Below are 118,303 nucleotides of genomic sequence, written 5' to 3' on the forward strand. Positions count from 1 at the left end.
TATGGCTTTACCACCTAGTCCAGCTCTCTCTCTCGCTTCCTGCTGGCTTTACCACCTAGTCCAGCTCTCCATCTCTCTCCGTGCTGGCTTAACCACCAAGTCCAGCTCTCTCTCTCTCTTCCTGCTGGCTTTACCACCTAATCCAGCTCTCTCTCTCTCCATGCTTGCTTTACCACCTAGGCCATCTCTCTCTCTCTCTTTTCATGCTTGCTTTACCACCTAGTCCAGCACTCCCTCTCTCTCTCCATGCTGGCTTTACCACCTATTCCAGCTCTCTCTCTCTCTCCCTGCTGGCTTTACCACCTTGTCCAGCTCTCTCTCTCTCTCTCCATACTTGCTTTACCACCTAGTCCAGCTCTCTCTCTCTCCCTGCTGGCTTTACCACCTAGTCCAGCTCTCTCTCTCTCTCTCCATGCTTGCTTTACCACCTAGTCCAGCGCTCTCTCTCTCTCTCCCTGCTGGATTTTACCACCTAGTCCAGCTCTCCCTCTCTCTCTCTCCATGCTTGCTTTACCCCCTAGTCCAGCTCTCTCTCTCTCTCTCCATGCTTGCTTTACCACCTAGTCCAGCTCTCTCTCTCTCTCTCTCTCCCTGCTGGATTTTACCACCTAGTCCAGCTCTCTCTCTCTCTCTCTCCATGCTTGCTTTACCACCTAGTCCAGCTCTCTCTCTCTCTCTCTCTCTCTCCATGCTGGCTTTACCACCTAGTCCAGCTCTCCATCTCTCTTCCTGCTGGCTTTACCACCTAGTCCAGCTCTCTCTCTCTCTCTCTCCCTGCTGGCTTTACCACCTAGTCCAGCTCTCTCTCACTCCCTGCTGGCTTTATCACCTAGTCCATCTCTCTCTCTCTCTCTCCATGCTGGCTTTACCACCTAGTCCAGCTCTCTCTCTCTCTCTCTCTCCCTGCTGGCTTTACCACCTAGTCCAGCTCTCTCTCTCTCCTTGCTGGCTTTACCACCTAGTCCAGCTCTCTCTCACTCCCTGCTGGCTTTACCACCTAGTCCAGCTCTCTCTCACTCCCTGCTGGCTTTACCACCTAGTCCAGCTCTCTCTCTCTCCCTGCTGGCTTTACCACCTAGTCCAGCTCTCTCTCTCTCCCTGCTGGCTTTACCACCTAGTCCAGCTCTCTCTCACTCCCTGCTGGCTTTACCACCTAGTCCAGCTCTCTCTCACTCCCTGCTGGCTTTACCACCTAGTCCAGCTTTCTCTCACTCCCTCCTGGCTTTACCACCTAGTCCAGCTCTCTCTCCCTGCCTTGACATCCCCTTTCTCTCTCACCCCGATCCAGCACCCCGATCCAGAGACCACCATAATTCACTACTTCACATTATCCACACTATTGCGGTGTCTTTTAAATAAACAGCAGGGCATGCACATTTCAAACCAGGCCTCACCCCAGGTTTATTCTGCTGAACAGGTTGCTTTCCTGTCTCTGGGGTGTTTTAGAGGGGCGGACCAGGGAGAGTGAGTTAGCAGTGGTTCCCGTGCCCTTTAACAGACTGAGCCGTGCCCTGTAGGGACCGTAAAATGGCTTCGTAATGGCACATTAACGATGAATGGATCCATTCACATTAAGGATGTAATATGATGCATGGGGATTTCAAATGGAGTGACATGCACAATTTTAAAACAAATAAAATGTTTAGTGAGAGGAAACATAATGTAGCCTACCCCCTTACCTGTTGGTGTTCTGTGCTGCTCTGATGGTGGGACATTTTTACATTTTAGTCATTTAACAGACACTCTTATCCAGAGCGACTAGAGTTAAGTGTCTTGCTCAAGTGCACACCGACACATTTTTCAGTCGGCTCAGGGATTCGAACCACCGACCTTTCAGTTACTGGCCCAACACTCTTAACCTCTAGGCTATCTGACACCCAATAAACTTACTTCAAGTGGATATATCCCTTCATAGGGATCAGGGTTAAACACAGACACAACAATGTAGACATAGGCAATTGGCCATGTAGCTAGACTAATCTATTACAACCAGCCAGGCAGATGGGGCCACAGGTTGTGTAGTGCATAAATGCAGTGCTGAAAATACACCATTGTGGTTGTAACCCTTGGCCAGGCTGGGTCAGATGTATTGCTAATTAGCGTCTATGTGATACAGAGCCCCTAGTTTGGCTGCTATCATCAGGCCATGCTGGCTGGCTCTCATTAAGGTTGAGTGTGTGATAGGGCCCACCCTGGCATCAATCTGAGGGGATGCTACTGTAGAACTGTCACATTGAGCTGCATTCAGTCTGGCAGACACTGATGTAGCCTGTCACTGTGATCAATCAGCGTTTAATCAGGGCTGTAATAATCACACAGAGGGAGCATTACTTAACACAATCAGAATCACATTCACACATTATAAACACATAAACACACACACCTTCACAGTTAATTACACACACACACCACACACACACGGCTCCAGCCTCACATATAGGCTACACAGACTTTTCAATTATTCAAATGTATTTACATTTAGAATCTAACGCTCACACAAATGCAATCTGTTATTCACATGCGTAAATACATTTCAAATGTACACAAATACACATTGACACTATCACTAGAATGGAAAAACACATTTCTGCTTTCTCTTTTGTTTATTATTCTATTTTGTTCCAGTTCCATCCGTCACATCACACTGACGCCCATATTCCCACAATCCTCCCTGCGGTCATTCATCACAATGTCACTCAAACTCTGGTCCCACAACTGGTCCCTGTTGTGTCATGGTAATACTCCAGTGTGTGTGTGTTTTTATTTCTGTGAATCTGTTTGCCTTGGTAGAAGGATATATATATTTTTGTGACAAAGGAAGGGGGAGAGTGGAAAGAGAAAGAGAGAGACCAAGGAAACAGGCAGTGGGCAGAGATTATGACAGTGCATTCTCTTGTAGACTGTCAACATGACTCAGATTCAGAGTGTTTAACAGTCACATGTACAGGGTTGCAGGTGTGATTGCAGGGTACAATGAAAATCTTAGGCTCCAAGCTCCAACATTCTCCCTGACACAGGTCAACTGAGAGTCACAAGACAAGACTCAAAAGCCACTGACAGTATATTACTCGCTGTGTTCAATGTTCAGTCTCTGGACAATAAAGTAGACAAGCTCAGGGCGAGGATCTCATTCCAGAGAGACATCAGGGACTGTAACATACTCTGTTTCACGGAATCATGGCTCTCTCCGGATATACTGTCCCCGTCCATACAGCCAGCTGGGTTCTCAGTACATTGCGCAGACAGGAATAAAGAACTCCCAGGGAAGAAGACAGGTGGGGTTGTATGTTTCATGATTAACTACACATGGTGTGATTGTGATAACGTACAGAAACTCAAGTCCTTTTGTTCACCCGACTTGGATTACCTCAGAATCAAATGCCGACCGTATTACCTCCCAAGATAATTCTCTTCGGTTGTAGTCACAGCCAAACTGGAACCCACATATCCTGAGGCCGCATTTATTGTAGCTGGGGATTTTAACAAAGCAAATTTGAGGAAAACGCTTCCAAAGTTCTATCAACACATTGACTGTAGCACTCGCGCTGCTAAAACACTAATGACTCCATTTTGCTCATCCCTTCCTATAGGCAGAAACTCAAACAGGAAGTACCCGTGCTAAGGTCTATTCAATGCTGGTCTGACCAATCAGAATCCATGCTTCAAGATTGTTTTGATCACGCGGACTGGGATATGTTCCGGGTAGCCTCTGAGAATAACATTGATGTATACACTGACACGGTGACTGAGTTCATCAGGAAGTGTATAGCAGATGTTGTTCCACTGTGACCATTAAAACCTACCCAAATCAGAAACCGTGTATAGATGGCAGCATTCGCGCAAAACTGAAAGTGCAGACCACTGCATTTAACCATGGCAAGGTGACTGGGAATATGGTTGAATACAAACAGAGTAGTTATTCCCTCTGTAAGGCAATCAAACAGGCAAAATGTCAGTACAGAGACAAAGTGGGGTCGCAATTCAATGGCTCAGAGACAAGACGTATGTGGCCGGGTCTACAGACAATCACGGATTACAAAGGGAAAACCAGCCACATTGCGGACACCGACATCTTCCTCCTGGACAAGCTAAACACCTTCTTTGATGATAACACAGTGCCACCGACGTGGCACGCTCCCAAGGACTGTGGTCTCTCCTTCTCCGTGGCTGACGTGAGTAAGACATTTCAAATTGTTAACCCTTGGTTGCTGGCCCAGACGGCCTCCTTAGCTGCGTCCTCAGAGCATGCGCAGACCAGCTGGCTAGAGTGTTTACGGATATATTCAATCTCTCCCTTTCCCAGACTGCTGTCCCCACTTGCTTCAAGATGTCCACCATTGTTCCTGTACCCAAGAAAGCAAAGATAACTGAACTAAATGACTATCGCCCCATAACTCTCCCTTCTATCATCATGAAGTGCTTTGAGAGGCTAGTTAAGATGAATTTCACCTCTAACTTACCTGACACCCTAGACCCACTTCAATTTGCATACGTCCCCAATAGATCCACAGAAGATGCAATCGCCATCGCACTGCACACTGCCCTATCCCGCCCCCAGGTGGTGAAGGTAGGAAACAACACCTCCACATCGCTGATCCTCAACAAAGGGGCCCCACAAGGGTGCGTGCTCAGCCCCCTCCTGTACTCCCTCTTCACCCATGACTGCGTGGCCACGCATGCCTCCAACTGACGACACAACAGTTGTAGGCCTGATTACCAACAATGACGAGACAGCCTACAGAGAGGAGGTGAGGGCCCTGTCAGAGTGATGCGAGGAAAATAACTTCTCCCTTAACGTCAACAAAACGCAGTGGAGAAGGTGAAAAGCTTCAAGTTCCTCGGCGTACACATCACAACGATCTGAAATAGTCCATCCACACAGACAGTGTGGTGAAGAAGGCGCAACAGCATCTCTTCAACCTCAAGAGGCTGAAGAAATTTGGCTTGGTCTCTAAGACCCTCACAAAGTTTTACAGATGCACAATTGAGAGCATCCTGTCGGGCTGTATCACCGCCTGGTACGGCAACTGCACTGCCCGAGGGTGGTGTGGTCTGCCCGACGCATCACCGGGGGCACACGGCCTGCCCTCCAGCACACCTACAGCACCCGTGGTCACAGGAAGGCCAAAAAGATCATCAAGGACACCAACTACCCGAGCCACGGCCTGTTCATCCCGCTATCATCCAGAAGGCGAAATCAGTACAGGTGCATCAAAGCTGGGACCGAGAGACTGAAAAACAGCTTCTATCTCAAGGCCATCAGACTGTTAAATAGACATCACTAGCCGGCAACCACGCTTTTACTCAACCCTGCACCTTAGAAGCTGCTGCCCTATATACTTAGACATGGAATCACTGGTCACTTTAATAATGTTTACATCCTGCCTTACTCAATTCAAATGTATATACTGAATTCTATTCTACTGTATATTAGTCAATGCCACTCCGACATTGTTCGTCCAAATATTTCTATACAGTACCTGTCAAAAGTTTGGACACACCTATTCATTCAAGGTTTTTTCTTTATTTTTACTATTTTCTACATTTTAGAATAATAGTGAAGACATCAAAACTTTGAAATACTACATATGGAATCATGTCGTAACTAAAAAAGTGTTAAACAAATCAAAATATTTTTCAACAATGACCCAACACACCTCCAGGCTGTGTAAGGGCTATTTGACCAATATGGAGAGTGATGGAGTGCTGCATCAGATAACCTGGCCTTCACAATCACCTGACCTTAACCCAATTGAGATGGTTTGGGATGAGTTGGACTCCAGAGTGAAGGAAAAGCAGCCAACAAGTGCTCAGCATATGTGGGAACTCCTTCAAGACTGTGCAAGGTTGTCATCAAGGCAAAGGGTGGCTACTTTGAAGAAACTCAAATATATTTTGATTTGTTTAACACTTTTTTGGTTACTACATGATTCCATATGTGTTATTTTATAGTTTTGATGTCTTCACTATTATTCTACAATGTAAACAACAGTAAAAATAAAGAAAAACCCTAGAATGAGTAGGTGTGTCCAAACCTTTGACCGGTACTGTATTTCTTAACTCCATTCTTTTACTTGTAGATTTGTGTGTATTGTTGTGAATCATTTTTAGACACTACTGCACTGTTGGAGCTAGGAACACAAGCATTTCGCTACACCTGCAATAACATCTGCTAAATATGTGTATGTGACCAATACAATTTGATTTGAAGAAACGTCACTAGTGCATAAATCACTACAGGGACTAGCAAGTATGACTACAGAGCATTCTTAGGTCCATATTTACACCTAAAGGATCCAACAGAGTTAACAGGAAATGACATATTGTCCAAACAGAGATTCCCAAAAGATTACTAGGTTACAGATTCACCATTGAAGAATGACTAATTCCTGACAGAATTAAAAATGAGTCACTGAGACCACCCCAATAAAACCAGTGAAGCTATTACATTACACATCACTGTTGCCTTGCCAGTTAGTCTTTGTGCAGTGACAGTGAGTGTGTCCCGAGATGAAAAACCAAGATATGAATCCATCTGTGACTACAAAACTGGGCGACCAGGAAGCCTCAACTCAGACAATCTACAAGCTGCCAGTATGCTGGTTTAGACAGAGAGTGATATCTTTGATATTCTCCTTTAAGGAGAAGAATGATTACACTCCTCAAAGGGAACCTCATCAAAGCAGATCAGAGCCTAAAGGCATGTCTACAGCAGGGCCTGTGTGTGCGCTACGGCTCTATGGCTACAAGACAAAAAGCACGGAAGAAAACTCATTAGCAGCAACCTGTACATATACTACAGCCTGGAGAACTTGTGGGCTACAAACTGTAGCTGGGTAAGAGCTGTAACTGGGCAAGAACTGTAACCGGGCGACAAGAGCTATAACTGGGCCACAAGAGCTGTAACTGGCCACCTAGACCTGTACATGGACAAGAGCAGTAACTGGTCAACAAGAGCTGTTACTGGGCAACAAGAGATGTCCCTGGGCAACTAGAGATGTCCCTGGGCAATGAGAAATGTACGTGGATAAGAGCTGTAACTGGGCCACAAGAGCTGTAACTGGGCAACAACAACTGTAACTGGCCAACAAGAGATGTAACTGGCCCACTAGAGCTGTATGTGGACAAGAGCAGAAACTGGGCAACAACAGCTGTAACTGGCCAACTAAGAGTAACTGGGTAACAAGAGCTGTAGCTGGGTAACAAAAGCTGTCAATCCATGAAATCTGAAATGGTGTCACATGTGTTTAGCCCAAAGACAAACTACTTATTCCATATTTATGGGGACTATCAAGAGACCTGTAGCACAGACTGTAAAATCCCCAAGAGCTGTCCTGTGGATGAAATAAAGAAAACAATAGCAGGACAGCTGCAGAGTGTGTGCTTGCAGTACACAATCACTAAAAAACTAACTGTAGATGGAAGTACAAAAATATCAAGAGAAATACACAGCAGGGGACCCAGTGCACAGTAGCATGGGAGGAAACAGCCTCCGCTACCAACATACGTCAAGTCAACTCAGAGGGAAAAAACTTTGAAAACTTGTAGACCATATCACAGAACACACATTAACACTTGACAGACAAAGCCTTCTGAGTGAGATACTCAACTGCGCTGCAGTAGCAGCAGATGTGACCCATGCCAGACCTGAGCAAAGACAGGGAGACTATGAGTAGACTTACGATTTTGAAGTCTTTGTGGCTGCACTCCTGGCCTTGGTATCGGCAGTAGAGCATCATCTCCTTAAGGTCGTGGCCCACCCTCTCGGTGAACTCGCGCATGCTGAAGGACTTGGGCCTGTAGGCGGTGAAGTTGGCCTTGTCTGTGAGGAAGGCCAGGACGTGGGGCTCGGCCAGCTGGGGCTCAGGGATCCTCAGGTGGACGTCCAGCAGGGCCAGCAGCTCCCCAGCGTGGTACAGGTCATTGCGGGACAGGCGGCTGAAGCGGTAGGCGTTGAGGTTGCACACGGTGACGGCAGGGAACACCAAGCTGCTCGACATCACGGCATCCACGCTCGTCACATGGGGGTAGGAAAGGAAGTAGGCCAGGCGCTCGGCACTCTCCATGGCCAGGAGGCCCAGGCAGGTCAGCAGAGCGGCGGCCCAGAGCAGGCGGCGAGGTGTTGGCCGGCCGTAGGGGAAGATGAAGCGCAGGCCGTGTAGCGTGCTGGTGTGGGAGAAGGCCTGCCAGGAGGACGGGTGCAGACTGGAGCTCTCATTGCTCCCCTCACTGCCACAACTCTCCTTTAGGTCCATCATAACCCCTCCGGTCCCACAGCCAAGGACGCCCCAATACACAGACACCTACAGAGACACACACACATACACAGAGAGAGAGAGAAAGAATGAGAGAGAGCAAGAGAGAGAGAGGGGCAATGCAATGAGAGCCCTGAACTACCACCTAGAAAGGGAACACATAATCACATTGTTCAGATCACACAGAGAAAGAGAGAAAGGGGGAGTGTCCCAAACATACACACCTGCAGCACAGAAAGTGACAAACACAGAGACACAGAGCAAAATAAAGCAACTCAGAGAATCAAGCCAAAGACAGACCTACAGAGAGAGAGGAAGAGCACGAGGAGGAGATCTTCACAACCCCCAAGTCCTTACTCCAGATAGAAAAGAGAGAGCGTGAAGAATAGAATGATGCACCCCCAGGGCATCCCTTCCTTCCGCGCCTCCACTCTTTCTCTGTCCCTAGTTACTCTGGATGCCAGCCTCTCTGTGCCTGAAACCTCCCCCCTCCGCTCCTCCAACATCCCCCCGCCCTCTCTCCTTCTCTCAGTGACCGTTTTCGTTGTCAGGATCCCAGAGGTAAGTCCACTGTGACACAGAGTGAGAGAGTCATTTAAGCCACGAGCCAATCAAAGCCACCTCTGTGTATTCAGTGTCCCCACTTCACACACACACTCAACTCTCTGGATCTCCCTGTGCGACTAATGACAAGCCTAAGCACCTCTTGTTCAGCCTAGCGAGATGACATCCAGCCTGTGTGTGAGCCTTGTGTGCACGTGAGAGAGAAAGGGAGAGAAGGGGAGAGAGAGGGGGAAGGGAGGGATGGAGATAGAGCCGCTGATGATCAGCGCCGTCAGTTTGTCGCGCATGCCGATCCAAACTCCTCCCGTTCTCCTCTGGCCAGACGCATCCGCTGATTCTGCTCTCCCTCCTCTGCGCAGCTCATCCATGGAGCCAGTGAACAACAGTGGAGCCAGAAGAGACGCACACACTTAAACACGCTCGCGCAGAGAGAGAGGATAGAGCACACACAAACACACTCCTCCTCTCCACAGTCTCTTATTGAATCTGCTTCTGTTTTTCTTTCCCTCTTGCTCTCATTTTTCTTTTCCGCCCGCCTGTTTTCATATTCCCCATCTCACTACTAACCGACTGACGGATGGATGCAGGACGCAGATTGTCAAGGAGACAGATGGTTAGGGAAAGGTGGAGGAGAGAGATCACGCATGAGGAGTGGTGGAGAGGGATGGAGAGAGACAGAAGGAGGGGGGCAAGGAGAGGGGAAGCAAGAGAAAGACAGAAAGTCTCCACTCCCCCACTGATAACAAACACTGCATTTTGTGCCCAGCGGGCAAGGATTGCACAGAGATATCACACAGAGAGAAGTAATGCAGAGACATAACCCCAAATGTGTATGTTCTGTGTATCCCTGTGTATGTGTGTTAGCGTGAGTGAGATATATCACAAAGAGTCTGTATGATAGAACTTGTGTGTTGAAGCTACATTTGACCCAGAGATATGTAACAGTGTGTGTCGGTAGAGGGGGTGGCAGGGGTATAGTGTGGAGAGAGCAGGGCTGCATGTGCCAAGTAATACAAGGAGACAAGGGGAGACCGAGGGGGACTGAGAAGAGAAAGGAGTGTGGCTATGTGTGCAAAAAGAGAACAAGAGACAATCGAGGGAGACGAAGTGCATAGTAAATGGAGAGGGCTACAAATTTGATGAAATAGAAACAGACATGGAGTTAGGAGCAGTGAGAGCATGTATGTGGCTAGCCAATAAGAAGATAATTATAAACTGGTTGGTTCGAGCCCTGAATGCTGATTGGCTGACAGCCGTGGTATATCAGACCATATACCACGGGTATGACAAAACTTTTATTTTTACTGCTCTAATTACGTTGGAAACCAGTTTATAATAGCAATAAGGCACCTCAGGTATTTTTTTTGTATATGGCCAATATACCACGGCTAAGGGCTGTGTCCAGGCACTCCACGTTGTATCGTGAATAAGAACAGCCCTTAGCCGTGGTATATTGGCCATATACCACACCGCATAGGGCCTTATTTCTTAAATATAGTCCTCTACACAGGGCCGGTTCCAGGCATACGCAACATTAGCAGGTTTTGGGAACTCAGTTGGTGTCTCAACTGACTGTTGAGAATCAGAATAGTAAAAGTTTGAAACTTGGTCGTGCATCATCAGTTTCTCGCTTGTTTTGTCAGTCACTGACAGTCACACAATTAGCAATGTGAGCTAACAATTTTTACATTTTAATGTCCAGAGTGACTTACAGTTGGTGCATTCACATTAAGATAGCTAGGTGGGACAACCACACATCACAGTAAGTACAGTTTTCCTCAATAAAGTAGCTGTCAGCAAAGTCAGAGCTTGTAAGAGGAAAAAGTCAAGTGCGAGTGTTAGTTCATGAAAGTTATTTTGTTGTTGATGTTTTCGGAAGATGGGCAGGGAATCTGCTGTCCTAGCTTCAGGGGGAAGCTGGTTCCACTATTGGGGTGCCAGGACAGAGGGGAGCTTGGACTGGGCTGAGTGGGAGCTGCACTCCCATAGGGGTGGGAGGGCCAAGAGACCAGAGGTGACAGAACAGAGTACATGGGTTGGGGTGTAATCTATAGAGATTTACCCACAAGTTGTGATTGTGGTGTGCTTGTTGCAAATTCCTTCCAGCTCTGAACTCTTTCCCTATTGAGACTAAACTTTGCATCCCTCTTTCTTTTTAAACCCAACATCATTTAAAAATATATATTCATTGTCAACTGTGGGACCACCACGGTTGAGACATGTAAAGTGGATATGTCAACATGTAAAGTAGATATGTGGGCTCAAGCTCTGTAGGCCTATGCAGCGAAAGTGGTTTGGCGCGTGGCAAATGATGGGTTTACACACTTGAACCACAAATGACAGGGGCAGTTACTGTAGTCATAATCTTTGCCTGAACAGACCATCCTTGAACAACACAACTTGCATGCCTGTGTGATTCATTCTCTTTTATGGTAAGTTCGAGTTATATTATCCATATAATAGGCTACCGCTAGGACTTCTTTTGCCTATTCGCTACAGATACCTGGAAGATTGACCTACCTTTGCGCTAGTGCTTTGATGATCGATCCTTGCGTGGAGCATAAAGTGAGTCATATTCTTTATCAGTAGTCTGTCCCATCACCTCTTGTGGGGTCTGTATCAGTAACCACGTTTCCATCCAACCATTTCATGCGGATGAATTACTTGACGTTTGATGGAAACATGACATTCCAGTACAATTTTAGAAATGCCAACAGACAATGTTCGTTCATGTTGGGATCTTTTTGTGTCGGTAAAATTAATTATGCGAATAATGTCGGTGGAAGAGCCTTTATAAGCAAATATTGATATAATAACTATTATATAGTTATATAACTGAGAGTGAAGTGATGATACACTATATATACTGTAGCGACCCGCACAGACAGCTGTGTGTTATGTGTTAGGCTAGTAGGTGGTTGTGTTGTACTGACCAGTACCCAGTGTTCGCGGGGTCCGACATGTCAATCAACCTGCTATCTGCCAATCACGGGAATGCCTGGAATGTTCTGATGCCGGGCATCCTGGCGGTTGGCGGAGTGGCGTGGAGGGGGGTTGGGCAGGGGGATGGAGCATTGGAAGTTAAGACCAGGTTTCGCCTTTGTTCTGTCTCTTACGTCTGGGCTTCACAAGAGAAGGTCACGATTGGCTTGTTGGTTATCTTTCATTTATTTGCCGTGGGCTACGGCCAAACAGTAGCCTGTGTAAAGTTGGTTTAATAAACCGTCCATTCGTAAACTCAATCCTCTGTCTGGACAGTTGTTCTTTTATGATCTAGTCAGGTCATTACATTGGTGTCAGAAGTAAAAACGTTGATAAAAGTTAGCCAGCTAGCTAGCTGACTTCTGTGGCTAGCTACCGTAGGTGAGAACGGGGGTTGAAAATGCTTCGAGGGAATCCGAAAGTGAAGGTGGAGGTAGGGGACGATTATGGCCAAGGAGGTGCGTGTGCATGGACGTCGGGGGTTCTGGCTGAGGAGATCGCTAGGGCGTCGGAGCCCAGAGGCCGCTTGAGGAAGGACGTTAGAGTGATGGCTGCTGAAGCGGGCATGAGTGCTTCGTCGACTGTGTTTCGCGCGGATTCTGGTGGGCGGGCCGAAGTGGTGACGTCGACGCGGCGGGACGAGGAATCTGGGGCTCAAGATGTAAACAAACATGGCGGCGCCCAGTCCCCGGCTGCGTCCGTATCTGTTAAGACCCCGAAGTATTCCGGTAAGGCGGATTGGGAAGCTTTTCATGCTCAGTTTGAACTGTTAGCTCATTTTAGGGGGTGGTCGGATGAAGAAAGGGCACTGCAGTTGGCTTTATGCCTCACTGATGAAGCTCTGGCCTGTTTGATATTGATTAGCCCCGAGGACAGACATGATTATGGTGCTTTAGTGGGAGCACTGAGGAGGCGCTATGGACAGTGTGTACAGCCCGGGCTACTGCGCTCCGAACTGAGTAATAGACGCAGGCAGCCTGGAGAGCCTCTACGGGTGCTAGCTAATGACATTGAGAGCCTCTCTCGGCGGGCATATGCTCACATGCCCCCCTCCGTGCAGAGCGAGCTAGCACGGGACCAGTTCATACAGGCGCTCTCTCCTACGGAGCTGCGCAAACAGACCCAGCTGGCTCATCCTGAGTCATTGCAGATAGCCTTGGAGATGGCTTTGGAGAGGGAGCTGGTGTGGGCTGGGGCTTCAGCTGGGGCTTTGGTGGGGGTGCAGGGAGACACACCCTCTGTGCGAGCTGGGGGGCAGAGCAGCCCGGAGCCGGAAAAGCCTGCATGGGTGGCTGAAATGACAGAACTCATTCGTGCTGTGTTGCTACAGGCGGCACGAAACACACACCCTGGTCCCAGGGTCTGCTGGGGTTGTGGCCAGCCAGGCCATCTGCGCCGAAATTGCCCCATGTCCCCCAGAGCTCAGGGAAACGGCTCGGCGTCTGCATAGACCGGGTAGTGCGGACCCCTGGCTTTCTATCCCAACCACCATCATCTTCAGGAGGAGCCCACCGGCACAGACGGGGAAGCAAGGCTCCACTTCCCCCAGAAGCAGACGTGAGCAAGCGGATGGAGCCTGTTGTTGTGGTGGGCCGGACCTGTGTTGGGGACTTTTGTCATGTCCCTGTCACTGTGGAGGGGGTGCCCTGCTCCGCCCTGGTGGACACTGGGTCCACAGTAACCCTGGTGAGGCCGGATATTGTGCCAGGTTGGACTCAGTGTGAGCCTGCAACTGTGCAGCTCCGCACAGTCACAGGTGAGCTGGCACCCATGAAAGGGAAGGGAATAATGACTCTGACAGTAGGGGGCAGGACTGTGCGTCATCCTGTGTGGGTGGCGGCTGTGCAGGACCCTTGTATCCTGGGGTTGGACTTTCTTAGGAGCACATGCTGCCAGTTAGACCTAAATAGGGGCACACTGAGCTTCCAGGGAGGGCCGGAAGTCACCATGGCCCCCCCTAATGTCACATTCACTCAACCCAACAAACCCTTTACTCCAACAGTTAAAGCAGCAGAGACTCATGGCTGCCCCCCCCCCTCCCCCACAGCTGTGTGTGACTTTTCCCCAGCCCCCCTGTCACCTACGGCGGTGTGTTACATTCCCCCAGCTACCTCCATGACACAGCCCTCTGTGAGCCCAGGCCGCGCCCCCTCAGCCCAGCTACCCCAGATGGGAGAGGAGAGGACACTGTCTGCAGTGAGGGAGATATGGGGGAGGAACTGTGTTGGTCTTGACCCCGAGCAGCAGGAACGGTTGTGGCAGTTGCTGTTTGAATTCAGAGACAGCTTTGCGCTGAGTGAGGAAGAGGTGGGTCAGACTCATCTGGTGCAGCATGAGATCGACACAGGTGATGCTCGACCCATCAAGATGCGTCCCCGCCGTATCCCGCTGGCACGCCAGGAGGCGGCAGACAAGGCTGTGTTGGAGATGCAGCGGGCAGACTTCATTGAGCCGTCAGACAGCCCCTGGGCGGCGCCAGTCGTCATGGTTCCGAAGAAGGGGGGCAAGCTGAGGTTCTGTGCGGACTACAGGCGGCTGAATGAGGTAACCAGGAAGGACTCATACCCCATACCACGTATCGATGAGTCGCTGGACCTGGTTAGGGGGTCGTCCTGGTTCTCCTCACTAGACCTCTGCAGTGGCTACTGGCAGGTGCCCCTCTCCCCAGAGGCCAGAGCCAAAACTGCATTCTCCACTAACAGAGGACACTGGCAGTTCAAGGTCCTGTGCTTTGGCCTGTGCAACGCTCCAGCTACTTTTGAGCGTTTGATGGACAGGGTGCTGGATGGCATCCCCAGACAGCAGTGCCTGGTATACCTCGATGACATCCTGGCCCATGGCAGCTCCTTCCAGTCAGCCCTGGGGGCACTACGGCGTGTGCTGGAGAGGGTGGCTGCCGCAGGTCTGAAGCTCCACCCCGAGAAGTGCCACTTCATGAGGAGAGAGGTGTCCTTCTTGGGCCACCGAGTGGGGAAGGAGGGGATCAGCACCATGGAGGACAAGGTAGGGGCTGTCAGAGACTGGCCCACCCCCACCGACCAGCGTCAGCTGAAGAGCTTCCTGGGCCTGGCCTCGTACTACAGGAGGTTTGTACAGGGCTTCTCAAGCGTTGCTGCTCCACTGAACCGCCTGCTGCCGAAGGACAAGGCTTTCACTTGGACGGTGGAGTGTGAGGAGGCGTTCAACACCCTCAAACGTGCACTGATCGAGGCCCCCGTGCTCGCCCCCCCCTGACCTCACCTTGCCCTTTATCCTGGACACAGACGCGAGCAATGTGGGCATGGGTGGGGTGCTGGCCCAGGTGGGGCCAGAGGGGGAGAGAGTGGTGGCGTACTTCAGCAAAACATTTGACAAACATGAGCGCCGCTACTGTGTCACCCGGCGGGAGCTCTTGGCTGTTGTGGCTTCCGTCAAACACTTCAAGTACTACCTGGGTGGCCTGCCCTTTACTGTAAGGACTGACCACTCTGCTCTCCAGTGGCTCATGTCTTTCAGAGAGCCAGAGGGGCAGGTGGCACGCTGGTTGGAGGAGCTTCAGCCGTATGACTTCACAGTGGTGCACAGGGCAGGGGCACGCCACTCCAACGCCGACGCCATGTCCCGTCGGCCCTGTACTGCAGACGGCTGCCGCCACTGTGAACGGAGAGAGGGACGGGAGAGAGAGCTGTGTGCAGAGGGGGTCTGTGCCACAGTGTGTCGGGCGAGCGGGCCTGTCTGCTGTGAGCTGCAGACTGTCGACGTGGCTGAATGGCGGCAGCAGCAGGGACGGGACACAGACCTACAGCCAGTGCTACAGTGGGTAGAGGCGCAGGTGAGGCCACCATGGGAAGAGGTGACAGCGCTCTCACTCGCGACCAAAGGGTTGTGGTCAAAGTTTGAGAGACTGCGGCTGGCTGATGGCGTGCTACAGCGGGCATGGAAGGAGTCAGCTACGGGAGAGGAGAGGTGGCAGGTGGTGGTCCCAAAAGCATTGCGGGAGGCTGTGCTCCAGAGTACTCATGGCGGGGTGGGGACTGGACACTTTGGGGTCACAAAAACACTGCGCCGTCTCCGTCAGGGCTTCTACTGGGGGCAGCACAAGAGGGATGTGGAGGACTTTTGTCGCCGCTGTGACAACTGCACAGCGAGAAAGGGCCCCCCAGGCCGCTCTCATGCTCAGCTCCAACAGTTCCCAGTGGGGGCTCCCATGGAGAGGGTGGGAGTGGATGTAGTTGGGCCGTTCCCCACCACAGACAGTGGAAACCGCTGGGTGCTCACGGCCATGGACTATTTCACAAAATGGCCCGAGGCCTATGCTCTGCCTGACCAGGAGGCAGAGACCATCGTCGACGCCCTGACAGCGGGGATGTTCAGCAGGTTTGGAGCTGCAGAGTCCATCCACAGCGACCAGGGCAGAAACTTTGAGTCCCGTGTGTTCGCCACCATGTGTGAGAGGCTGGGTATGCACAAGACCCGCACTACTCCTCTCCATCCTCAAAGTGATGGCCTTGTGGAGCGCTTCAACAAAACGCTTGGACAGCAGCTGGCCATCGTCTCTTCCAAACACCAGCGTGACTGGGACAAACACCTGCCTATGGTCCTCATTGCATGCCGTTCCGCTGTCCAAGACTCCACCTCCTGCAAGCCTGCCCTCCTCATGCTGGGGTGAGAGATCCGCACCCCTGCGGAGATGGCGTTTGGTCGGCCCCTGGATAGCCCTCATGTTCCCCCGGGGCCGGAGTATGCCCGGAGACTCCAGGACCGCCTGGAGACAGCCCACACCTTCGCCAGAGAGCAGCTGGTGAATGCAGGTGTGAGGCAGAAGAGGAACTATGACGTGCACACCCGGGGAAGGCACTTTGTGGCTGGGGAGCTGGTCTGGGTCTACAGCCCGCTAAGGAAAAAAGGCAGATGCCCCAAGTTGGACAGTCACTGGGTGGGACCCTGCAGTGTCCTGGAGAGGGTAGGGGAGGTTGTTTACCGGGTGCAGCTTCCTCCCAGGGGGAGAAAGGTGGCACTGCACCGGGACAGGTTAGCCCCATACAGAGGGGCCTCTTCTCCCCAAACCCCAGGAACCCCCACAATTCCCCTCTCTGGCAATGACATTCTCCAGGCACCCACCCCCAGGTGCCGCAGACAAGGCTCCAGACAGCCCACTCCCCCTGTGTCACCGCGTGGTTCCCCAGAGCCACGGACTGTATTACCCGTTCCCGCTTCCTTGTCCCCCATGTCCCTGCCTTCATCCCCTGGTTCCCAGAGGGGCACTCTGCGACCATCACGGCCACGCAGGCAAAGGAGACCTCCGGGTCGCTTCAGAGACTTTGTTTGTTCCCTCTGGGACGAGGGACTTTGTGGTGGGGGGGCTGTGTAGCGACCCGCACAGACAGCTGTGTGTTATGTGTTAGGCTAGTAGGTGGTTGTGTTGTACTGACCAGTACCCAGTGTTCGCGGGGTCCGACATGTCAATCAACCTGCTATCTGCCAATCACGGGAATGCCTGGAATGTTCTGATGCCGGGCATCCTGGCGGTTGGCGGAGTGGCGTGGAGGGGGGTTGGGCAGGGGGATGGAGCATTGGAAGTTAAGACCAGGTTTCGCCTTTGTTCTGTCTCTTACGTCTGGGCTTCACAAGAGAAGGTCACGATTGGCTTGTTGGTTATCTTTCATTTATTTGGCGTGGGCTACGGCCAAACAGTAGCCTGTGTAAAGTTGGTTTAATAAACCGTCCATTCGTAAACTCAATCCTCTGTCTGGACAGTTGTTCTTTTATGATCTAGTCAGGTCATTACAATACAAAAGTATGTGGACACCGCTTCAAATGAGTGGATTCGGCTATTTCAGCCACACCGTTGCTGAAAGGTGTATAAAATCGAGCACACCGCCATGCAATCTCCATAGACAAACATTGGCCTTACTGAAGAGCTCAGTGACTTTCAACGTGGCACCGTCATAGGACGTTACCTTTCCAACAAGTCCGTTCATCACATTTCTGCCCTGCTAGAGCTGCCCCTGTCAACTGTAAGTGCTGTTATTGTGAAGTAGAAACGGAGCAACAACGGCTCAGCTGCAAAGTGATAGACCACACAACCTCAAAGAACAAGACCGCCGAGTGCTGAAGCACATAAAAATCGTCTGTCCTCGGTTGCAACACTCACTACCGAGCTCCAATCTGCCTCTGGAAGCAACATCAGCACAATAACTGTTCATGAAATGATTTCCATTGCCGAGCAGCCGCACATAAGCCTAAGATCATCATACACATGCCAAGCGTCGGCTGGAGTGGAGTAAAGCTTACCACAATTGGACTTTGGAGCAGTGGAAACACGTTCTCTGGAGTGATGAATAACGCTTCACTATCTGGCAGTCCAACGGAAGAATCTGGGTTTGTCGGATGCCAGGAGAATGCTACCTGCCCGAATGCATAGTGACAACTGTAAAGTTTGGTGGATGAGGAATAATGGTCTAGGGCTGTTTTTCATGGTTCGGGCTAGGCCCCTTAGTTCCAGTGAAGGGAAATCTTAACGCCACAGCCTACAATGACATTCTCGATGATTCTGTGCTTCCAACTTTGTGGCAACAGTTTGGGGAAGGCCCTATCTTGTTTCAGCATGACAATTCCCCCGTGCATAAAGCAAAACGGTTTGTCGACATCGGTGTGGAAGAACTTGACTGGCCTGCACAGAGCCCTGACCTCAACCCCATCGAACAGCTTTAGAATGAATTGGAACTCCGACTGCGAGCCAGGCCTTATCGCCCGACATCAGTGCCCGACCTCACTAATGCTCTTGTGGCTGAATGGAAGCAAGTCCCCGCAGCAGTGTTCCAGCTGATGAAACTGTGGGTTTGCACAACTGAAGAACTTCTGCACAAACTGTCAGAAACCGTCTCAGGGAAGCTCATCTGCGTGCTCGTCGTCCTCAGCAGGGTCTTGACCAGACTGCAGTTTAGCGTTGTAACCGACTTCAGTGGGCAAATGCTCGCCTTCGATAGCCACTGGCACGCTGGAGAAGTGTGCTCTACACAGATGAATCCCGGTTAACTGTACCGGGCAGATGGCAGACGTGCGGACGAGCAGTTTGCTGATGTCAATGTTGTGAACAGAGTGCAGCATGGTGGCGGTGAGGTTATGGTATGGGTAGGCATAAGCTATGGACAAGTAACAGAATTGCATTTTATCGATGGCAATTTGACGTGACGAGATCCTGAGGCCCATTGTCGTGCTGCCATTCATCCGCCGCCATCACCTCATGTTTCAGCATGATAATGCATGGCCCTATGTCGCAAGGATCTGTACACAACTATTGGAATCTGAAAATGTCCCAGTTCTTCCATGGCCTGCATACTCACCAGACATGTCACCCATTGAGCATTTGTGGGATGCTCTGGATCAACGTGTACGGCGGCGTGTTCCAGTTCACACCAATATCCAGCAACTTCGCACAGCCATGGAAGAGGAGTGGGACAACACAACATTTCCCACTCATTTCCCGCTCAGCCCAGTCAAAACTGTTCGCTGCTCTGGCACCCCAATGGTGGAACAAACTCCCTCACGACGCCAGGACAGCGGAGTCAATCACCACCTTCCGGAGACACCTGAAACCCCACCTCTTTAAGGAATACCTAGGATAGGATAAAGTAATCCTTCTGACCTCCCCCCCCCTTAAAAGATTTAGATGCACTATTGTAAAGTGGCTGTTCCACTGGATATCTTAAGGTGAATGCACCAATTTGTAAGTCGCTCTGGATAAGAGCGTCTGCTAAATGACTTAAATGTAATGTAAATGTATTTCACAGGCCACAATCAACAGCCTGATCAACTCTATGTGAAGGACATGTGTCACGTTGCATGCGGCAAATGATGGTCACAACAGACACAGACTGGTTTTCTGATACACACCCCTACTTTTTTTTTAAGGTATCTGTGACCAGCAGATGCATATCTGTATTCCTAGTCATGTGAAATCCATAGATTAGAGCCTAATTAATTTACTTCAATTGACTGATTTCCGTATATGAACTAAAAGTCAGTAAAATATTTGAAATGATTGAATGGTGTATTTATATTTTTGTTCAGTGTAAAAATTCAAGTCTGTGAGCACTTGAGATACTTAGTGTGTCAGGCTGTGTGTGTGACACAAATATCAGTAGCGGACTAGCCATCTGGAATTCCAGGCAAATGCCAGTTGGGCTGGTCCATATATAGCCCAGTGGGCCTGTTTAACTGCGCAAAAGGATCATTCTCTTGCTAATACTGGGGCCTCAAGGAAAAAAATGGTCCGGTGTGTTATAAATGCCAAGGCCAATTTCTGGTCCCAGTCCGCCACTGTATCAGTCAATCACATTTCTCTCAAATGAAATTTGCAGTGGTCCCAAACAGCTGTGGGGTTGCTGGCTCCTTAACGACTTAATTAAGCAAATCTCCCCTTCCCCATTGAAGTAATGAGCATAGTTTTACAGGGATTAGCCGTCTCCTGTGTTGGAGATAAGTCTTTATTATTTACCACCTTTTCTGTACTTAGCAAATGCTATCCATCTTGAGTGGATTCATTTTTCTCCATTTAGCCAACTACCAGGGATATTCTACAGAGGATGCAGCAGCAGTTGCACCACTCAGCCAGGATATTGTAGTCTTCCTACAGTATGCATTGTTAAATTTGCACTGCATAATGGAATTCATTTCATGCTCTTGCAGCAGTCTAACTCCTCACACTGGAAAGCGTTGACATCTACCTGAGGGTGTTCATAACCTGCCAATTTAGTGATGAAAATATTTTTAAAAGTTACTATCACACTATAATTTCCCTCCCAAGTATCAATGTATTAATTTATTTGCTAGGTTGCGTTAGCTAGAGCTAGCCGGCTGTACCGGCGCTAACACTTCTGTATTTTTTAATCCTTATAGCCTGTTCTCCTTCTTTTTAATTAGTGAGCCATCATGTTTTCAGCACTTTTATTCCATGACTGATCAACACTTTTCTCATGGCTCTCTCTCATCTCTCCGCAGCAGATGTGGCAATATGTTTAGAACATCGAATCGCAAGATCGAATCACAATATATATATAGAGAGAGAATTGTGTGAATTGCAATATATATCGTATCGGGAGGTCCCTGGCACTTCTCAGCCCTACCTGCCATGGAATGTGAAATACTCTGTCATCCATTTTCCCTCAGAGGTCAGTGGATAAGTCCCTAAACCTCTGAGTTATGTTATTAATGTGAATCACAATCATGATGAGTCACCCTGCAAATTAACAGAAAGTGAACTTCCTTTTCCACCAGAGATAAAAGGCCTCCTCTACCCCAGGGTTCGAGTGAAAAGAAAACGACCACAGAGGAGAGTATTGTGTTGACATTTTATCAAATAATTAATGAAAGAGTCCCTGATACGCTTGTGGAGAATGAACAAGTAAGTTAATTACTCTTTCATAACATAATGGCTTATGAAAAATAATAAGCTCTTAGTAGAAGATAATTAGGGAGTATTAAACATGGGGAGTGTGAGGGAGTAGGAGAGTGGCACTGGTTCATTACTACAGCAGGGTTGGGGTGATAAAGTTAAAGGGCGGATGTTTCAGCCAATGATAGATATATATCTATCTATAAATTCTATATTACATACACAGTATTCGGAAAGCATTCAAACCCCTTGACTTTTTCCACATTTTGTTATGTTACAGCCTTATTCTAAAATGGTTTAAATTTGACCACATAATGACGAAGCAAAATCTGAAATATCATATTAGTACTTTGTTGAAGCACCTTTGGCAGTGATTACAGCCTTGAGTCTTCTTGGGTATGAAGCAACAAGCTTGGCACACCTGTATTTGGGGAGTTTATCCCATTCTCTCTGCAGATCCTCTCAAGCTCTTTCAGGTTGGATGGGGAGTGTCGCTGCACAGGTATTTTCAGGTCTCTCCAGAGATATTCGATCAGGTTCAAGTCCTGGCTCTGGCTGGGCCACTCAAGGACGTTCAGAGACTTGTCCCGAAGCCACTCCTGCATTGTCTTGGCTGCGTAGTTAGGGTCTTTGTCCTGTTGGAAGGTGAACCTTCGCTGCCACTATCATGCTTCAGCGTAAGGATGGTGCCAGGTTTCCTCCAGACGTGACGCTTGGCATTCAGGCCAAAGAGTTCAATCTTGGTTTCATCAGACCAGATAATCTTGTTTCTCATGGTCTGAGAGTCTTTAGGTGTCTTTTGGCAAACTCCAAGCGGGCTGTCGTGCCTTTTACTGAGGAGTGGCTTCCGTCTGGCCACTCTACCATAAAAGGCCTGATTGGTTGAGTGCTGCAGAGATGGTGGTCCTTCTGGAAGGTTCTCCCATCTCCACAGAGGAACTGTGGAGCTCTGTCAGAGTGACCATCGGGTTTTTGGTCACCTCCCTGTCTTGGTGGTTCCAAACTTCTTCCATTTAAGAATGATGGAAGTCACTGTGTTCTTGGGGACCGTCAATGCTGCAGAAATGTTTTGGTACCCTTCCCCAGATCTGTGCTTCGACACAATCCTCTCTCAGAGCTCAACGGACAATTCCTTTGACCTCATGGCTTGGTTTTGCTCTGACATACACTGTCAACTGTGGGACCTTATAAAAAGACAGGTGTGTACCTTTCCAAATCCTGTCCAATCAATTGAATTTGCCACATGTGGACTCCAATTAAGTTGTAGAAACATCAAGGGGTCTGAATACTTATGTAAATAAGGTATTTCAGTTTCAACTTGTAAACATTTCTAAATACCTGTTTACACTTTGTCATTATAGGGTATTGTGTGTAGATTGATGCAGGAATAATTTAAAAAAATATATCTTTTAGAACAAGGCTGAATACTTAACGTATACACTAAAAAAAAACCTGCAACATGTAAAGTGTTGGCCCCATATTTCATAAGCTTAAATTTAAAAAAAACTGAAATGTTCCATATGCACAAAATGCTTATTTCTCTGAAATTTTGTGCACAAATTTATTAATACCCGTTAGTGAGCATTTCTCCTATGCCAAAGTAATCCATCCACCGGACAGGTATGGCATATCAAGAAGCTGATTAAACAGCATGATCATTACACAGGTGCACCTTGTGCTGGGGACAATAAAAGGCCACTAAAAATGTGTAGCTTTGTCACACAACACAATGCCACAGATGTCTCAGGTTGAGGGTGCAATTGACATGCTGACTGCAGGAATGCCAACCAGAGCTGTTGCCAGATAATTCTAAGTTAATTTCTCTACCATAAGACGCCACGTACATCGTTTTAGAGAATTTAGCAGTACGTCACCTTCGGCCTCACAACCACAGACCACATGTAACCATGCCAGCACAGGACCTCTACATCCGGCTTCTTCAGCTGCAGATTCATCTGAGACCATCCACCCGGACAGCTGATGAAACTGAGGAGTAGTTCTGTCTGCAGTAAAAAAAACTTTTGTGGGAAAAACCCATTATAATTGCCTGGGTCTGGTTCCCCAGTGGATGGGCCTACGAAAACAAAACTATTTAAATTGACTGATTTCCTTATATGAACTGTAACTCAGTAAAATTGTTAATTGTTGCACTTATATTGTTGTTCCGTATATACACTACCGTTCAAAAGTTTGGGGTCGCTTAGAAATGTCCTTGTTTTTGAAAGAAAAGCAAATTTTTTGTCCATTAAAATAACATCAAATTGATCAGAAATACAGTGTGGACATTGTTAATGTTGTAAATGACTATTGTAGCTGGAAACGGAAGATTTTTTTAAAAATCTGTTAAAACCCTCTGCCTTCCTCACACTTTCCATGTGAGAAATTGACAAGAAACTGAAAATCTCGTACAACGCTGTGTACTACTCCCTTCACAGAACAGCACAAACTGTCTCTAAACAGAATAGAAAGAGGAGTGGGAGGCCCCGGTGCACAACTGAGCAAGAGGAAGATTGTCCATAACACTTTTTTCCAGACAAATCTAAGTGTGAGGTGTACAGATCAAAGAAGAACATTTGTGAGAAGCAGAAAAAATGTAAAGATGCTGGAGGAGTGCTTGTTGCCATCTGTCAAGCACGGTGGAGGCAATGTGATGGTCTGGGGGTGCTTTGGTGGTGGTAAAGTGGGATATTTGTACAGAGTAAAAGGGATCTTGAAGAAGGAAGGCTATCACTCCATTTTCCAACACCATGCCAACAGGACAATGACCCAAAGCACAGCTCCAAACTATGCAAGAACTATTTAGGGAAGAAGCAGTCAGCTGATATTCTGTCTATAATGGAGCGGCCAGCACAGTCACCGGATCTCAGCCCTATGGAGCTGTTGTTGGAGCAGCTTGACCGTATGGTAAATAAGTGCCCATCAAGCCAATCCAACTTGTGGGAGGTGCTTCAGGAAGAATGGGGTGAAATCTCTTCTGATTACCTCAACAAATTGACAACTAGAATGCCAAAGGTCTGCAAGGCTGTAATTGCTGCAAATGGAGAATTCTTTGACGAAAACAAAGTTGGAAGGACACAATTATTATTTCAATAAAAAAATGTCAAACATTATTTATAACCTTGTCAATGTCTTGACTATATTTCCTATTCATTTTTCAACTCATTTCATGTATGTTTCCATGGAAAACAAGGACATTTCTAAGGGACCCCAAACTTTTGAATGGCAGTATGTATACACACACACACATCTGGATTCAGCATGGGAATACAAGTACAGCACTGGACCTGAGCCGGCTAGACCCACCTTGTTACACCTATATATAAATTGGAACATATAAAGTTATATATATATAATGTGCAGACGACAGTAGAGTTTACCCTCCAACAGCTCAGATCTTACCAGCTGAGACTTTAATAAGTTTTACATACACACCGGCACTGCCTGTAAGGCATAACACAGCAGTGGGGGGGTGAGCCACTGCCCCCTACTGGTAGTACATGTTCGGGTTAGGAAAATGGGATATATGAACAAAAGTTCCACAGGTAAAAGACCATGGTCATGTTCGAGAGCATCAAAACAGTGATGTATCATGGGAAAATGTTGACTGACTGGTCAATATTGAGTAGTTAATTAGGATGCAATGTGATTTGAAATGTAGGTCAGTCTGTCTACAATTGAAGTTTGGCGGGGTGGGTGGGGTAGTACAGAAAGTAAGGCTGATCTGGATGTATCGTGATGCCTCTAAGGAGAGAGGTTGGTGGTGGTGAAGTTTTGGCGTGGGCCTCCCATATCCTGCTGGTTTAGCCCAGATAAGACCCCATTTGTCAGGCTGTGACTGTCCCAGCCACCCAGGGCTCCACCAGACAGAGCTGGATTAATATATTTGGCCAAGCAGGAAAGAAGGATTTAACTCCAGAGACTAAAACCCCAGAAAATCCCTCCCCTAAAGTCTCTACACAATTGTAATGCATGGTGAACAGGCTGGAGCAGAACATGGCCAGAGGACGAGGATAGGAGAGACACAGAAAATAGCAATAAGACAGAAATAGAGAAAGAAGAGCATGGTACAGAATGACAGTCAGAAGGCTCCAGGAGACTATGTTTAAGGTCATTCACTTCAGGCTGATACTTTAATTCACACCACGTTTCATCAGCGCCATCAATGTTTAAAATAGTGTTAGTTGACTGAAAGACAAGAAAACTGTTTAAAAACTTTCATTTGAAAAAAAGATTTGCAGTTCCAATTAATGGACAATGGCTATGAACAGCAGGATACTCTCCAATGAAATCTTGCAACACTGGTGCCTAATTACAGCACACCACCACGATGCAATTAAACCAGAAGTGTAGATCAATCAAGCCAGGGTTTAATTGGACATTTAATTGTAATGTTTGATTTTCCATATACTGTTCCTATTAGTAAGTGCATTCTCACGCATTTTCATTCTCACTCACAACAAAGACGCAAATTAGAGAGACAAGAAAATCAGAGACCATTTCAGTTGTGTATAGTGTATTATTGAACAGAAGTCTTCTTTAATATATACATGTTTTACAAGACATTATGTGCACATACAGTAGTTAGCTATGATTTAGAGAAGACTGCACTGTGAAGTAAAAAAATATACAAAACATCAGCCAGCAGGTCTTCAAACACTGTGTCTATGGGATGTAGCCGTAGCAGTACGGGATGTAGCCGTAGCAGTACGGGATGTAGCCGTAGCAGTACGGGATGTAGCCGTAGCAGTACGGGATGACGCCGTAGCAGTACGGGATGACGCCGTAGCAGTACGGGATGACGCCGTAGCAGTACGGGATGAAGCCGTAGCAGTACGGGATGTAGCCGTAGCAGTACGGGATGACGCCGTAGCAGTACGGGATGACGCCGTAGCAGTACGGGATGACGCCGTAGCAGTACGGGATGACGCCGTAGCAGTACGGGATGACGCCGTAGCAGTACGGGATGACGCCGTAGCAGTACGGGATGACGCCGTAGCAGTACGGGATGACGCCGTAGCAGTACGGGATGACGCCGTAGCAGTACGGGATGAAGCCGTAGCCGTACGGGATGAAGCCGTAGCAGTACGGGATGAAGCCGTAGCCGTACGGGATGAAGCCGTAGCCGTACGGGATGTAGCCGTAGCCGTACGGGATGTAGCCGTAGCAGTACGGGATGTAGCCGTAGCAGTACGGGATGAAGCCGTAGCAGTACGGGATGTAGCCGTAGCAGTACGGGATGTAGCCGTAGCAGTACGGGATGAAGCCGTAGCAGTACGGGATGTAGCCGTAGCAGTACGGGATGTAGCCGTAGCAGTACGGGATGAAGCCGTAGCAGTACGGGATGAAGCCGTAGCAGTACGGGATGAAGCCGTAGCAGTACGGGATGTAGCCGTAGCAGTACGGGATGTAGCCGTAGCAGTACGGGATGAAGCCGTAGCAGTACGGGATGAAGCCGTAGCAGTACGGGATGTAGCCGTAGCAGTACGGGATGACGCCGTAGCAGTACGGGATGACGCCGTAGCAGTACGGGATGACGCCGTAGCAGTACGGGATGACGCCGTAGCAGTACGGGATGACGCCGTAGCAGTACGGGATGACGCCGTAGCAGTACGGGATGACGCCGTAGCAGTACGGGATGACGCCGTAGCAGTACGGGATGACGCCGTAGCAGTACGGGATGACGCCGTAGCAGTACGGGATGACGCCGTAGCAGTACGGGATGAAGCCGTAGCAGTACGGGATGAAGCCGTAGCAGTACGGGATGAAGCCGTAGCAGTACGGGATGTAGCCGTAGCAGTACGGGATGTAGCCGTAGCAGTACGGGATGTAGCCGTAGCAGTACGGGATGAAGCCGTAGCAGTACGGGATGTAGCCGTAGCAGTACGGGATGTAGCCGTAGCAGTACGGGATGTAGCCGTAGCAGTACGGGATGAAGCCGTAGCAGTACGGGATGAAGCCGTAGCAGTACGGGATGAAGCCGTAGCAGTACGGGATGTAGCCGTAGCAGTACGGGATGAAGCCGTAGCAGTACGGGATGAAGCCGTAGCAGTACGGGATGAAGCCGTAGCAGTACGGGATGTAGCCGTAGCAGTACGGGATGAAGCCGTAGCAGTACGGGATGTAGCCGTAGCAGTACGGGATGTAGCCGTAGCAGTACGGGATGTAGCCGTAGCAGTACGGGATGAAGCCGTAGCAGTACGGGATGTAGCCGTAGCAGTACGGGATGAAGCCGTAGCAGTACGGGATGAAGCCGTAGCAGTACGGGATGAAGCCGTAGCAGTACGGGATGTAGCCGTAGCAGTACGGGATGAAGCCGTAGCAGTACGGGATGAAGCCGTAGCAGTACGGGATGAAGCCGTAGCAGTACGGGATGTAGCCGTAGCAGTACGGGATGAAGCCGTAGCAGTACGGGATGAAGCCGTAGCAGTACGGGATGAAGCCGTAGCAGTACGGGATGAAGCCGTAGCAGTACGGGATGAAGCCGTAGCAGTACGGGATGAAGCCGTAGCAGTACGGGATGTAGCCGTAGCAGTACGGGATGTAGCCGTAGCAGTACGGGATGAAGCCGTAGCAGTACGGGATGAAGCCGTAGCAGTACGGGATGAAGCCGTAGCAGTACGGGATGAAGCCGTAGCAGTACGGGATGAAGCCGTAGCAGTACGGGATGAAGCCGTAGCAGTACGGGATGAAGCCGTAGCAGTACGGGATGAAGCCGTAGCAGTACGGGATGTAGCCGTAGCAGTACGGGATGTAGCCGTAGCAGTACGGGATGTAGCCGTAGCAGTACGGGATGTAGCCGTAGCAGTAGGGGTAGTGAAGCTTCATTCAAATTGGGGAGACGCGGGAGCGAAAATCCCAGTTCCCAACACCTCAGAGTTTTTCCCCCCACACAGCCAACATGTAATTTATACCGGTGTGATTAATGGTCACAGCACACCAAACACAAAATGATAGCACTTCAGGCGACAAGATTCTCCGGGGGAATCAAGTAGAAAGGCATCCAACGTGCGGTCAGAATGCATCAAACTCAAATTCACATGGAAGTGACGGTTGAGTTGTCCTACGTCCCCCTGTATAAATGTACCTTATCCGTAAGGGGTAGGTGGGCAGGTGTCAGAGGCAGTAGGACTCAACAGGCAACTCCCCAAGAAGCTCATCAAGGTCATCTGCACAACACAGACAGACAAATTCAATCACACAAACACACAGGGTGGAGCTGCGGATTGGTTTACCAAGAACATACACTCATATGCATATCCAAGTCCCACCTGCGTCCCAGGACAGGTCCAGTGGTGCAGCAGGCGGGCCCTGTGGAACACTAGAGGAGCCAGCACCAGAGTCTGCAGAGACCTGTGGGGCCCGAACATCCTCTTCATCATCATCATCATAGAACAACTCCATCTGAGAGACAGGGGCTCCTGGGACACTGGAGGACTGATCAGGTGATTCTAACATTGGCTCCTACATTCAACAGTAGAGTTAGACAAACAAATACAAAACATCTGTCAAGATACCAAGTTTTACTCATCAATGATTTGTCATTGTTACATCAAACTCCCAACAGCCGAGGATAATGACAAGATATCCTCCAGGCCTTGGTCGTGGTCTCTCACCAGGTGGAGTGGGGGCAGCTGGGTCTGTGTGGAGGACAGAGTCGAGCCGTCAGGAGGGTAGATCCTCAGGAGGTTGTTGGGTGTCACGTTCAGGTAGTGGTTACGGTGGGACGGAGAGAACACACTCACCTTCATGAAGAGACAACTAATTTTGGGTCTACAGCTAACATAGTGCAAAAATTATCAACTTTAAACACACACCATTTGTTTTTGTGATTTTATTGAGTGGCTCATCAATCATTTTGAAGAATCCAACAAATGATTTGCAATGAAACACTAGTAAATAGTGAGGTGTGTGGCCTGTGGAAGTCATACCTGTTTGAGCAGCAGTACCGCCCCTGTCTTGAGCTCCCCTAGTCTGTCCTCTAGGAGGCGCCGGTGCACTGTGCCCTGCATCTCTCCTACAGTCAGTCAGACACACTTATTACTACTGTGTATTACTACTGTGCTCTACCGTGCAGTCAGAGCAAAACAGCATACCCAGCCATGTGCTTCTGCATCGCTTGCTTTTTAGGGCTTTAGGCTGGGTATCTGTATAGCACTCTGTGACAACTGTGGATGTAAAAATGGCTGTATAAAATACATGTGATTGATTCATACCACATGGAGCACACTGATCACATTGTTCCTACTAATGACAACAGTGTAGTAATCAGTGCATCCCCCTCCAGGGGTAATCTGTTGACAGGTAGCACCAAGGGCCACACTTCAGGAAGGAAATGCACAGATGACTGAGACTTAATAGTCCGTGGTGATCAGCATGTAGCTAATACCCGTTCATTTGATGCTGATCCATAATGATAGAATCACTAATAAGCACAGCACTAAGGTTAAGTATCTACTTTAATAGATCTGCTCAGGAGTCCTCACGCTGGCTCTCCTGAGGCCATGATGACCTGCTAGGTTCAAGCAGTACTCAGAGAGAAATAGAGGAACTGCAAGAAAATGAGAGAAAGAGACAGAAGAATGGAGGAAAGAGGGGCCTGGGGACAATGATACAAACCGGATGTCTTCTACTGAATCACATGGTGTGTGAAGCGAATTCAGGTGAATTCTCAGTGGCGTACACACAAACCGCCAGCCACACACTCACTACAATGGCTGTGTGACCAGTTCTACCTACAAGCACAACCTTGCCACCAGTAGGCCTTACCTGTGGGATCCCTGAACACAGCCTTGGCATCAGCGTGTGTGTGGAGGATGCTCTTTAGTACCACAGCCATGTTGGGAACCTTGTTCTTCGCCAGCTGTTTCAGGGCCGCCTGAGAGAGCGAGACAGACAGACAGACAGACAGACAGAGAGAGAGACTTTTGTATTAGAGCACTACAAAACAAGTCCAAACTGCCAATCATTAACTTGAATTAATTAAACAGCTCAATTACTCATGCAGAGTTGCCATTAGCAGTGGCACATTAAGACTGTGGAAAAACAACAGAATAACCATTAAGATGATTAATGTGTGATCATGTTTGGGATAATAACTACTAACACCCCAGGCACAGGCCTGTCATTTGTCCTGATTATACTGATAGACCTCCACCACAGAGACAAGGGCCATTAACATGGAGAAAAACACCCCATCAACTTCTATCAGGGAGGCTGCCCTGGGTGCAAAAAAACATGCTCATCAAGTCAAATTATGCAAACGGTGTTGCGCAAGTGTTACATTTTTGCACCAGATGATATGGCATTTAAAGCTTCTAACATTAAATATGCTATGTTAAATTATGCATATTGTTGAAGGGTACATAGCCACGCAAAGCCTGAACACTGTTAGCCTTTCAGTCACCTTTCATGCCATTTAAGCTACCATAGGCTGTGTAAATTGGATAACGCTATATGTGCTGGTCACCTTGCGGAGTACCATGGCCACGCTGTAAGAGTGCAGAAAACAGGAGGAGTTCCTTTCGTCCAATCCCATCTCTGCCTTCATCGCTGCCCACGGACCTCCACTGAAATCCTCTTCCTCAGTCTGAGAGCTGGGAACCTGGACAGTTTTTTTTTTTTTTTTTACACACACATCACATGTTCATAAAGCAACATGATATAATAAATAATGGACAGAAAAATGAATAAATATCATGACACATGATACATTCTGTAAATGTATAGCCTACACATCAGTGTGATAGTACCTGACTGGGCGGTCGAGCCACGGCCCCATGTGCAGGTGTCTGAGGAATGGCCACCACAATGTCATCCAGGCTCTGCCCATGGAGCTGCTTTAAGGAGAGAGAATGGAACCCTGCAGTAGCTAAGTATCACAACCAAGCACATTGCTGACTGCTGAGATTAGTTAAGACTACAAATAAACAGAGAGGCAGGTAGGGACAGAAGCAGAAAGAGACACACCTGTTGTGGTAGGATTCCTGCAGGCCCAGGGAAGTGGCGGGTATTGGGCCGGATGTGGTCAGAACGGGGTCTCTGGGGGGTCTTGTTGGAGTTGGACACCAGCTGAATCAAGTGGTTAGTGAAGACGGGCGTGTGGAGGGAACAGGGGGTGAGACAGGGGGAAGGCACGGGTCCACCAAACCTACTAGAGGGGGCTGGGGAAATAGGGACGCAGCCTTTTTGACCCCGAGTCAGAGGTGTAGCCCAGGGCCTCTGTACCTGGGAAGGAAGCCCCCTAATTGGTCTGGGGGTCACAGGCCTGGGGAAGGGGCTGGAGGCCATGGTGAGGCCAGGAAACACTGGGCTCTGGGGTGGAGCTAGGAGGAAAGTAGCACTAGGATCAGGGTGTGGAGAGGGGAAGGGGCCAGGGAATGAGGACCTGTGGAGTATATTACTAATGGGAAGACCAGACGTTTGGTTAGAGGTACTGAATCCTCTCAGACCCACATTGGGCCCGGTTTGAGCACCACCACAGGCTGTGGGCCATAGTCTTTTGGCTGGGGTTACAGAGTCATCGCTGGGCTTGGTTAGATCTGCAGCTGGAGCAGTTTCTCGGACCTGAGCCCAAGTGCTCATCTGTGGATCACTTTCATCTAGGTCTGCCAGGTCAACATCCCAATCATCAAAGTCATCCTGCGGCGAGGGGGCCTCTTGCTGTCCTGTTGTGTTTGACTTCATCTGTTGAGCTGGTGAGGAGCTCTGTTGGGTAACTGTACACGGTCCCCTACTCAGTGTAGGAAGGTGGAGAGGGGGAAGAGTGAATGAGGGCAATGGTTTAGATGTAGAGAGCTGTCTCAAACCCAAAGCAGCAGACTGTCCTACACTGCTTGGTGTTGCATTCTCTGACCCTGGGCCATTCGACAGGCACCTGTGGGCAAGTATGCCTTCTGTGGATGGTTGATGTGAGTTATTCTGGCCATAGGGGGCAGCAGGAGTTGATGCTGCAGTTGAACGGAGGAAACAGGACTGTGCTGCAGAGGACACTGTGCTAGCAGACACTGCTGGAGCGGACCAGTCCATCTCAAGTAGATCCTAACACATACACACACACACACTTGTATAATTCATATTCAAAGAAAGCCAGAGGTGTAATATAAATTCATAAATAAATCGTTTCACAACAGTACTCTACATTACTTGTGATGTCAATCTGAGAATTTATACAGAAGGCTATAATCTGTCATAACTATCATATCAGCAGGTGGTAATCACTGACTGTGTAAATCAGTTTGCAGCACCTCATCATCGAAGTCCTCCCCAACGTTAAATAATCCATTCCACTTGCAAGTCTGTCGAATAAGAAAGACATCTTCAAATATAGCATCAACTAAGAAAGTGCTAGATGTAAATTAGATTTCGCCAACTAGATGGCTGGCTAACACTGTTAGCTACGTGCCAAGCTAGCTAGAAGCTTCTCTCATTTGTAAACTTGTGGCAGCTACCGACCTGAGGACCAGAGCTAGCAAACAAACATGACTGATTCTTACCATAGCAGTCATGCGATCTCGTGTCGAATGTCTTTTCTAACTGTCAATTTACATTGGTACATAAGATCAATCGAACGTGTAGATGTCATTTAATTCAGCCATCCAGTACTTGCTGCCGTAAAAAAATGTGCAACTTTTCAAGCAATGCAAGATGTTGTAAATACGAAATTTTGTGAGATTGGCACCGCCACGTTCAAGTAGAACGTAATTGCGTAATCAATTTTTACGCTGCGTGACGTTCACGAGATGGGTCGTCACTTGTCGCCACCTGCTGACTATCTCAGTTAATGCAGTTCCCCGAATATCAGATTGCGTTCCCCGTCTATTTATAACAGGCACTAAACTTGTATTGGGGCAACAATATCTTGTGAAAGGACATTTGGACGTGTCTGTAAAACACGTCATGAAGTAGTCGAAAGCAAATTACGTTATCCACAACAGAAAATGTACTATACTTTGTATAGTAACTTACTTGAGTTCACATGAAACAATTCTGAATTCACAGTGGTTACAAGTTCAAGGTGAGTAGAATTCTATATTCACACAACATTGATACTATGTAAATGCAATCTTCAAAGACCAGAGACAAAACAAATTGTTGTCTCTGTTTTGATTTTCGTTTAGTATTGGCCATAACAGTACCTTTTTAGTCAGTGTCTAAGTCAAATTTGCGGCACTGAGTCATGTTGTGTCCACTGTAAGTAACTAAAATTGGAACTGTTTCAAATGTGTTGCTCAAAGACCTCAGTGGGTTGCTTGAGATTCTGCTCCAGCTTTGGGTGTCATGTCCAGGGACACATTTGCCTTCAGCTCAGCCGCCTTACGTTCTCTGAAAGTGGATCAGGAGCTCCAGGAGTGGGAGGATAAGCGGCAGGCATTGGCTCACAGGAGGGCCATGAGCCGGCCACCTGTGTCCCGGGCCTCCAGACCCCCTCCCAGACAGCAGCGGGGCCTCCAGGAGATCCGGGTCTATGAGGCCCGATGCAGAGACACCACAATCCACAACACATTCATGTGTGGGGACATGAAGGGAGTGCACGCTGTGTTAAAGGACCCCTGCATGGTCAACGCACTGATGGAAACAGTGCATGAAGAGATGGTGTGGGCTCCAGAGCTGGGTAGGTGCCAAATGCAGAGAATATAAACTCACTTTTACTGTATTCTTCACTGTTGTCTTTTTGTTAGACCTGTCTGTGCCTTTCTTATAGATCTTCCAATCTTTCCCCATCACTGCTGATCGACTCTCTTTATTCTATCCTCTAAACATACCTAAGCCTCTCTGGCTATGAGCATCTGCTAGGTAAATAATGTACATACTCGCTGTCCCTCTGACAGGGATGTGGACCATGAGCTCCAAGATCAAGCAGACATCTGCATTGCGTCTGGCAGCCAGCAAGGGACACTCAGGCTGTGTGGAGGAGCTGCTGTTTCGAGGGGCAGAGGTGGATGCTGACCCTGGTGGCAGCACAGCCCTGCATGATGCCTGTATAGGTGGCCATGACAGCTGTGTCCAGCTGCTGCTAGCCCACGGAGCAGACCCTGACCTGCTGGCAGAAGACGGCAGTGCACCCCTTCACCTCTGCAGCACAGCCCAGACATTTCAGTGAGTGACAGCGCCTTAGCCATACTGACACTATGCCTGGTGATCATTTCTATTATTTATAGATAGAAGAATGTTTCAAAAGTTATATGGCAGGTGGGTCTGTTGATGTGGGTACTAATGAAAGATAAGATCATAAAGTTGTGTCTCTACTCTCTTCAGGTGTGCTGAGCTGCTGGTGACGGGTGGGGCAGAGGTCAATGTGTTCACCAGTGAAACAAAGCTAACGCCCCTCCATGTGGTGGCTCGTCGGGGTCTGGAGGAGCATGTGAAACTCTTTCTGTCCCATGGAGCTGACGTGTCAGCCAGGAACCGTGAGGGGGAGACCCCCTTGAATGCAGCCTGTGCTGGGGCTGAGAGGCCTGCCGAGGCTGGGCGGTACCTCCGCGTGGTTCAGATGCTGTTGGGAGCTGGGGCTGACCCCTGCACTGCAGGCAGGAAACACCACACACCTCTACACAACGCCTGTAGTAACTGCAGCCCACGCATTGCAGAAATCTTGCTACAACATGGAGCCAAAGCAGATGTGCAGAACTGTGCAGGATACACACCCATGGACTGTCTGTTACAGGTGGGGTTAAGAGTGGGCCATATTGGAGAGGGGGGGGGGGGGGGCAGGCAGAGGGACCTAAGGAGAGTTCTGTGGTCAAAGTGTAAGATCCATTTGGACATAATTATAAATGTAATTAAATAACTTTCATAATCAGTGAGTGGTAGATAAGACAGACTTATTCTCCTGTCTGCAGGTGGTGGAGGACTATCCAGACCAGCATCCTGAGGCTGTAGCACGCTCCCTCCTAAACCACGGGGCCAAGGCCGGTAAAAGCTTGGTATGTCAGGTTGGGCAATTGGAAAAGTGAGTTGGGCCAAGCTGGGTGTAAAAATGCCAGTTGGAGGCTGCATTTGGGTCCATTTAATTATAATATATTGGGATGATATATGTGCACCAGCAAAAGCTTGATTTTATTTCATTTGGGGGCGCTATGAAAATGTTTTAAAGCTAATTCCCTGCAATTCTACGTAGACAATATATTTTGGAGAACATGATAATAATAATATTAACCCACAGATTTCCTCCATATAGATGCTGAAGCTCTGCCTCCTCTCCCCTGCCACTCTGGAGGTAATGCTGAACTGCTACGCTGTTGTCCCTTCCTGTGAGGAATGGATGCAGTCTATCCCTCTTGAGATACATGAGGTTTGTTCTTTCCTCTGTTTTCAGCTCTCTCCTTCACTGCCTGAACCATCTAATGTCCTTCTTCCCTTCCCTCACCATCTCTCTGTCCCCAGACGCACCAGGGTTTCTTTGACTCTGTGAGGCAGATGACTAGCCAGCCCCGCTCCCTGCAGCACCTGTGCCGCTGTGCTCTGCGCCGCCACTTAGGAAAAGGTATCGACGCAACTATCAGTAGATTGGACATCCCCAGCTCTCTGATGGAGTATCTACTACTTCGGAATGAAGGGGAGATCCGGTGAATAAAGTGGAACACATGGGACAGAAGCCAAGAGAGAGAATGATTTGCATTTTCAATAACTGAAAGAATGGTTGCAATTTGTGTTTTCTGTATTAATTTATTAATAAATCAAATTTCTATTTTGCCTATGAAAATGTGATACTATTTTTCTGAACTAATTTATGTTCTTGTATGAATTGTATTTGTATGGACGATTGGTAGGAATGAAAAGACATCTCAGAATGTATTGACAACAACTCAGACTGTATGACTCTCAACTACTTCCCAGGCTGCTTCATCTGCGCAGGTGAAAGCAACCACCCACTACAGGTACACTATTGCTTTCATCTGTACTCTATTTTCAGCACATGAAGGAGAGATAATGCCAGGAGAGGAAGCCACTTTTTACTATTTTAGATTTATACCATTATTTGTTTCCTTGCTTGTGCCCGTTTGCGTGCCAGCTACACAAGAGTTGGACGTCCCAAGGATCCCTAAAAGCACTAACCGACCTACGTGCTGGTGGCGTAACGTCATCTGTGTTCATGTGGCCCTCTACTCCAGTTTTATTATCGGGGCTGTGGCTAAATTAGCATGGTAGCATGTCGTCAAACATGATTTGACTACATAGCAGGTAAGCGCACCTCTTATATTCAAATGCGCATATAACTGGTGTGTGCATTTAATAAGAACATCTATAGAAAGCATTTTGACAATGTAGTGAAAGTTAGCAAACGAAGGTCGTCCTTGTTGCTATTACTAGCTAGCTAGCTTACCTAATACCTAGCTAGTAACCTACCAATATGTCTTCTAACGTTAGCATAAACATTGAACAACATTTTTCTTCTGTATCTAGCTAGTTCTTCAACGGATGCACAATGTAGTAGTAAACACATTAGTGACGTGTTTTAACTGGGTTGACATTAGTTAGATGGTTTGCTAGCTAACTTTTGTGACAACATTGCCAACTATAGACGGTTGCTTTGAAGTAGCACTTAATCTCTGTCCCTGACAGTTGTAGTACAGGTCTCTGTCCCTGACAGTTGTAATACAGGTCTCTGTCCCTGACAGTTGTAATACAGGTCTCTGTCCCTGACAGTTGTAATACAGGTCTCTGTCCTTGACAGTTGTAATACAGGTCTCTGTCCCTGACAGTTGTAGTACAGGTCTCTGTCCCTGACAGTTGTAATACAGGTCTCTGTCCCTGACAGTTGTAGTACAGGTCTCTGTCCTTGACAGTTGTAATACAGGTCTCTGTCACTGACAGTTGTAATACAGGTCTCTGTCCCTGACAGTTGGAATACAGGTCTCTGTCCCTGACAGTTGGAATACAGGTCTCTGTCCCTGACAGTTGTAATACAGGTCTCTGTCCCTGACAGTTGTAATACAGGTCTCTGTCCCTGACAGTTGTAATACAGGTCTCTGTTCCTGACAGTTGTAATACAGGTCTCTGTCCCTGACAGTTGTAATACAGGTCTCTGTCCCTGACAGTTGTAGTACAGGTCTCTGTCCCTGACAGTTGTAATACAGGTCTCTGTCCTTGACAGTTGTAATACAGGTCTCTGTCCTTGACAGTTGTAATACAGGTCTCTGTCACTGACAGTTGTAATACAGGTCTCTGTCCCTGACAGTTGTAATACAGGTCTCTGTCCCTGACAGTTGTAATACAGGTCTCTGTCCCTGACAGTTGTAATACAGGTCTCTGTCACTGACAGTTGTAATACAGGTCTCTGTCCCTGACAGTTTTAATACAGGTCTCTGTCCCTGTCAGTTGTAATACAGGTCTCTGTCCCTGTCAGTTGTAATACAGGTCTCTGTCCCTGACAGTTGTAGTACAGGTCTCTGTCCCTGACAGTTGTAATACAGGTCTCTGTCCCTGACAGTTGTAATACAGGTCTCTGTCCTTGACAGTTGTAGTACAGGTCTCTGTCCTTGACAGTTGTAATACAGGTCTCTGTCACTGACAGTTGTAATACAGGTCTCTGTCCCTGACAGTTGTAATACAGGTCTCTGTCCCTGACAGTTGTAATACAGGTCTCTGTCACTGACAGTTGTAATACAGGTCTCTGTCCCTGACAGTGACAGTTGTAGTACAGGTCTCTGTCCTTGACAGTTGTAATACAGGTCTCTGTCACTGACAGTTGTAATACAGGTCTCTGTCCCTGACAGTTGTAATACAGGTCTCTGTCCCTGACAGTTGTAATACAGGTCTCTGTCCCTGACAGTTGTAATACAGGTCTCTGTCCTTGACAGTTGTAATACAGGTCTCTGTCCTTGACAGTTGTAGTACAGGTCTCTGTCCTTGACAGTTGTAATACAGGTCTCTGTCCCTGACAGTTGTAATACAGGTCTCTGTCCTTGACAGTTGTAATACAGGTCTCTGTCCCTGACAGTTGTAATACAGGTCTCTGTCCTTGACAGTTGTAGTACAGGTCTCTGTCCTTGACAGTTGTAATACAGGTCTCTGTCACTGACAGTTGTAATACAGGTCTCTGTCCCTGACAGTTGTAATACAGGTCTCTGTCCCTGACAGTTGTAATACAGGTCTCTGTCACTGACAGTTGTAATACAGGTCTCTGTCCCTGACAGTGACAGTTGTAATACAGGTCTCTGTCCCTGACAGTTGTAATACAGGTCTCTGTCCCTGACAGTGACAGTTGTAATACAGGTCTCTGTCCCTGACAGTGACAGTTGCAATACAGGTCTCTGCTAATAGGCTTTCTACTCATATGTATCTATCCACTTATTGCACTTCACTTTTGCTTTTCAACAGACACTAAGGACAGAGATGGCGGTGTGTGCACTGACAATGGACGGGATGGGAGACGAGGTGGCTGCAGTAAGCGGTGTGTTACTTCTGGTCCTGGCCCTGGTTCTGGCATGGCTCTCCACGCAAGTGGCAGATCGGGGAGACCACATCCTGAGCACCATCCTTACAGTCGGGGCCCACGCCTCTCTAATCGGGCTGGGGGGCCATGACAGTTACAGTGGAGGGCCACCCAGTGCAGACACCCCAGAGCAGCAAACACCTCCACACTCCCAGGAGAACAAGCCAGAGGAGGGGGAGCCTGGGTCTGAGAGGGAAGATGGTGAGGCAACAGGAGAGGGGACTGCAGGGGCTGGCGTTGACCTGCTGTTGAATATCCAGGGGAAGAAACCTCAGACATACCAGCCTGATGATGAGGAAGATGATGAGGAAGAGGATGACTATGAGGAAGAAGACAAGGTTCAGAAGCTGAGCTCAGTGGTCTCCTGCACCAGCATCACGGTTCGTTTGAAGTTCCTGAATGACACAGAAGAGGTGGCAGTCCTGAGTCCCAAGGATACAGTGGGTCTACTGAAGAGGTTAGTATGAAATGGCAGCTCTCATTATACATTTTCTGTGTTTAACCTTCTTTTTTGATTTATTGAACATGCATGTCTCTCCCATACAGTCTTTCAGAGACATTTCTTTCTCCCCTCTAGTAAGTACTTCTCAGGGCGGGAGCGTCAGATCAAGTTGATCTACCAGGGCCAGCTGCTTCAGGATCCCAAACGGACTCTGCTCTCCCTCAACATCTCTCACAACAGTGTGATCCACTGCCACGTGTCCCAGGTGCTGCGGGAGGCCAGCCCAGAGGAGGCAGCTCGCTCTGGGGCTAGTGGGGGAATCAGGGCTGCAGGCCTGGCTCTGAGCACCAGCAGCCTGGTGGTGCCTGTGTTCGTGGTGATGTTAGCCGTGGTCTGGTACTTCCGCATCAACTACCGTCAGTTCTTCACCGCCCCTGCTACCATCTCCCTGGTGGGAGTCACTGTGTTCTTCAGCTTCCTCATCTTTGGAATGCACAGCCGGTGAGCGGGAGAGGAGGCAGGATGGAAGGGCCCTCATCTGGGCAGGAGAATGAGAAGGAATAACAACTGTGTCAGGAGGATGAATGGAGTCAGGGGGCCTCTGCCTCAGACACCATAGAGCTCAACTGGAATCCTAAGAGTGGGTGTGCCTGTGTTTGTGCATGCACCAGCAAATAGCATAATGTGAGATTGATTGTATGTGCAGAGATTTAAGTTATCTGGAATGTGTGTTTGTTAGTATGAAGCAGAGATAATACTGAGCTGTAATTTTGCTTCTCAGAAAAACATTGAGTGGGTCCAGCTCCTGTTGGTCCTTATAGGACAGAACCATCAGCATCACACCCAGGACCACAGGCTGCTTGGTCCACTGTGTCAGCAATATCTTCTGGCCAGTTTGGCTACACATAGCCTGTTCTGTGTTAGGTTGCTCTCAGAAATTAGGGTCTCTATTCAATCAGATCCGCTTTAGCCGACATAAGTATAGAAGTTGTGTGGGAGGTGGAACTGTGTTAGTGCTGTCAAATCCACTGAGGTGTAATAACTGGAGACTGCGTCCAAGATGTCCGCCTTTTGTTTTCAAGGTTATCTACTCACATTTGCATACGCCAATTCATGTCTGTCTATATCCGGGTTGAATCCGGTTTATACAGACCAACATCACATGCACACTAGCACTCAGTGCGCACAGGGAGCAGTGCAGACGTCATCCAAAAACATGGCAGACAGATGAATATAAAATGTTGGCATCAGCTACAAATATTTGAATAATTCAATGGATGTTTTGTGCACAAAGGTGATGACCTAAGTGTCTTATTAGAAATTTTGAAATCTGACTTATCTATGTGTATGGAAATTGTCCTTCTGGGCTGAGCGTCAGTTAAACTGCAAAACTGTAGCAGTCGAAACCGTGCTTTGCTTTAAGTAAATACCACGGAGCCTTGTTTACAAGTTCGAACAATAGAATGTGAGATGTAATCTACACCTCGATGAGACTGATTAGAAATCTTTACTTTAATTATTTTCAATTTGAGCGTAATTTCTATCTAGCCTACAGATTCTCGTTCTGAACTTCCAATGCAAGTAGGACAGGCGTGGCTTCGTGATAATGATCAAGAGCAGTCACTCACCCATTTGACAGCTCCAGCGCCGTTACACCGCCGACAATTCAGCTATCGCCGGTTAACACTTGATCTGATTGAATCTAGACCTAGGATAATGCATTTCTTCACATCATGGCCCCATACTCGTTTCATTATATACATGTTAACGTTCCAGAAATGTTTTGTCTTTTTGTAGTACGTGTTTGAACGAGCAATTCATTTCCTCATTTGCAACGGAAACAAAATGAAGATTATACAACTAAAGACTTGGCTCTAGAGCAACTTGGAAACCACCTGCTATGTATGGAGTGGTGGTTCTATTTCTACTTTCTTTCCAGTTCTTTGGGAATGAGCTTTCACCTTAGTTATTGTGGACTGTAACGACTGCCTTATTGCAAGGCAAAACAGTTTAAGGATTTTTGTTGCTTGAATTACTCTTCAGTTATTTTAAACATATATGTTAATGCATGAAAATAAGCAACATGTTTGGTTTTGAAAATACTGTAAATATGTATTTACTGTACATTGAATGAATGGGATGAAACCACATCGGACACATCAGAATTTCTGTTGGGGAATTTGACACAGACGAGAGGGAAAATCTCTTTATCCCTTAAGTTACATTGTTTTCCTCTGGCCTTCAGATTTAAAGACTTTCAAACCAATCAGTCCCTGTGTAAAGAAGGAGTATGTCTGATATTGGACAAAATGACAGAATGCAAGAAATCTGAATGACACTTCATTTTACTCAGACAAAGAAACCTCTGTACACATGAGAAACTGAGATATAAAGAAAACCTAGCTGTGCATCACATTAATATACAATTGACATATTTGCACATGCACACACACGTGCATGAAAAAAGTTGGGTTTTGTGAAGACACTTTTTCTATTGCGTCATTTGTCCACAGTCATATTGTTCAGAGACACACACAAATAAACAGTTACGCAGCATTAGAAATACAGGCCGTTCTTGACCCTGTCAGTAAAGAGGGACAAATGAAATGAGCCGTACCCAAAATAGGTGTTTTTTCACTTCAAGGTTGATTCTTGTAGGGCACATTAAAGTGATGTCATACTTACTCACTGGCTGAATGTTCTAAATGAAAGCTCAGGGTATATAAGATTCTCCCTAGCAAGTATAGTCTGGTGGGCCTCTCAAACAGGAAGGAATAACAATATATATCAAACTTAACTCGTTAGCTAGAGTAAAGCTGAAAATGGCAAGAATAACAGTCTGAAATATCCCATGCAACAGCCATGGCACTTCTGTTGCAAGTGGCAGCAGATTTGAATTCCTACAAGCACATAGACACTGCACATAAGCAGAGACAGACTTTGAAAGCAAGTCAAGTGATGCAGATTGACCTAGAGTATTATTGAGAAAAAAAAGCAGGTTGACTATACTATAGCATTATTCAACAGGAAGCAATGCGAGATCTACAACTTGTATAAAGTGAGATTGTGATTTGCAGCAGAAGCAGGTTGTAGAAACTTCAGACTGAGTATGAAACAGTAAAGATAGACAGGGAAGAAGCACTGTTTAGCATTAAGCTGTGTATGGTAGAGAGGTTACCATGTATGTATACAGTATCCAATTAAATCATGATTCTTTTACATAGGTCATCATACCAAATGTATCGGTATACAAAAACACACTGGCTCACTCCATGATACATGTCAACATCTGCATTTACAATTTACTGAGTGAAGACATTAAATACACATTCTCACTTGACACAGTCAATGTAAACCAAAAAAGTTAAATATTCAAAATAACACATACTGACTCAACCACAATGGCACATTCAGAGATGCATAGTAATCTAAAAACAAATGAAATATCACACACAGGCCCACAACATGGAAAACAGTCAACTTTACACAAACATTCATACACCCACACATACACCACTGTGCAATACAATGCTAGTACGGATAAAGTCACCATCAAGTATCCCAATACTGGTGAGACAACAAGATGGCACTGACATCCCCCACCACATTAATAACAAAGCTGTAGTCGTAAGGTGATGCAATTAGTCCACAAGTCTCCTCCTAAACAGAGACAGAGTCAAAAAGAAAGCAATGTTTTCAGGAGAAAACAGATCAGAGTGCAAAAAAGCGGAGTGTGATTGGTCCATGTCTGAAGCCTAAATCACTGATTAACAAAAAGACAATTAAAGTGAACAATCAATGACCCATGTTTCTTTATAACTGGAATTGCAAAATATTGTCCAACAACTAACAACTAAGAATTGCGTTCAAATGAAGGGGTGCCGTGTCCATTTATGAATAAAGAGAAGTTACAACCCCTGGGTTAATCAGAGCTGATATTAATGTGTGAGTGAGTGGATGTGAGTTAATGGGTTATCATCTGTACCTCTGTTAGGTATGAGACCATGACTTGTCTGGATGAAGCTTGGTTCAGAATTCCATGTCACCCTCCAGTCACCTTCCTGGGTACGGTGTGGGGGGGGGGGGGGGCAGACTGGCACTACCCTAGTTTAGGTTGTCATAGATACTGGGGGCAGGGGGAACAGGAAGCTTGGGCTTCTTCTTTCTGTTGGATAGGCCTACTAGACTACTCTGGGAGCTACTGCCCCCTCCACTCCCACTGCCGCCCCCTCCTCCTCCTCCTGTGCTATTTAGGCCAAGAGACGTCTTCTTCTTCTTGGGCTTCTTAGAGTCTGAGTTGTTGGTGCCTGGGAGAGAGATCGAGAGCAGGAGATGAGATCGACTTCCACTGTAATGAACGTACAGAATGTGGACCTGAATTCGGTTCTCTTACTGGCTTTGGAGGAGGCTGAATCGGAGGGGGAGATGTCTGAGGATCCGTCCCACTGTAGGCGACTCATGAGAACCTGTCCGTCTGAGGCGTCGTAGCAGTCACTCTCCACCATCGTGTCTGCATCGGGCAGAGACGACCTGACAGAGACAACAGCCGCTCAGATCAGACCAGCCACTAAGACAGCAGCAGAACACATGGTGGAGCCATTCAATCTGCCATACAGCACACCTACTGTAGTACGCATCCAGGCCATACAGTTGGCCCCATGAGTGCTCCTACAGTAGCTAACTAACATAGTCCACCCTCAATGTTAAGGCCTGTCCATCTAACTGGCACAAAACATCCACAATAAATACATAGTCATTCAATACAACTCCTCAAGCAAACACCTGTACATTTAGGGACACCACAGGCACCAATCAAGATCGAATATATCAGTTCTAGGAATAAACCAGTCAGAACCAATGGAGGCCTGAGGGGCAGGGGAGGGGCACACTCACGCGGACGGCCCCAGGAGGAACACCCTGACGGCCCTCCTCTGTTCGTCCGTGTGCTGGGGGCACCGCTGGGACCTGGCAGGGACACAACGTGGCATTACAAACACCTGAGAAACACCTGCCCACAATGCACAGTGGCCCCGCCTACCCAGGGCCACGGCAGAGACAAGAGTGGGAGAGACAGAAACAGACACTGCCAGTGACCAATCAGATGAAGGGTCAGGTGTCAGAGTTTGGAGGTTAGAGATGAATGTTTGCTCACTGACAGTGTCCAGTTAGTCTCTCACCACGTAAAGCAGGCAGTGTCCAATCAGGGTCTTACATAGTCCAATTGGAAAATATCTGTTGTTTGGTCCAATCAAATATGAATTGTTTCACTAATTTTACACAAATTGGTATTATACTGAACAAAAATATAAACGCAACATGCAACAACTTCAAATGTTTTACCGGGTTACAGTTCATAGAAGGAAATCAGGCCCTAAACTATGGATTTCACATAACTGGGCAGGGGAACAGCCATGGGTGGGCATACCGTAGGTCCACCCACTGGGGAGCCAGAATTCGTCCCCCCCCCCACAAAAGGGCTTTATTACAGACAGAAATACCCCCCCACTCCTCAGATTATCCCGCAGGTGAAGAAGCCGGATGTGGAGGTCCTGGACTGACGTGGTTACACGTGGTCTGCGGTTGTGAGGCCGGTTGGATGTACTGCCAAATTCTCTAAAATAACGTTAGGAGGTAGCTTATTGTAGAGAAATAAACATTAAATTCTCTGGCAATTGCACGCTCCCTCAAAACTAGAGACATCTATGGAATTGTGTTGTGTGACTAATCTTTTTTCCCCAGCACAATGTGCACCTGTGGAATGATCATGCTGTTTAATCAGCTTCTTGATATGCCACACCTGTCAGGTGGATGGATTATCTTGGCAAAGGAGAAATGCCCACCAACAGGGATGTAAACAAATTAATACACACAATAAGCTTTTTGTGCATATGGAACATTTCTAGGATATTTTATTTCAGCTCATGAAAAATGGGACCAACACTTTACATGTTTAGTTTATATTTTTGTTCAGTATACATTTTTTTAAAGAAAATTGGCCAATTACTGACCCCAATCATCTAATAAATACTGTATGTTATAAAGGAAATGGAAAATAATTGAGAATCATATAGAGTTGCCACTTGTGTACCCCAAAAATCAGTCCCAACTACACATGATCACAACACACCAATGAAACTGATCATGTTAAAGGTCTCACGGAAACAACATGCAGAACAATAACCATGAGTGTCTGTTGGCAGCCTCCATAATGGAGTTGGCCACAGGTTTACCACTTGTCCGGAACACACGTCATTCAAGTCACGGAAGACCTTCCCGACTAGCTAGTTTAACAAACACCTCTGAGAACCTGGTAAGGTCCATAGTAAGGGGCAGGCTGAGGGATGGACACAGGACATACTGACATCAAACTTCCAGGAAGATGTCTGTCTGGCACAGTACTACCCTGAATGGCTCATCATGATCATAAATCAGCAACTTTGACTCAAGCTAACATCTAGTGCCAGCGCTTGAGAAACAAAATGTATTAATGAGTTTGTGTGATAAAGGTATGTGTGTGCACTCCGTGTAGCTGATAGGACGTTAGGTGGAAATGACAAGACTATTAGAGGTGCATGTGCTGTGTCTGCGTGCAGAGTAATCCCTACCTGGTGCACATCTTCTTGGTGTGCTCCGAGATCACTCCACATTGCTGCAGACAGGGGGCAGTGTAGTTAGAGACAAGCCAGTCATACACACCGCTGATAAATGTCTTGAGATTTTAGATGTGATCCGATATACAGTTAGACTTGTGGATGGATGGTAGAATGGATAAATGAAAATGACTCACTGTTGTCAACAGAGACCTCAGTTCGTCAGGGCCTAAAGTTTCGTAATTGATGCCAGTGTTATAGTTGTACTGCAGTGAGGGAGAGAAAACGATAACAGACATCAACACACTAATAGATATGTAGGTGTGAACCATCAGAAAAATGGATTCTGGTTACCTTGTATGGATCTGCATTGACACTATTACTAAGCTCCCCTGAAAAAGAGAACAGCATATGATCTATCAGTCTACTTGCCACTGACTCCCAAAGACACAGATGATGCACCCAACCACCACCAACCATGAAATACAGCAGTGATTACATTTAGTGCAATATTCACAATATTACATGTCAAACAATTGATTCCTATGTCTGAGAAAACATACGTAAAATGTACAGTTTATGACGGAAGGAAGCAAAGGTCTCTCTAGCTATTGACCAGTGAGGTAAGAGAACATAATTGATTATTATGTACGTGCTGCAAAAGCAAGCATATTTATGCATGAGCATAAGGCAAAATATATTTTAATGGTTTAATCAATCTGTGATTGAAATTGAGCAGCACTTTAAGGGCCAAAGCCACAAATGACAGGTCGATCAAACTGGTGTGGATTGAGTTCAGGTCATTTATTACATTGGAACATCCTTGACGCTCCATAGAAGATAGCAGCACTGTTTCATTTCAGCTCCATTTAAAGAAACATGGACAATCAGGAAATCAAGAATCAATGAAGACATGATACAAAACGACAAAAAATAATAATAATAATGCAAACAAAAGCATGAATATGTCAAGTAGATAATGGATAGGATAATGCACAAGAGGACTTGTTGAGTCACCTGAGAAACTAAGAGATAAGCAGCTGGTCTGCTTTAGAGACCTGACTGTAGTCTATCATTACTGGTACCAGACTATCATCCGACATGATTTTTTCACTCAAGTGTTGAACTAATTAAATAATATATAACACAATACAGAAAATACATTGATATATTACATACAAAGAACTGTAAACTGGAGGCTGAACTGTGATTTATTGCACACAATTGTCAGCTTCCTGTAAGTCATTCTCAGCTCATTAGCTTTGCACCATGATCCATGTCAAATTAAAATCATCACGCAAACAGGAGACTGCGGAGCACGAAGAGTCGGCCTTTGCCTGATATCTTAATTGCTTATCCTCATCTTCAATGCTGCTTCTGATCCTTTTCATACTGTACTACGTCTATTCTGCTAACATTGTGCATTTGACCTGGATTTAAGCAGCAGACTCCTTCAATGGCCATCTATCGTGAAGAATCCAGAAGGCCACATTAACATTCTCAATAGAGGATTTTGGAGACACCCTGGGTCTCTGCTAAGGTTAATTTCCTTAGGAATGAAAGTTCTAACTCCAGGCACTTTTCCTGATATACTATCCCTAAACCGGCAGGGTTCTTTCCCAGATTCTTCTCGGGTTGACCTTTGACCCTACATTGAAGTGGGGGAGGGCATTATAGAGCTGGCCTGGCAGTAATCAGCCCCTTCCGATCACTGAGGAAATGCATCATCTCTCAACAGCATGCATGGAGATTCCTGATCTGCAACAAGGCTTTGGCCCCAGCAATGCTGAAACGACCAGAGTGTAAAACATCCCCAACCATTCAACCAACTACTCTAAAACTTTCATGCACACAAACACACACAAAGTAGGGCCATAAATTGGGTGTATTCAGGAGTGGGCTCTATGTTCGACTTCACAATTCCATTTCAAGGCTACAGAGAATCTGGACTCTAGAACATTCCCACAACTCCCGACAAACAAAACACCATGAGACCATACACATATAATATTCTGTATATCAGAATGCATTATATAAACAGAAATGTATGCAATTTAGTATGAATATCAGTGTGAATTTCAGTAAAATAAATGCTGATTGAGAAATGATATTGACAAATTACATTTAAAAAAAAAAAGGGGCACTCTGCAGTTGCTACATTCATTTTAGGATTTATAAATTAATGATATGTACCCATTGATTCTTGAAGAATATAACTTAAACTGTCATACCCCATCAGAACTTGTTGTACTCCAATGTTTGTTAACAAAACACTATACAGCCTCAAAACTATAACTTTGATATCACGATGGTCAGTCCTTGCATCCATAGCTCCCTACTATTAATTTGAGTGGTAAAAAGTTTCTAGCACAATCTCTCAGCTTTGTACAGAATAAGGGGCGGGGACGATGCCTTGTTATTGTTTTAACTGCTTATTGCCACTAAGATTAAAAAAGAAAAATGACATTCTAATCATGTGTTTCACTTGGAAAAAATTTACATTCCAGTTGGGAAATGCATTATGCAGTCAGGATTCAGTAAATGTAAATGACACACAGCTTATAGAATGTCACTTCACCTCCATCTTACATGGGTTCTAAGAGGTAACGTAAACTCACATGTGTACATCGCCTTGGTCCGTACAATTGACCTTATTTTAGCGCCCCAAAAACGTACTACGTCCAGATCAACTGTAATGTCAATACCATTGTAAAGCACAATTTATCCCCTTTCCAACAGAATCAATTACATGAGACCCCCCACGCTGCCCGTTTCTGCATAATTCAACCAGGCATTGAGCTCCGTCGGGTCTTTAAAAAAATGGCGGGTGGGGAAGCGAAACTAATGCGTGATAGTGAGACGGAGAGATGTGTGGGAAAATTGCTTTTTTTCACTCGATCTGTCCAACTTATCACCTTATCGCCTCTAAATGTAAATAAAACACTATAAAGAGTTTATATAAAGTGTCATTACATACCTATTTGAAGGTTTGTGTCGAATTTGAATCGGGTTTTTAGGGCGGTGCTAAAGTGATCTTAGAAGTAAACAGCGGCTTTGAGAATGATGATCGCATGCAATGATGACGCAAAAAATGACTAGGTATCCCCCCTTACCCCCGGTCACTGTCCATAACTTGTTTTTAAAGGATGAGAGAAGTGCTACACCTGGTGGAGAGAGATTGTAAGAGAAATAGTTGCTTTATGCGTGCTGTACGTTACGGCATGACACGTCACGATGTAACGGAGGGTCTGTTTTTTCTACTTTTCTCCAATACTATAGAGCCATTACCATGTTGATCAACGCTTGAATAGAAACGTAGTTCACACCCCCAATTTTGAAGTCAACACAGTCCCATTAGTTTTCTTTGTAGCCTCGTTTGAATGTTGCAGTGGCGCACATTTGTACGGAATGGGGTGAGTTTACGTTAACGTTATACTCACCATTTTTATGCTTTACAGATTTTGATCTTCTGGGTGAATTTGGATTCTAAGGAAATAATACACAAAAAGAGAAGAACCGTCAATTTATATTCACACTGATCTAGATTAACATATCACAAGCATGATTTCATGCGAAGCATGAAACAGGAAAAGTGAAGCACACACCCCTTGATCCAATTGAATTTGTTAAAAAAATCTCAATGTTCATCCTTGCCATGCTTGTAAGCAGAAAGTAGGTCTGTGACAATACCAGTATGGCAACAAAAGAAATCTATGGGAAATATTCAAACACAGCAGAGCAAACTATTTGGTCCTTTAAAAAGCTGCCGTTTGTAAAAATGTGCACTATAGCTTGTAAAATAAATAAATGTGACTGGATAACAACTTAATGATGTTTGTTTCCAACATTGGGGCTGTTTTCCTAAAGAAGTTTCCTTGCCACGATACTAACGAGTAATGCGATACTGGTATCATCCCGGCCCTAGCAGAAAGGACAGAGGGATACCAGAAATCCTTAAGGTTATTTTTATCTATTGGCCTCGTTGTAATTACATGTGGACAAAAACACAACATACAAAACATGAATAAATATCTCCACAGCAATGAAACTTACCAAAGGTACATGTTGTTTCAAAGAATGTAAAAATACCTTATCTGACTTTCTCTTCTTAGCTGCAGATGGAAAATAGAGGGGTGTAAGACAAGCATAGATGTGCTTGTTCAGCTAGTCACAAAAAAACATTCAGACAGGGATTCACACTTGTTTTATTCTCACCTTTTTTTTCTGAGCCATACGACCAGTCATTGTCATTGACGTCATCATTGTCTTCCTGATCACTCTCTGATTTGTTGTTCATGTTGTTACTGCTTGCTATTCTGTTGACCAATATCAAGAAAATGATCAGAATTGCCCATTCACTTGAGGAATGTATTGGTTTGTTTTCTATGTCACATTGTAGTGTAGTGTCCACTGTCCATGTCCAGTGCCCCTTGCTGACCTGCGGTTGGCGATGCGGCTGCTGTTGCGCCCCATGCCCAAGCATTTCTCCAGATGAGGGGCAAAGCGGGACGCAGCAATGCTCCGGTTGCAGTTCGGACACACACATTCCTTGTTTTTCCACTGATTGTACACTTGCCCGAAAATGTCCACTCCTGGTTGGTCAACGATTTCTACGGAGCAAGGCGAGAACATACATGAAAGATAAACTAACAAATTAAAGGCAGAGAGATGAACCAGATAACCAAACCCAGGAGAAAGCACTCTGGTCCTAACCGAAGTCCTTCATGCTTTCTTGGTCCGTGTCATCCAGGAAGAAGTAGCCCTGTTTGACAGCACGATGCACCTCGAAACACAGGCCCAAACAGGCGTCCTCCACCAGGTCCGAGTAGATGTCCTGAGCCAAGGCCTGTGGAGGGCAGCAAAAAATACAGCAGAGTCACAAAGGAAAGAAAACTACATGAGCAACTTCCTGTTTTAAAGCAGGACAACTACCACCAAACATGATAGGATGGTGAAAGTGTAGTCCACTACTCACCTCTAGCTTGGTGTTGTCCAGGCCCGACAGAGACATATCCTCCATTTTCATTTGCAAAAGTTTAAGGGCGAATCACTGCCTTCTACATGGCACAGCTATGGGGGACAACAGAGCTGAAAACAGGAAATACACACATTTAGTGATTTAAAATAACTCCGTCATTCAAACAATAAAAAATAAGTGATGAGACAAGAGATTATTTATTTATTGGACAAAACCCCACAAAAGTCCCAGAGTGAGACTGAATCAACACTTACAAAGGAGCACCGACTTCTTCTTCGCTAATAGTTGGCAGAGGTGACTGCCTGATATTGTTTTGGTTAGCTGTTGAAACAAATAAACAAATACATTTCACTGAATTAGTAAATTTGGTGTTGCGGTTACACAATACAAGACAGAACAAAAACGAAAATAAAGTCAGAACAGTTGTATTGTCTAGAGACTAGAGTGAGTATTAAGACACGGCTAGCTACTACGTGCTAGCTTAGGCTAACGTTCGATATTAGCTAGGATAGAACGCAGTAACAACTGATAGACAGCTAATTAGCTATCTAGTTAGCAAAACAAATATTTTCCTAATATCTGCTACCGATAGGAAAAACATAGCTAGCTAACAAATCAGCTCATTGTACATAATCTTACTAATAAGGGTACGTACAATTATTTCAATGATTTCTTTACAGAGAATATCATACTGGTCAGCTCGCACTCACCATCAACGACCAATCTACGATTGAACCGTTAGCCGTTACAGTTTAGCTGGACATTGACAAGAGATTATTTTGCTACATTATATCTAGCTAGGATGATACATGTTGTTGTAGCTATTAGCTAGTCATTAAAATGTGATGCAGCAGAGCAGTCAAAGGGAAATAAGAAAATGTAAAAAGAGGCTGCCATTTTCCTTCCTAACAGACCTCACTAAACGATCACCGAGGTTCTCCGTGCCGTTTTACTTGGCCTAAAGTAGGGGGAAAATGGCAGAGAAAGGAAATTCACTTCTAATCAACTCAAGTGACTGTACTTAAGCGCATACATTTTATTTATAATTGGATATGCAATAATTAAATAGAAAAAACCTCGGCTGTCTGGATCCGCCCCCTCTCGCGAGTGGCCATTTGTTATTGACGGAAAGGGAAGAGGTGAAATAATCACGGTTATCGTTTATTGATTAGTTCTCATGAAACAACCAAATCATAGATTAGGGTATAGCTAGTTGTACATTTCTGACGACATTCTAATTTATGCATTTATTTAGGACACTTGTTTGGTCGGCATTTCGAACATATTATTTGAGGTGTTCCATTATCAGTAGGCAATTGTCTTCAACGTCCATCACATAACACCTACAATCATATGTAAAAAAAATAATGCAATATGTATACTTTATTAAAGACCAAGTTTATTTGCCAAATGCTTAAATAGCAGGGACATAACACCCTCCGCTATAGAAAACATCAAAAATGTGTCAAATGATCAGCAGTACAAATCTGTAAAGCCGTTCTCATTTAGTCATTTATACAAAGAAACCAACATGGGGAGAGATAACTAAAACGGACAAATACAATCAAAAACGTTTCCCCTGCAAGCAATGGACTCACGCCTCAGATGGAGCCACTGACAAGACTTGGCCAAATAAATCAAACTACAAATCAAAGTAATTCCACACAATACAAAAAAAGCAATATTTACAAATACCATTCAACAGTATGTTGTATCCCCATTGGCAACACCTTTCCCCAAATCCCTTTTCCCGAATCCAGTATCCCACCCTCCATAATATTTCCCACATTCCCTTCACCAAATCATATATAGCCCACCATGCTGGTGTTATTCAGTCAACAATTATGAGATTTAGAAATGGACTAACTCAGTCCCATTTAAAACTGGGGCCATTGTTAACCCATTGTACTGTCCTGGAAACAAGTTAAACGTATGACATAACCTGTCCAGTGGGTCATCTAACGCATCTGGCCTTGTGCTGGTAACCAACAGGACCACACATGACTCGGCTTCAATCATTTTGAGATAAGAACATTAAAAAAATCTACATCAAGGTATTTGTGTGGTAATGGGATGAGATGTGCCTCCTACACCACGCAGGCACATACATCCTTCACAGATTGCAGTCGGGTTCTGTACCCTTCTCCCCTAAGTGCAAACTTGTTCACTGCCCCTCAAGGATTTAAAAGCATGCGACTGGTGTAAGAAACATTTTTAGGAACTCCATCTAGCCCATTCTCTCACCAAGCAAATGTTTTTTTTAATCCTTGGGGAGTAGAGAAGTACACACATGGAGAAGGGTAGATAATCAAAGCCACAGTCAAACACAGGATGCAGACAGCACACACCAATGCTGTCACACAAACACATGAAGGGGCTGAACAGTTGACTGTAGACCACAGGAAGTATGGGACAGGCTTACATTAAGTGCAAAGCTTTTTTGGGATACTTCGACTAAAAGAATCGGGGTTGGGGTCAATTTTATTTTATTTAGAAGAACTAAATGGATCCATTTCAATCTATTCCTGATTTCAAATGGAACTGACCACAGCCCTCAACATTATTAAAACAAATTCATTAAATCAGATTTAGATCAAATAGAAGTGTAAAACAGTGGTTCAAGGAAGAAATCAAAACCAATATTAAATCTGTTTGGAATTAAATCTCATATCTGCAGTCCGGGCAAAAATAACTACTCTGTAAGAGTGGCAAGCAAAAACTCTTAATCGATAAACAATATATATTCCTTTGATACCACGAAGAAACATTCATTATTTATTCTGTTCAACAGGCCAGTGGATGAACAAATCTAAACGGAAAAATCAACATGAGAACCAACATGAGTCAAACAGAATTGTCTTGGACTTGCTCCACAAAGACCCTTGAAATTGTCCCCCAAAAAAGCTTGGACGCATTTCTATGTAGCATAAATAAATAGACTGTCAGTCACCTTTGAACATGAATACCTGTCAAAGACAGGTAAAAGCCATTTTTCTAAATGCATCCAAATCTAACTAAAACTGTGGATGAATACATCTCTAAATTTCCAGCAACAACAAGAGACATTCATAATGGCTTAATTTTTCCTGAAGATACCACCTCGTTAAGAACCTAATAATTAAAACATACACATTGAGAGCAGGAAGAAAGTTGAGAGGCGCTGAAGAACAAAAGACTACAGGAAACATTCTCAAGAGTGCAATTATTTGGTCCCCTGCACCCCCACCCCAAAATAATCCCAGACAAATAGGTTCTTTGGCTCTAGGAGGCCTGTTCACAACTCCCCGCTCCTCCCTTCACAACCGTGGCCTCTAGCATCTGACAGACACTGAAAACAGGATGGGGCCAAAATCAACAGTCACCCAAAAAAAAGCTAATAGAAACCTATTAGCCACAGAATATAGAAAGGAAGCCAAATGTCCCCACCTGAACCCAGCGTTGTGTGGGCTGGGCAGGGGAGCAGGTCAAGGCAGGGTTGGAGGAATAACAGATGAAGATCATGATGTGGTGGTGTTAGGGTCTTCACCCTCCTTGTACAGAACACCAATGAAGAAACACAGAAGAGAGAAAGCGAGTGAGAAATGGACATGGTGGGGCAGAGGCTCCCTCTGGTGGTGGGTTGTGAGGAGAGCAGGGCCGGCGCAGTGGCAGCGCTCCCTGAACTCTTGGCTCAGCGCTGCTCAGTCTCTCTTGGGTCACAACGGACCAGTTTCAGTCTGAATCAGAGTCCGACGTCTCCACTGAGCTCGAATCACTGCTGCTACTCCCCTCCGACTTGTTCTCTTTATCCTCCGCCTCCTCATCGTCATCATCATCGTTGTCTTCCTCATTCTGCAAGAGGAGGTGTCGCACAACAAGAACATTAGCCTCATGTCATGTCAGTCAAGGGCACCATTATAATTTCCAATAGCAATGATGAATTTCACACAAGTCTGAAAACTAACATCGTCGTCATCATCATCTTCCTCCTCACTGTCCTCTGCACTGGACGAATCGTTATCTGATGAGGCAGCCTCCTTCTCTTCCTCCTCATCATCATCATCCTCGTCCTCTGTGTCCTGGGGGAAGATTGATTGTCAGAGATGAATGATATTTGACTTAGAGCAGAGTAGTAAAAGTAGAGTGGTAATGATAAACTGAACAGAGCTGGGACTTACCGACTTCTTGGTTACCTTGGCCTTAACTTTGGCTGCAGTGCCTCCTGGTTTCACTGGGGTTTTTCTTTTCTGAGGAAGACAATAGGAGATTAAGATTAACACTCAGTTTGTTTACATGTTAATTTTCCAGCAACTACAGGGAGAGTTTATGATAACTCTCACTCTAAGGCATAATAGAATAGCACGGACAACTTACTTGTGAGTTGTACTCCTTGTACACATTTCTTTCTTGCGAGGACAAGCTCTGTGAAAGCAGGGACATTTTAATTTGTCAGGTCATTACAGGCACACAGTTGCTAGGATGTTCAATGCACTTAGTGTCGGCAACAAATCAAAGATGGCGTACCGCCAGCCACCGCTCCAGCTCTATTTTGTACAGCTTCTGTTTCTCCTCAGCGATCTTTTTGTAGCGGTCTTTCTCCTTCTGGGGCTGCCTCTGCCAGCGGCCCCCGATCTCCCCCATGCGCTCCTTCATTGGGAGGTGGTTCAGCTCTCCGTTGGACAGCATCTCCTGAGAGAATTTCTGATAGCCATTCCTGAAAGGTACGTGTACAAATCCTAGATCAATATAGTTATAGTTGAACACAGTGAAGTAAGTTTATCAAAAACACAGACAGAAACACTCCATCAGAAATACACTCACGATGGGGGTTTCTTGGGTTCACCGTCAAATTTCATTTTCTTCCCTGAGGCAATGATGGTTGCAGGAGAGCGCATCTCACTCAGTTCCCTCTGTCAGCAAAAAGAGTGCCAGTAAGTCTCAATGGACACTTAAATGTCTGAGGCCTCTGCCTTTCAGACACATTGGATTCCACTTACCTCGTATCGTTTCTGGTCCTCAGCTGCCTTCTTGATCCACATGATCTTCTCCTTCTTCTCCATGGTGTTCCAAGTGGCTTCCATGGCTTTCTGGGCTTTTGGCCGGTCGTTCTGTAAAGCACAGGAAGAATGAGGTAGATAGTCAGGACAAGGGGAGAAGGAGTTGACATGCTTTAAAAGGCAGTCCTGTTCCAAGGCCATAGTTGTGTCACCCACCTTGAACCTGGCCAGGTAGTCTCCTATGACGCTCTGCTGCCAGATGTCCTGTGCAGTCTTGGGGGTGTCTGGCAGCCGGCTGCGCTCCTCTTGTCCCTTCTTCACAGACTCTGCCTTCAGGACCGTCTCAAGACGCTTGTACTTCTCCTACAGGGGGAAGACAACGTCAGTTATTTAGTTAACAATCACAGGTAAAGGCTGAAACCAGAAATCCCCTTTCATCGACACAAACTGATGCCATATAATTGATGCGGTCATGCATTGTACTGCATTTTATACCAGATATTTATATACTGCATCTTACTGCTCAGAACCCTCCCTCAGCTGCACTATGGAAGTGTGTATTAAACTGGGGGGTGTGTACCTTCTTCTTATCTGAGAGCTCGTTCCACATGCGTGCCAGCAGCCTGGTGAGCTCACTGTCAGACAGGTCTGGTCGCTCTTGCTGCAGCTTGGGACGTTTCTCTTCAGAGAAGATGAACATGGCCGAGATGGGCCTTTTGGGCTTCTCTGGGCTAGGCTGCAATTTAAGCAATGGGAGCTTTTTTCAATTCAAAACAACTTTATTGATCCCCTCTGAAATAATGCACACTACAGTCAATATCTATTTTGTCTGAGATTGATAAAATTAGTCATCTCCATTTCATACTTCCTTATGATTGTTATTGTGAAATATTTGGAGCTGATGAGGTGAGTGATACTGACACATTGTGGGACTTACCTTTGCTCTGCTCCTTTTGCTGCCCCCGCTCCCCTTCTTAAAGCCAATCATCTTCTGCTCCCCCAGCACACGCTGCTGCTCCTCCTCTGATATACTCTGCAGACAGACAGACACTGAGTAAATAACATACATACTGCCTCTGCTCTCATTCACTAGATACAGTTGAAGTCGGATGTTTACATACACCTTAGCCAAATACATTTAAACTCAGTTTTTCACAATTCCTGACATACAATCCCAGTAATAATTCCCTGTCTTAGGTCAGTTAGGATCAACACTTTATTTTAAGAATGTGAAATGTCAGAATAATAGTAGAGAGAATGATTTATTTCAGCTTTTATTTATTTCATCACATCAATTATTATTTGGTGGCATCGCCTTTAAATTGTTTAACTTGGGTCAAATGTTTTGGGTAGCCTTCCATAAGCTTCCCACAACAAGTTGGGTGAATTTTGGCCCATTCCTCCCAACAGAGCTGGTGTAACTGAGTCAGGTTTGTAGGCCTCCTTGCTAGCACATGCCATTTCAGTTATACCCACAAATTTTCTATAGGATTGAGGTCAGGGCTTTGTGATGGCCACTCCAATACCTTGACATTGTTGTCCTTAAGCCATTTTGCCACAACTTTGGAAGTATGCTTGGGGTCATTGTTCATTTGGAAGATATATTTGCGACCAAGCTTTAACTTCATGAATGATGTCTTGAGATGTTGCTTCAATATATCCACATAATTTCAACTCATGATTCCATCTATTTTGTGAAGTGCACCAGTCCCTCCTGCAGCAAAACACCCCCACAACATCATGCTGCCACCCCCGTGCTTCACTGTTGGGATGGTGTTCTTCGGGTTGCAAGCCGCCCCCTTTTTCCTCCAAACATAACGATGGTCATTATGGCCAAACAGTTCTATTTTTTTGTCATCAGACCAGAGGACATTTCTCCAAAAAGTACGATCTTTGTGCAGTTGCAAACCGTAGTCTGACTTTTTTAAATCTCGTTTTGGAGCAGTGGCTTCTTCCTTGCTGAGCGGCCTTTCAGGTTATGTCAATATAGGACTCGTTTTACTGTAGATATAGATACTTTGGACCTGTTTCCTCCAGCATCTTCACAAGGTCCTTTGTTGTTCTAGAATTGTTCTAGAATTGATTTGCACTTTTCGCACCAAAGTACGTTCATCTCTAGGAGACAGAACACGTCTCCTTCCTGAGCGGTTTGACGGCTGCGTGGTCCCATGGTGTTTATACTTACGTACTATTGTTTGTACAGATGAATGTGTTACCTTCAGGTGTTTGGAAATTGCTCCCAAGGATGAACCAGACTTGTGGAGGTCTACACATTTTTTTCTGAGGTCTTGGCTGATTTCTTTTGATATTCCCATGATGTCAAGCAAAGAGGCACTGAGTTTGAAGGTAGGCCTTGAAATACATCCACAGGTACACCTCCAATTGACTCAAATGATGTCAAATAGCCTATCAGAAGCTTCTAAAGCCATAATTTTCTGGAATTTTCCAAGCTGTTTAAAGGCACAGTCAACTTAGTGTATGTACATTTCTGAACCACTCGAATTGTGATAGTGAATTTATAAGTGAAATAATCTGTCTGTAAACAATTGTTGGAAAAATGACTTCTGTCATGCAAAGTAGATGTCCAAACCGACTTGCCAAAACTATAGTTAGTTAACAAGAAATTTGTGGAGTGGTTGAAAAACAAGTTAATGACTCCAACCTAATACCCTGACTACACCGCAAGCGTCGGAAAATAAATGTAGAAATCTATGTTATTCAATTATTGCACCCACACTGCTCACGCGCGTCTGCATTGCTAAAATAGAAGTCCTTTCTATTTCTGACACAGATCACGCTGCAAGTCCTGCATCTCCCATCTCCTCGTTGGTTTATAGAAGCAGGTACCCACGTGCCTTCTCCTTATTGGTTATATCCACGTGGGTGATTGAAAGACGAACTGTGTTGCCGGTCGTGGTAATACTATGAAAGTTTAGATGCGATCACCATATAAGTTCAAAGATGAAAAAGCCTGGAAGGAGATGACTAGAAACGATTCGGTTGACCGTTTTATGTGTGGATTAATTGTCGGAGTAGAGAACCCTGTGCATTTCTGGTAAGATAACAACTCAATGGTTATATCCCAGGACAAATTAGCTAGCAACAGCAAGCTAGCTAAATTGCCATACATGTTTAATGCTTTTCCACCTGTCCCCAAATTAATGTAATTGGTTCAGAGTTTGTTTTGATATTTTAACCTGCGTGTCGTGATCACGTTTGGTGTTGGGAGACAAAATAAATGTATGCACGATGGCACACGCGCGCAGCCGGTTTGGGTTCTGTGTAAGTGCATGTAAACTTCCAACTTCAACTGTATATAGACACACATACATGTAGAAAAACAAACTTACACAAAGAAACCGGTTCATCTCGACTTCGTATTCTTTCTTTCTCTGAAAAACAGAATTGTGAAAACTTGAGCACTTAAGACTTCTGACAATATGTCCAAAAAGTCAACAATGGAGTGAACAGTCCACCTGCTAGTGAAGTACAGACCTGCTCGCAGCGTTTCTGGTAGCCGTCCTTCTCGTTCTGTTTCAGCAGCTTCCACTGCTGGCTGCACATGACCATGCGCTCTGTACTGGGCACGTCCTTCATATTGGACATCAACTCAGCACAGAACATGGAGTAACCATTCCTAAAACACACACAGAATACACAACACGGTCACAACCCTCGTCACCATGTCCAGTTAACAGTGTGATCACACAGTGGTAAGATTAAAAGTGTGCTGGTGGGGATTAGTACTCACGGGGGTGGTTTGTCTGGTCTGCCATCAGATTTGTCCTTCAAATGTCTCTCAGCCTTGGTGAGGGTGGACTTGACGATGTCCTCGTTGCTCATGTTGAGCTCTGGGTGAGTCTCAATGAAGCCCTTCATCACCTCCTGTGGAACACAAACAGGGGTCACGGGATAAAAATCTATTAACCCTCTTGGAAATACACAAGTCAGGCAGTAATTTGGCCATCTTCAGAGTCTTGTGCCTCATATTTGAGGATGCTCTCACCTCATATGCTTTGTGCATCTCCAGGGACTTGGCAATCCACTTGAGTCTCTTTTTGTCTGACAGCTGTGTCCACTGCTTCCCAAGACTGTCTTTAATGTCTTTGGTGGTCGCCTAGTAACAGATATTATAGATTCAAGAACATATACGTTGCTTCAGATGGACATAGTTCAACTTTAGCATGTTAGCATTGAGTGTGAATATTGTGTTTTTGTAGGTGCTAACAAACGGTCCTGAAAAGCGTAACTCACATCTGCGTGTGTTTTGAGGAAGGCCTTCTTCTCGTGACTGTACCATAGCTGCTGAGGCGTCCTGGGTTTCTCTGGCACATTAGAACCTTTCTTTGCCATGCTCTCCACCAGGTCGGGATGGTCCTCCCTATAGTCACACAGAAACCCAATGACTACTGTGAGAGAGAGACAGCCTCATGTGAGCTCTCACATTTTTCAACATGTTTTTTTACAAAAGGCTACACTTGGAGATTTTTCAGTAGGGACATATGCAGGATGCTACCCTCCACAGCATGGTCTTCGAACCTAAAACCTAATTTTGACCAAAATAACCAGAGAGATTACTGCTACCAAGGTTTCCTTTTTCAAAGCTATACGGAGGGTGCTCTAGCAAACAAACAGCAGAGAACTGATGATACCTTCCAACCTGGAACTGAGTGAGTAGTGTTTGGTCTGATGCTATTTTGAAAGCCAAGAAGGAAAAAAAAGATGAAAAAGTACATTACAATAATATTTCACTTTATGGGGACTGAATGCTGAGTTAAGGCTGCCTGGCTTGCAAGGACAGACCAAATATAACTTCAATTAGCACGAAGGTGTGAAGTAAAGGCTGTCGAGGCCTTTGGGCCCAACAAGTGGCAGGAATCTTTGAAGCGCCCTTTGAAGCCCCCTCCTGCTGTTCAAAGACCATTCATTGGCATTTTCTACAAGAAATCTACTTCCAGAAATAAAGGCTTCTCCCAAGTGGGTGTGACAACTACTCCCGTTGCCTGCTGCAATGCTGCTTGGATTCCACCTGGCGATCTGTTCAGTCTGCTCTGGCCTGTCTCCCCCTGTCCTGTCTCCCCCCGTCTGGTACAGGTACCCCCATCACACTCCCCTCTCTCCAGCTAACACGCACTGTTGGGGCGAGTTACTCTGAACTTACAATGGCTTATTTTTTTCTTGTGCATTTTTTTTATTTGCCTCATGACTCCTGCATGCTTTGTTGTATACAAACTTTCTTTACCAAACCATGGGACAGACTGTTTGTTCCCACACTCGGGACTCTGACTCTATTGGTTACACCGACGTTTGACCTTCCATCCTATTCTAACCACCTCTCCCCGGCTTTGCATTCATGTTACCTGATGAAATTGCTGTACAATAGGGTCTTGTTGCCATCTGATGCACATTCAGATGTCATAAATCAACACTGCAGAGCTCTCCCTGTAATATGCCCTGCACTTCATTATTACTGTTGATGACATCTGGAAATGTGCAGGTACACCCTAGCCCATCTACTGTTGCTAGCCCCAATTCTGACTTGTGCTCTGCTATCAGCTTCACTGATTTCTGCTCTCGTAAAAGCCTGGATTTTCTGCACGTTAACACTAGAAGCGTATTACCTAAAATGTATCAATTGAAAGTGTGGGTTCACAGCTCCAGATGTGTTTGTCATTACTAATACGTGGTTAAGGAAGAGTGTTTTGAATACTGATGTTAACCTTTCTGGTTATAACCTTTTTTGGCAATAGAGATCTTCCAAAGGTGGGGGAGTGGCAATCTTTACCAAGGATCACCTTCAGTGCTTGGTTGTCTCCACCAAGTCTGTCTCCGAACAATTTGATTTGCTGGTTTTAATCATTAAAACTTTCAAATAGCTTTTTGTTGACTGTTGCTGGGTGCTGTCGTCCTCCATCAGCACCGGCCTGTATCCTAACTGCCCTAAGACATGCTTAAACCACCTGACCATGTCCTAAAGCAATGAGACTCCTTAAATCTCTCAGATTATTACCAATCCCACAAGGTATGACTCCAAACACCCAGAAAAGGCTACTCTCCTCAATGTTATCCTCACAAATAATCCTGATAGATATCAGTCTGGTGTTTTCTGTAATGACCTTAATGAACACTGTTTTACAGCCTGTGTTCGTAATGGCTGGTCAGTGAAACGACCTGTCATAGTCGCTTGCTAAAAAACTTTAAATGAGCAAGTCTTCCTTCATGAACTGGCCTCTAAAATGGTATATAATCAGCTTGATCCCCTGTCGAAGACGCTTGGACCTTCTTTTTTGATATTTTTGTGGTATTGTTAATAACAAACACGCATACAAATAAAATGAGAATTAAAAACCGGTTTAGCCCCTGGTTCAACCATGATCTTGCAGTTACTCCACATCAAGAATTGTATTAGGCGAAAGGCTCGGCACACGCATACTCAGGCTGACGTGCTCTCGTTCAGGCAAATGAGAAATAAGTGCACTCAGACTATCCGGAAGGCCAAAGTTAGTTACTTTAAGGAGCAGTTCTCTCTCTATGGGTCTAACCCCAAGAAGCTCTGGAAAACAGTTAAAGACATGGAGAATAAACCCTACTCCTCACAGCTGCCCATGTCCCTTAATGTTGATGATGTGGTTGTTACTGACAAGAAGCACATGGCTGAGCTCTTTAATAACCACTTCATTAAGTCAGGATTCCTATGACTCAGCCATGCCTCATTGCCCGTCCAACATTTCCTCATCTCCCACCCCATCTAATGCGACTATCTCTGATGCTTCTTTCTCCCTCTTTTTCCTCTGCCCTACAACAAAGTTTCTCCATGCAGGCAGTCACGGAGTGCGAGGTGCTAAAGGAGCTACTTAAATTTGACCCCAAAAAAACATCTGGGTCAGATGGTTTCGACCCTTTCTTCTTTAAGACTGCTGCACCTATCATCGCCAAGCCTATCGCTGAACTTTTAACTAGTCTCTCCTTTCTGGGGAGGTTCCCATTGCTTGGAAGGCAGCCACGGCTCATCCTTTATTTAAAGGGGGAGATCAATCTGATCCGAACTGTTATAGGCCTATTTCTATTTTGCCCTGTTTATCAAAAGTGTTGGAAAAACTATAATAATCAACTGACTGGCTTTCTTGATGTCTATAGTATTCTATTGGGTATGCAATCTGGTTTCAGCTCAGGTTATGGATGTGTCACTGCAACCTTAAAGGTCCTCAATGATGTCACCATTGCCCTTGATTCTAAGCAATGTTGTGCTGCTATTTTTATTGACTTCGCCAAAGCTTTGATAGGGTAGACCATTCCATTATTGTGGGCTGGCTAAGGAGTATTGGTGTCTCGGAGGTGTCTTTGGCCTGGTCTGCTAACTTCCTCTCTCAAAGAGTGCAGTGTATAAAAGTCAGAAAATCTGCTGTCTCAGCCACTGCCTGTCACCAAGGGAGTACCCCAAGGCTCGATCCAAGGCCCCACGCTCTTCTCAATTTACATCAACAACATAGCTCAGGCAGTAGGAAGCTCTCTCATCCATTTATATGCAGATGATAGTCTTATACTCAGCTGGCCCCTCCCCGGATTTTGTGTTAAACGCTCTACAACAAAGCTTTTAGTGTCCAACAAGCTCTCTAATAGAGGTCGACCGATTATGATTTTTCAACGCCGATACCAATTATTGGAGGACCAAAAAAAAAAGCTGATACCGATTACTTTGGCCGATTTTTATATATATATTTGTAATAATGACAATTACAACAATAGTAAATGAACACTTATTTTAACTTAATATAATAGATCAATAAAATCAATTAAGTCTCAAATAAATAATGAGGACAAGCTAGATGAACTAGTAATATCATCAACCATGTGTAGTTAACTAGTGATTATGTTAAGATTGATTATTTTTTAGAAGTTTAATGCTAGCTAGCACCTTACCTTGGCTCCTTGCTGCACTCACATAACAAGTAGGCAGCCTGCCACGCAGTCTCCTCGTGGAGTGCAATGTAATCGGCCATAATCGGTGTCCAAAAATGCCTATTACCGATTGTTATGAAAACTTGAAATCGGACCTAATTAAATCAGCCATTCCGATTAATCGGTCAACCTCTACTCTCTACCTTTAACCTTGTTCTGAACACCTCCAAAACAAAGGTCATGTGGTTTGGTAAGAAGAATGACCCTCTTCCCACAGGGGTTATTACTACCTCTGAGGGTTTAGAGCTTGAGGTAGTCACCTCATACCAGTACTTGGGAGTATGGCTAGATGGTACACTGTCCTTCTCTCAGCACATATCAAATCTGCAGGCTAAAGTTAAATCTAGACTTGGTTTCCTCTATCATAATTGCTCCTCTTTCACCCCCAGCTACCAAACTAACCCTGATTCAGATGACCATCCTACCCATGCTAGATTACAGAGACATAATTTATAGATCGGCAGGTAAGGGTGCTCTCGAGCGGCTAGATGTTTTTTTATCATTCGGACGTAAGATTTGCCACCAATGCTCCTTATTTAACTGGGCAAGTCAGTTAGGAACAAATTCTTATTTACAATGACGGCCTAGGAACAGTGGGAACGACAGATTTTTACCCTGTCAGCTCGTGGATTCAATCTAGCAACCTTTCGGTTACTGGCCCAATGCTCTAACCACTAGGCTACCTTCCCCCAAAACCACTTTCCATCAATTTGTATAGCAGACCCTCATGCCAAATTGAGTTGAAGGCTTTTTTGAAATCAACAAAGCATGAGAAGACTTTGCCTTTGTTTTGGTTGTTTGTTTATCAATTAGGGTGTGCAGGGTGAATACGTGGTCTGTCGTACGATAATATGGTAAGAAGACAATTTTACATTTGCTCAGTACATTGTTTTCACTGAGGAAATGTACTAGTCTGCTGTTAATGATAACGCAGAGGATTCTCCCAAGGTTTCTGTTGACGCATATCCCACGGTAGTTATTGGGGTCAAATTTGTCTCTACTTTTGTGGATTGGGGTGATCAGTAGAACACATCACTGCACTCTATACTCCTCTGTAAACTGGTCATCTATGTATACCCATCGCAAGACCCACTGGTTGATGCTTATTTATAAAACCCTCTTAAGCCTCACTCCCTCCTATCTGAGATATCTACTGCAGCCCTCATCCTCATCCTCCACATACAAGCACACACATCCTTGGGTTGCTTCTCTTCTCAGTTCGCTGCAACTAGCGACTGGAACGAGCTGCAACAAACACTTAAACTGGACAGTTTATTCTCAAACTCTTCATTCAAAGACTCAATCATGGACACTCTTACTGACAGTTGTGGCTGCTTTGTGTGATGTATTATTGTCTCTACCTTCATGCCCTTTGTGCTGTTGTCTGTGCCCAATAATGTTTGTACCATGTTGTTATTATGTTGTGTTGCTACCATGCTGTGTTGTCATGTGTTGCTGCCTTGCTATGTTGTGGTCTTTGGTCTCTCTTTATGTAGTGTTGTTTTGTTTTTTGTCGTGATGTGTGTTGTCCTATATTTATATTTTATTTGTAATCCCAGCAGGAGGCCTTTTGCCTTTTGGTAGACCGTCATTGTAAATAAGAATTTGTTCTTGACTGACTTGCCTAGTCGAATAAAGGTTAAATAAAAATAAACATACTCATCAAGCAAATTAAAACACATTCAACACAATGGAGAAATCCCCCCCTTCAAATATATATTTCCTCCAGTTGCAGATAACCTAAATTTTAACCTTACCTGAACTTTGACATGCTGTGCCCAAACGTTTCTTTGTCTTTCTGGAAGTCTTCTAGATATTTTTTCTGTTGTCAAAAAAACAAGTCAGTCGACCATGAGCAACGTCAGCAAATTACTCAGTTCAAATAAATTGTATCTACCAGGGAGAACATATTTACCCCCCCATCCCAAACATCACTATATCCCTCCCTTTAATTGCATCTCTTCCTTTCCTTCCCACTCTCTCCCTGCTTCTGACCTTCTTTTTGTCGGGCAGCCCTCTGTACTTCATGGAGAGGATCTTGGTGAGGTCTAGGTTGCTCATCTCAGGGTGCAGCTTGGCATACTTGGCCCTCTTCTCAATGAAGAAGCGGAAATATGGCGTCAGGGGCTTTTTAGGGAAATCTGGATGCTTCTGTTTCGGTGAAAAATAAAACAAAAGAACATTCGAAGGAACAATACCAATTAGGAGTAAAATTACACACAAAAATACAGTCAAATCAGTCATCAAATGACTGAATTTGCTAAGAAAATAATGTGTCACCTGTGAAAGTATCAACTGATAGTGTCTATCATAAAAAGAGGATATGCAGCTCACCTTCAGCTTCTTGCCCTTATACGGGTTCTTGATGAAGTCTTGGGCATCGAAAATCAGCTCTGTTAATGTGCGAAATTTACGGATCTGAACCAAAGACACAGAACAACATAAAACGCATTGCAGAGGCAAGATGCAGTATGTACATATTGAACTGACAAGAGTTGGAAATCCATTCTCAAATATTCTCAAATACATTCTCAAATACACAATACCCCATTCCACAGTATAGCATGAAAGAGACATGGCGTACCACTTTGGAGACCTCGTTCCACTTCTGTTTGCACATCTCTCCTGTGAATGAGTTGAAGGCCACCTTCTCCCAGTCCAGATGGGACTCCGACGTCTTGTACTTGGCCAGGTCCTTCTGGGGAAGATTGACTTTCATGGCCTCTAGCAGATTCAGAAGGTCATCCTGCGTCCACACTATAGTCACACAAAAACACACACATCAGCTTGCCTGTCCTGCAACCATTATCCTGGCCGAAGTGAAAAAAAATCATGAATCTCTCCATTTTGCACAATATTCTGAAGGGGATAGAAGGAAGAAGTTCCATGTTGTGACTATATCTCACCTTGATTGACTACTATGATCTCACGTTGATTGACTATGATCTCACCTTGGTCTTTAGTGGACGTGTCCATTTCTCCATTCATCTGTACTTTCTTTAACCTACACATAAACAAAACAGATCCTAATAAAACACAATCCCTTTATTTTAATGGCTGTGAATAACATACAAGGTGCAGTGAGTCATTGTTAATCTTATCAACAATTTACTCTCACTACTGTGCCAGCAAAAAAAATCTACACGGGATACATAATAGCCAAGTTACCTATGCATTCACCTAATGCATGCAAATATGAGAAAGTAACAGAAAACTACTTTGGCCAATGCTATGCCTTGTAATATTAGGAAATATGTGGAAAGAACAATGCTTGGAGATTAAACACATTTAAAAATGGCATAGGTTAGAGGTTAAAAATTTATATCATTCTACTAGTATATCGACTTGCATATTAAAATAAGTGTGTAAAATGTGATACTGAAAACAAGATTAATGAGACATAGATTATTCGACTGCTTTTAATCATTCCAAACAAGCGATTAGGTAAGAAATTCCAGCCTTTTAATATCCTAGAAATTAAAATCGACCTCGACATGATGGTTATTAATGTTTATTACACCGCCCCTAAACGTTTACGCTACACGGTGAGACAGGCTATAGCTTGTGAGACGGTTTCACATCTCAAATAACACCGCAGAAGGCTCCGACTGGTAATGTTCTCTATGTCGATTTGGAAAATAGGCTAGCATTTTCTACATTAAAGTAGCAACTCATTTTGCTTTCTGTCGACCATGTCTTCTGTCGGTCGGTAATGGAGGATTTTCTCGGAGTGGTGGTGGGGAGGTTCCACAGAAGGAGGAAGCGAATGTTTAGAGGCAGCTGTAGGCAACCAGCTGACTATGGACGGGAGATCTGCTTTCGGTCTCCAACGAAGGGGAATGGTGGCCAGGGAACAATATTACCAAATGAACCACTCGACAAAGCCACACTACCAACATTGAGCTGGAATTGAAACCTGCCTCCGCCTTGAATCTTTATCGGCCGACTCTTGTGAGGGGCCAAAGAGGGATACATATTACGCTTTATAATAAATTAAATTGTTGGACATAGTCCTCAGAGACCCGTTTCTATGCTTTAATCGTTTTAGTATCGAAGCGGGCAACCATAATCAAACCGAAAAAGACTCGAAAAAGCAGGACATTCTTGCGCGAGGCGTAACCGATTTCGGATATGTGACCTCGAGTCAGCAGTCAGCACCCCGCCTGTTGTTTACCCGTTCTTGGTCATATAGTACGCACGAGCTTGTGTTGGACTGCCAGTGCGTTTAAGGGGGGGATACAATTATCGCTGGTCTAATGATCCGTTTAAAACAGTGGTTGGACATAGTTAGCTTGTGTCCCAATAAATCAATGCACTTTATGGAACATTTTAAAGTAATATCCTGGTATGATAAGATGGTTTGGGGAGTCCACAAACTCCAACCGAGCCAACGACCGCGCTAGCTAGCTGCAACCGCACTACGCTTGTTCAATGCAATGGTTAGCTAGCTGCTAACTCGCTATGTTAGCAACCATCAGATTTACATTAATTTACAGCAATATGTTAGCCAACACGGTGGCCACCTGCAAAAATAATCAAATGACAATAATCTATACATTCTAAGGTTTAAACTGGTATAGTGGCTAGCTACTGTCAATTTAAAATATGAAAACCACCACCAGACCAGTCAACTTTTATGCTAGCTAGCTAAAGCTTGGCTAACTTCAGGGGATTCACCATGGATAATGATTTACGTTTTTATTTTGTATATACATCTACATCAATATTGCAGGTAACGTTAACTAGATAAATGTGTTTGTAATTGGTAGTTCAAAATATGACGTATTGGCCTAACGTTACTAGTTTTGCATTAACCCATAGGAAAAAAATCCAGTTCTAAACGACTGCGACCCGAACACTGACCTCGTCTCCATGAAAGAGAATCATGTTTAGAAAATCATTCATCTCAGACAGACAAATTCACTATTGTTTTTCTTGAAAAACAACGTTTTTAATTAACAAACTCACCGTGATACGGTTCTATCCACCCCGACTTTTCTTTCAGCTGTTGTTGAACACGGGTAAACCAGGTTTTGTAGCCGTGTGGCGAGGATGGGTCATGAAGACAGGCACACGAATGAAGAAAAAGGGAAATAAATAGTAACAATCTTCGCTAATCTTCAGAATTGAAATGAGGATACATAACTACAATCTATCATCATTCACAAGGTTTCAATCCGCGGTTACATTGTATCAAATTGACACCACACGGAATGAAATATTTGTACATTCGAGATTGCAAATGGTTCACTGGCGCGAGGATGGTTCCAGAGCCGCCATGCTACAGGCAAAGCGCGAGTCAGTTAGGATACCGACCGTGACAAGCTCATATGGCGCACTACATGCTTAGCAAGAAATGGGGTTTAAAGTAAGCCTGGGTGTGCAACTAACCTGCCCCGCACCAGGATCATAGGCAACTATAACAGTACCAAAGACTGGTTTTCGCAGGTTGGCAATGATGGTTGTCAAGCGAGATAGAGGGCGAGCCCACACGGTGAGATATTAAACTGAGATCCATGATGGCTAACCAGAGAAGCGGCTGGTTCTGTCAACAACCGCATGGAGGTCTCGGCGCGGAAATAGTAAATTCTTAGTAGAAAATAAGATACACTGGTGAATTAAATTCCAAATTGACGGTGGTCCATAATCAATGTAAATGTTATCAATTTATACCATATTATTTAGACCCTATAGTTCGCATTTCTTACCCGTGGTAAAGGATAGGAAATTCGGGTATGGCGACCTCGGAATGGTCTACCCTACAGCAGTCAGTGTTTCGCTAACACAAGGCATTCAAGATGAGGTGTTCTTTTAAAATTACTCAAGGGAGAAAATAAACCATAGAGCGTAAATTGTTTGTGGAAATAATTGTGTTTATATATCTTTTGAGCAATCGAATTGACGGAGGTGGCTGTGAGCCTTACCTGTCTCAGCGTGAGTTGAGCTCGTTGTGGAACAAGGGTTGGGTTGAATGTTAGCCAGCACTGCGCCGCCGGTCCAGGGCACAGGCGCTCCAGTCCCCGCAGAGATGGGAACTTCCCCCCGCCTCCATCTCACTTGCTTTCTCCTTCCACTCAACGCGTAGCTCTCTCGATCCGACCATTTCTCTTAGCAAAGACATCCGCATTTTCGATCTCTCCCCCGCTGCCGAACGCATCACCCACAGCCATACTATTTTTCCACATTTAGCTCTCCGACCCGCCGTTGCCAACCGAGGACAATGAGCGAGTGCAAATCTTTTAGACTACCGATACTTTAGTAAAAGTTATTTGTCCCAGACAGCTGCCTGTATCTTAGTGGAATTTTAGTTAGCTGTTGTATCATCAAACTAATTTCAAAGTATAGCATAATAACTATAACATTTAATAACAATCTGCAGTGTTAAGGCCTACTGAACATTTTGAGAAAGAAAGTGTCATAAACATATATTCGTGCCAGCGCTAACTGTTGACAGATTGCGAAAACGATACTGGAATTGTATTCCATGGATAGGCCTATACTTTTAGTGGTGCTCCTATTTACAAAGTCGAGTAGCCTATTTGACGGTTTCATTTTCTCACTCATGTAATTTCTTCCAACTCCACCTTGTCAGTTTGGGGGCGTAATCCAGCCATCCAATCCAGACAGCCAGATCCATTGGAAACAAATGACTTTCCAATGAGCGCACAGCCTTGTTAAACCGCGTTGGAGTGGCGCCCTTCTCAGTGCTCCTGTGGACCGGCACTGTCAGCCCTCCTATCATTGATGAATAAAGTGATGGAATGTCTCAAATTAAGAAATTAAAGGGGTTAAAATGTCTTTAATTGGTTGGGTGAAAATCAAAACAACAGTTGTACAGTGATTCAAACACACATCAACATACAATAAACCAAATATACAGCTGTCCTTTTACACCTGTCCCTGATCAATGAAAAAATGGTGCAATAGGCCTAGAGTCCGATCTTTTTGCTGTGATTCATATGTCATATTTACACATTTCTCTCCCACGTCATCATTATATTGTTACAATTCATTCAGTGATTAATCGATAATTTTCCTATATGTATCCCTCACCTTTGCAATCCCGAAAGCATTACATCCTGAAGTAAATATGTATTTAGGTATAAGAACTGAATGAGTGACACCACTGGACACCCAACAATAGAACTAAGATGATTTGAACTCCATACTCACAGTTTAGCTTGCAACTAAACAAAACAGCAAGAACAAAAGGTCATCTACATAAGACTTTCATTCAATAAGCACACAATGAAGCATAAAACCAAACTGTAACAAAGGGGAGTAATGTAACTAGGGTATAAAATAGGCTACAGAACCAAAGCTAAAATAACAGTCCCATAGAAAAGCTTATAATATTGCATTTATCTGCCTAATACTGATGGGATTATATTTTTGGCATTATTTGGGTATTTGAGAGATACATGTTAATTGTCATATTAATAGTATAGAATATTAGGCTACCTGTCATTAAAAATGTTTGAATGCTTACCCGAGACCTTCATTTTAGCTTGCACACAAACATACCCAATTGCAATGAGGTTTCAGGACAGTTGGCTAAAAATACATTTTCCTAAAGAATATTTTTTGATGCCACATACTAATAAATGTGTTAGACACCGGTCCCTATTAAAGCACTGTTTGAGTTTACTGGATCCTCGCAGCGAGTTGAGAAGTGAAAGGTCGTGTCCAGGTGTTCATGGCAACGGGGACTCGTTGTACATATCCTCTCCTGGCTCCTCTTCGAACTTCACCTTGCCGTCAGAGGCATCCAGCTACAACAGGTCACACAGTCTCATTAGAGAAACACACACAGTTTAGTTGAGTCACACTGATTTATTAGAGGCAGAATATATTCTAAACCTCCTGAAATGATTTGAAAGATAGCATTTCCAATAGAAATGAAACTGAACCCAATATGTAGAAAATGAATAGCTATACTGACATTCTAGTGATCAACAGCTGAATGGGTATTTTGAAAATGTTCTCTGCAGATTCCATCAGGTCCATACTGTTCTCATGTGTATGTGATTTAGCTAAATCTTCTGACCACTCATCGGCATGACAACATAAGGTACTGACCTGGGACCAGGCTCCTACCCAAAACATATGCATGTGTTGTGATTGTAGTTAACCACATTAAAACATTTGTGTGCCACTTACACATTTCATTTCCTTGTCAGTGAAGAGTGTTCCAGTGATGGCCATGCGCAGGGGGATGGTGAGGATGAGGACAAAGGGCAGAGCCAGGGAGAAGGCACTCATCTTCACCATCCAGAGAGCTCCCAAACACACCATCTGGATCAGAGTGAACAAGTGCATCTTCATAGTAGTTACCTGCAGTAAGGAGATGAGAGAAGGAGGGTTAAGACAGGGGCAACACATTGGAAATATACTTATGTTTACCAGGGGCATAACTTTCACTGGGGACGGGCACATTCTGAAATAGCATTTTTGTCCCCCCCAGTTTTATCTTTAGAATGTGATACAAAACAAGGCAATTGTGTGCTTTAGGACCATGTGGCTGCCTCCGAGTGGTCGGGTAGGCTGTTTTGAGTTTTCATCGTATTGTATAAAAATTCAATACAAAATGATGTCTCCCCCCACTTCTAAAACCAAAGTTGCGCTCCTGATATTTACTATGGTGTAAAACTTGTAAGTGCAAAAGTAATTTATGATTTTTCAGATAATTACGTCGTGATTGCCACAGTGTGTTATTGTGTAGGAATTGTCTGGTATGTTTCATAAATTAAATAATGATATAAAACGATGAAACAGAAAGGAGGACAAATGGGGGGTGGAGAAAGGCAGCATACCCTTTGTGCATAGGCGTCAGCAGGATAGTATTTCCTGGGTACAATAAGCAGAAGCATCCGGTCCCACATCTGGATCCCACTGAGTGAGGTTATACCCATGTAGAGGAAGATTCCAAACAGAGCCGTCATGGGAATCATCTTCAGGATAGGCTCCAAGAGAATGGACACACCTGGGAATAGCAGGAACAACAAACATTTCTCAGACATTTTTAGGAGCTCAACAAAGGACTGTGCTTACCTTTTCTTTAGACACCCAGTGTTCTGTCTGTTCGTCGGGATCGACTGCATCAGCTAAATCTCAGTAGCCTATATGGTAGCACTTACCGACCATGGCGGCCACAAGCATGCCGCTGATCCTTTGCTCCAGCACCTTCTCGATCTCAGGCTTGGGTCCCTTGCTCATGACAGTGAGAGCGTTGGCATGGGTGACAGAACGCACGGTGGCGGCACTCAGCCAGGGCACCCCAAACAGGGAGGCGATGGCACCCATGGTGACCAGGATGAGCAGGTCCAGATGGAAACCAGAGCCTTTCACCATCTTCCTCTCTGGTTTGCTCACAATCAGCCTAGAAAGGTCATAGGTCAAACAATGTTAGGAGGCTTGGTGATTGTGGAAGGACTATGGACATGAAGACAATTTTACTAACGTAGTGATCTGGGATTCGAGGAAGATGAGGATGAAGACCAGCAGGGCTGGCACGCAACACGCGCCCATCATCCAGGCAGGGAAAAGCTTCTTCTCTCCTAGGGGGTTGATGAACCAGCCTCTGGCATTGGGGTTGGACACCATAAGACCCTTGGGCACCACAAGTTTCTGCCAGGGGACACACAAAATACATATGCTGTATTTAATCTATTACTAGATATTCCTTTTTACATGAAACAGTTTAAGGATAGAGTAATATGTTATCCACCGAGATCACCTTTTAGTCAAGACAACACAAACCTATAAATCACTAACCTGAGTGTAGGCATCCTCAATGGTGATATCCACAGCGATCATGAAGAAAATGGCAATGGGAACACCAAAATCTCCAATCATCCGACGAATCTGGTGATAGGGAAAACATATGAAGTGAAGGCTATCACACACAGAACACAGAGGGGGCTCTCCAGCCCTAAAAGACCCTATCCTAAATCACTTCTCTTCAATACTGTTCAGCACTAACATACTGTGTAAGCACCAGGTTGTTAAAAGTTCGCTTTGCTCACAGACATACAGTTGTCATCACTGTTGAAAACAGCTGTAGCTCTTACCGGTCCAGGGAGGAAGTGGCCATTTTTGAACTGACGGAGGAAGTATGCGATGAAGAAACACCCGAACATAAGACACATGGAAAGCAGGGCGGTGTTGGGGTAGGCCCTCTCATGTATGACCTCGTGCACTGTCGTGTTGCCATCCTCATGATACTCTATGTGCTCCTTGACCACCGGGTGGAAAGGGTTTTCCAAGGTGTCGTTCAAGTGATCATAGTTCAGAATCAGAGGGTGAGCTTTGAAGATCTGAATAACAAGAGAAGAAAAGTAGGTATGTAGATTAATTAGCAGCGAAGGACAGGAGGGGTGTGAAGGAAAGGAGAAAGACAGGTTTTATTTCTGTATTTACAGTTGAGGTATAAAAAAGTGCTTAGGATGGTGGATGGATGTAAATGTTGGGATGGATGTGAGGAGATGAGGTGGAGTGATGTGTGGTACCTTGCCGAGCTTGCTGAAGGTCTCGTAGATGAAGATGAGGGAGATGAGGATGGAGAAGATCTCCTGCGTGAAGCGGGAGATGAATTTGACCAGGAAGCTGCCCTCCACGGCCACGATAACCACCACGATGATCACCAGCCACAGGCCTACCCAGATACGGCCCACAATGTACTCAATCTCCTGGGACTTGCAGAACTAGACAATGGGATTTATAAAAATAAGTTGTTTATGTTAATGATGTACTTGTATTGTAACTTTGAAATTCCTAGTTATCATAATAGCCAATGCAAATCATGTCTAATAGGATTGACATCCTGAGGACATGAAGCAGTGATGGCTCAGCATACTGTCATCAGGGGTTAGAGCTAGGGCTCACAGAGCTGTTATGTGAAAGTTCTATGATACATACCGCAAAGAAGGCCTCCTCAAACACCAGCAGTGGTCCAGAGAAGCCGATGACCAATGTAGGCTGGGCTGCGATGAAGGCGAAGATGATGCCCTGGACGCAGGTGGAGATCATCAGCTCAGACACGCCCATCATGTGCTCCGTCTTATCGGCTGGAGGCAGAGGTCAGGGGGATGAAGGGCATGATTATAGAGTCAGTCAGTGCTCCTGTCCTCTATGATACTAGGTGGGTCCCTCCTTCAGACATGAACTCACCCAGCAGGCCTCCGAAGGTGATGGCAGGGGACAGGGCAGCAAAGTAGATGAAGATGACAGCAGCCAGGACCTGGGGGTCAAGGGCGTCTGTGAAGTCACTGATGTAATGGCGGTACCGCCGCTTCATGTCCTTTATCATCCCGCCGAAGGGAATGCCCGTCCGGGCCAGTGGGTCTTCTCTTGGCTCCTCATCGGCCTCATCAGCTGGATACAAAAACAAAACAAATAATGACTCAAAATGAGCACAGACAGAGCAAGTGTTTTGGATGGGTTTAGACTAGAATCTCCAGAATCTCTGTATTTTCTAAACATCAATTTTATTTGGAAAATCATATTAGAAGGAAATGTAGGCCAAATGTAAACAATCCCTAATTTGGAAATTGAATTAACAAGTTATATGTAGATTTAGATTAGTTGTAACTACAGGGTTAGTCTGTGTGACTGACCTTTGGCCCCGCCACCAAATATGATTCGGGTGTCAGAGGGGCGGAGTCTGTCCTTCAGCATTTTCTTCTGGAAGTCAATGATTGGCTGGAGCATGCGCTCGTCCTGGATCTCAGTGGGCGGGATGACGATGCTGCAGTCCATGAAATCAGCGATGGCATTGGTCAATTCCTTGTTAGTCTGGGCTAGGTAAGCCTCCAGACTAAAGACCTGTAGGACCGGAGACGTGGGGAGAGCATTGTTAGCTATTGTAAAACACTGAAAAGATCTAGATACTATGAAGCATCTCCTCATTCTTCCACTCTCCCCTTGTGCTCCTTGGCCTTAATAAGTCCCATCCCTCTTTCGACTCCTATTTTCTCACCCAGTCAGCCATAAGGGCAGCCATGGCACGGCCACTCTCATGGTAATCCACTCCTCCCTGGCTGGGGCCCACCAGCACAAAGACGAAGCGCACCGGCACAGGGGCCTCCAGGGCCCCCTCTATCACCACAGAGTCCCCTAGCCTGACGAAGGCCACGGCAGGCTTCTCCAGGGAGTCCATCACCCCTGGAACAAACACACAGATCAGGCAGAGTATCCAGTTGGGCTCCCGAGTGGCGCAGCGGTCTAAGGCACTACATCTCAGTACTAGAGGCGTCACTACAGACACCCTGGTTCGATTCCAGGAGGTATCACAACCGGCCGTGATTGGGAGTCCCATAGGGCGGCACAGAATTGGCCCAGCGTCGTCCGGGTTTGGCCGGTGTAGGCCGCCATTGTAAATAAGAATTTGTTCTTTACTGACTTGCCTAGTTAAATAAAATAAATATAAAAAGTTGGTGGTGAGTTGTAGTTCACTTTCACACACGACTTACCTGAGAGGACAATCGAGGCTTCCACGCTATCAGTTGTATCTCTCTGAAAAGCGAAGGGAGGAAGGTCAGTTGGTGAGATATTGGGAGAGAAAGATAGATTTATCAAAGAAAGAGGAAGAGAGGTTGAATGAAGTCATGAAGTGCTGCAATGATATGTAGATTTAGCGGTGGGATATAGATCCTAAGCCTAGTGTTACCTGCTTGGTGACAGAGAAGGTCTGCATCTCGATGTCTCCTCCCAGGGGTCGAGCTCCAGCTCCCTCAGACTGACTGCGTCTCTGCAGTAGAGCCCTCAGTAGGCCATCTCTATCAGTGGCACGGATCTCACCCTTGCTCCGCAATTCATCCACAACCTTCTCAGCCACAGCAGACAGACTGCTGGCCTGCAGATCCAGAATGATCGCACCTGAACACACAGACAGAGTTTTGGGATAGGTCAAACATGGCCTGTCGCTGCCTGCCATCTATTGTTGGAATTACGGTTTCATATGGTGGCTCTGTGAAAAGATTCATTTGCTAATAACCTCATGAAATTATCCAGCTTATGTCAAGAAATTATTATAGATTATTATAATAATTATTATAGATTATTATAGATTATTATAGACTACTTCTGATCACTCTCACAGTGAATTTGTTCAGATAGTCACCTGTGCTCATGATCTTGCGAAGCTGGATCAGACTCTTAAAGGTGAGGTACGAGACGTGGGAGGGGCCCCACTTGCCCGTTGCTGGGTTCAAATTCTCCTCATAGCCCACCCAGCGGCCAGTCTCCTGCCAGCTGCTGCCCATGAGCTCATTCAGCTCTACATAGGCCTGAGACACACACACACAACATCATGCTCAGGTTCAAAATGGCAACTTCCTTGTCAATATACTAGGTATCCGTTTATTTGAAGCTATACCCCAAATGGGGCTTACCTGAGCATCCCCTCTGGTGTTGGCATTGGTGTTCAGGTTCAGATAGGCTGAAATACAGAGAGGTAGTGTTCAGTTCTAGCACTCCATTGGAGGCGTACTTGTGTAGGAGAGACATACAGAGGGGAGTAGAGAGAATGTGTTGATGAGCGTTTAGTGCTCACCCTCTGGGTCAGTGTGAATGACGATGCTCTGGATGGCCTGGTCGCTGTCCTCTTCCTGCCTGCTCTGCTCCAGGTCATAGTTGCCACTGTGGCCCGGTGGGGTCCTGGGGAGGGAGGGGGAGGGGGGAGAACCAGGTTAGTGAGGGGGGGCACGGGACGCAGGTGTGCTGCTCCTCAACACCTGTCCATGTCTCACCAGATCTTACAGACAACAGGCCAGGTTGTGTTCCTTTCTTTCATGAAGTATCTGCAGCTTCTGGTGTTTAGTGTTCTGGACAAAAGGGGCAGCAAAAGCCTGTATGACGTCTGTATATTCTGTAGTCTCAGAATCATTCGCTGGTTGTATTACCAGAGATTGGTGACTTCAGTGAGAGACTTGGGCAAGCGCTGCATTATCAGTCCTGCCTTCTCAGATAAGGACGTCATGCTGGTTTAGACCAGTGGGGGGTGATGTTGTATAATCATTTACAGTAGGCCTACTTCTGATCACTCTCACTGACAATCTAGACAACCACTTGATGTAGCTGCATTCACAATATCTTGTTTTAGACTCTTTCACCCATTCATTTAATTCCTTCTAATATTGTTCAGGTTGGACTTTTTGTATGAGGAAATGCTAATTAGACTTAAAAAATGAACTTTTAAGAGGGGAGAGCACTCACGGTCTGATCGGAGATGGGAAAGCAGAGTCACTCTCCTCCTCATAGGACATGACATCCTGGATGGAATCAGAGAGAGAGAGAGGGGGGGGGGGGGGGGGTCAAAGTAAAAGATGTAAATAAAACGTTACAAATACTTTGAATTGACAACTCATATTTCCCCATCCCATTTACTGCATTATTGCAATAAAAATGTGTTTTATCCACCTCTCCAAAAGACAGATCATTCTCCATTGGAGTGTGTCAGTGCTTGCTTCGTCTGTCCTTAAACTTTCAGCAACGTTTGTGCATACCCTGTAATGTGAATGCACATTGACGTAAATTAATAAACACAAACACACTAGAATTAGACACATGAAATACAGACATGCATTTGACCTTTATTTTACCATTGAAACGAACAATCTCTTACAAGAGAGACCTGGCCAAAAAAGCAAAACACTACAGTTTCAAAAAATAAATGTACACATTGAGCAACAACATGGTTTAGGGAAGTGTCGTGCAACTAAGGGTCAAAACACTGACAGACCCTCACTTCATTTTATATCATAGTGTTTACCCTTGCTTTAAACAAATTTAAATGTAGGAGCTCTTGTAATTTCCAGGACTAGTTGAAGCTTGTTCCAAATGGAAGGGAAACTGCTCCTCTTTCACCCCCAGCTACCAAACTAACCCTGATTCAGATGACCATCCTACCCATTCTAGATCACAGAGACATCATTTGTAGATCGGCAGGTAAGGGTGCTCTCGAGCGGCTAGATGTTCTTTACCATTCGGCCATCAGATTTGCCACCAATGCTCCTTATAGGACACATCACTGCACTCTATACTCCCCTGTAAACTGGTCATCTCTGTATACCCGTCGCAAGACCCACTGGTTGATGCTTATTTATAAAACCCTCTTAGGTCTCACTCCCCCCTATCTGAGATATTTACTGCAGCCCTCATTCTCCACATACAACACCCATTCTGCCAGTCCACATTCTGTTAAAGATCCCCAAAGCACACACATCCCTGGGTCGCACCTCTTTTCAGTTCGCTGCAGCTAGCGACTGGAACGAGCTGCAACAAACACTCAAACTGGACCGTTTTATCTCAATCTCTTCATTCGAAGACTCAATCATGAGACACTCTTAGTGACAGTTGTGGCTGCTTTGTGTGATGCATTGTTGTCTCTACCTTCTTGCCCTTTGTGCTGTTGCTCTGCCCAATAATGTTTGCACCATGTTTTTGTGTGCACACTATGTTGTTGTCATGTTGTGTTGCTACCATGCTGTGTTGTCATGTTTTACTGCCTTGTTATGTTGTTGTCTTTGGTCTCTCTTTATGTAGTGTTGTGTCTCTCTTGTTGTGATGTGTGTTTTGTCCTATATTTCTATTGTATTTATTAAAATACATATTTTATCCCAGGCCCCCGTCCCCGCAGGAGGCCTTTTGTCTTTTGGTAGGCCGTCATTGTAAATAAGAATTTGTTCTTAACTGACTTGCCTAGTTAAATAAAATTAAAAATTAAAAGCAATGAACCTTTTTCCTCTAGCTCTGTACGGGCCTAAGGCACAGTCAACAATGCACATGTGAGCGCAGGCGATAGTTGTCATTTTTCTGCTGAACAATGTAGGTACACAGGTGAAAAGGGAGCTGTCTCAGTATGGCCTTATAAATATAAACATACCAATGACTTAGTCTCCGAAGAGCTAAGGAATGCCAGCCCGCTCTCATATAGAGGGGGGATATTAGGGGATTCCCTCTAATGTCACAATCAATGGTTCAACAGTGACATCGAATAAGACCTTGCTCTAGTCTAGACCTCTCAGCTCTATCTTGACCATTTTGGGGGAGGGGAGGGGCTTATGGCCCTGGGCCTGAATAATAATTCTGGGAATACCTGAGACTCAACTGCCCCTGCATCAGTTCTATAACTGGGGTAATCTGGGTTAAACTCCAATTGTGGTCATTTGGGGTAAACTCTGACTGGGGTAATCTGGGGTAAACTCTAAGTAGGGTAATATGGGGTACCTCTAATTGGGGTAATCTGGGGTAAACTCTGACTGGGGTAATCTGGGGTAACCTCTAATTGGGGTAATCTGGGGTAAACTCTGATTGGGTTAATCTGGGGTAAACTCTAATTGGGGTAATCTGGGGTAAACTCTGACTGGGGTAATCTGTGTTAAACTCTGACTGGGTTACTCTGGGGTAAACTCTAACTGGGCTAATCTGGGGTAAACTTTATCTGGGGTAATCTGGTGTCAACTCTAAATGGACTGTTTTTGTCATGTTTTCATGGACTACTCATACACACAGTGAACCCAAATTGGTCACAATGTGTCACAAGCCCAACCAACAGGGCATATGAACCTCTACACAAGTAAGCCTTATAAACACACTTATGACACATTTTGAGGCCCATTTAATCAAGATACCACCAGCTCATGTCACAGCCCCTATGAGCCGGGCTCCTAACCATGAGTCAGCCGTTGAGACAGTGTGGCCCTTGCAGTGGTTTGAGTGGGAGACTCACAGAGTCTTATCTCTGGTTTACGCCCTCCTCAGGCCAGACAGACACCCTAGTGCTCTAGTCATCTATTACAGTAACGTACAATATTACAATTCATACTGTAACAACTATTTGGTACAGTAACTTGTAATTTAAGAGTTCTACTCTACTCCAAAAACAGTAAAGAGAAAAAAAGTCTGGTAGTACAATGACAGGCAATACAAATCTTTAAGTGTAAAGTGAGAAGTAGAATATTTTAATGTGTATTAACTTAAAATTGTGTCTTCATATATCTGGTTACACAATGAACATGTAGTGCTCCAAATACACATAAAACAATGTTGATTAGAAATACTATGCAAATGTGTATAACATTGGAACAACAGAGGCTGATGGACAGATAAGAAGACACTGTTCACTACCGCCAAAGTCTCTCAAACCTTGTGGCCCTGAGTTTTTTAAACCTCCGTCGACCACTAAATTAAGGTGAGCGGGAAACTTTAAAAAGTCAACTTTCTTCACATATACCATCACTAATTAAACTGATGAAGAGAAGTGTGATGTTATCTGTTATTTGAAACATCACGGTCCACAACCAAACACTACAGACCTTAAATTGTACTATACAACTCACACATAATGCTGGTTAGATTTTACAGTCATTTTTGTACCAATTACAAACAAGAAAAAAAGCACCTGGGTCATTGTACGGTTAGTTAGCAACAGACTTATTGAGAGACTTGGGTTGTAGAAAGACAAACTCCAACTTGCAGCTATGTCATTCCAAAAATGTATTCTCACTGATAGGCATTTATGATACAATTTTAGTATAAACCTCAGATACAATGAAAGTTAGATAAAGTTATCTGTCGCATGTTTCATTCAAATCCCCACCTTTTCTCATCTGTACTCCACTCAATACCACTGACCCCAAGCCCCCTCAATGACAGATCCCCAGTAAAGGACCCCCGGCCTGGGAGGCCACACCCTTACCTGCACCAAGGTGATCCAGCCTAGTCTGTGGCAGTAGAAATAGGTTGATCGCCACGATGCTAACGTAAACGTACCCAATGATAGAGTGACCTGGGGCTGATGGAGAGGCAGAGAGAGAGAAAGAGAGAAATGGAGGGAACACCCATTTGAAAGTACGCCGGGGCAAGAAACGCTGTACTACGTTCAGCACCAACGGGGATAGAGAGATAAGGCCTGTGTGACAGACAAACAGCCCTATCGATGTGGCCCACCTTGGGCCAGGGATATCCCAACCCTCCTCTCTCCCCTCCGCCCTCTCTGTTTGGAATGCTGCCAAGTCAGGACACAGGGTGCCAGAGAGACCAAACCTGGATGGACCAACAGGACCAGCTTCACCCTGCATGGAGGGGAAAGGGGGTATGCAAGGGGGGCACTCTATCAGGATGTGAGCATCTTGACTTCTGACGTCCTCTTGTTTTACGAACTAGGGATTCCCTTCTATGAAAGGAGGGATTCCTCCTCATGATGACCTTGAGTGGGTTTTATTATTAAATTAAACTTTTTCCATTAAGAGCTGCCAAACCTATAAGCAGGCCTCAGTCACACTTTATTTGGATAGTCCGGATTTTCCATCAGTAGATGGTCTACAGATGGTCGTACTATCAACAATCTGTTAATAAGCAACTCCTTGCCAAGGTTACGGTTAGGGTTAGGTTAAGAATAAGGGTTAGAGTAAGGTTAGGGTTAGAGTTAGGTTTAGGGTTAGGATAATGGTTAAGGTTAGGGATAGAGCTAGGGTTAGTAGATAGTTAGTTGAAATGTTACTGATAGTCTGTAGATAGTGCATACAGCATCTACAAATGGACTATCCAAATAAAGTGTTACCCAGGCCCCCACTGACACATGCCGTACTGTATGACCTACTGTAACTCCCCCATCACCCTGTGGCTTAATGTTCAGACCATCTGATCAACCTTGATCCATTTAGGACCTTGATTGGGTCTTGGTTTTCAAACACTAGAAACTCATGACAGCAACATACAATGAAACAAGTAAATATATCTTGTGTATCCAAATACAGAGAGCCTGATGGTGGGGGTCTGTGGGTGACCTGTACCATACCTCTATGAGAGAGGAGAGGAACATCCATCCGGACTTGTAATGAGATGAACAGAGATTGAAATATTTAACTCTATTTCCATTTGCTCTGATTCTACAAAACACACAACATACTGTATCTGTATTTGTATCTGAATACCTGTATGAACGATCTCTCCAGCTTTGCGTGAGGAACTTTCTCTATTTTGTGCACCTGCTGTAAGGGAAATAACAAAATGTTTATACTACTGTAAATGCTGGCCCTTGTAATTGAAAAACCGTAAAGCCCGGTATGAAATACATTTTTATTAAATGGCTCAATGCTTGTTGGATCTTTCTTTTTTTTGGCGAGGTAACTTTGAGGAAATCAATAACATCCCCTGTTACCACTCAACAACTATTGTTACTTTAAACGCAAATGTTATTGATGCACCACCACCATTCTTGCCAGTAGTCAATTAATACTGAATCAATCTGTTAAAAGCATGAATTGGAAATGAGAAATATGACAGTGTGTTCATCCATGCTCATGACAGAGGGGTTACTAGATAAGCAGTGGACCACACCCATGTGTTTACTTTAGAGCAGGGGTACTCATCTCTTGCCCTATGAGGTCCGGAGCCTGATGGTTTTCGGTTCTACCTGATAATTAATTGCACCCACCTGGTGTCCCAGGTCTAAATCGGTCCCTTATTAGAGGGGAACAATGAAGAAATGGAGTGGAACTGTCTTCAAGGCTTCAAGTTGAATTTCAGGGCTCTAGATGTTCACTGCACTTGGGCTTTTGCATTCACTATTTTTCCCCATAGCTGTCTCAGAGCTAAATGGTATTGTAATGTACTCATTGTGAACATGTGATCTGATCAGCCTTTTATGTTATGTATATGTAAATTAAATGTTATAAGCAGGAACTGAAGCATTCTGGGAATGATAATAGTGTGTCTTGTTGAGGGAGTATCAAAGGTATTGAATTACTGAGAAAACAATAAATAATAGGACAAATCAAAAGGGGAGAAGCCTGAGAGAGAAAGAGAGACAGACAGACATAGAGCAAATAGGGATTTTGCTGTGACACAGGGCAGTTATCATTAATAGTGGAGGTCCATCTGCTGTGTCCATATGCCTCTGTACTGTACCTCTTTAGCATTATCGTATGTAATATGCAGAACATAGATGAGGACATAATTCTCTTGGGATTGTTTGTCTTGGGAGTCATGGTGTCCTTGGTTCAATCCCCACAAGGAACAATGTATTCCCGGCCATTAGCTACAATATTGACAAACTACAGAGGCTGTTGGTTGCATCCTTCTTGTGACATACAGTCACTTACCAGCTTCATAATTGATCGAAACCGATGCAGGAGGGAATCTCCTCTAACAAATCATATGACAAACCAATAACACCATAAAAATTCATACTTCACAGAGTTGAGAAATTACTGTTGACTGGTATGGAGGGGTCTCTTGCAAAAATTATCATGGCAACCCAATCATGTATGAATTATACAATGCTAATTTTGAATGCTTCAATTCATAAAGTTCTGATGGGGGAATTGTGTGGCACAAAATGGGCGGCAGAGACGGTGACAGTACTATGGAGCTCATAGACTGAGACGATAGGCTCTATCAGGCATAGAGCAAGCAGGCTTGCATGAATTATCACTCCTTACCAGAGCCTGTACCCTGGACCCACCTAGCCAGTGTCAGCCACTTACCACCCAAGGAGCAGAAACTCATAAAGGGCCAAAGTGCAAAACCATCAACCAAGCAAAGGGAATTCAACAGACAGTTCACAACGCAGAACATACTGTAGAAGTCAGATACATGTGAAAACTAATCCAGCAAATATCACTTCACAGAATAGGACTTTTTAACATTGAGTTGAGTATGGCAAGTAATAGAAAACTGTAGGCAAAGGATTTTGCCTGTGTCACCCTCTAGTGTACAAATGTGCCTCAGTGAAAACAAGTGTCTGTATGGTTGCGGTCTCCTCCTTCCTCCTGTGTTGCCAGTAAAGCCTGGGTTCTGCCTGCGTTGCCAGTAAAGCCTGGGTTCTGAACATGACCACAATTAGGAAGAAAACAAACATTGTCATTTTATTTGGAGATTGAAGTTCTCTCAGTGGGTATCAATGTCATTTTATTTTGAGATTGAAGTTCTCTCAGTGGGTATCAAACAATGTCATTTTATTTTGAGATTGAAGTCCTCTCAGTGGGTATCAAACAATGTCATTTTATTTTGAGATTGAAGTCCTCTCAGTGGGTATCAAACATTGTCATTTTATTTTGAGATTGAAGTCCTCTCAGTGGGTATCAAACAATGTCATTTTATTTTGAGATTGAAGTCCTCTCAGTGGGTATCAAACAATGTCATTTTATTTTGAGATTGAAGTCCTCTCAGTGGGTATCAAACAATGTCATTTTATTTTGAGATTGAAGTCCTCTCAGTGGGTATCAAACAATGTCATTTTATTTTGAGATTGAAGTCCTCTCAGTGGGTATCAAACAATGTCATTTTATTTTGAGATTGAAGTCTTCTCAGTGGGTATCAAACAATGTCATTTTATTTTGAGATTGAAGTTCTCTCAGTGGGTATCAATGTCATTTTATTTTGAGATTGAAGTCCTCTCAGTGGGTATCAAACAATGTCATTTTATTTTGAGATTGAAGTCCTCCCAGTGGGTATCAAACATTGTCATTTTATTTTGAGATTGAAGTCCTGTCAGTGGGTATCAAACATTGTCATCAGCCATCAATAACAGTATTCAGCGATGATAATTCAAATGGCGTGTGATGAACATGGGCTGATGTCTGGTTAGTGTAGCAGACAGACCAGTGGGTGGTGGCCTTCATTACCATAACTAGCAATTAATCTACTCAACTGACCAGTTCTACTTAAAGCTAATTGCAAAGCATCAGTTGCAATATGGGAGATCAATACACAGTAACACAACGCGAGACAGGCTTCAGCAGCTCAAATTGATCGTTTATCTGGCTGATGATGGTGCTGTAAACAGATAGGCATAGAAGATCTGGAATAAGGAAGTTCCACCCAACCAGACTTCACATGTCCTCCCTTTCTCTGATCCCATAACATAGGAGCTGCCAGGACTGGGTTCATCATACTATAAACCTTTCAGCTTTTGGCTACAGTAATCATATAATGTCCTGGAACACTGCAATGGGAGCAGAGAGAGAGAAGGAACAGAAAGGAGTCTCTGCTGTGTGAGTGGTGACAGACAGCAGCATTGGTCTGAGTGATAACTGTTGGAGGATGGAGGGAACTGAGATCTACAGGATGACACAAGGTGAGCGATTTCTGGTCCACTTTTCCACTTGCTTGCCACCATAGGTGTTCTGGAGAGCATCCCTGACCTGAAGGGGCATACACATTGTTGAGACCATTTGTGTAGATTTCAAAACATTTGTGTCAATTTCAGTGATGTAAACAAACTGTCTGAAGTTGACAGTTCTGCAACTTCAGAGGAGAAAGCTTCCTTTACTCACATCCTTTTCCATGGGGAAGCCACCTGTTTCCAGCTTGGAGAAGACCAGCTCCCCGTTGATCTCCAGCTCAAAGCTGCCTGCAGAAACAACAGCATCACACTTCTCTTCAAAACAAATGTAGGTTTAACCTTGATGGACACATACACAAAACAGGTATGAAAACTGGTATTTTACCAAAAAGAATAGGTAAATATGACAACAATACATTTCACTGTAGACACTGTGCTTCTACATCTGCATTGCTTGCTCTTTGGGGATTTAGGCTGGGTTTCTGTATAGCACTTTGTGACAACAGCTGATGTAAAAATGTCTTTATAAAATAAATGTGATTGATTGGTTATCCAGCTGACCTTTTCGTCCTACAAAGCCTGACACCTCCGCCTCAGGAATCTCCACAGCAACAGCCTGCTGAAGTTTCTTGTAGCGGGGCTCGTACCCTCATTGGCCACTGAAACAGTGATAGAAAACCAAAACTGTGATGAATAATTAAAACGGCATAAAAACATACAACATACAGACTCAACCTGAGTGTTAAAAGGTATGGCAGTTGCCATATTTCCATAGTTTGCATAATGGAAATGTTCCATGACTTCCAGTTTCCGGCCTCTTTGTTAATCAAACGCATCCTCCCAGATATAAATGAATATAAACCTACCAGTACTCCACTCTGATCTGCACCACACCCATGGCTTTTGACCCAGATTCTTCTTCTCACTCCTTTCTTCTTGATTGTGCTTCGCTGATGTAAAGGTGTTTTGCCCAGATGACTGAGGTTGGAGTAAGAAACCTCAATATGAAAATACAATAGCAGCAATCGTAACCTGCCTCCTTAGTTATAAGTAAGTCTAATATGGTATATTGGATTACACGTTAACTGTCCCAGGTAGGGTTGGGCCAGTGATCAACTGAAACAGGCAAGTTACTACATGATAGTTAACGGTCTTTTCATGTAAACAATAAAACATTGCAAAAACAAAAACCATTGACAATCGAGACACCAAAGGCTCATCATCCTGAGTTATTTGAAGTTTCTATCATTTTCTATGGTAATGGATAAGTTCTAGAAAAACATTGAAACGTGTATTGTGACAATAATATAGCTGGGCAGGGTATTGGATTCCATGTCAAGACCATAACATGCAGGAACAACACCTCCACAAAATGTCATATCTGAGAGGATCTATTCCTACTCAGAATGAGTTGGAAACATTTCAGTTAACAGAAGTACATAGCTAGCTTGATGGTAGTGGTATTTTGAGCTGAACACCAGTTAATTCAGGAAGAAAACTGAAATGTAAATTCCAATTGCCCTGAACATCTATTCAATGTGGAATTATAATTTCAGTTTACTTCCTGACTCTAATTAATTAAAATTGACCGCAAACCTGCTTAACACATTCAATACAGGAAGAAAAACTCGGACACACTTTACTGTAGCCAGTCAGCAGGGTTTAATCAATGCAAACGTACCAAGATGCTTCTTGCTCCAAAGGCTTTTCTCTTCCTACTGCAGTTGTCATGGCTGGCTCTGTGTTGACATTACAGCGTGGGTGTAGCCTACAGCTGTTCCCCCATAGAATGATCACATGACAGTGGCATTCGATGTCTGAATGTGAGCATCAACAAGAGAGTAATTACTGAGACCTGAGTAACACACCTGAGGTGCTATGTTGCCATGGGGACGTACTGTATGGAGAGTTCAGACCTGTGAATGAGCCAATACTCTAATAATATGGTAATATGTTGTCACATAGCCCTTTAGAACGGACATGTTCTCCATTCTAATGGAGTTGAGTAGTTATTACAGAAGTGAAACAAAGAGAAGAAAAAACATGTTAAGTAGTTTTGAGCATGACAAGTTAAAACAATACTAACATATTTATACAGTTAAATAATCCATAACTTTATTTTGTGATAGAAGTTCTCCTAATGGGTATCATACTTGACAGCCATGGGAAACAGAAAAAAATAGTATTCAGAGATGATTTTCAATAAACTGTGCGCATAAACAGAGGCTGATGAGGTGTCGTTAGTGATAGACAGACCAGTGAGAGATGGCTTTCAAAACAACAAAGGATTTATCTACTTGCAAGATCAGCTCTACTAATAGTAAAGCTGATCATATATAAAAGCCACTGAGTCAATGAAAATGCATTATCTATGATTCAGTGGCAGTATACAATTGCAAATTCACAAGAGGTTTGGATACTACAGTGTTTCTCACGTTTCTGCTAAAGAGAACAGTTCAAAACAGAGATATAGTTCACTGTTAAAGACACTGCCTGGAATGCTCCAGGCAGATTAGCTATAAGATGGACAAAACTGAAGAAAAAACCCCTGATTACATCCAAGTTCCGACATTGATAGAATTATTTTCAGAGGGCTGAAAATAATTGAGCTCCTTCCCTTCTTGCTTTTGGTACTCAATGACATTTATCTTTTACATTCATCAAAACTTTGTTTATGTCTGGCCAATGATGGTGCTGTATTATTTGAGAGGAATTAGAACAATCAGGCAGTAACTGTCTGCCAGGCAATGAGGCTTTTGGAATATAATAGGGTGCTCCCCCCAACCCGTCTGCCCCTCGATCTTACGGTCTCCTCCATTTCTCTGATCCCATAACATAGGAGCTGCCAGGACTGGGGTCATCATACTATAAACCTTTCAGCTTTGGGCTACAGTAATCATATAAGTCCTGGAACACCTCAATGGGAGCAGAGAGAGAGGGGAGAGAGAAGGCACAACAAAACCTTACGACAGGTTGTACTCTAAATCAAAGACAGTGGTCTTAGTCAAACTCTGCTAGTGTAGTTTCAACAGAGAGTTGTGTGTCACCCTCATGCCCTGTTAGTGCAAAGGCTGAGTGAGTAATGACAGTGGCAGTGATGGATGCGCACTGTCCTGTCTTCAGCATGCTGCTGTCAGGAGAGGGCAGGGTTGGAGAATAGAGGGAGAGGAGATCTACAGGATGACACAAGGCGGGCGGCTCTTGGTGATCTTCTCCACTGGCTTGCCATCATTGGCTTTCTGTATAGCGTCCATGATCTGCAGGGGGACAAGACATCTTGTGTCATTGGGGGTAGTCATTGGCAGTTGACACACACAGTGTGTCAGACATTAAAATGACAGCCTTGTAAGAAGTTAACAACTTACGTCGTCTTCATATGGGAAGCCGCTTGTTTCGAGCTTGGAGAAAACTACTTGCCCGTTGATCTCAATCTCAAAACTGCCTGCAGAAACAAAAGCATCAAATCAAGGAAAACAATGTAGTCTGAGAATATAGTAGAGACATACACTCACCAGCCAGTTTATTAGGTACACCACCCAGAAAATGGTTCACTTCTACAGACAGTGAGTCATGTGGCCGTGGCTAGCTGTATAAAGCAGGCAGACCGGCAGAGGCATTCAGTTGCTGTGTGATTGGATGTTAGAAGAATGGGCAAAACGAGTAACCTAAGTGACTTTGAGTGCGGTATGATCGTTGGTGCCAAGCACATCGGATCGAGCATCTCAGAAACGGCCTCCTGGGCTTTTCAACGACAACAGTGTCTAGGGTTTCCCCAGAATGTTGCAACAAACCAAAACAATCCAGTCAGCGGCAGTTCTGTGGGCAAATACAGCTCATTGATGAGAGGTCAAAGGAAAAGCTAACAGGCGGGCCACAAACAGCCAAATAACGGCGCAGTACAACAGTGGTGTGTAGAATGGCATTTTAGAACGCACATCTCATCAATCCTTGTCACGGATGGGCTGTTGCAGCAGACATCCACACCGGGTTCCACTCATATCAGTTAAAAACAAGAAGAAACGTCTCCAGTGGGCACGCGATCGCCAACACTGGACAATTGAGAAGTGGAAAAACATCACCTGGTCCGACGAATCCCGGTTCCTGTTGCTTTATGCTGATGGCAGAGTTAGGATTTGGCGTAAGCAGCATGAGTCCATGGACCCATCCTGCCTGGTGTCAATGGTACAGGCTGATGGCGGTGGTATACCACGATCCAAACTGCAGCAACTGCATGATGCCGTCGCATCAGTGTTGACCAACATCCCTTTGGAATGTGTCCGACTTGAAGAAGCAATTTTTCCCCAAATAATTCAGGGCGTTCTGGAGGCACAGGGGGGGGGGGGGGGGTCCGTGTGGCGGCACTGTCATTACTCACTCAGCCTTTGCACTAACTCGGCATGAGGGTGACACACACCTCTCTAATAAACTGTCCAGTGAGTATATAGCTACACAGAAGAAAGAACATGTAACGATGTCAAAATGCTTCACATTATTAGTGTACTTATCAACACTGTACATACCTGTATTGTCTGTAGTAGGCTATGTGGAAAGGGCCAACTTACCTTGCCTTCCTACGAAGCCCGACACTTCCGCTTCAGTGAATTCCGCGGTGACTAACCGCGCGAACTCCTGATAGCGGGGCTCGTAACCTCATCCACCGCTAAAGACAACGACAAAACAAAAACATGGCTTAGTGATGAATAATTAACCCTAAAGTAGTTGGGGGGAAATGTCCAAGCAATGTCTAAAGTAAACATTCATCAACTAACGTTAGCTAGCATAAAACATAGCCCGTTTCATAATAAAAGAGTGGGCACTCTGCGCTATGAAGGTGGCTGGTTCGAGCTGCTAGTTACTGTAGCTACAGTAGCTACCTAAAACGCATGGGAGCTGCTTAAAAAAAGGGAGAATAATCCAACAAATGGAAAATAAACATACCAGTATTCGACTTTGACTTGCACACCCATGGCTGTTGAAGAAACTAGCTAGCTTGCTAGTTCCTTCTTCTCGATGAGCTGATTCAGGTTTGACCTAACGACACGATTGTGTAACACAGATGCTAAAAATGCTAACTAGCTAGCTAAAGCGTATGAGCAGAGAAATGCTTTTGGTTGGTGTAACCAGAGGTGGGAGGAGCGAGAAAAAGCAGGAAGAAAATACTACCAGGGACCTGTTCCAATACTTTTGAAATTCATCCATCCTTTCCCTTTCTTCTTCCCTTCTTTGAGATGATTTATAATCTGTTTGAATGGCAAATACTATAGACATATAGGTGAGGTTTGGGTCGTTATTGGTGACACTGCAATGAACAATCCAACTTTGTAGCAAAAAAACAATTGCAGTAGCAGTATTTTAAAACAATGGACAATTGTCTGTCCATTGCATAGTTTGCCATTTTTGTCCTAGGAATGCTGTCAAAATGAATGTTTGGTATGCAAGTGTAACAGTATAACTTTACGGCGTCCCCTCGCCACGACACGGGCGCGAACCATGGACCCTCTGCACACATCAACAACAGTCGCTAGCCATTTCACATCCGTTACACAAGATTGCAGTTTTTACCTATCGGAATCAGACTGCACCAATTCATTAAGACATGCTTAACAACATGATGTATACACTGCCTCTCTGTCATGGGCAAGTCAACATAAGATAATAACTGTACAGATGTACTGCATCAATGACAAAGGTGGGCTAGGCAGATGACAATCTCAGACGGATGAGTCATGTCATAAAATTGGGTATTTTTCTTCCTTATCTTTTACTTTTGCAAGGCATGCTGACTCAGAGGAGTGACTTGTTGATGTCTCTTTAACTGCAATAAATTGCTGGCTCCTTACTTATGCTGCATTCATAACCAAGTGGGAAAGTAGTATTTACCACATATACAACTGGTAAAAATCCAGTTTAATGGCCCTCCAACTGGTAATTACTATTGGGAAGCTCGTCTGTCATCCCTGAGCTCCAACTTCTCCCACATGCTGAACTCTGACATCACCTACTAAGGAAATTACAATTTTCGGGAAGTACATTTCTTTATTTAACCTTTATTTTATCAGTGAGTCATACTGAGACCAAGGTTAATTTTACAGATTAGCCCTGAATTACACAAATTACAGAAAATACACATCAAAATATAAATACAAATTGCAAGCAGAAAGAAAAACACGTTCATAAAAAACAAACACATTCATCAGTAATAAGGTCCTCAATCAGCTTTCTGAATTGGCCTAGAGGCCAATTGTTCCACAATTAAGGTGCAAGAAAACTCAGTAGAGACCAAAGGAATTTCTAGAGTTAGCCATCCCTGAAACCGGGTGTGGTAGCTCGTATGTCTAAAGTTTAGTAATGATGTTAAGTACAGTGGGTCTTTTTGTAAAAGAGCTTTATAAATTAAAACATAGCAATATATCAACCTACATGTCATCAAAGAGGGCCAACCAACATTCTAGTAGAGAATACAGTGATGAGTACTAAAATTGTTGCCCGTAATAAATCGCAGTGCGCTATTATAAACTGCAACTAACAGCTTTAATGAAGTGGCAGCTGCATTTATATAGATGATGTCGCCATAGTCTAGGACCGATAGGAATGTCTACTGAATAATCTGCTTTCTACTAAACCCATTTTTATTCTCAGTTAATTCTCATGCATTCAATTCATATTTACAACTTCACAACTCGTCCCATTTGGTTATAAACACAACATTATTACTGCTTATTACTGCCCACCTTCAGACTCATAAAGAGATCACAAGTTATCAAGGCAAGTGTCCACACCCTTCAGAGTAAAAGCTACACCCCAGTCTTTCAGGAACTTGTTGTAAGCCAGAAGTAAAAGGACTGTGGTAAGCCAGAAGTAAAAGGACTGTTATTGGGCATTGACATGACTAAAATTAGTTGGATTGTAACAATTTTGGGGAGAAACTAAGCACAGATCAAGCTTAAGATCAAGAGAAATGGCAACCAGAGATTCATCAACATGTGGTAAGTTTTTTCATCTCAATTGTCTTACATATCAACTTGAGAAAAAGGTTGTACGGTTTATAAAGGACAATTTACACATTGCTTGTGAAGTTGTTTTTAATAACTTTAGCATCAATCAGTGTAAAAGTATTACTCTAACCCTAACATGGCCAGTTTAATGTAAGTTAAGATGATTAACTGCCCTCTTCTATCAATGTGGTGCGTGTACTGATATTTCTAGGCAACATTACCATTACTTATAGCAACTATTCATGTTTTTATGATATCTCCATATACTGTATGTATACTGTGTGTAGCAGGTACATACTGTGTGTAGCAGGTACATACTGTGTGTGGCAGGTACATACTGTGTGTGGCAGGTACATACTGTGTGTAGCAGGTACATACTGTGTGTGGCAGGTACATACTGTGTGTAGCAGGTACATACTGTGTGTGGCAGGTACATACTGTGTGTGGCAGTTACATACTGTGTGCGATAAAGCAACATGTGACAGATATCTGATCAAGTTGTCAATACACCACGTTATCAGTAGTTTCATAGTGGTGTAATACACACATGCATGCTATCTGTGTCTGTTTGTGTATGTACTGTACTTGTGACTGTATGTGTGTGTGTTTATATATGTACATGTGACTGTACATGTTTGTGTTTGTGTGTGTACTTGTGACTATGTGTGTGTGTGTTTGTGTATGTACTTGTGACTATAAGTGTGTGTGTTTGTGTGTGTACCTGTGACTGTACGTGTGTGTGTTTGTGTATGTACTTGCGACTGTACGTGTGTGTTTTTTTATTAGTTAATCATTGTGGGAATGACAGTCCCTTTAAAATGGAAGCTTAATGTCAGGCAGTATAACTCAAAATGTGCACTAGCATGAACAGTAACTCGGCCTCTCATGTCTCTTGTTTGTGTCTCTCTCAGACCTCAAAGTTGTCCTTCTTGGCGGCAGAAACTCTGGGAAGAGCGAAGTGGGCAATGTGCTGCTGGACAGGGAGGAGTTTGTCATCAAGGAGCGGACCACGTGCTCTAGGAGGGTGGGAAAGGTGGCAGGTGGGTGGATTACTGTGGTGGACACACCTGGCTGGTGGTGTGACTTCAAGGTGCAGGACACGCCTCAGCTGGTGAAAAGGGAGATAGTGCGCAGTGTCTCTCTGTGCACCCCGGGACCCCATATTTTCCTTATCGTCATTAAGGCACACTCAGTGTTCTGTGAGAAGCGTCGCAGGGCTGTAGAGGAGCACCTGGCCCTCCTCAGTGAGAGAGTGTGGAGTCACTGTATGGTCGTCTTCACCTGCAGAGACTGGCCTGGACACATGCACATGGAGCAGCAAGTCAAGAGAGGAGGCACGGCCCTCCTGTGGCTGGTGGAGAAATGCAGTCATAGGTATCACTGCCTCAACTTGAAGAGTGGACCAGGTGGAAATCAGATCACAGAGCTGTTCAGGAAGATGCAGAGACTGGTGACAGAAGATAGTGACAGCTATTTTAAAATGGAGGGACTGTTTTTACAAGAGGTGGAGGAAAAGAAGAGGATAGTGGAACAAAGGGCTCAGCAGAGATTGATGAAGATGCAGAAACAGAGATCTCTGCTCAATGGTGAGTTATCCCTGAGATGGTTCTTAGGACACAATGCTTTGCCATATTGCCAACAGTAGATTTTAGAATGTTTCTGTTCTATCAGGGCTGTACAGTGCGACTATTTTACTCACATATGTGCCAAAATATTTTGCTGTGAGACCTGTAATTCAAAAATGAAGGATTCTAGCTTTATTACCTCAAAATGTGGACAACTACAAATACCTAGGTGTCTGGCTAGACTGTAAACTCTCCTTCTAGATCTCCAATCCAAAATTGATCTAGAATCGGCTTCCTATTTCGCAACCGAGCCTCCTTCACTCATGCTGCCAAACATACCCTCGTAAAATTGACTATCCTAGCGATCCTCGACTTCGGCGATGTCATTTACAAAATAGCCTCCAACACTCTACTCAGCAAACTGGATGCAGTCTATCACAGTGCCATCCGTTTTGTCACCAAAGCCCCATATGCCACCCACCACTGCAACCTGTATGCTCTCGTCGCCAGACCCACTGGCTCCAGGTCATCTATAAGTCTTTGCTAGGTAAAGCTCCGCCTTATCTCAAATCACTGGTCCCCATAACAACACCCACCCGTAGCACACGCTGCAGCAGGTATATCTCACTGGTCACCCCCAAAGCCAACACCTCCTTTGGCCGCCTTTCCTTCCAGTTCTCTGCTGCCAATGACTGAAACGAATTGCAGAAATCGCTGAAGTTGAAGACTTATATCTCCCTCACTAACTTTAAGCATCAGCTATCTGAGCAGCTTACCGATCGCTACAGGTGTACACAGCCCATCTATAAATAGCCCATCCAACTACCTACCTCATCCCCATATTGTTTTTATTGACTTTTTTGTTCTTTTGCACACCAGTATTTCTACTTGCACATCATCATCTGCACATCTATCACTCCCTTGTTAATTTTCTAAATTGTAATTACTTCGCTACTATGGCCTATTTATTGCCTTACCTCCTTATGCCCTTTGCACACACTGTGTATCGACTTTTTCTATTGTGTTATTGACTGTACTTTTGTTTATTCCATGTGAAACTCTGTGTTGTTGTTTGTGTCGCACTGCTTTGCTTTATCTTGGCCAGGTCGCAGTTGTAAATAAGAGCTTGTTCTCAACTGGCCTACCTGGTTAAATAAAGGTGAAATAAAAAATAAAACAATATTTCTCATTGTGCTCCTACATTTTCCAACTTAGGCGCACATGTGCTCCTTGTAAAAAATGACAGCGTAAAGCACTATCTATTATGATGTTGCATTGTTTCCTTCTTTTCTACCAGGGGAGTCATGTCATCTCTCCGAAATCAGAGTCGTGCTGCTTGGAGCTCGGGGCTCAGGGAAGAGTTCAGCAGGAAACACCATCCTGGGTCAAGGAGGAAGCTTTGAGGTCAGAAGGAGAACAGCGCAATGCATGGTGGGAGCAGGGGATGTTTCTGGGAGACAAGTCACTGTAGTGGACACTCCAGGCTGGTGGATGAATTACTTCTCTCAGGATAGTCCTGTTTTTGACAGACAGGAGATAGTGTGTAGTGTATCTCTTTGCTCCCCTGGTCCACATGCCCTCCTGCTGATGGTGCGTGTGGACCGGTCCTTCACAGAGACCTACAGGAGAGCTGTGCAGGAGCACCTAGAGCTCATCACAGACACAGTCTGGGCTCACATCATCGTCCTGTTCAACTTTGGGGACTGGCTGGGAGACACAACCATCGAGCAGCACATTGAGAGTGAGGGAGAGGCCCTCCAGTGGCTTGTGGAGAAGTGTGGCAACAGGTATCATGTCCTCAACAATAGAAGCAACTCAGGATTTCAGGTTATGGAACTGATGAGAAAGATTGAGGAACTGATGTCATGCAACAGCAGTTGTTACTGTAAGATTGAGGGTGGCATTCTGCAGGAGTTGGAGGAGAAGAGGAGGGAAGAACAGAAAAGAGCAGGAGAGAGACTGACGAGGAGGCAGAAACAAAGAGAGACTGCCCGATCTCTATTAGGTGAGTTAAATCAATCTCTCTCAAAATGCACTTTAGGTGTCTGATTCTATTCATATTGGTGTGAAATATTTTTGATGAACATTTTCCATTCGTTCATAGAGCTTTAAATCTGACAATGTGAATAAAACACTTTGTATTCATACATTTTATGTCCACAGCAGACGTGTTATACATGACAGTATTCTTATTTGTTTGTGACAGGGGAGCTCTACTGTCCCTCAGAGCTGAGAATAATGCTGCTGAGTGGCCGCAACACAGGCAGGAGCTCTGCTGGAAACACCATCCTGGGCAGAGAGCACTTTAAAGTAGGGTGCCATGCCACTGACTGTGTGGAAGGACAAGGAAAGGTCAGGGGTAAGACTGTAACAGTTTTGGACCCACCAGGCTGGCTGTCAGTGGGTCCTGGCTCCCTGATGTCTCCCTCAGCCTCTGGGGTAACTGTGGTCCTGGTGGTGGTGAATGTGAGCTCCTCCTTCAGCCACACTGTCTGGAGAACAGCAGTAAAACACCTGGAGGCGCTCGGAGAGAAAGTATGGAATAGAACCATGGTCCTATTCACCTTTGGGGACTGGCTGGGGGACACGACCATCGAGCAGCGCATCGAGAGTGAGGGAGAGCCCCTCCAGAGGCTTGTCGAGAAGTGTGGCAACAGATATCACGTGTTGGACAATAGGAGCCAGGGGACTGGTGCACAGGTCACTGAGCTGCTACAGAAGATAGAGGAGATGCTGGTGGAGGAGAGGTTGGAGGTTCTACAGAGAAGAGAACAGGTTGGGAAGAGTCTCACAGTGATGCAGAAGCCAGATATGGATGGAGTGATGGGAGAGGGCATAGAGGTCCTTGTAGCAAACCACACAGATGCTCCCTTTCATGATGGTAAGCAAGACTGATGTACATTAGATAGAACTTACAGTGCATCATTTCATGATGTATTTACTATTTATTCTGACAGAGCTCTCTCTTGTGTTGCAGTGTGTGAGGTGGCTAGTTCAGAGGACCTTCTAACCCCAGATGACTCAGGAGCCCCAGACTTTGGTGGACAGGAGTTGGCACTACCAGAAGCCAGCGGAGGATGGTGGACTGAAGCAAATCACTCCATCCTGGATGTGGAGGGGTTTCTGTCCTGCATGGCCAGTGTGCTTCAGGGGAATCAGAAGGGGCTGATGTGGAACATGGGGGGCAGACAGACGCTAGTGGTGAACCTCCCAGACTGTCTCCACACTGGACCTACTCAGAGCCATCATCTGAGATGGAATGGACAGAATGGTAGAAAACCGGTCACCCTGTTCTCTCCAGGACACCAAGCTCTCCTCCTGGTCGAGCAACCCAAAGAACCAGAAAGAATGCTGGTGAAGAAACAGGAAGACATTGTGGATACACAGTCCCGTGGACACCCCCAGGCTCCTCAAGGAGATTGCCAGAACAGGAGGCCTGCAGGCCTTGATTGACCAATGGGGGAACAGTAATTTGGAGGAGCTTGAATCCTTCATTGACTCCTATTTTGAAATGGTGTGGAAGAAAACCATGGGGGCTTTCATAGTAGAGGAGGAGGACTGTCTCACCAGCAACAGCCCAGAGCTGAATGATGTTGGGGAGGATCTTGTAAATAATGGTGGCCAGGAGGTGCTGTCATCCATTGACAAGAAGCTGTCTAAGCTGGACATCCTGGAAGGCATGCAGAGAGACTTGCTGGACCTCAGACAGAGTCTGGATCACAGCTGTGACATCATACAGGAACTCAGGGACAAAAGTATAGCAACACAAAAGCCTGCTGTTCCCTCTGATGCAGGGGAGGCAGAAGTGGAGGAAAGTTGCTAGAGGAGAGATGTTCAACAATAACATAAATGATAAGTTATAGATTGGTTTGTTTTATCTAAATATGCCCTAACATCATTGTTCAGGTAACAACTAATTAACAGTATTGATTTATTGATGGAGTTAATGCTAATGGTGAGGCAGTATATTAACTTCATGATGTCATGTGTTTCCACAAGGGGGAGCCCTCTGACAAGCAATTGTGGGGGGTTGGTCTCCTGCATAGGTTACTGTATCTATTCACTACATGAAATATTTCACTACATTATTATGCAAGATACCAGTCATTTTAAATCAGTTATTGTTGATCATTTCCTAGATGATCATTTTATTTATCTTATGAGGCTTGTATAAAGACAGACATATCAGGGTCCAGATGATAGCACGTGTCATGCCATAAAAGTAACATATTACATCATGAAACATATCATACCATCCAAGGGGCGACTCTTTTTTTGTGTTTGCTCATGGAATGACTTGTTCGAGTCAATGTAAAAAGAATTGACAGCAACAAAGACTGAGAGCCGTGACCCTCTTAGGTGGTGGGTAAGCTGAGGATGAAAAACTGTCTGACTGTGCTGTGGTGTGGTGACTGTCTGCAGGTGCTGCAGCCCCAGCCTCAGCCCACTGGCTGATGACTCATCTCTCTACAGCAGAAGCAGAACATGTACAGTAGAACTGGGCTGATTCACAACTGGAAGGGAAATACTGTAGGTCTTCACATTGGGTAGCTACTGTTCATAAATAAGGGCATGGAGTTTTTCCTCTTCAGGTCACATGGTTAGGAAACACTTCAGGTGCTATTCACAATTGCTCTGCATCTTGCAACATGCTGAGGTGTGTGAGAGGGAGAGAAAAAGAGAGAGAAAGAGAGTGAGAGAGAAAGGGGGAGGAATAGGGAGAGACTGCACAGGAGAGAGTGAGGGGAGAGAGAGAGCAAGTGAGAGAGAGATATGCAGAAACAGAGCATGTCCTAAATTACCTTCAATCTCCAGTTAATGAAAAACAGGAAGTTGGTTCAGGCAGACCAGACATTGTGTTAGCTGAGAATACCATAAAGCTGGAAGGCTACATTTCTAAACCCTTTCAGAATTTGCCCAAGAGCCAGAGAGATGAGTCACACAGACACATACAGCGGCTAATAGATTTCTGGCTGGGTAAGTAAACACTTTGCAAAGCCTGGTGCAGTCAAGGTCAATCTCTATCTACTTTTAAAGCCAACATGTAAGAACCTCAAAGTAAAGTGTTTTTATAGGGCAATTTTAGTTGAAATCCTGAAATGGGAAGACATAAAAAAAATTTTTTTTGCCAAGCTATTATTTTTTTGACCCTCTATTTTTTGTTGACCCTCTGAACAAGGTTACAACGTTGACAGATTGATGAAAAAATAGATGTTTTATTGTCACATACACCAGATAGGCAGTACTGTAAAAAATATTGATACTCAGACATTGTAGAATTGCTGAAACTTAGGCCAAAAACCAGCCAGACAATTATACTTTCCTCTCAATACTGTTTTTTTGTCAACCTCTAGTTTAACTCTCTACATCCAATATTCACCTTTGTTATTAGCAACACTGGGTTATTTTAGAGTAAAGAAATCCCACAGCCACAAAGTGAGGCTTTTGGGGCATAAATGCACTTGTTTTATTTTTGACACATAGCCTCTGCATCCAGTCTCTTCCCTGGCCTGGTGTGTTTTTCCCTACTCAGACTAGAAGTTCCATTCTGGGAGCATGCATTATGCAGCGATCCCCAGAGTGCTTGGAGAGAGTGAGGAGGGTCCCATCTGGTGTGTTCAGAGTGCATCTCCCCACCGCCCACCTTACTGGCCAATGAGAGAGAGGGTTGTGACTGCCATCCCAGCATAGCCTGGACTGGAGAGAAAGGAGAGTAAGTACAACATGGTAAACAGAGAGGATATGGGATGTTTTAATATGTTGTAATATGAACCATGACTCTCAAACAACAGATATAAACTCCACTCTTAGGGAAAAAAGGGTTCCAAAAGGGTTCTTCAGCTGTCCCCAAAGGAGAACACATTTGGGTTCCATATAGAACCCTCTGTGGAAAGGTTCTCCTATGGGGAGAGCCGGAGAACCCTTTTAGGTTCCAGCACCTTTTTTTCTAAGAGTGTACAAGGGAGGAGGAAGGAAAAGAGTGGTGATGAGCAGATTTGGTGTTTGCAAGGCTTCCTCCCACAGTGAGCCAGAGGTGACTTGTTTGCAATCATGATCTCTTTATCTCTGTCAGTCTCTCTCTGCATCTCACTGCATTATTCCCTCATGAATATCAATACCCCTTTTATCCACTCCTCCCTCTCTTTCTCGCTCTCTTGCTTTATCATCAATCCTCCTTTAGCCTCCAGTAGCCTAACGTAGCAGGCATAGAAAGACATCTGAGCGAAGTTCCCACTTCCAATTTTCAGGGGAAACGGAAGTTAGGTTGAAAATACTCCATCCCTGTAAAGCAGATGTTAGCGTGTTCTAGCGACTCAGCATAGGATAGTCTTCCAATCACTATTCTTCTCTTCCTCTCTCTATTCCCCCCCCCCCCAATCTTACAGCTCCAGTTGTGAGTCTCAGCCCTCCCCACTCATTAAAAAAGATTTGCAGCTTGGACGGAAGCTGGAGAGAAATGGTTCTCTCAGCGTGATGGCGGTGCAGTGGCTGTTTGGCCCAGGAGACAGTCCTGAGCCCACATTCATCTCCATTAGTAGGACAGCCCAGCGACCAGCCCAGCGACCCCCCCCCACACACACACATACGGAATCACGTTTCACCGCCTGCTATTTTTCCAGGTGGAGAGAGAGGATGGGAAAAGGAGGTAGGGAGAGAAGCAGGCATGGAGGAAGGGAGAGAGAGGGATGATTTAGACTCCGTAAAAAATAATCAGCCATCCTTCCCTTCCCCTCTCCACGCTCCAATGTCATGACCCCCCAAAGGGTCGATGTCTGTCTGAGGTGGTACGCTGTAGATCAGGGGGAGGCCTGAACTTCTATACCCGATAAAGAGTGCATCTTAATATGCATATGCTCTCTGATTTCATATGAATAAAAACAAGGTGGTATTAAAAAGCTGCTGGACACAACTGTCATAATGTTTATCTACACATTTTTTATTTAGATCGATATAATAACAAACAATAGTGAAGCTTTCAAAATATGCCATGGGACCCAGAAGGATTCAGAAGGATTCTATTGGGGGAACAGGATAAGGCTTGTGGTCAGGCCCAGTTCCTAAAATTGTGTGTTGGGCGATAAATCGGCTGTGATTGGTTGGCACCTGGCCTGAAACAGAGACCGCTTGGCTTACCCAAGAATGCAAAGGTAACTGAACTAAATGACTATCACCCAGCAGCACTCACTTCTGTCATAATGAAGTGCTTTGAGAGACTAGTCAAGGATCATAACACCTCCACCTTACCTGTCACCCTTAACCCACTGCAATTTGCTTACCACCCCAATAGGTCCACAGATGATGCAATCCCCATCACACTGCACACTGCCCTATCCCATCTGGACAAGGGGAATACCTATGTAAGAATGCTGTTCATTGACTATAGCTCAGCATTCAACACCATAGTACCCTCCAAGCTCGTCATGAAGCTCGAGACCCTGGATGAACCTGGCTCATCATTAAGCTTGAGCATTCTCAGCCCCCTCCAGTACTCCCTGTTCACCCATGACTGCGTGGCCATGCACGCCTCCAACTCAATCATCAAGTTTGCAGACGACACAACAGTAGTAGGCTTGATTACCAACAACGAGACAGCCTACAGGGAGGAAGTGAGGGCACTCGGAGTGTGGTGTCCGGATAACAGCCTCTCACTCAACGTCAACAAAACAAAGGAGATGATCGTGGACTTCAGGAAACACCAGAGGGAGCACCCCCCTATCCACATCAACGGGACAGCAGTGGAGAAGATGGAACGTTTTATGTTCCTTGGCGTACACATCATGGACAAACTGAAATGGTCCACCCACACAGACAGTGTGGTGAAGAAGGCGCGACAGCACCTCTTCAACCTCAGGAGGCTGAAGAAATTTGGCTTGTCACCTAAAACCTTCACAAACTATTACAAATGCACAATTGAGAGCATCCTGTCGGGCTGTATCACCGCCTGGTACGGCAACTGCACCGCCAACAACTCCAAGGCTCTCCAGAGGGTGGTGCGGTCTGCACAACGCATCACCGGGGGCAAACTACCTGCCCTCCAGGACACCTACAGCACCCGATGTCACAGGATGGCCAAAAAGATCATCAAGGACAACAACCACTCGAGCCACGGCCTGTTCACCCCGCTACCATCCAGAAGGCGAGGTCAGTACAGGTGCATCAAAGCTGAGACAGAGAGACTGAAAAACAGCTTCTATCTCAAGGCCATAAGACTGTTAAACAGCCATCACTAACACAGAGAGGCTGCTGCCTACATACAGACTTGAAATCATTGGCCACTTTAATAAATGGATCACTAGTCACTTTAATAATGCCACTTTAATAATGTTTACATATCTTGCATTACTCATCTCATATGTACAGTTGAAGTCGGAAGTTTACATACACTTAGGTTGGAGTCATTAACTCATTTTTCAACCACTCCACAAATTTCTTATGAACAAACTATAGTTTTGCCAAGTCGGTTAGGACATCTACTTTGTGCATGACACAAGTAATTTTTCCAACAATTGTTTACAGACAGATTATTTCACTTATTCACTTATTTCACTTCACTGTATCACAATTCCAGTGGGTCAGAAGTTTACATACACTATACATACATATTCACTGTGCCTTTAAACAGCTTGTAAAATTTCAGAAAATGATGTCATGGCTTTAGAAGCTTCTGATAGGCTTATTGATATAATTTGAGTCAATTGGAGGTGTACCTGTGGATGTATTTCAAGGCCTACCTTCAAACTCTTTGTTTGACTTTGTTTGACATCATGGGAAAATCAAAAGAAATCAGCCAAGACATCAGAAAAACATTTGTAGACCTCCACAAGTCTGGTTCATCCTTGAGAGCAATTTCCAAACGCCTGAAGGTACCACGTTCATCTGTACAAACAATAGTATACAAGTATAAACACTATTGGACCGCGCAGCCGTCATACCGTTCTGAAAGGAGACGCATTCTGTCTCCTAGAGATGAACGTACTTTGGTGCAAAAAGTGCAAATCAATCCCAGAACAACAGCAAAGGACCTTGTGAAGATGCTGGAGGAAACAGGTCCAAAAGTATCTATATCCACAGTCAAACAAGTCCTATATCAACATAACCTTGAAAGGACGCTCAGCAAGGAAAAAGGCACTGCTCCAAAACCGCCATAAAAAAGCCAGACTACGGTTTGCAACTGTACATGGGGGACAAAGATCGTACTTTTTGGAGAAATGTCCTCTGGTCTGATGAAACAAAAATAGAACTGTTTGGCCATAATGACCATCGTTATGTTTGGAGGAAAAAGGGGACGCTTGCAAGCCGAAGAACACCATCCCAACAGTGAAGGACTGGGGTGGCAGCATCATGTTGAGGGGGTGCTTTGCTGCAGGAGGGACTGGTGCACTTCACAAAATAGATGGCATCATGAGTGGAAATTATGTGGATATATTGAAGCAACATCTCAAGACATCAGTCAGGAAGTTAAAGCTTGGTCGCAAACTTGTCTTCCAAATGGACAATGACCCCAAGCGTACTTCCAAAGTTGTGGCAAAATGGCTTATGGACAACAAAGTCAAGGTTTTGGAGTGGCCATCACAAAGCCCTGACCTCAATCCCATAGAAAATCTGTGGGCAGAACTGAAAAAGCGTGTGCGAGCAAGGAGGCCTACAAACCTGCCTCAGTTACACCAGTTCTGTCAGGAGGAATGGGCCAAAATTCACCCAACTTATTGTGGGAAGCTTGTGGAAGGCTACCCAAAACCTTTGACCCAAGTTAAATAATTTCAAGGCAATGCTACCAAATACTAATTGAGTATGTAAACTTCTGACCCACTGGGAATGTGATGAAAGAAATAAAAGCTGAAATAAATCATTCTCTCTACTATTATTCTGACATTTCACATTTTTAAAATAAAGTGGTGATCCTAACTGACCTAAGACGGGGAATTGTTACTATGATTAAATGTCAGGAATTGTGAAAAACTGAGTTTAAATGTATTTGGCTAAGGTGTATGTAAACTTCCGACTTCAACTGTACATACTTTATTTTATATAATGTATTGCATCTTGTCTATTGCGCTCTGTCATTGCTCATCCGTATATTTATATTTATATGTTCCATTATTCCATTCCTTTACTTAGATTTGTGTGTATTAGGTAGCTGTTGTGGAATTGTTAGATTACTTGTTAGATATTGCTGCACTGTCGGAACTAGAAGCACAAGCATTTCGCTACACTCGCAATAACATCTGCTAACCATGTGTATGTGCCCAATAAAATTTTATTTTATTTTTACTATCTAGCTTCTCAAGAACTGAACCATCCCCAACCCCTCCTGCCCCCACCTGCAAATCCCAGGTCGAGGGAAACCTCAAGTACAAAGTTGCAGGAAACAATTAAGGCTATTAATTGGGCACCAGTGAAACTGAGTTCCAGTTCATTTTGAATCTGCGTCTGTTTCTCAGGGACTGGTACCTGCTAAATCATGAACCTCCAACACTGCTCTGCTACATACTGTACATTAACAACTTATGACAGGGTTGATGCTACAAATCCACTGAGAAGAAGGCTATGAGAAGACCCTCTCCTAGCCGATGAGGACTGGGTTTACCTCTATCTGACCCTGAGCTCTATTGAACCTTCAGACATGTTAATAAACTCTACTTCTCATCATGTATTACTGGATGAAGATGCAGTGGGATGGAAAACTTGCCCTGTTGCCTCAAGAGCTGTGGCCACATACAAATTACCTAACTTAATATGAATTCCTTCCTGTTATGAAATGGCATGTCTGGATATTTCTGTGATTGTTGTTGGACTTACTTTTTCACCTGTAAATAATTCTGATACGGATGGGGTTTGTATAGAGTGGACACTGTGATGATATAACAGCAAGGCTATTGCTTTGTGGCTGGAATGATAAAGGACACAAAGAGCAGTAGGGATGCAGTAGAGCCTGTAGGGATGCAGCATCTAAGGTTGTCTATGACGAGGTTTATTGGGCTGCTGATTGGAGAGAGAGATGATGAAAATACAGCAAGTTGGAGAAAGGAGGAGGAGAAAGGGGAAAGTGCAAATTCTAGCATCCATTTGCAAAAACATAGAGACATAAGCATGCCACACACACTGCCACAAACACATCCTGTATACACGCTTGCATGGCACGTACTGTACAAACACACGCAAACACATGCACATGCACACAAACACACACACCCATGCAAATGCACACACACACACACAGAACATTTATTTTCTCCTTGTTTGCTTGTTGGGGATTTCCAGGACATTAGCTTGAAGCCATGTGTGCTGCTTGAATGAACCTGTCCCAGCCACACAATGTTAAAGGCTTTGATCACTGCCAATGAGGCAAACAATATGGTCAGACTGACCCGTGCAAATAAGCATATGCACAACACAGACAGACAGACACACGCACACTTTTATCTTTCCACATCCGCCCTGGGTGGCTAGTAAAATTACACACAAACAAACTAAATACATATTGAAGCACACACATCAACATAATGTAGGAATACGTTTGTGTTTGGATGTTTTGGATTCATAAGTAAGCATTCTTGGGATTGCCATTTCACAATTGGTGTATTATTTATTTATATGGTTTATTTCATTGGATCAGGCACACACTTTGATTATCCTATTAAATGTAATAATTCATGAGTACATATTATTCAATAGAATGGAGCTGAGGAAGTCCAGTGCCTGCAGAGTTCAATGAGAGCCTGAGCTCAGATCACATTGTGGAATGGAAGGAAGCAGGGAGGGAGAGAGAGGAGATCAGGTTATCACTGATGGCTATTCAATACCAGGCCACCAACCAATCAGATTAGTCCCTCTCTGTGCCTGGCTGTCAATACTCATCACTAAGACCGTCTGTGTTAACACTTCTCCTTTCCTCCTTCCCTCGCTTGCTTTTTCTTTCAGTTCCACTCCTCTTCTCCCCTCCCCTCCCCTCCCCACTCCTCTCCTCCCCTCCCCTCCCCTCCCCTCCCCTCCCCTCTCCTCTTCTCCCCTCCCCTCCCCTCCCCACTCCTCCCCCCACCCTCCCCTCCCCTCCTCACTCCTCCCCTCCCCTCCCCTCCCCTCCCCTCCCCTCCCCTCCCCTCTCCTCTCCTCTCCTCCCCTCTCCTCTCCTCCCTGGTGCTGTCCATTTAACAGATAAGAAGAAGACATCCAGTGGAGGTCTTGGTCTCAGTGGTTGTTAAGGATCCCAGGACACTCATACAGAGGATGAGAGGTTTAAATGATGGTCTCCTGGCTTAGTTCCCATGCACTCTCACATACACTAAGACACTTTGATCATTCCACTGTTTGATATGCTGAATACATGACTAGCTGCGTGTGTCCAGAACAAAATAGTTGCGATGCCTTAACCCCCCCCTCCCCTCAATACATATCGTATGTATTGAGAGATATAAATAAAACCATATCATAGTGCAAATAGCAAACTACTGATACTGATGTACTCATAATAAAATACATTACTGATATGTTCTTGAAATGTTATACACACCATTTTACACAATACAATAATAACAGTATTGTTGCGGAAAATTCTAATTCTGCCACAACAATATGCAATAATAATCTCCCTCCCCCTGAGAAGACCCCAGGGGAGGTTTCAAGGTCCCCACCTCCCAACATCATCAATATTCACCCAGAGCAGACCATCCATTTAGCTGATTAGAGCTAGTAGCTCAACCAAACTGATTAGAATGGGAGGGGAGAGCAGGAGGGAGACTAAAAATAATCATCCCTCTCTTTTCTGTTGCCAGTATGTGGTGGTGAGTGTCCAGTTGCAAAATACTGCTATGCATCCATCCACCAGGTTGGGTTCCTACATGTGCCCCCATGTGCTCTACGACACTCTGTACAATCAGTAGGACAAGGGAGGCAGGACCCACTGGCCCAGATGTCAATTCAACATCTATTCCACGTTGGTTCAAAGTAATTCCATTTTAATGACATGGAAACAACGTTGATTCAACCAGCGTGTTCCCAGTGGGGAGTTTTCCATTCTAGTCTACACACACAACATGAACAACCTAGCATCTATCCCACCAGTGGAAACAACATGAACAACCTAGCATCTATCCCACCAGTGGAAACAACATGAACAACCTAGCATCTATCCCACCAGTGGAAACGGGATGCTGTGTTTATTAGCTGACCTGCCTGCTGACAGACAACATCCTTCTCACATCTGGGGGATGTCAGGGGCACACTGGACTTCCATCCTGTTTGCTGAATTCTCAGACCACATCCTCAGGGCCAACAGAGGACCACCACGTCTGTAATTGTCTGACACCCTCTCACTCCTCAATGCTCTAATGGCCAGATAGACCATACTGTAATAGACAGGTCTGTCTCTATCACCTGTACAAACACGGAGCCATGGCCACTTCCCTGTGATATCCTCAGGATCATCCCCTCTAACAGGTCAGGTGCTTTACAACCTGGTCTCCCCAGTCTCAGTGCACCTTGCCACAACCCTGACCACTGATTCTGTTTGGCTTCATGCTGCTGCCTTACGAGATAAAAGCAGGGGAGCGGGCGTGAGCCGGAAGGGTGACACGGGTCTGTCGCCAGGCTTGTAACCAGGAACAGGATCGAGGGACTTTACAACCACTCTGAACCATTACATAACACCTGCCCATTGTTTATGTTAGTATTGTGGGTGCTGGGTTAGTGAGCTGAGAAAGGTGGTGTTAGTGGGTGCGTGGGTCGAGTCAGTGTAAACACATTGCACCATCACGGGCTGTGTGGAGACAGTGGTTGGGCTTGGACAGTGGTTTCCCTTGTCTCCTCCCAGATAGAATGAGTATCTCAGGGAGCTATAATATGACCCATAACTCTGCACTAGGTTTCTCTTCTGAGCCCTAGTGTATGCATTCTGGGTCGGGATTGGGGAAGCCACAGAGTCCATGTAACGATAGTCCTCCTCCTCTTCAACCGAAAAGGAGGAGTATTGAGGGAACCAAGGCGCAGCGCGTTGAAATGACATGATGAATTTATTTAACAAGACAAAACGAACTATACTTGAAAATGATACAAAATAACAAAACGAAAGTAGACAGTCCTGAACGACGAACTTACATACAACGTGACGAACGAAATGAACAGGAACAGACTACATGAAATGAACAAACCGTATACAGTCCCGTATGGTGCAAACATTGACACGGACACAGGAGACAACCACCCACAAACAAACACTGTGAACCGCCTACCTAAATATGACTCTCAATTAGAGGAACGCCAAACACCTGCCTCCAATTGAGAGCCATACCAGGCAACCCTAAACCAACATAGAAACAGATAACATAGAATGCCCACCCAACCTCACGTCCTGACCAACTAACACACAAAAACTAACATAAATAGGTCAGGAACGTGACAGTACCCCCCCCACAAGGTGCGAACTCCGGACGCACCAGCACAAAGTCTAGGGGAGGGTCTGGGTGGGCATCTAACCACGGTGGTGGCTCCGGCTCCGGGCGCGGTTCCCACCCCACCATAATCCATCCTAACTTCCTCCAACATAGAATGTCCAACCTCTTTCTTCCCCCACACAATTCTCTTAATAATATATTAAATAAGGATAACACCAGGACAGAGAGATAAATCAAGATAGAGGGATAGATAAGACTATAGAGATAGATGAAGATAGAGAGGGAGATTAGGATAGAGGGGCAACTCCGGACTGAAAGGCAGCTCCGGACAGAGAGACAGCTCTGGACTGATGGGCAGTTCTGGGTATCCAGCCTTTTCAGGCTGAAGGGCAGCTCATGGCTGACTGACGACTCTCGATGCTCATGGCTGGCTGACGGCTCTCGACGCTCATGGCAGGCTGACGGCTCTCGACGCTCATGGCAGGCTGACGGCTCTCGACGCTCATGGCAGGCTGACGGCTCTCGACGCTCATGGCAGGCTGACGGCTCTCGACGCTCATGGCAGGCTGACGGCTCTCGACGCTCATGGCAGGCTGACGGCTCTCGACGCTCATGGCAGGCTGACGGCTCTCGACGCTCATGGCAGGCTGACGGCTCACGACGCTCATGGCGCTCTGACGGCTCACGACGCTCATGGCGCTCTGACGGCTCTGGCTGCTCATGGCTCTCTGACGGCTCTGGCTGCTCATGGCTCACTGACGGCTCTGGCTGCTCATGGCTCTTTGACGGCTCTGGCTGCTCATGGCGCTCTGACGGCTCTGGCTGCTCATGGCTCGCTGGCGGCTCTGGCAGATCCTGTCTGGTTGGCGGCTCTGGCAGATCCAGTCTGGTTGGCGGCTCTGGCAGATCCAGTCTGGTTGGCGGCTCTGGCAGATCCAGTCTGGTTGGCGGCTCTGGCAGATCCAGTCTGGTTGGCGGCTCTGGCAGATCCAGTCTGGTTGGCGGCTCTGGCAGATCCTGTCTGGTTGGCGGCTCTGGCAGATCCTGTCTGGTTGGCGGCTCTGGCAGATCCTGTCTGGCTGACGGCTCTAGCGGCTCCTGTCTGGCTGACGGCTCTAGCGGCTCCTGTCTGGCTGACGGCTCTGTAGGCTCATGGCAGACGGGCGGCTTTGCAGGCTCATGGCAGACGGGCGGCTTTGCAGGCTCCTGGCAGACGGATGGCTCAGATGGCGCTGGGGAGACGGATGGCTCAGATGGCGCTGGGGAGACGGATGGCTCAGATGGCGCTGGGGAGACGGATGGCTCAGATGGCGCTGGGGAGACGGATGGCTCTGGCCGGATATGGCGCACTGTAGACCTGGTGCGTGGTGCCGGAACTGGAGGCACCGTGCTAATGATAAGCACCTTCCTACTAGTGCGGGGAGCAGGGACAGGGCACACTGTATCCTCAAAGCCTACTCTACCCCTGATGCGTGGTACCGGCACTGGTGACGCCGGGCTGAGGACAAGCACATCAGGATTAGTAGGGGGAGAATATATAGTGTGTACAGGGCTCTGGAGACGCACTGGTAGCTTAGTGCGTGGGGCCGGAACTGGAGGCACCGGGCTAGATGCACGCACTACAGGGAGAGTGCGTGGAGGAGGAACAGGGCTCTGGAAATGCACTGGTAGCCTAGTGCGTAATGTAGGCACTGTAGGTACTAGGCTGGGGCGGGGAGGTGGCGCCGGAAATACCGGAACGTGCAGGCGTACTGGCTCTCTTGAGCATTGAGCCTGCCCAACCTTACCTGGTTGAATGCTCCCGGTCGCCCTGCCAGTGCGGCGAGGTGGAATAGCCCGCACTGGGCTATGCAGGCGAACCGGGGAAACCATGCGTAAGGCAGGTGCCATGTATGCCGGCCCGAGGAGACGCACTGGAGACCAGACGCGTTGAGCCGGCCTCATGACACCTGGCTCAATGCCCAATCTAGCCCTACCAGTGCGGGGAGGTGGAATAACCCGCACTGGGCTATGCACACGTACAGGAGACACCGTGCGCTCTACTGCGTAACACGGTGTCTGCCCGTACTCCCGCTCTCCACGGTTAGCCTGGGAAGTGGGCGCAGGTCTCCTACCTGCCCTTGGCCCACAACCCCTTAGCCCCCCCCCAAGAATTTTTTGGGAATTACTCACGGGCTTTTCGGGCTTCCGTGCAAGACGCGTCCCCTCATAACTCCGGTTCTTCACTCCAGTAGCCTCTGCTCTCCTCAGTGCCTCCACCTGTTCCCATGGGAGGCGATCCCTTCCAGCCAGGATCTCCTCCCATGTGTAGCAACCTTTACCGTCCAATACATCGTCCCAAGTCCATTCCTCCTTCTTGCGCTGTCCCTTACTCCGTTTAAACCGCTGCTTGGCTCTGGATTGGTGGGTGGTTCTGTAACGATAGTCCTCCTCCTCTTCAACCGAAAAGGAGGAGTATTGAGGGAACCAAGGCGCAGCGCGTTGAAATGACATGATGAATTTATTTAACAAGACAAAACGAACTATACTTGAAAATGATACAAAATAACAAAACGAAAGTAGACAGTCCTGAACGACGAACTTACATACAACGTGACGAACGAAATGAACAGGAACAGACTACATGAAATGAACAAACCGTATACAGTCCCGTATGGTGCAAACATTGACACGGACACAGGAGACAACCACCCACAAACAAACACTGTGAACCGCCTACCTAAATATGACTCTCAATTAGAGGAACGCCAAACACCTGCCTCCAATTGAGAGCCATACCAGGCAACCCTAAACCAACATAGAAACAGATAACATAGAATGCCCACCCAACCTCACGTCCTGACCAACTAACACACAAAAACTAACATAAATAGGTCAGGAACGTGACAGTCCAAAGGTAGATTGGGTCTAAGTCTGGTCATGGTCAGTGCCTCCTACCAGCCCCAGCCCAACTCCCACTGGCCACACAGATATCAGAAGAGGACTGTGACTCGAGACATGAGGTATGAGTTTACACTTTAAAGATACAGTATAGCCACACAATGCATGACGAGGGGTGCTGTATAACATATTGTATGCGTTTTGCTTTTTCCCTTTGATTTTATACAGAGCTGTCATTTGAATTCACTGTCCATGTCAGTTAGAGGAATTCCTCATAGTACAAAGCATAGTAAGCATGACTCAATCGAGCAAAATACTCACAGGGGAGAGTTATGCATGCACACACATAACTAGAACAAAGGAATGTTCCCTAAAAGAAACAGAGGGAGAGATACAGTCATCTGTGATTTTGGACTTGTTGACCGCAGGTCCCAAACAGAATGGATATCATTAGTCAGCCCATTAACGAGAGGGCTAATTAACACATAACTAATGCACTTAGCATCACATTATGATTGAGGGGGGAGCACGGCTATGAACCCCCCCTCCCCCCCTAACCTGATGTTCTAATGAAAAGAGATTTCAGAACGATGCAGAATCTTCAGGTTTCTAAGCAATCAACAACTCCACCTGAAGGTGCTTCCTATAATAACACTTTAAGGGGGAGAGGGGGCATGTCTATCATGGTCCTGATGGGTCATCATTTTGTGCATCCTTTTTCATCATCCTCTTTGAACCCTTGACATCCGATCTGAACACAGAACTCCAGCAATCTGTCAGGGTTACGGTAAATGCCAAAATTAATGTGACAACACAAAGATGGCTGGCCAATGAAAAATGCTCCCCTGCTGCAGTCTTGGCTAAAGTCCACATTTTAACCCCCCCCTCCCCCACCCCCACCGCCTATCTATACTTACAAACTATTTGAACCGCCACTCTTTAATGTAAGGGAACCATAAATCTTGTTTTTAGATGTTGGTCTTTTCTGTAACCATTCTCAGGTGACAGCCTATTCCCTTCTTAGCAATAGATACACACATGTGGTGTCCACTCTCTCCACTCCATGCTGAAATGCACACCAGGCTGTGACCTCATAGGGAACAGTCCACCTCTTAGATCAGCCTCTACCTGCCTGGTCCCAGCCTCAGTGCACACTGTGCTGATTGGCCCGAACTCATCATTTGTCTGTTAATGTTCTGTATTATGTCATGTTTCATGTTTTGTGTGGACCCCAGGAAGAGTCGCTGCTGCTTTCTCAACAGCTAATGGGGGATCCTAATAAAATATAAAAAATACCAAATAGTGTGCTGACAGGCCCTAACTCCAGTACACTATGCTGATAGGCTCTAACTCCAGTACACTGTGCTGATAGGTTCTAACTCCAGTACACTGTGCTGATAGGTTCTAACTCCAGTACACTGTGCTGATAGGTTCTAACTCCAGTACACCGTGCTGATAGGCTCTAACTCCAGTACACTGTGCTAATAGGTTCTACCTCTAGTACACCGTGCTGATAGGCTCTAACTCCAGTACACCGTGCTGATAGGTTCTACCTCTAGTACACTGTGCTGATAGGCTCTAACTCCAGTACACTGTGCTGATAGGTTCTACCTCTAGTACACTGTGCTGATAGGTTCTAACTCCAGTACACCGTGCTGATAGGTTCTAACTCCAGTACACACTGTGCTGATAAGCTCTAACTCCAGTACACTGTGCTGATAGGTTCTAACTCCAGTACACTGTGCTGATCGGTTCTAACTCCAGTACACACTGTGCTGATAAGCTCTAACTCCAGTACACTGTGCTGATAGGTTCTAACTCCAGTACACTGTGCTGATCGGTTCTAACTCCAGTACACACGGTGCTGATAGGCTCTAACTCCAGTACACACCGTGCTGATAGGCTCTAACTCCAGTACACTGTGCTGATAGGCTCTAACTCTAGTACACTATGCTGATAGATTCTAACTCCAATTACACACCGTGCTGATAGGTTCTAACTCCAGTACACACCGTGCTGATAGGTTCTAACTCCAGTACACTGTGCTGATAGGTTCTACCTCTAGTACACTGTGCTGATAGGTTCTAACTCCAGTACACACCGTGCTGATAGGTTCTAACTCCAGTACACTGTGCTGATAGGTTCTACCTCTAGTACACTGTGCTGATAGGTTCTAACTCCAGTACACCGTGCTGATAGGTTCTAACTCCAGTACACTGTGCTGATAGGTTCTAACTCCAGTACACTGTGCTGATCGGTTCTAACTCCAGTACACACGGTGCTGATAGGCTCTAACTCCAGTACACACCGTGCTGATAGGCTCTAACTCCAGTACACTGTGCTGATAGGCTCTAACTCTAGTACACTATGCTGATAGATTCTAACTCCAGTACACACCGGGCTGATAGGTTCTAACTCCAGTACACTGTGCTGATAGGTTCTACCTCTAGTACACTGTGCTGATAGGTTCTAACTCCAGTACACCGTGCTGATAGGTTCTAACTCCAGTACACTGTGCTGATAGGTTCTAACTCCAGTACACCGTGCTGATAGATTCTAACTCCAGTACACACCGTGCTGATAGGTTCTAACTCCAGTACACTATGCTGATAGGCTCTAACTCCAGTACACTGTGCTGATAGGTTCTACCTCTAGTACACTGTGCTGATAGGTTCTAACTCCAGTACACTATGCTGATAAGCTCTAACTCCAGTACACTGTGCTGATAGGTTCTAACTCCAGTACACTGTGCTGATCGGTTCTAACTCCAGTACACACGGTGCTGATAGGCTCTAACTCCAGTACACTATGCTGATAGGCTCTAATTCCAGTACACTGTGCTGATAGGTTCTACCTCTAGTACACTGTGCTGATAGGTTCTAACTCCAGTACACTGTGCTGATAGGTTCTAACTCCAGTACACTGTGCTGATAGGTTCTACCTCTAGTACACCGTGCTGATAGGTTCTAACTCCAGTACACTGTGCTGATAGGTTCTAACTCCAGTACACACTGTACTGATAGGTTCTAACTCCAGTACACACCGTGCTGATAGGTTCTAACTCCAGTACACTGTGCTGATAAGCTCTAACTCCAGTACACTGTGCTGATAGGTTCTAACTCCAGTACACGGTGCTGATAGGCTCTAACTCCAGTACACACCGTGCTGATAGGCTCTAACTCCAGTACACTATGCTGATAGGCTCTAACTCCAGTACACTGTGCTGATAGGTTCTAACTCCAGTAAACTGTGCTGATAGGTTCTAACTCCAGTACACACTGTGCTGATAGGCTCTAACTCCAGTACACTGTGCTGATAGGCTCTAACTCTAGTACACTGTGCTGATAGGCTCTAATTCCAGTACACACTGAGCTGATTGGTTCTAACTCCAGTACACTGTGCTGATGGGCTCTAACTCCAGTACACACTGTGCTGATAGGCTCTAACTCCAGTACACTGTGCTGATGGGCTCTAACTCCAGTACACTGTGCTGATAGGTTCTAACTCCAGTACACTGTGCGGATAGGTTCTAACTCCAGTGCACACGGTGCTGATAGGTTCTAACTCCAGTACACTGTGCTAATAGATTCTAACTCCAGTACACTGTGCTGATAAGTTCTAACTCCAGTACACTGTGCTGATAGGTTCTAACTCCAGTACACTGTGCTGATAGGTTCTAACTCCAGTACACTGTGCTGGTAGGCTCTAACTCCAGTACACTGTGCTGATAGGCTCTAACTCCAGTACACACTGTGCTTGATAGGCCCTAACTCTAGTACACTGTGCTGATAGGCCCTAACTCCAGTACACTGTGCTGATAGGCCCTAACTCCAGTACACACCGTGCTGATAGGCTCTAACTCCAGTATACTGTGCTGATAGGCTCTAACTCCACTAGATGTTGGAATTTTGCCATGGGGACTTGCTTCCATTCAGCCACAAGACCATTAGTGATGTCGGTCACTGATGTTGGGCGTTTAGGCCTGGCTCGCAGTCGGTGTTCCAATTCATCCCAAAGTTGTTCGATGGGGTTGAGGTCAGGGCTCTGCGCAGGCCAGTCAAGTTCTTCCACACTGATCTCTTCAAGCCATTTCTGCACGGGGGCATTGTCAGGCTGAAACAGGATAGGGCCTTCCCCAAACTGTTGCCACAAAGTTGGAAGCACAGAATTGTCTAGAATGCCATTGTATTCTGTAGCATTAAGGGGCCTAGCCCGAACCATGATTAACAGCCCCAGACCATTATTCCTTCTCCACCATATTTTACAGTTTACACTACGCAGATTCGGGGATTTATCACTCCACAGAACGCATTTCCACGGCTCCAGAGTCCAATGGAGGCAAGCTTTACACCACTCCAGCCAACGCTTGGCATAGCGCATGGTGATCTTAGGCTTGTGTGTGGCTGCTAGGAAATGGAAACTCACTTCATGAAGCTCCCGATGAACAGTTCTTGTGCTGATGTTGCTGCCAGTGGCAGTTTGGAAAGCAGTAGTGAGTGTTTCAACCGAGGACAGACGATTTTTAGGAGTTACGCGCTTCAGCATTCTGGGGTCCTGTTCTGTGAGCTTGAGTGGCCTATCACTTCACGGCTGAGCCATTGTTGCTCCTAGATGTTTCCACTTCACAATAACAGCACTTACCGTTGACTGGGGCAGCTCTAGCAGGGCAGAAATTTGACAAACTGACTTGTTGGAAAGGTCCCATCCTATGACGGTGCCACGTTGAAAGTCACTGAGCTCTTCAGTACCGGCCATCCTAATGCCACTGTCTTTTTATGGAGATTGCATGGCTGTGTGCTCAATTTTATACATCTGTCAGCAACGGGTGTGGCTGAAATAGATGAATCCACTAACTTGAAGGGGTGTCCACATACCATTGGCCCTCTAGTGTAGCTCTATATTATCGAAGGGAGTTCAATGTTCTGACTGCTGCGGGAAAAACACTGTTTTTAAAACTTTCAGTTTTGGTGGCCTGTAGCGTCTACCAGAGGGGAGGGGCTGAAAGAGGTACTTGGATGGATGGAAGGGGTCGTTGATGATTTTCTCTGCACATTTGGAGGTGCGCTTGGTGTACAGAAAGCTCACAGAGGGAAGTTCCCAGGACAACCAGTAATCTTTGAGGCTTTCAGCACAACCCTCTCTAGTTTCTTCTTAGTGAGACTGTCCATGTTACCATACCAAACTGTAACAGACTGTGTGAGGAAAAGTCATACAGTAAGGTACTTTAAGAAACTTATCATGTTTCATTATTTATTCTAATGAATAGGCCATTCGGCTACTTTACCAATTCAAACCTTTAAAACGTTCAGCCTTTGAACTGAGCCTATTTTATGAGTGACCTTGCCGAGTGGAATGACATTGGCTTACAGTATGTTGACTAATCATAAGGACAGGAACATGATATGTGTGGAGAGAATAATGTATGACTCGTAGAAGGCCTTGTCAGCACACCAGCAGCGTATACTGTACATAACACTACTGAAAGAGCTCTCATTCACTGGCTATTTGCTATTTATGGCCAGTTGGATAGATACATTTCAGCAAGAAGTTCTATACACCTCCATAACCATGTAATCACCATCATAGTCATCATCACCTCTTTCAATGAACTGTTTATCCATTAGCAAGTTGCCATGACAATCATCTTAACAAACCAACCAAGTGTATGACAACAAACTATGGTAGGCCTACCACCTACCATCATGGATAATAATATAGTCTTAAGAGTCATATTGTGGCTACATGCATACAAACAAAAAACAACTTGAGTGACACCATCTGTAAAGGTCAGTGACACAGTATAAGACTTTCTTACTTTTTTCATATTTCCTATGCAATGTTTTAGATTAAATTGACTGGTTGGTCCGTGTCCTCTGGATGGGTGACGTGGGGGTGTGAGGAGTGGGGGCTGGTCTTCTGGGAGGATGGAGGATGTGGGATAATTGATGTGTCCAGAGATCAATAAAGGAGAGTATTCAGATCTCAACCGTGAAACCCAACCAGCCTGCCAATACAAGGGGGCCCATAGAGTAGCGCAGACCCCCTCAGCTGATAGGTACAGAAGGGGTGGAGCCAGACAGGGTCAGGGGGACAATAAGGTTATAGTGGAGGTGGGACGTGACGGTAGCAGGTTCAGTGTGCTGCAACTTGATTGGTGGCTTCTGCCCTGCCAAATTGTCTGAGATCAATAGCCATCAACACTAGTTTGCCTTTAAGTGTAAATACCTCAATGAGCAGTAAACACAATTATAGAACTCAGACGTGCATTGGTGGTCTTTCAGTGGCCTTCCCAAATTTACTGTATCATCAAGGACTATGGAGCCTGTCCAAAAACTCCACATAATGGACCATGTGATCTGCTTTGATGGACAGGTTCAATACAGAACATATCCCAGAGGTGTGTGTATGAGCATAATGGCTCAATTGAAAATTCACACTGTCTCTCACTCTATTCACTTACCATATGGCGTTGTGTCATGGTACGATAAGTACAAGTGGTAGGTCAACGGTTGTAAGCCTTGGTATGAAATTACATGACATGAAATTATGTTATAAAATGGATTGTAAAACATGAGCCAATATTAATTCAGTTGTTTCTTTCTTGAAAGTGCACAACCCTCATTGAACTATCTTACCTTGATAGCCTGATCATTCACAGTAGTGTTACTTCAGGGATGACCAACTATGCAAGTGAAGCAGTCTCCCTCTTGTGGTGCATCCTTATATTGTGTAAGATACTGTGCTGTGGCTGGTAAAAAGCCTAGCTCTTTGAGCCATGTTAAAATTCCCACCAAGTGGGTTAACCCTATTGTCGCGATGCATAGGGTGTTTGCCTTTCACGCCTGAGA

At 45.3% G+C, this 118,303-nt stretch overlaps 8 protein-coding genes and 2 pseudogenes across 21 annotated transcripts; 3 read left to right on the forward strand and 7 right to left on the reverse strand.

Moving 5' to 3' along the window:
- Window positions 1–6,015: 6,015 nt before the first annotated feature.
- LOC129833539 (acid-sensing ion channel 2-like) lies at window positions 6,016–9,526 on the reverse strand. 3 transcript variants are annotated; one of them, XM_055898207.1, is made up of 2 exons: window positions 8,560–9,526; window positions 6,016–8,303 (listed from the first exon to the last, which is right to left on the reverse strand). In XM_055898207.1, the coding sequence occupies exon 2, from the start codon at window positions 8,256–8,258 to the stop codon at window positions 7,569–7,571; it is 690 nt and encodes a 229-aa protein (XP_055754182.1). In that variant the 5' UTR covers window positions 8,259–8,303; window positions 8,560–9,526; the 3' UTR covers window positions 6,016–7,568. The 3 variants fall into 3 exon arrangements, with proteins under 3 accessions (XP_055754182.1, XP_055754183.1, XP_055754181.1); XM_055898208.1 differs by having other exon boundaries at window positions 8,556–9,526; XM_055898206.1 differs by having other exon boundaries at window positions 8,959–9,525.
- An 18,337-nt stretch (window positions 9,527–27,863) lies between these two features.
- On the reverse strand, window positions 27,864–32,881 carry LOC129833540 (homologous recombination OB-fold protein-like). 3 transcript variants are annotated; one of them, XM_055898210.1, is made up of 10 exons: window positions 32,670–32,880; window positions 32,421–32,471; window positions 31,144–32,214; window positions 30,927–31,010; window positions 30,644–30,778; window positions 29,944–30,052; window positions 29,106–29,191; window positions 28,791–28,919; window positions 28,446–28,638; window positions 27,864–28,343 (listed from the first exon to the last, which is right to left on the reverse strand). In XM_055898210.1, the coding sequence occupies exons 1-10, from the start codon at window positions 32,679–32,681 to the stop codon at window positions 28,291–28,293; spliced, it is 1,923 nt and encodes a 640-aa protein (XP_055754185.1). In that variant the 5' UTR covers window positions 32,682–32,880; the 3' UTR covers window positions 27,864–28,290. The 3 variants fall into 3 exon arrangements, with proteins under 3 accessions (XP_055754185.1, XP_055754184.1, XP_055754186.1); XM_055898209.1 differs by having other exon boundaries at window positions 30,927–31,013; XM_055898211.1 differs by lacking the exons at window positions 27,864–28,343; window positions 28,446–28,638 and having other exon boundaries at window positions 28,846–28,947; window positions 30,927–31,013; window positions 32,670–32,881.
- A 464-nt stretch (window positions 32,882–33,345) lies between these two features.
- On the forward strand, window positions 33,346–35,808 carry LOC129833543 (ankyrin repeat and SOCS box protein 16-like). Its single transcript, XM_055898218.1, has 6 exons — window positions 33,346–33,787; window positions 34,005–34,272; window positions 34,432–34,840; window positions 35,016–35,099; window positions 35,354–35,467; window positions 35,560–35,808. Exons 1-6 carry the CDS (start codon window positions 33,454–33,456, stop codon window positions 35,743–35,745), a joined length of 1,395 nt encoding a protein of 464 aa, XP_055754193.1. The 5' UTR covers window positions 33,346–33,453; the 3' UTR covers window positions 35,746–35,808.
- Window positions 35,809–36,035: 227 nt separating this feature from the next.
- Window positions 36,036–42,979, forward strand: LOC129833545 (transmembrane and ubiquitin-like domain-containing protein 1). The gene is made up of 3 exons (XM_055898225.1): window positions 36,036–36,357; window positions 38,497–39,068; window positions 39,189–42,979. Exons 2-3 carry the CDS (start codon window positions 38,512–38,514, stop codon window positions 39,556–39,558), a joined length of 927 nt encoding a protein of 308 aa, XP_055754200.1. The 5' UTR covers window positions 36,036–36,357; window positions 38,497–38,511; the 3' UTR covers window positions 39,559–42,979.
- Window positions 41,381–51,672, reverse strand: LOC129833544 (ataxin-7-like protein 3). 6 transcript variants are annotated; one of them, XM_055898220.1, is made up of 14 exons: window positions 51,536–51,672; window positions 50,876–50,942; window positions 50,619–50,731; window positions 50,357–50,489; window positions 50,082–50,253; window positions 49,859–49,959; window positions 49,697–49,755; window positions 49,084–49,129; window positions 45,998–46,035; window positions 45,841–45,909; window positions 45,659–45,702; window positions 43,947–44,018; window positions 43,447–43,583; window positions 41,381–43,360 (listed from the first exon to the last, which is right to left on the reverse strand). In XM_055898220.1, exons 3-14 carry the CDS (start codon window positions 50,667–50,669, stop codon window positions 43,158–43,160), a joined length of 1,125 nt encoding a protein of 374 aa, XP_055754195.1. In that variant the 5' UTR covers window positions 50,670–50,731; window positions 50,876–50,942; window positions 51,536–51,672; the 3' UTR covers window positions 41,381–43,157. The 6 variants fall into 6 exon arrangements, with proteins under 6 accessions (XP_055754195.1, XP_055754194.1, XP_055754196.1 ...); XM_055898219.1 differs by having other exon boundaries at window positions 51,332–51,672; XM_055898221.1 differs by having other exon boundaries at window positions 49,733–49,755; window positions 51,332–51,670.
- Window positions 51,673–52,000: 328 nt separating this feature from the next.
- LOC129833542 (nucleolar transcription factor 1-like) lies at window positions 52,001–70,091 on the reverse strand. 5 transcript variants are annotated; one of them, XM_055898216.1, is made up of 22 exons: window positions 69,481–70,091; window positions 68,525–68,561; window positions 66,508–66,560; window positions 66,141–66,313; window positions 65,891–65,974; window positions 65,552–65,707; window positions 65,314–65,378; window positions 59,852–59,978; window positions 59,604–59,714; window positions 59,349–59,482; window positions 59,093–59,234; window positions 58,948–58,989; window positions 56,535–56,630; window positions 56,178–56,333; window positions 55,814–55,960; window positions 55,598–55,708; window positions 55,422–55,510; window positions 55,125–55,314; window positions 54,975–55,022; window positions 54,779–54,847; window positions 54,566–54,679; window positions 52,001–54,452 (listed from the first exon to the last, which is right to left on the reverse strand). In XM_055898216.1, exons 3-22 carry the CDS (start codon window positions 66,542–66,544, stop codon window positions 54,333–54,335), a joined length of 2,211 nt encoding a protein of 736 aa, XP_055754191.1. In that variant the 5' UTR covers window positions 66,545–66,560; window positions 68,525–68,561; window positions 69,481–70,091; the 3' UTR covers window positions 52,001–54,332. The 5 variants fall into 5 exon arrangements, with proteins under 5 accessions (XP_055754191.1, XP_055754188.1, XP_055754189.1 ...); XM_055898213.1 differs by having other exon boundaries at window positions 66,463–66,560; XM_055898214.1 differs by lacking the exon at window positions 69,481–70,091 and adding an exon at window positions 69,265–69,474 and having other exon boundaries at window positions 66,463–66,560.
- A 244-nt stretch (window positions 70,092–70,335) lies between these two features.
- Window positions 70,336–81,431, reverse strand: LOC129833541 (band 3 anion exchange protein). The gene is made up of 20 exons (XM_055898212.1): window positions 81,255–81,431; window positions 77,975–78,061; window positions 77,771–77,826; window positions 77,109–77,212; window positions 76,948–76,994; window positions 76,677–76,842; window positions 76,224–76,432; window positions 76,027–76,069; window positions 75,534–75,718; window positions 75,172–75,379; window positions 74,726–74,929; window positions 74,474–74,622; window positions 74,065–74,259; window positions 73,627–73,872; window positions 73,331–73,420; window positions 73,017–73,183; window positions 72,694–72,935; window positions 72,370–72,539; window positions 71,717–71,890; window positions 70,336–71,328 (listed from the first exon to the last, which is right to left on the reverse strand). Exons 2-20 carry the CDS (start codon window positions 77,999–78,001, stop codon window positions 71,251–71,253), a joined length of 2,760 nt encoding a protein of 919 aa, XP_055754187.1. The 5' UTR covers window positions 78,002–78,061; window positions 81,255–81,431; the 3' UTR covers window positions 70,336–71,250.
- Window positions 81,432–84,405: 2,974 nt separating this feature from the next.
- Window positions 84,406–87,394, reverse strand: LOC129833546 (migration and invasion enhancer 1-like; annotated as a pseudogene).
- Window positions 87,264–90,726, reverse strand: LOC129833548 (migration and invasion enhancer 1-like; annotated as a pseudogene).
- Window positions 90,727–92,432: 1,706 nt separating this feature from the next.
- LOC129833549 (GTPase IMAP family member 8-like) lies at window positions 92,433–97,649 on the forward strand. Its single transcript, XM_055898226.1, has 5 exons — window positions 92,433–92,611; window positions 93,532–94,206; window positions 95,483–96,190; window positions 96,392–97,066; window positions 97,163–97,649. The coding sequence occupies exons 1-5, from the start codon at window positions 92,584–92,586 to the stop codon at window positions 97,636–97,638; spliced, it is 2,562 nt and encodes an 853-aa protein (XP_055754201.1). The 5' UTR covers window positions 92,433–92,583; the 3' UTR covers window positions 97,639–97,649.
- Window positions 97,650–118,303: the final 20,654 nt, after the last annotated feature.

The sequence above is a fragment of the Salvelinus fontinalis genome, chromosome 34 (assembly GCF_029448725.1).
Source record: "Salvelinus fontinalis isolate EN_2023a chromosome 34, ASM2944872v1, whole genome shotgun sequence".
Taxonomy (NCBI): Eukaryota; Metazoa; Chordata; class Actinopteri; order Salmoniformes; family Salmonidae; genus Salvelinus; species Salvelinus fontinalis.

Coding starts and splice junctions, on each gene's coding strand:
- LOC129833539 (XM_055898207.1), bottom strand. CDS start 8,258: ATGATGGACCTAAAGGAGAGTTGTGGCAGTGAGGGGAGCAATGAGAGC.
- LOC129833540 (XM_055898209.1), bottom strand. Junction 31,014..31,143: donor CAGGAATCCTACCACAACAG/GTGTGTCTCTTT, acceptor CTCTCCTTAAAG/CAGCTCCATGGGCAGAGCCT. Junction 29,192..29,943: donor TGTGTTCAGGGATCCCACAG/GTAAGGCCTACT, acceptor GACTGACTGTAG/GAGAGATGCAGGGCACAGTG.
- LOC129833543 (XM_055898218.1), top strand. CDS start 33,454: ATGTCCAGGGACACATTTGCCTTCAGCTCAGCCGCCTTACGTTCTCTG. Junction 34,273..34,431: donor AGCACAGCCCAGACATTTCA/GTGAGTGACAGC, acceptor TACTCTCTTCAG/GTGTGCTGAGCTGCTGGTGA. Junction 35,468..35,559: donor TCCCTCTTGAGATACATGAG/GTTTGTTCTTTC, acceptor CTCTGTCCCCAG/ACGCACCAGGGTTTCTTTGA.
- LOC129833545 (XM_055898225.1), top strand. CDS start 38,512: ATGGCGGTGTGTGCACTGACAATGGACGGGATGGGAGACGAGGTGGCT. Junction 39,069..39,188: donor ACAGTGGGTCTACTGAAGAG/GTTAGTATGAAA, acceptor TCTCCCCTCTAG/TAAGTACTTCTCAGGGCGGG.
- LOC129833544 (XM_055898220.1), bottom strand. CDS start 50,669: ATGAAAATGGAGGATATGTCTCTGTCGGGCCTGGACAACACCAAGCTA. Junction 50,254..50,356: donor AGAAAGCATGAAGGACTTCG/GTTAGGACCAGA, acceptor CTTGCTCCGTAG/AAATCGTTGACCAACCAGGA. Junction 44,019..45,658: donor ACCAAGAAGATGTGCACCAG/GTAGGGATTACT, acceptor TGTCCCTGCCAG/GTCCCAGCGGTGCCCCCAGC.
- LOC129833542 (XM_055898215.1), bottom strand. CDS start 66,544: ATGAATGGAGAAATGGACACGTCCACTAAAGACCAAGGTGAGATCATA. Junction 65,708..65,890: donor ATAAGGGCAAGAAGCTGAAG/GTGAGCTGCATA, acceptor TCACCGAAACAG/AAGCATCCAGATTTCCCTAA. Junction 59,715..59,851: donor TCCTCAAAACACACGCAGAT/GTGAGTTACGCT, acceptor ATCTGTTACTAG/GCGACCACCAAAGACATTAA.
- LOC129833541 (XM_055898212.1), bottom strand. CDS start 78,001: ATGGAGAATGATCTGTCTTTTGGAGAG. Junction 74,930..75,171: donor ATTTGGTGGCGGGGCCAAAG/GTCAGTCACACA, acceptor TTTTGTATCCAG/CTGATGAGGCCGATGAGGAG. Junction 71,329..71,716: donor CTGACAAGGAAATGAAATGT/GTAAGTGGCACA, acceptor GACCTGTTGTAG/CTGGATGCCTCTGACGGCAA.
- LOC129833549 (XM_055898226.1), top strand. CDS start 92,584: ATGGCAACCAGAGATTCATCAACATGTG. Junction 92,612..93,531: donor CAGAGATTCATCAACATGTG/GTAAGTTTTTTC, acceptor TGTCTCTCTCAG/ACCTCAAAGTTGTCCTTCTT. Junction 94,207..95,482: donor ACAGAGATCTCTGCTCAATG/GTGAGTTATCCC, acceptor CTTTTCTACCAG/GGGAGTCATGTCATCTCTCC.